Below are 140279 nucleotides of genomic sequence, written 5' to 3'. Positions count from 1 at the left end.
AAAACACACGGACTGCCAGCAGAGTCGTACATACATGTATGTACATATGTATGTACAACAGATACAGACACAGCTGCTAATATGTATACATGCATGTCTGATGCCGAGATGCAAAAACTTTGCAAAAAGGGAAAAGTTTTTTGGACCATTATGAAACAAACGCAACGCCGTTGAGGGCTACAAAACTGCAAGTCTAATTCAAGCTTCTTGTATTTCTTACACAGTCGTACTTAGAAACGAGTATATGTACATATGTACATATGTACATACATATGCTAGTTGTTGTGGCAAAAGCAAAGTCTGCAAAGACTTTTCTTTGCCTGTTCCCAAACTGAGTTTAAAGTTAAGCTCTTTCCATAATATTAAAAGTAAATAGAAACTGAAAATAGGGATACAATTTCTCTGTAAAATTAAATTGTGAGTAAAAGTTTTAAAACTCATCAAAGCATTTTATTGCAGTATAAATAGCCGTCGGTGGTCATTGGATGGATCATATAATACGAGCATTTAAACTCCATTTAAAAAGTTTAACCACAAGTTTGAAATGGAGATTCGGAAATTACGCTCACAGGCATTTAGATTTTATGTTCTCTAACTTGTTAAAATTTCAATTTAATTGACAATTAAACAAACGTTTTGGTGGCTCCTGTACCTACCTTCTAGTCCAATTAATAGATTGAAATTTATGTTAAATCGAGAAGGGATGTTATCATATATACATACATAATTATTCGGGCTTCTGTGACTTTAAAAGCAAGCTGATATATTTAATAGTCAACGCTCCACTTTCCTCGGCTACAGATTGCTCCATGTCTGCCATCTTCAACACTCTGACTTAGTTGTGGCAAGCAGCACTCCGACTCATACTCATAATGGTGGCTGTTCAGAAGACTCTTTCTATTCCCTTTGTTGGTAGCAGCAAAAAGACTCTCCTGTGACTTAATGTAATTAAAAAGTTTGTATAAACAACAGCATAAGCATGAGGGAACTTTTGATGAAGAGTGCAAAGGGCTGCCACTATGCTGATGATGATTATCCCACAACTCATCAAAGTTGCTGAGCTTTCAAAGAACTCATGAGTGAGTGCAGACACAGACAAGAATGTGGTGGAATGTGAATAGTTGAGAAAGTATTTGAAATAGTGAATAATTTCAACTGATGATTTAAATTCCTAAATTCCTTTACCCCCAATTAATAAAAGCACTCAAAATATTCTCCATAAATCCTATTAAAATGGCCAAAATACCTTCGGAAATTAAGTGATATCTGATCATCGTTTATTCATTTTTATGGCCATCAATTTGCTTACCATTTTAATCCCATAAACTTTAAGCAACAAATGGCACTCGAATCTATTAATAATGTTGCTACCAGATGACCTCTGCCTGAATCATGGATTAAAATTGTATTTCTCCACACATTTTGTATGGCCATTTGATAGCCTCGTACAGTGCGTTTCGGCAGCATTTAGACAGTGTTAAGTGTGATGATTTATTTGTGGATAATGTGTACAGAACTTACTTATTTTGGGAGCGATGCTGGGGTTCAAGAATAAAAATAAATTTAGCAAAAAAACTGCCACTTATTAATTGATTCTTGAAGTTTTCGTACTCTTTCTCAGCCATGTTCCTGCATGTTTTCTGCTCTATTTAAAGTCCCATAATTTGTATAGTTTCATCAGAAATTCATCCATATTTAAAGTCTCGTAACGCACAGTAGCAAAACATTTTTGCAAATTCTGCGCTATTCGATTTATCTCAATTTCAGCTCTCAGTTTCTCCATTTATTATAAAAATGCCACAATGGATTTATGTTGCACGATTTGTTTCTTTTCCATGCCACTGTTGAGGCTGCCATTATGACTATTTGCTCCCTTTTTTTTTCCCACTTCTGGGCCCACTCATTCGCCACTTTTCAGCATTTGGCATTTGCATTTTTATGGCAACACTTCCAGGGGCCGCAATTATTTCCTCATCTCGAAAGCGAACCCTTCGAACAGGAGCATTTTATTGCTCCTGCAACGTCGTGTGTGGCAGGACAGGCGTGTGGCAGTTTTATCTCTGTCAGCAGTCATTTGGCAAATATATTGCAGTCACAACATCGCATATAACACATCAATATCCGGCACACACACCCACACACACACACACATGTCCCCCACTCTTGCTCAGCCTTCAGCATTCCCATCTCCGACAATTTACACATCAAAATGGGCAGCAATGAGCGACGCGAAGGCAGGGGCCAGAGCAAATTGAAAATGACAAAACAAAACAGGACAAGAATTTTGGCTGGGATTGACATAGGGAAACGAATCAAATATATCCTGGAGACGACTTAAATGGGAGTTTCATTTACTAAAAATCCTTTGAAAATATCTACAAAGTTCCCAGTTCTTCCAATGGAATCTTTAACAGTGCTGCAGCATTTTTGGATGTCTCTGCAGAAACCCTGCAGCTATTCCTACGAACTCGTAATACTTCAGAGCACTCCTGGAATATTCCTTGGAGAATCGATTGCTGCCAGCTCTAGGCAGTCCAAGGGGAGTTCCAACTGAGAACAGCAAAAATTTGTTGCAGCGGATATCCGCCTTTTCAGCATGTGCCGGAAGTTGTTGTTCTGTTCCACTCCTCTCTCTCTCTCTCTCTGCCTCTCCACTTACTGCTACACCATTTTGCCTGCAGGTAAAATCCTCTCTCCGCTTTTACTGATAAAAGTTTTTGGGTTTTCTCATTTTTGGTTCTTGTTATTGCCGCTGAAATGTTGTGTCGGCCTCGGCAAGATCTCAATTTCGATATTGATGTCAAATTGTCGCGGCGTTTAATTAAAAAAATCCACAGTCTGCGCAAAGAGAAACGAAACCAACCAAAAAAAATAAAAAAAAGAACACTTAAATTGTGGCTGTGCCCACAGCCTTTGGGCTTGTGTCGTTGCAGTGGATTTTCTCGCATTTCCCTTTTTCATTTCAGTTCACGTATGGCAGCGTTTTTTTTTTTGGAGTGGCTCGATTTAAGGGCCAACACGTCGAAGGGTTTTCGTTCCCTGCCTTGAGGATTTCCAAAAAGTTTCCATTTATGTTGCATTCTTTTGGGCAGCAGCATGCTGCAAATACTTTTCAGCTTAAAGTTGCAGAATTGCTTGCTCGAGAACGGTATAAATAGAGCTCCAAGACTGGGATTACATTCAGCTCGAAATAAAATGTTGGGAAGTTGAATCAAGCTCGTTAGAAAGTTGGAAAGTTATGCTCCGACTAGATGTTTTGCAGTAGCGGATAGGGATGGATTTCTGGGGAAACATTCCACATAATCTTATGGCTATTAAAGTGCCATTTCAAGCACAATTGTTGCTCTATTCAAAACGATTTAAACTTAAGAGCGAGTGATTGAAAAGGGTATCAAAAATACTCGGCACCCCAAGGCTGTGTGCAATCTTTTATTTTGTAATAATATTTGGAACGAATTGGCATTTTTGCATACAAATATTTTTGCTTGTAGGAAGGGAAAAGGAAGAGCTGCAGGAGCTATTTTCATATGTTTACAAGTGAATGCATTTATTTCCATATAAATTGGAATTCCAACTCAGTGAATTATTTTTCTGCTTCTCATTTTTCTGCATATTTTGTTGTCCAATATGAATTAGGAGTTTAACTGATTTCCACTGCTAATAAAGCTGTCTAGAAATTCCAGAATTAATATAAGCTTTCAAGAAATTTGTCTGCACCTTAAGAGAGAACCAATTTGTCAAATTATGGAAATACTGAAAATATACAGGCACATATCTTAGACTTGTCTGCAGCTGTTGCTTTTTTGCAGTTGATTTATCTTCATTCATGTTTCCAAGCAAATAATTTATTTAGTTGAAACATAACTTTTGCATGCCAGCAGATTGATTTATTTCCAACAAAGTTTTACTCTCTTTCTCTCTGTCTCAAAATAATCGCATTAAATTATTACAAATTAATCCACAGCCACCAAAATATTGAATATCAATAATTTGATTTCAGCTGAACATCGATTTTTGTGGCTGCCAAAAAAGGACCAAAAATTAACAGGAAATGCAGCAGACATAAAATAATAGAATGAAATTAATGGTTCCTTCAATTTAAATGTAGGTTTTAACCAGCTTTAGTTACAAAAAGATTTCATGTGCAGTTTCCTTCAATGCTAAAACCTCAAATCAACTGCATGACCCATGACCTTTTTGCCATCAACTTTCCAGTGACCCATAACGTTGGAGCTAGTTGCTGAAATCGCTCTCGCATGAACATAAAATGATTATAAATTAATCCACAGGCAAATTGTGCATTTCATCAATGCCACATGGCCATGTGGCAGGCAGTCAATGCACGACGTGGACAGGGGAGCTACCGAAAATACCAATATAAATGATTGATTTCAATTTAAAATGTATTTTGCTCGCATGCACCAACGATGCATGATGATGATGATTATGAGGTTGTCCATTTCCATATTCCACCTTCTCTTATTGTTGTTTCCTCTTTGGGTAATCTGTCCTGCTGCTGTATATTCTGTGTGCCGTGTGCCGTGTGCCCTTTCTGTCGTTGTAAACGCAAAATGCAGTTTGAAAGCTACTGAAAGATGCAAAAGTGCGGTTGTTGATGTTATTATAAATTTATACAAAATAAATGCAAAATCAGACACATAGAGCCAACAGTTCTGTTGAGTGGATCGATGCGAGATGGAAAGGCATACAACGGCACTCGATTATGGTTTATTAAGTAGACTTGGCACGGGTTTTGGTTGAAGTCTACTACGGATGCTCTCTGCAGTCAGCTCTGGCAATGTGTTTTTTGTCAAAGAATCGCAATGGTTTATGGATTTGAATGGATAGAGCCACTAGGAGAGTTCCCAATGGTAGGAGTCTTCTAATTTGTTGTCCCTTTGCTCTGTGTTTGTTTCATGGTTTGCAATCGTTTTCTTTCAGAAAACTAGTCTGAAAGCAGACCCATACAAATAGCTCCCACAAAACTTTCCCCTCTGACGACTTGGAGATTCTTTTGAAAATTCGTAAATCTTTGAGTTTTATTCCTTACAACGAGAGCAGCTTCCTGTTCATTGGTTCTCCGCTCTTAGCCTTAATAACTGCATTTGCAACGAACATTTCCGCACAAAATAAAATTGAGTTGTGTTTGCACGGTCAGAGGCCATTATGCTGGCTGGCCCTGCCATTCGTGGCAATTTTCGCCCACCAAAAACTGCAATTACCAGTTAAACCCAGTAAGTAGCCCGAACAGAAGGGAAGTTGTTGCAGCTTCCTGCCCAGCTCGAGTTGCTGAATTCTCTCCGCCGGCAGGCACTTAATACTTGCTGCACAAAGTTGCAGGAAGCAGGCAAAGTTTTTGTATTTATTTTTTGATAATATTTGGCTGACTGCACGTTGTGTATTTCAATTTGCGCTTGTTTAATTATATTTTTCAAGCTACCCCAGATAAGTTTATGGCAGTTCCCAAATAGCTTGTCGAGGGGCAAAGCGAAAAAGAATGGCCCGCAGGCAAAATTGGTAAAATTCCCAAGTCAGCGAAGGTAGCGTTGAAGTGATTTTCATGAATACTTTAAGGAAGAGCGAAAGTGGGAGTTTAATTGCAGTTGCAGCAGAAACTTTTAATTTGTTTTTGGATAGTGTTTCTTAAGCTTTGGCGCTTGAGGTTTATAGAAAGCCCGTTAGGTTCGATGCTGTACATGTACCGTTTGTTTTGCAAGCGAAAGCGAACGCAGGTAGCTGCAAGAACGACACAAGAATTGATACATGACTGTCACCGCATGGCTACCTGCATGGCCGACGGGAGAGCGAGAGAGAGCGATGTAAAGAGCGCGTTCGCCCAGCTCGGGGCTGCTGCTGTAGCTGCGCACGAAGCTTAGCTAGAGCGCGAGAATAGTGCAGCAACGAAGAAGGCGGGATAGATAGACGAAAGAACGGCCGGTGCCGCGCGTAAGCTTGTGCCCGAACCTTTTGCATACATATGTATATGTATACACATATGTACATATGTGTGAACATGTGTGCAGTGAGTGGCTTCTATTTTTGTAGCAAATATTGCTCAAGTCTTTTTATAATTTTGTACATGATAACCACAGCTCTTTCACACACGTGTGTGTGTGTGTGTGTGATGTCTCTTTCGAGCAATTGATTTTATGCTATATTGCTGGCTCGTAGAACGTTTTGCCAAAACAACAACATGAAGCTGCAGCACTTGGGGGATGTCACTCTGAAAGTTTTTTTGGGTCTGTAAATAAAACATAAGCATGTTGGCATACAAACAGCAGATACATGTATGGCAAGGAAATCGTGCCAAGCTGGGTCAACAGTGAGTGCCAGCACTGTCAACAGTTCTCTCTCTTTCCCTCTATGCGCCCCCGGCAGTCGTTGGCTTTTGTCATGGCCCAATAATGAAAACAGTATGGCATCCCTTTACCAATACTCCAATACTTATGCCCAGATACGAGCACAAAAGTTGTGTCTTTCCTTTCCTATCCTTTTTTTTTTTGTGTGTCGTCTCTTAACCTTTGCACTTGTTTTAAGTAAAAGTTGGCTTTTGAGAGCATGTGGCAGATGTCATTAAAATCATATGCTGCGCTGGTCAAAAACTGGCGAATTGCTGAGAATCAGATAACGTTGACGTGCAACGAACCAGAACGGGGATAGGAACGAACACTCACGCGCACATTTGGCCGGAAGGACAGAGAAATGTGTTGCAGAGTGGACTTGGGGTAGAGTTGAGGGAAGTCGATGGGGGGATACCGTGGAGGGTATAAAGTGGAAACAAAAGAGCTGTGTACATATGCCAAGTGATGTAACCTGAGATTTACCAAGAAAAAGATAACTTTAAAAGATGGAAAACTGCCAGAAATGTCTATGGTTACTGTGCGGATACCTTAAAAAATTCACCAAAATAAATTATAAATTTCTACGTATCACAGCATCAGCATATAACAATTTCCCATTGATTTTCGAAGCATTTATCACTCCTCTACTTTATGTTTGCTACCGTGTTTAAGCGAGCGTTTATCATAATAGATGGATGGGCTTTTTTGCGAAAGTTTCCAATATCTGGCCCGGCCCTCCGAGCAAATGTTTCCACACTGAGCGAGAGAGCAAGTGGAGGCCAACATTATGCTGCCCCATTTTGTGGCAAAAGACTGAAAGTGAGTGCTCGCCTCCGCAGCAGTGGTAGTCGTCCTCTGGTCGTTCCCTTGGTGCTGCTGCTGCTGCTGCTGCTGCTGCTGCTGCTATGCCTCTTCTGCAGTGTGTGGTGTGTGCATTCAATTTCATGACGTCATTAGCGTTAATGGCAGTCCCTGTGCATTATGCACAAGTTTAAATATTCATTTTAAAAATAATTTTTTCTAATGAAAATTTACACAAGCTGTAAATGAGGTAACGAGCGACGGCGAAGAACGAAACGAAACGAAACGAAACGAAAGAGCCAAGCCAACCCTCAACCAAAACTGAACTTAACTGAAGCGACGCCTTGCATTGAAAATAATGAGCCATAAAGTGTTCTTCGCTATTAAAGTTGGGGTTTAATGCGGGATGAAGTACGAAGAAGTATGCAGGAATGCGAGCAGTGTGGAGCACCTGTGGTGGCGGTGTGCGGTTTCCTCTTTACCTTTCATCGAATAGTTGAAAGGATTTTGCCTGTTGTCATGGTGGGTTTTACCCTCCACTTTCCAAGCCAAGATAAGAGGGGATCACCTTACACGTGGCTTGTTGAATATTCACAAATTTTCATGTTTGTTCCCTTAACTATGGGATTTCGGTTTGCCCTACATTAATGAAGTGTGTACAAGTATATGGCTGTGGCTGTGGCTGTTGCTGTGACAGCAACTGATTTCTTGATTAGTGTAAAACTAGCAACGACAGCAATGAAATTGGTAGACAAAGAAACCGTTTTCAACAGTAGTTAACATAAAATCCACTGTTCTGTAATGTCTAAAATGTAACATAGCTCACCACTGTTAAGCCAGCAGCTCTTTAACAGAGCTGTACGCAAGCGAGAAGCGTGCGCTGTTAACACAGAAATTCTCTGTCGCAACTGTTAAACAGTTTAACAATTTTGGGTGAAGGAAGGATCTAGGAAAAGGATGTGTTACTTGGATTATTTTATCCTTGCATGATCTCTTCTCTGACACATCTCATTGCTGTCGATCAACTTTCGTGTCACTTTTCGTTGGCTTTTAAAATCCTTTTTAGTCTCAACACGTTTCGCCACACAAGTTGTGGCAGCTGCACATGCCTGTTCCAGGTGCCTTCCACGTAAATCCCTTCACAGCAAAAGCAACGTTGCATGAGTTGGCTTAGTCAGCGCTTACACGCAAAACTCCCACACATCAGGCGGTCATGTAAATTCTTCCACCATATATATAAATAAATGTGCATATGTACATGTGTATTGTCGGACTATCTCCAACGAGGCATGAAAAATGCCACCAAAGGAAGCAGACCTTGCAACCCATTCGGTTCTACGACTTTAGTTTTTAACGTATTCTGCACAATTTTATTTCGGTCTCGGCTAGGGTCTCCAAAAGGTTACATTGAAACAGTCGAGGAGCTGACTTTGTAAATTAGCGAATTTTCAAAAGCTCAGCCCGCAGAGCGGCACCAAATAGGTAGTCAAAATCAACCAGCAAAATGCTTCCATACAAGTTGATCCTTGACAGATCTGCTTCGATCATTCTGGCAACATTGATGAACCTGTTACAGCTGCGCACCTGAAAATGCCATTATTCTATTTCCTTTATCGTGGTTAAGTATTAGTTTTGGATAGAGGGAAAGAGCGTGAGTAAATGGTCGAAATAAATGTGAAGCATTAGCTTGGGTTGCCTTGATTTGAATAAACGAAAAACCAAACTCAAATCTAAGCTCTTTTATGTATTATACTTTCAAATATCTTGCAGCTACCTTTGCCTGCCACGATTCTTTCCATAACGATTGTTAGAAACTTTAGCCGGATTTCCGGAGACCGCATGCATGCCTGGACCTAGGCCCTGCAAAAAGTTTCGAGTGCACATGAACGATTGAACTAGTTCCTGCAATCGCACTCGAAAGCGCCGCATGGGTTCCGGCTTGGCCTTGTTTTTGCGGTTAAGTCCACATGCCACATGCTTCATGCCCCAAAAACTATGCCATGCGGCTAGTGTCGTTGTTGCTGTTGCTGTTGCTGTTGCAAAAATATCAGTGTTCTTTTTTGTTGCTGTTAGTTTTTGTTGGCTGTCTGCATTTTATGACTCTGCCTGCTGCAGTGCGGCGAGAAACGAGCTGCTGTCAGCCGAGTGCGAACAGGAGAGAGAGAGAGAGAGAGCGACAGACGGGGTGTGGGAAAGAGAGTAATTGTTACATGCATTCAAGTCGACTTGCTGTGGTTTGCGCCCCGCACCAGACGACAGATAGGCAGTTTAATGCCTCGACAATGCCGCATTATTAGTGATCCTTTACCGAAACCATCTTCCGCCTCCGCCTGCACATGGCCGCCATAGGCCGGATAGGACAGACCATATGTGAAACCGAGTTGTGCATAATAAATTAACCGCATGGTCGGTTCGAGAGTTTTGCTCATTAAAGCACATTTGTATTTAGTTGTGCATAAAACATTAAGCGAAAATGTGACCAACGTGGCCGAGTACGCACAGAACAGACCATGAGCCCAATGGCCATGCGGTGGGGTGTCCGTTGTGGGTGTCCGCATGTCCCTGTTTGCGTAATTACCCTTGTCCTTGCCCTAAACGAATTCATGCCAATTCATATTTATAGTATAAATTCTGTCAGTGCGTGAAGATTGCAATGGAGTGCGGAATGTCCCACAGCGCTCCACTCTATCGCTTTCTCCCCCTCTCTGGTTGGATTGACTGTAATTATGTGATTAAAAAGCGATCAACTCATTTGCTCACTATTGATTGCAATGAAGTGAATGTCATTTCATTTAGCTCCCAAGGGCACAGGTTAGGCCACGTGTTTGGGGACCTGTTTATGTCGCACTTGTGCAGAATGTTTGAATTTGGACGTAGGGCTTATAATTACAATGCGGGTGAAGGCTTAACTAGTTATTCAATCGTTTAATAAAGTTTGGTACTCACCAGAGGGAAGTTACGTGGGGCTTCTGCTGCTTACAGGACAGCTTTTCTGTTCACTTGAAATATACAAAAAAACAATTGGTTTATTTAATTATTGTTAGATCAAATTTGGTAATAAATCAATTTAAATTGCTTGACAAAATGTAGTTGTGGTTGTTGTCTTTATATTTTAATTGAATTGTTAAGTTTTCTTTGCTAATTTCAGTTATTTCAGACTTGTATTTTCACTATTAATTAAACTTATTTCGTGTTTTCCATTCTATTATTATCTTATTAATGCCACAAACTCTAAAAACAGCAAAAAATGAATGATTTATATGGCCCCAATGCCCTTCTCCACTCTGCATCATAAAAAGCTCATATCTCGTTGTCAGAAATGTGGCATTTACCATAACAATAAGTTGTCTCCTGTTTGTGCATTCCATTCACACAGACAGCCACACAAAGGACATCATAGGAAAAGGAAAACCCCAAAATATTATGATAAACTTTATTACGCAAAAAAAATAACTGTAGGACAATGGCCCAGAATTATGCTTATGAAAATGAAATTTATTTGCCAACTACCCAAAGGGGAAGTAAAAAAACCCCATGCCGCATGTCCCTTCAGCCGCCTGACCATCGGCCACCGCGTTGGCATGCAGAGGGAGCAAAACGATTTAAAATTTCATTACACCCAACACATATTCAGCTCCCTCTCGCACCAACGCGTTGCAACGCTCTCTCGTCTGTTCCGTTTCCTGCTCTCTCTCCCGCATTAGGCCACTTGAGCGACGCCCATTCATAGATGGTTATCTGTGTGCGTGCGTGAGTGGAGTAATGTTCCAGCTGTTTCATCGCCTTTGTGGAGTACTCATGCTGCTGTACTGGTATGACACTTTCCAAATACAAAACAAAGTTTACAAGAACCCAGCAACCCATGTATATGAAGACCTAAGAACAGAAAATCTGACACGTATTTGGAACATATTTAAAATCCCTTTTACGCTCTCATCTTTGTGGTATTTGATATAAATATTTCACTTTGTAAGTGTCATTCTGTTACTTATTTGTCTTACTTTCCCATGGCCATGCTCCGCGGAGTTGTTGGTGTATTTTCTTTTCATCGTGTCTTCGTTTGCACCCTTTCATCTTCTTGCTTGTTCTCTTTCTTTTTCTTGTGGCTGTTTTTTTTTTGTTTTGTTTTTATCATTATTGCTCATCAGACGCTGTTTCTAATGAAGTCGTTCAAATTGAAAACTTCCAACGCGTCTGAGCATGTGTTTCCTTGCTCCTTCTGCTCATACATTTATGTTGCTTCCCTTCTCGTATCTTGCTTTCCACATCCTGCTGCTCATGCATCTCTTCTTTCCTTCTACATCTTACTCCAAGCCGTCTTGGCCCCATGTTTGTGGCGTTGTGGCTTACGTCCTTGCTTTATGGCCTTTTTATTTTGGTACAGTTTTTATTTTTTTCCCAACCATTTGGTCCACCGATTTTTTACGCCTCTTTCGCCATTAAATGTTTATTTTTGTGCGGTTTTTCGCTGGTGTTTTTCCGGTTTGGGTTGTTGCTGTTGTTGCGATGTGTGTGTTGTGTATTTCCGCACTTGTGTAATCAGCTTTACGCTCTCTATGCCAGCAGCCGCTTGATATGCTGCAAAACATGTACAAATATTTGCGAAGCAAACTAAATTTGTTTGTCTGGGTTTTGGCCTCTCATTTGGAAGGTAATTTGGTTTGCCCAAGTACATAATTAGAATTTGTCTCTTTTATGCTTAAGCTCTGAAAATTAAACATTTCTTGGACATAAATGTCATCCCCAAATGTGCTTAAATGATTTGTAAAGGCACACAATAAAAGATCTAAATTATAAGTTCCAAAATTTGTTATCCTGCCTGTGTTGCTTGGACTTCCCTGCCGTTCGAGATGGTCTGCCGCTTCAATCCTTTTTATGTGGGTCCAACGCCTCCAACCTGTTGCACCTCGGAGACGATCAACTCCTGCGACTGTCCGCCCTGTTCGCCCGACACTGGATACCAAGAGCCGCGCTGTCAGAGCGACTCTTGCTGTCCAGGTACAATGGATTTGGCAGTTAAATGTGAAACGGCACCAAAACCTGAGGCAAAGGCTGCTGCTGCAAGTGTCAAAGGATTTTCCAAGTGCACACCGACAGCAAAGACGACGATGTGCAATCCTGCATGCAGCGAAGCTGTCAAGAAATATAACATTTGAGAGACAGATATGGGAGTGTCCAAGCAATGATCAGGATATGGGGACAGGAACTTGAATAAATAAATGAACTTTGCTTGAAATTGGGTAAAAACGTTACTATTACAGAGAGGGTCGGGAAAGGGCGCGACAAAGTGAAAGCCTAAAATCAGAGTACCAAAAATATGAGCTAAATTGATTGACTTCCAAATCATCCTCAAGAAAAGGTCAATGCTCACCCTCGTTTTCCTTGGAAAAATTGAATTAAGTCTGCTGCAAAATATGCGGCATAAAAAAAACCATACAGAACTGGTGGACTGCTTCTTAAAACTCAATTACTTGCCACACACATCCAGGCGACTACCAGCACAAAAACACATCCATGGCTATGTCTTAAAGTATATTAAATCAAAATCAGCCACCACAAATATTTTCTCAAATTAAATTTGGTCCATAAGAAAAGCAAAAACACAAGCCAAAGGCCAATAAAAACTCAATAAAAGAGCAATGAAAACATAGAAAACCTTTGCAGTGTCGTCCTAAACAATTTGTCGACTGTCGACAAGTAAACGGTTTCTCTTTTACTCAATTTTCCTTCTGCACTTTGCCGCGTCTCCTTCGACGACTTCTTGAGGCGCACTAATTTCATTTTGCCGCCGAGAAAAGTTGCTGCTGGTTGAAGGGACTGGTAATTGATTTCATCAAACCATTTGCCAAGCGAAGGGGAATGCTAATTGTTAGACAATGGGAAAAATCTGAGTTAGAATCATTTCCCTATGCCATGCCCTCTCCCTCTCTCTCTCTCTCTCTCTCTCTTCATGGCTGCTTGGAAATCAAGGCTCATTCTGACAGGCAAAATCAGCTTTGACAAGTTGTCCAACAAGTTCTGGCACATGTCCGTTGCTCTTCTTATTTAACATTGGCATTAGGGATTAATTTCTCTATGACAAACATGGCTGTTCATCCACTTGTACTATGACTGTCATCTGTGGGGTGGACACACTTGTCTTTCCTCTGGGCATATCCTTCCCTGTCTCCGATTCTTGTGTTTTTCCATGTTTTTCAATGTTTCTTTTAGTTCATACACATTTTTCTAGCAATTCTTTTGACTTCCTGATAACTTGGTTTTGTTTTTTTTTTAGTCGTAGGTGAAACATAAGAATGCAAGTCAAAAGTTAGCTGTTAATCCATTGAGCTTTTTCGAGGTTCAATATTGTAAATGGGCAGCTTCAGCAGCAAGAACGATCAGACAATTCATAACGGTGACGCTAAGCTCAAGGCTGCCTGCATTGACGCCGAAGCGAGAGAGAGAGAGAGAGAGAGGGCGTTGTTCGGAGAGCTTTGCAGTAGCTTCGGTTCTAGTGCGGGAGAAAAGTTCAGCAATGAAGAAGGCGGGATAGATAGACGAAAGAGCGTAAACATAAGCTACAACTAAATATGTACATGTGTATGTATGTATGTATGTTTCTGTTCAGAGAGTAGGCAAAGAGCGAAAAATAGCGACTAGGCACCTAAAGATGTCAACTAAAGCTGAGTATCGATGCATAGCCACAACCCTTCCTTCACCATACCATCATTGGCAAATCCTTCTTGGGTTACTTTAAATTTCCATGTCAAAGCTATCTGTATTTCGCCACCTCTATGAAAGTCCTTCGCTTTTTCCACCTCAAAACCCAACCCGAAAGGCAATTAAATTTGTGTTGCTGAAGCGTGCTGCTGATTGCAGCCATACATCCAATTGGGAGTTTTTAATCAAAAAACAGGATCCGAACGTTGTATACCCTTGATGACCCTTTGGGCTGTGTGTCTAAAATTTTAATTGGAATCGGAAAACGGCATTGACTTCCAGCGCTTTTCATAATAGCGGCACACCCTGGTTAGGGCAGCGAAGTGTATGACTGAAATCAGAGATAAAGAAATTCAAATGAGAAAAAAACAATATTGATTCTGTCGAGCCACCTACTTGGAAATATAATGGTGCCCAGCAAAAAGAATGGGAATAAATTGCTCAGGTTTTTACCAAATGTGAACATCCGTTTGCTATCCTGCAGGTTAAAAACTTATCTAAAATGGTTTGGTAAGGGAAACAAGGGAACTAACAGACCTTCCAATCTCCAAGCATTATCAAAATGCCAGACAACACATGTAGCGGCGCACAAATACAGATCGAAATTGTAAACAAACAAACAACTGTGTCGTAATACCGTGAACGTATGCCATCTAAAAAAACATCCGATTAGTTTTTGCTAGTTGGAATTTACAGTTGGAAATTTGTACTTACGCTCGTGTCCGATGATGGCGAGATAGCCCAGAAAGCTCCATATAAGGCCGAGGATTATGTTCCATATTGCAAACCACCAGGTGCATATTTTATCAAAACTTTTTGATTGGCACATGGTGAAACAATTTTTGAGCTTAATATGCACTTAATCTATGGGCAGACGTGTATGTTGGGGCTTGCTATGATCTAAAAATGTGCCACTACAGCAGCGCTGTTAACAGCATAGCGTAACAGCCTGTCTACAGTTCTGTTAGAGCACGATCCACAACGTCTCGCGCTCGCTCTCACGATCCATAACGGCTCGCATGCGGCCTTAGCTTGTAAGCTATGACAAGTGACGCTGCAACCCCCGCTACGAAGTGGGAATAACTTCGCTACGACAAAAAGAGGCGAAATTCTTTTAAAAGGCTCACTGCTCGATTTCCATAAACACTTTTCAAACTAAAACACTTATAAAGTGCACTCTGCTTAACCGTTTTTCATTATAATTATGCCTGAGTGTTAGTTTTTGCAAACTCTTGTAAGTTTTACAGCCGGCGCTCTCTCTCTCTCTTTTGGCAACTCTCTTCGCTTGAAGAGTATTAAATTTGCATCATACTGTCGACACCTAGCGACGATTTTTCATTTCTCTTTTCTTTTTGCTTCGATTTTTTTCACTGTTCCCTTTCGTTGCTTTCGCTGCTTTCTGCTCATGTGTCACTGACATTGTTATCCTTTCGTCCGGTGGCTTTGCCAAGGGAATACGTATTTTTCGTTTGTTTGCAATCGAAAAGCCAAAGGAAGAGTACTGCCATCATTCCAAGTACTCCACTTGAACTCCACTTGCCAAATCCCTTGAGAGTTCCAGCTACTGCTGCATCTTTCGTCTTTTCGTCTTTTCGTCTTGGCCATTCTGTATGCATCGGTATGCAAATGGAGCTGGCGCTGGAGCTTCATTTATCATTGACGTTGACTTTTATGCACGCCATCCATAACTTTGGATGTGGCTGAACCGGACATTGATTTCGTATGTCCGGCGCATGTCCTGTCGACATGCAGTGGTCCGTCCAGTGAGGGTTTTGAATTTTGATGCTGATTGCCCCGGATTGATGGCGCCACTTGAGTCTGGCTGTCTGCTCTCTCCGTTCACGCCTCTTTGCTTTCAATTAATTAGTTTCGTAATTGGGCTCAGGTGTCGCTGCTGCTGCTGCTGCTGCTGGAGCTCTCCCTCTGGGTTGATCCTTGCCACTTGTATTTGCTCGCAATTGCGGCTCCAGCGGTTTATTTGCATACAAGCAAATTGCAGATTCAGCTGAAAAGGCTAGGGGGATTTACCGAAGTGTTTACTCTCCCGCCCAGCAGCAGCAGCTAATTAGTTGTGCAAATTTTCAATTGCTTGATTGGCCAATCGAAAAGGTCCAATTAAGGATATCCCAGAAATGAAGTTGCTCACTTTTCAGCTATGTCTTTTATTTGCTTAAGACTGATTTAAGTCTCTTCGGTTGATGTGTTTGTTGAAATGTTGTCCCATTTGCTGTACTAATTTTTATGGCTGCCATTATTTATGCACAAGGACAGGCCGGCGTGCGTGTCTCCAGCTAAAGTATGAGTGAGTAAGGCCAAAATATTTAATGCACGACCATTCCCCACACCCTAAGCAGCTGTCGAGTAGCCACTTGGAACAACATTCGCAAATTATGTAGACAACATTCGCCGCTGGAATGGAATTTAGTTGGGCGGAAGCTGAGGGCTGAGGCAGCAAGGACCAACATTTTGGCAGCCATTGTCGTCTTGTTTGTTATTCCTGGTCGTGCGTGTTTTAATGCCAACACGTTTCACTCTACGTGTGCGTGGTGTGTGTGTCTTCATGCTTTCCAATTAAGTCGAGGAGATAAAACAAAAGCTGGTGGCAGCAAAGGTGGAAAAGCCAGCCGAAAACTTTTCTACGTTATGACTCAAGACAATGGCGCTAACTTAGCTCTCACTCTCTCTCTCTCTCTGTGAGCTCTGTTTTTGTGCGCTGCCATGCAGAAGTATTTGTTTGCTGTCAAAACAACTTTTGGCTTCTGCCCGCTTCGGGGGCGACATCATATGGGGGCAGCGAGATAATCGATTGAATTGACGCCGGAGTCTTAGACAATACATTTGCAACAGATACTAAATCATTGAAGCAAATTGAGGAAATAAGTGTGGAAGTTTCAACTGCAGAAAACGCAGCAATAACAATTTCTTAGCATTAGCTTGCTCTCCACATATTTATGCCCCTTAATCCACTCAAATACCCCCGCACACCCATGGAATATTTCGCTCAATTTGCTGCTCCTCACTTAACCCAATTATGGCCAAAAATAATATTTATTTCGCAGCCTACGCGCGCTCATTTAGGGCCCATTAAATATTAATGAATGCCGTTGATTGGAGGCATGTTGTCTTCCATGGAAACATGAGTTGTTCCTTGCAGAAAAGCAGGAATTCAACTTTGCTGCTCCTTCAATTATGAAATGTTATCTAGCCAAGCCGATTCAGATATCGATTGCACACGCATTCAATCAAATAATTTGGCGACACAGTCAACACAAAGCGACGAAGGATAAATCGCAGGACACACAGCTGTGTCAACTTTCTTTTTTTGTTGTCGCCACATTTTGCACAAACTTTTGTGCAAAGTGTAAATTTAAGCTGATTTATAGGTTGTCTTTTGTACCCTGTAGGCAGGGGCAGCCCGTGCTGGAGATGCATTTCTCTGAGTATTTATAAATATATTTTTAAATATTTTGTTTAGGATTATATTTAGACAACCCAAAACTCCCTCAAACTAGTTGTTTTCTCAAGCTTTCCTTTAAGCCCATTAACAAAGTAATCAGCCATCATCCGAGGGTATTTATCCCTTACAGAACCGTGGAAAGAATGCCCCTCCAATGTCTCGAAATCAGAGTGAAGTAATCCGCTTATGCGTGCCAAATTTGTGGCTGCTGGTGCGAACATTGAATAAGCAGCAGCCCAGCAGCCAGCAACAATAATAAGGAAGTAATTTGCATACGCAAAATATGAATGAAAAAGAAAGATTAGGCATTGATTTTGTGGACTACAATGGAGGGGCATAAAGCAATGAAAGCTTATTGTAATTGAATGGCAATTTTTGGGCATAGAATTTGTCCCAATATCCACTTAGATAGCTCTTCATATCTCACCCCTTCCAAGCTATATTTGCGGGTCTAACGTGTTGTTAATTATGTTTCCGGCGACAGTCTGGCAGCGACAGGCCCATTACTTAGGTCACGAGGCCCATGTGCATGAGCTAAACACTGTGCCGAAGCTCCAAAGGGCAAAAGCAAAAAGAAGCTCCCAATCTAAGCCATGCCCCACAAGCCACTCCAAGCCGAGGCTGTTGCTTGTGAAGCTGCGAACCAGTGTTGCAAAATGTCCACTGATTAGCACAGCGAGAGAGAGAGAGAGAGAGAGAGAGAGAGAGAGCTCGGGACATGTGGCAGGAGATGCCTCTCGACTGACAGCGGACAGGAGAGCAACTAACCGGTTAGCAGCCAGGAACTACGGCTCACGAGCACAAATAAGAAATGAAAGAAGAAGGCAATAAATGGGAAGACAGACCGAGCTGAAAGTTGTAGGAGAACTAATAAATTAAAACTAATTCAACAGATTCAATTAAGAGCAACTTACTCAAGTTTAAACATGTAAAAAAGGCATTAAAAATGGCAACAAAGGAGCAGCTGATGTTCGTAATTACAGCTCGCAAAGTGGGTTACTAAAGTCATTAACAGAACTGTCAGTCAGTCTTTGGCTGCCTCCTGCCCCACACAGCAGTGGGGTCAGGGTATAAATACTGTAAGGGAAAAGTAGATGCCCCCGTGATAAAACTGCGGAAGCGGGAAAAATGCCGATGGCATCTGCTGGAAGCTGGCAAAATGTTTGTCCAGGTCATGTCAGAGTCCACGGACCACGCCAGAAGTGAGGCAAACAGTTGGGTTGGCGCTTCATGTATGCCCGACACACGGTGTCTTAAATAAGAAAACAGGCAGCAGGCAGGGAAAAACTGTTATTCACCTGCACACACACACACACACACACACACCTAACACTCGTACTCGGATGTGTGTGTGTGTGTGTGGGTCTGATAGGGGGGAAGACGCATAAACGATTTTCCCTGACTTGGGGGAGTTAACCTTGTCATCTGCCACACACACACACACACACACACACATCTGCCCCAACGGGGGTGTCGAGTTCAGGCTTCCGCTCTGAGGCAGCTCTTGCGAGGAAATCGGTTTGTCTTCCGGCTGCGTCTTCGGCTGCATTTCTATGATTTCCTTCGCCAGGCGTGTGTCCTGGCTAACGAGCTGTTGCCTGAATCCAGCTCCATCTGCGTGGAATGGTTCCAGCGTGTTCCAGCCGCAGTACTTTCAACTTTACATTTTGACAGAGAGCTTCCCTTCCCTTGTTTCCCATTGCCTGTCTTTCCTTGGTGCATCTCTTGGGTTGCAAAAAAACATTTGGGAATTATATTCCGTGATATTTAGGAATATTTTCCATCCCCCATGCCGCAAGGACAAAGGACTTTGTTCTTCTAGTAGCGAAATCCATCTGAAATTTCTCCCTGCTGCTCTCTGGAATAACCTCCCCAATCTTGGCTGGGGCTTATCGCTGAAGGAATAGCTGAGGAGCAGGACACTTTATTTGATGTTATTCTTTATGCTGCGCATGCATGGAGACCCCCTCCAAGGGCGCCCCAAAATAACCCAAAATGAGGAAAACATTTTGAAGCAGCCTTCAGCCGTGTTTTACTTGAACATTTTCGTGACATTTTTAAGTGCGAGTAAGACAGAATTAGCGCAATGAACTCTCGTACTTTGCTTTCCTTTCGTTTGTTTGCCTTGTCATGCATTTTAGAGTTGAAAGTTAAGTCGTTTAACCTGCACACATAGGAGTCAAAGTACTTGGCAGGATTTGATGGCAGCTGCTGTGCCGCAGCACCCCATGGGGCCGCCACTTGGAGTAAAATAAAATAAAATGAAAAAAAATAATTGTACTTTTTATTTGGAAATTTGTTCGTTTATTATTTTGTTTGTTTGTTGCATTGCTGGCTGATTTCAATTAAAAATGTTTTTAATCATCAATGGTTCTATTTTCCTCAAACAAATGTACAATATTTGGTTTGGTTTTTTTTTCATTCACGCTTTTTTCACTGCCACACAAAGAACTTTGATAACTGGCCATTATTTATGCATTTGAAATAATAAACAAAAAAGATACAGGCTCAAATGAAATTCTTGTTCGATTTTGCATGCTTTCAATTTATTTGGCGTTTGATAAACAATTAAATTATAATTTTTTCCTTTCTCATTATATACAATACACATACAGATATTTTCACATGGGTTTTCAATGATTTTCAAATGATTTTTCCACTTAGATGTATAACTAGAACTAATGATAACATTTTATGTTTTGTTTTCTTTGTTTTTGTTAAGTACAAAGTTGAGAAGACTCTGAGCATGTGTGTGTGTGTGTGTGTGTGTGTGTGTGTGAGGCTATTACTTTGTTTATATTTTGTGTCCAATTTCGTAGAGATATCCTTAATTGACGCGAATGAATGTGTGGAATGCAACAAATTATAGCTCTGTCAAGCAGCTGCCGAAAGTTGTACACTTAATGTGCTGTGTTTATAGTATTATTTCATTTTCATATATTTTGTATACATTATACAAAAAATTAATCAGTCTAAGTACATTTTTTGTATGCATTTCATATATATTTTTTGTTTTCTTCTTAAACCCCCCAGAGGAAATGGTTTGTTGAACGATTTGTGTGTGGAAGCCACTCTCTAACTAAAGTTGAACTTATTGTTTACATGTATAATAATAGGTTTTTTCTTTAATGATAATTATGATAATGCAATCGGGCATGTGTGTAACATAAAAACATTCGACGAATACATACGGCACACATACAATCCACATGCAATCCACACATCGAGTTAGTTAGGCGCTTCCTCTATCACCGTGTTCTGCCTGCTCCCACTCTCTCTCTCTCTCTCTCTCTCTCTGAGGCTGCCTCTCTAACTTCCCATCTCTCTCTCCGCCTCTTTCTGCAGCCGCGTCAGCAAGCTGTCTCTGTCCCGCGTGCTTGCAAACGACCAGCGCTGCGTGGCGAGCGCCGAATTGCAGTGCTGCGCACTCACACCCTGTGCCGTCTGATCGCGCGAGTCCAGGCACACATTGATCTTGTGGTGTCGCACCAGGCCGCCCTCCCGCATGATCCAGCGCTGATTCTCCGACTCATCGCACGCCTTGAGCACCACCTGGGAGCCGCGTGCAAACTGCACGAGTGTCAGGCAGAGATCATCATGCTTGATTTCGCCGCGCTTCGAGTATGCCCATTCCTGATTGCCGCCGGTGTTGTGGCAGGGGAAGAGGCCTGGGTGGAAAAACAAGGGAATGGGTACAAAATATGTTAAAATGCGTAAAGCTGCAAGTTTTAGGCAATAAACTGCTTGCCAGTCATGGCCAAGGGTAAGCTTGAACATTTCCTTGTCGATGGGCAAAAGCTAAACTTCAGGTTTGCTCGCAAGTGAACGCAATCCTGAGAACTCTCTCTCTCTGTCTGTTGCTCTCTCGCTGGCGCTCAGCAGCGCACTGCTTGACAGGGCTTTGGGGAACTTCATTTCATCATTTTTTTTTTGAATTCTTCCAACTGTTGACAATTTTCTATATTTCTCCCCACATTACCCCCCACGCCCCGACGCTTGGTTTGATCTACTCACCCACAGTGCCATCGATTAGATGGCCCATTGTATCCAAGCATTCGGTGCTATCCTGTCGGAATTGGCCAACCTCCTGTGGGTCGGGTGCCTGCAGGTCGGGATACACATTCTCCAGATACCATTTGAATGGCTTGCAATGCAATTTCTCCTTCAATGCCAGACGGTCGTCAATGCTGCAACCCAGACACGGAGAGGGAAGAGAAGAAGCAAACAAAATTTCAAGTAAATAAAAGTTGGCTGTTAGTTTATGTTGGCCCTTTGGCCCACCCTCCCCTGTACTCACTTGCCGAATGGAATGTTTTTGGCCAAAGGCACAGCATTGTAGTAATGCTGCTTGTAGTCATCCATCCAGACCTCTGCGGCACGTCGCGTATTCCGGGCAAACACATTGCCACTGCCACCCGGAAAGGTGTACGGATGCCGTTTACGGAAGACGTGACCCACGCGACTGCATGGTATAATTTCCAAACTGCCGCCACACTGCCAGACACGGAATGAGATTTCCAAATTCTCACCACCCCACACATCCATTTTCATGTCATATTTCCCCAGCTTATTGAAGTACGCCTTATCGATGACAAACAAGCCGCCGGCAATCATCGGGGTGCGTATGGCCGTGGTGGGATCATTGTGCCTCACCGAACGCTCCGCTGGACTGAGATACTCCCACTTGAAGATCAAATTCCAATCGAAACCGCCACGCAAATCCGCCGATGCACCGATATACTGAAAGTTATCCATGCTAATGACATCGATGACGGGACACACCACACGTGAGGGATCCTCGCGCACACGCTCCAGCAGCGGCTCGAGCCACTTCTCATTGCACTCCACGTGGCTGTCCAGGAAGGTGAGCACACTGCTAACAGCAGCATCGGCACCTTTGACCCTCGATCGGACCAATCCTTCACGCTGATCATTGCGTATGATGCGCACCTTGTCGATTTTGGCCAGCTCCAGGCCATCTTCAGCTGAGGAAAGGACAGAGATGAGTCTGCAGACGGAAGCTTAAGGATTTGCCATCTGCCATCTACTTACGATGATTACTAAAGTCATCGACGAGTATAATCTCTCTAATGAGATGCTCGGGACTGCGATTGAGCACACTGACAATGGTGCGCAGCAGCGTGGAACGCGCCTCATTGTGGAAGGTTATAATGACACTCGTCTCGGGCAGATCCTCGCGATATTTCTTGGTGCGACACCTGCAAAGAGTGGCAAAAGTTTACCCTCAATAAAGCTCCTCTAAGTTCTCTTTCTTACATGGGATTCCTCGTGTCGGGTATCTCGCGATTGCTGGGCAGTGCATCGCTGGCCTCCTGATTGAAACGATTCCTTATGTAGGGGTCTTCGCCATTGCGTAGGGCACCCGCCTTGATGTAGCCCGCTTCATCGAAATATTCCACCTCGGTGGTGCCACTGCCACGACCACTGGGCGCCATGGGCAAGCGTCCGCCGCTGTGTGACTGGAGAGGAGTTGCAAATAAATGTTCATCTGAGTTGTCTTCGAGTGTAAAACTCACCTGCGACGTCTCCTCGAGCGCCACAATTCCATTCAGTTTAAGGCCATGAACCGCATTGCGCTCAAAGTCCTTAACCGAACCGATTAGAATGACATTGCCGCCGGGATCATCGGCCCCGCTGCCACCCAGTCCGACCCCGCCGCCAGCTGGTGCCCACAGCCGGACTGTGGATGCTCCGCCAGCTGCCCCAGCTGCCCCAGCTGCCACCGATGAGGAGTCATCCTGGTACTGCTGCTGCTGCATGGCCGTTGCCACCTCACGTAGCCGCAGTGCACGATTTTCCACCTAAAAGGACACGAAGGCAAAAGGGAAGGGAGACAAGTGTTTTAATTTATTTCTTTAATCTGCGCCCGTTCGGCGGCAATAACTCAACACTCAGCTGAGAGCAATTGTGAAGAGGAAAGGGATACAATGGGTTGGGGGTTTGGGTTTGGGGTTCGTGCAGGTTTATGGCAAAGTTTTGTTAAAGTTTCACCCCGCAGGCACAATATACAATAACCCAGGAGCAGAATGAACGGAGGAACACACACAGAAACCATTTCGTATTGCTTTTCGTGTTGGCTTTAAGATTATTAATATATAAATTGCAAATGTTACACAGGAAGCAAACAGCAGCAGCGACCAGCGACCACGACCCAGTTTTGAACGTTGTCCCAGTCCGAGATACTTGCAAGAAACATGGAAAACCTTTTAGGTCAGAGAAACAAACTTTGGTGAGTCCTTAAATGGGGCAAACAAGCGATGCTTGAGCCCGAGGCAAGTGTAAGGCCGCCTATGCCGTGTCTTTAGTGTCGATAAATCTGCCTATTCAGTGTCTACAAATACTCATAAAGTAGCAGCAAGTAAAGCTTAAGTGAATGCTCTTTTTAATACCGCTAAAACATTGTAACTTAAGTCCCAAAGCAAAGCCTTGAATGTCTCTCCTAGATAGAAAATATGACAATGAGTCTGTCTGGGTTTAGCTGCTATCGAAAAAAAGACAAAGACACAGACACAAAAAGGGGACATCAATGCCCCGCAGCCAGGCAGACAGACATCAATATGCGAGTAACCTTGAGCCAGAACAAGCCATTGAATCTATCCAAGCCCCAACCACAGAACAGAGCAAAAGGACACAGAGAATGGGTGAAAGAGAAGTAGACACAGAACATTCGAAATAAATTATCAATGCAAACACAACCGAAGCACAAAATATATTTTAAATGGCAAGTGAAATCTTGCATATCAAATGAATCTCTCTTTCAGAGGGAAAGGGGCCAAGGAGCGGGGTAAGTGTTAAAAATGCGTTTCAAAGTGTCGCTAAAAGGCAGCACGTTTCGCGCTCAAACTCCACGTACAGCAGAGTACAAGAGAAAACCCCAAAAACGAAATGGAAAGGGCATGCCAAGACATAAAGAATGTTTCACTTAAAATTAAAATCACGCATCCACTCAGCACGCAGCAGCATTCAGCAGAAAGTCAGCCAAAGTCAGCTCATAAATCAGAGTTAGAAAGAGCCACGGAAGCCCTCATGGCCGGACCCATTGCCACACTCATGACAAATAGATTCAATGCAAAAGAGCAATTAATAATCAAACTGGGGATATAACAATCTATGGGCTCTGGCATTGGGTCAGTGTTTAGCAACGTGAAATGAAATGAAATGAAATGAAATGATTCATTTGTCAATTTTGATGGGCCTGAAGGAATGCTCCCTGCCTGAGGGGCAACAGCTGCTGGGTTTTATTTTTATTGATTGCGTTGCATTTGGGTTTTGACATCGCTGAAGGAAATGCTTAAACAGAGATCTGCACTTTAAAGATAATTATTCTAAAGGCAGGATAAGCTCCATAAGCTTTCGTCCCATTTCGCTACCACTTTCGATGGCTCCACTCCACGCTCTGGCATAGAAAATAAACTTGAAATTACCGAAAACGTGACTTAAATTTGATGAAACTTTTGCATTGATTTCCTGTTTTATATCCGCAATTTCTGCATCCATTTCGATTGTCTGCAGCTGCACATTTAAGTCACAAACTCGATTAGTCTGCGACAATGAGCTACCCTCATGGAAGGAAGCTTTGTTCGGAAATGAATAAATCCTTCGATTGAGTGATCCATTTCACATGCACATTTCCTTTCGATTTGCACTCAATTGCATGAAAATCTGAACACAATTGGAAATTGAAACCAGCCTCAAACACGGCCCAGCCCAGGCTGTGAGCCGCCCGACCGAAAATCCGATTACGTATACGCAGCGTAAACCCAATGGGCAACAAGGAACGGGCCCGTGAAGTATGCTGCATTGTGTGGTCGCAAATCCAGTGGAAAATCCCTTTCGGCTTCATTTTGATAACCGGCTAATGAGGGATCTTAATTAGTTTCATTGTTTGAAGTGGAGAGAGCGGCTTAGCGCATGGAATCAATATTTTGGCTATCAATATTGGCTGGCCAATAAGTCCTGCTCCTAATTAGATGGGCCGCTCGCAAATCATACATAAATTGGGCAACTTGTAGGGATTTTTGAGCTCCTTTGGGTTGGCATCAACTCCCATTGCAGTCTATTTATGGACTAAACTCTGGAGAGTGCGCCATTTGGCTGACGTCAATTGAAAGATGATTCGGATTCATTTTTCCTTTTTTTTGCCCACACAAAATGTCAATGGCAAGACCTCAAATCAGCCACTCGGCTCATCAAATTCTCATTGGCTCTCGTTACAGATTGATTGAGATTAAAAAAAAACTATAAGATAAACCAGCAACTGGCACAAGCTTGAGGCAAGTTGATGCCGAACCAGAGCCACAGGTTGCCTTAAATGTCGTGTGTGTTTTTTTTACATTTTTGTCCATCTTCGGAGCTTGGGGTTCAATGTTTGAGTTCAATGTTTTTGGCCAAAAATAGATGCAGATAAAGTGCGAGTCAAGTAAATGCTTTTGAAACGAGTTCAGAGCCATTTGATGGCATTGATTGTTGTTTTTTGGTGTCGCCTAGAGCGAGAATATGGAAATAATACCAGACAGATTCCCAAAGGAAAGCAATTAAAGGGATTTATGAGTGGCAGAAAATTGCAATAATTTTCTTAAGCAAAATTCTGATTAAATCTTTGAGCAGAAGTTTCACGCCTTGCCACTAAACCTAATGGAGCCATCGATGATGTTGGCTATCAGGCTGCCATTTTGGTTTGCATACATTAGACAGAGTTTTGGCTGTTAAAAGTTGAGTAGAAAATATCTTGCTGAGGCGCAACTAGAACTCATTTGAATATTGTTGCTCAAATGGCAAACTTTTGTGCAGAGTCTTGACTTAGAAGTTTGGACCTCACTCTGATGGAGGTAGAAATATTGTTGAAATGATTTCGCTGCACTGCCCAGATCCACTTTTAATGGTTATGCATGCAGAGATGAAGCTCTGCAGCCATGATTGATATTACTTTAATGTTACTTTTTTATCTGATATCAAGCCAATTATTTGTCTAATTTTTTCCATGAAAGTTTTCGGCTTAAAATTTGTTCTTTCTTTTTTCTCTTCATTCTTCTAAGAGTTTTTTTCTCTCTGTTCTACAAGCCAAACAGCTGTCTTTTTGGTAGCTCCTCTTCATTTAGGTTTTTGTCTTAAATTGGAAAATTCCTTTTTCTAATTAGCGACAATTTCCTCGTATTTTTTTTCGTTTCGCTTTGGCTCCTTTTTTTTGTTGCTGCCACAATTTTAATTTGCTTTATTTACTGTGTCTCTCTTTAGATGTATCCCCCTAATTCAGTCAACCTTAACCATTATTTGGTTTTATCTTTGTTGTTTGTTTGGTTAGATGAGAGTGGCACTGGAAACGGCAGAGATTTTCTTTAATCTTGGCGCTTCGTGGCTTCGTGGCTTCGTTTCTCGTGCCCTGAGTGTGTGCAGTCTTCCAGCTGAATGATTTTCACATCGAAAGAGCTGGGGAAAGAGCTCCTAACTGCATAATTTAGTAATTGGAACGTATCAAATGTAAGTAGTTTTCACCCAAGAAGAAACGGAAAAAAACAACTAGCAAAACAGACAGTTGTCTGTCCAAAGACATTATCGTGTATTGCAATCTGTTTTTGGGTTTCTTTCTGTTTCTGCATTCCAAATGGGCCACACCCAAAGGAAGGAAACTTTCAAAAGCACTAAGTCTGGGTCTCTCTCTCTCTCTCTCTCTCTCTCTCTCTATCAAAAGAACAACAAAATTCAATTAAAAGTCTATGCACGCCATCAACAAAAAAGATATTGACAAACACTCGTCTCGTCTGCAGGCAGGCAACCCCAAGCAAAAAATCAAAAACAGAAATTCAAAGGCGAATGGCCATTGAACTCGAATTTTCAGATAAAATTCAATGTAGAATATGTATGCAAATATGTATTTATGTATGTAAATGTGTGTTTATGTATTTAAATATGTATGTAAATATGTATTTATGTATGTACATATGTATTTATGCATGTAAATATGTATGTAAATATGTATTTATGTATGTACATATGTATTTATGCATGTATTAATATGTATTTATGTATGTAAATGTGTATTTAAGTATGTAAATATGTATGTAAATATGTATTTTTGTATGTACATATGTATTTATGCATGTAAATATGTATTTATATATGTAAATATGTATTTATGTATGTACATATGTATTTATGCATGTAAATATGTATGTAAATATGTATTTATGTATGTACATATGTATTTATGCATGTAAATATGTATGTAAATATGTATTTATGTATGTACATATGTATTTATGCATGTAAATATGTATTTATGTATGTAAATATGTATTTAAGTATGTAAATATGTATGTAAATATGTATTTTTGAATGTAAATATGTATTTATGTATGTAAATATGTATTTACGTGTGTATATATGTATTTATGTATGTAAATATGTATTTATGTATGTAAATATGTATTTATGTATGTAGCTGCATATGCGCCGCTTGACATGTGGCCCAAAGTCTTGTCATTCAGTCTGTGTCTGAGGCAAAGTTTATTTAAACAAAAAAAAGGATAAAGAACTAAACAGAGAAAAAGAGAGAGAGAGAGAGAGCGCAGAGCGATGTGTGAAAATAGTTCTATATTTTTTGGCATATCAATTAATTGGTTTTAGAATATTTTCTCTTGATTTATGCATAAATACGAAGAAAACTAAAAGAAAACTTTGCAAATCGAATTAAGAGAATAAAACATGAGAAACATAAAATATGCTCGTATTTTATGCAAATATTTGCCATTGACTTTGCCACAGAAAATGGCAAACAAAAAGCCAGACTTAGCCTAAAACCCTTTCGTAAATGTTTGTAGCCCCAAGAGTTAATCAGAATGGCAAAGTTTCGATGATTTCTGCACTTTAATCAGTAATCAAATTTGCAGCTTAGCTTTCTTTGAGCACCAATTTCCGTCAGTTCATTATTTTTTATTTACCCTCAAATGTGTTTGATAGTTTTCACTTTCAAAGACTTCCGGCCTCAGGCAATTTCCCTTTTTTTTAATTACTCAATTTTGCTTTGAGTCATAAAGACTGACTTTAGAGCTAATTTCCCCAAGCATAAAACGGAGAGAAGATTCAACAAAGAAAGAAGAGATTTTGGTGGCTGGCTTTAATGGGCAACTTTTGGGCCACTGTCAACTTGCGGGCCTTCGACATTTGACAACAATTTAAATGGGAAAATGTGCCCCCAGCTGCAGGCAAAGAAACGTCCATCAAAATTCCTCAATGGCCCCAAAAAAAGTGTTCGAATCTCTAGAGCAAACAGACAATAATTATTCGTTGTCATTTTGGGTAAAGACAACACCGGGGTTTGACCCAACAAGTTAAGGGGAAAAACTCAGATGTGTTCGCTCAACCTTCTCCAAACACCACCCTCGCACCCAGTACAGCCCAGCCCAGGCCACTTTTGCTGCCGTTGAGAGATAGATTGTGTGGTGGTGGCAACTGCAACATGTTATGCAACTCAGTGCTGTGGCACAGATGGAGTTGGAAATTGTGTGCCATGCCAACCAAATTGCGACCGCATCAGCATCAGCAGAAGCAGCAACAGAAATTGCAAATTGTTTTTGGTATCAAAAATTTGTGTGGCATCTTCAACGTTGTGTCTTCTTGTACAAGCAAACGATGGGTAACAAACACTCGGGCTTCCTCATGGGATGCTGCTGCAGCTGCTGTTGCAGTGGCACTGCCACTGGCAGTTGCATTTGCCACAAACAAGTTTCGCTTTGTCTTGCAAAACTCAATTAAATAAATATATTTGCGCCTTTTTTTTGTATATTTATTTTTGTGTGTGTTGCTTGTGGTTTGAACTTCCTTTCTATTGCTGCTAAGGTCAGACAATAAATTTGTCATCGAGATGGGGAGAAGAAGTGGTTTTTGGGTATGTCATGGGTAGGCCAATTAACGTGTTTTGGCTTGGGGATGACTGTGGGGAAGAGACTCTGTTTCGCTCCTTTCAGCAAACAACAAACCAATAATCAATAATCTCCTCACAATCGGGCATTTCATATACACAGAATGGTCCACAAGTTTTCAAAAAATATTTAAATAATATCAAAAATTGTCTTAAATGAATTATAAATTATTTTGTTTTATTTTTTTCAACTCTCTTAACACCCAACATAATTACTCAAAAACTTTCAGCGTCCAACGTCTGTCCGCAGCTTTAGTTTTTTGCTAATGATAATTTAAACTCTGTCCACCAAATAATTAGTTGTTTCTGCTATTTATTTGTGTGGCCTTAGAGCTCCACATTATTAGCAAAAACTAAGTCGGAGTTGCAGTTAGTGGGCAGCAGATGAGGCTGCAATAAATTGAAAGCTGCAGCCAGGCGGCAGCTGTTGCATGTTTGAGGTTTTCTGCACAAGTGTCTGAGTCTGTGTGTCTGTGTGTTTTGTGTTGGCAAATTGCTACTGTGAGTGACTTTGCCCAAGTGCCTATGACATGCCATCTCGGGGGCACTTCTACAAGACAAGACAAGGCTGGTGGCTGGTGGCTGCGGCTCTTCATAAAATATATTGAAAGTGCTTTGCATAAATTCTCTCTCTGCTCTCTCTGCTCTCTCTGCTCTCTGCTCTCCATTTTGACAATGGTTTATTGCATATTACTGCGGCTGTGCTTTTGGTGTTTTCTGTGGCACACCACACCATATTGAGTTTAACCTTTGACTTTCCGGCTCTCGCCCAGCACAGAAAAGAGAAAGAGTGAAAAATCAATTAAGGCCAGGCTGGAAATTATTATGGAAAATACGCTTTGGCGCACTTCATAATCAACTGGTTGGTGGCCCGAGCCAATTCGGGTCATTCCATTAAGACAAAAACTCGCATCGCAGATACAGATACATTAACAGACACTAACAGATACACATACAGAGAGCCATAACGAATTGTGAACTCTATGATTGCTTTCTTTGCTTTGGCTCGGCTGTTGCCTGTCTGCCGGTCTTTGGTTTGTCTTTGGTTTGTCTTTGTTTTGTCTTTGTTGTTTTTGTGCTGTGTTATGTGTGACTCATGTGCATAAAGAATTTTCTATGATTAAGCACAAATAGAAGTCCAGCGAGCAGCTGCCTGCTGACCGCCCGCCCTACAGGCACACACAAAAAACCAAAAGAGAGACCAAGCAGACAGCCACTGTGGGGCAAAGGCAGCGAAAAAGGTGCCAAAAAAAGTTGCCTCCCGAAACATTACGAAAAATGTGGAATTATTTATTATGTACATTTTCTTCTGCCTTCTGCCTAACATCAAGTAAATATACTAAATAAATTGGACCTTGATGTGAGCAATTATTAATAAGCTCCTTGACAACGCAAACTGGTTTCTGGTTTCATAGACAATTAATCAATCCATAAAATAACAAATTATTGTGGTACAAATTGGTAAATTGAAGCTATTCAGTTAGCCGTTCAGACAGAGTTGCAGCAATAAAAGTTAATTATTTCCCACATTTTGCCACACCGTTCGGCCACTGTGCCCAGCACTGGCACATGTCATCAGTCAGGCTACAGTGAGCTCACTCACATGGCTCATGGTCTGTCGTTACTCGCATTCATAGGAATAGAGACAGACACATGTGAGACAGTCCAACAATCAGTTGATGGATGCACTGTTTGCTTAAGGGCAAAGGGGGAAATGGTGGAGAGCCACATTAATGCGCAGAATTCGAATGAAAAAGTGCATTTTTAATATCACATTTAAATCAGATATTGTTCTGTTGTTTTACAAGAGTGACCCCAAAGCCATGATCACTCCATTCCCTCATCATCAGCAGTGGTGCTTGTGGTCTGTGTTTATTTGCATTGGAAATTGGTTTGGCATCCATGCCATTTGGCACTGTTTTAATTAGTTTATTAGCATTGCCAAATGGGGCCAAACATTTGACCGCATTTCAATTGTGCGCTAATCAAGCTAATAAAATAGATTATGTACGAAATGGATTATATTTGTATTAGTGTATGCATTGCGGGGGGTTCTATTTTTCGGTTGTTTATTACAGTCAAATATTCATGGCTAAGTGCGAGGCATTCCAGCGAATAAGCTCTGCATTTTGGTTATGAATATTTAACAAGATTTTAATTGTAAGTAAACACTTTTTGGTGGGTATTTTAATTATGTAGCTCAAGTTTTATATTAGTTATTTATGCTACTGCGAAAGGCCAAGCAAAACACTTGAAGTGGCGTTAAGCCGGAGGATTTTTGTGGTGTTTATTGGATTTATTTACGTAACCAAGAAGGCGTTGCCAAAGGCACACCAAAGCGACGGGCATTGAAATTCCCCCACAGCTTGAACTTCAGTTCAACTCTATTAAAAATACAAATAAAAGCAGCTTAAAGTGGAAAATGCTATGGCCATTTCAGAGCAGTATTTAAGTTGCTAAAAATGCGCTACAAAAGGTCAGCTCACTCACTTTAGCTGAACTCGAACCCAACCAAGCCCATCTCGCAGCAAATGCAATTATTGCACATTTTCAATGTCTATTTCGGTTGCCTCCTGTGCCCCGAAACAAAAGCAAACCCACACGGCAAAACCCAATCAAAAGCACAGGAGAAGCAAAACTCTTAGACAACACAAAAGCGGAGGTGAATGCCACTACTTAAGTGGCTAAAAATGTCCGAGCGCCAAGAGGCATTTTTGGTATTCAGCGGGCCACAAGGAGCTCAAATAATAAAAAAAAAGAAAGAAAACAAAACAAAAAAACGAGCAAGCGAACGTAATACGAATTGGAGACAGTTTATCATGCATTGGAATTGTCTGTCTTTGGGGTTGGACTTTCTCGAGTTGTTCAATTGTTTTGTCGCTGCTTGGCCCGTACTTTCACTTGCCAGCGCTTTAAAATGTTTTCTTGTATTTAAATGATAATCTTTAAGTTGACATTTAAATGTTTTTTGATCATGAGTCACGCGGCAGAGGGCTTGGAACTTGGATTGGAAGCCCAAACCCCAGCTGCAAAAGGGTTCGTGATCGTGGCATTTGTGCCCAAAATTATAGTGCAAAAATATTGCAATAAATATCTAAATATCTAAATCATTCAATTGCTAATACAAAAAATATATTTTCTGATAAAGTTATGTCTAACTATGGGCCAAATGTTGACCCAAATTAAACTAACATCCATCTCAGGCCCGTTCGCAGAGCTCCCTCTTATTTTTTTGTGCCCAGATGCCCATCATTAAATAATAATTATTTAATACCCCACTCCATGGAGCCACAAATTTTGCTGTTTGTCTGTGTGTTGGTCTCACTTTTGTTGTTGTTTGTTTTGTTTCTGCTTTGGCTGCTTGTTTGTGTAATCGCCTGAAAGTAGCACTTAGCTGAAGTGTCGGTACGTCTCTGTGTTTTTTTTTTTTGGTTTTGGTTTTGGTTTTGGTTTTCCTGGACGGGTAGTGGGCGCCCACTGCTTTTGTAATCGAGCTTGTTGGTGTTGTATGTACGTACACATGTCTTTGGGTCATAATGAACTTGAACTTTATGACGCAAAAAACAACGTCAAGTTGACGTCGCAAAGTGATGAGTGTTGGGCAAACACAACCCTCGACGTCTGCCGAGGCATCTTCTGTCTTGTGTCTGGTGCCTATTTTTGTATAATTATTGCCGGAGTTGCTTTGGGTGCTGTTTGACGACCCTCTTGGGTTAGGTCACAAAATATTAAACAACTATTTGTGTCAGTTGGTCAAGTGGACAAAGGTAAAGGTTAAACATTATGGTGTGTGTAACAGGTTTCTGAATGAGAGTGGTGTAGAGCCTATAGCACTAGAGGGCAGAGGTCTAGGCTCTAAGTTTGAGCGGTTTATGGTCGTTTTTTTAAGACTATTTGGGAGAGCAATTTACTGGTAATATTCGAAGTTGGATCACTGCAACATTTGGCCTGCTTTCAAATTAAAACAAGAGTCGAAAAGTTGCGTTAAAATCATTGGCTAACTTACAGTAAAATAATCTTTATCAAGCTAGTCTTAAGGTTTCCCTGGGCTGTTCCTGGGAGCCTTGGCTTGCCATTTATCAATACATTTTTCACTTGAAATGGCTACCGAAATATATTGGCTCTTATTGATGGCTTCAAGTTCATCTTGCTGTCCAGCTGTCAGTGGCAGTTTTCCTCTCGTATTTCGCTCTATTCGCTCTGACCGCTGCTCCATTTGTTTTGTTGTATGTGTCAGCCACAAACAAAAATCATTTCCCTGCCCGCATTTATCATTGTTATGCCATTTCGCTGCTGCTGCTGGCAATAGGAAGCTGCGGTCCAAACAAGTTGTAAAATAACAATAAAAATCAGCGAAATGAAATTGAAAGTGGCCCAGAGGCAACTACCAAAAGTATCGACACACACAAACACATCGAAACGATCAATACACAAAACGAGCAGCGCAAAAAGAAGCAGCAGCCAGATAGTGGTTGGAGGGAGAAACTATAAAAAGTAAAATTATTAAGCGAAACCAAACGACCTTGTCTCAATGCGTTGGGTTACGGTTACGTTGCGTAATGGCAGACGACGGCGCAAAAGAAGAGCAAAAACCGCAACAACAACAACAGCAAGCAGCGGCAGCGGCAGAGGAATCAGCAAGAGAAGCCGCAGAATCGGCAAGAGCAGCAGCAGCAGCAGCAGCGGCGGCCACCGCAGCCCAGCCTCAAAAGCAGCACCAACTGTCCATAAGAAGTAAGACAGGGATGGCAACAGTAAGGTCGAAGCTTTTGATACACTTGCTTATCCATAGGAATAAATGGAATGGAACTAACGGAAGTAAATGCAACTGTAACTTTTAAGAGAGTTTTTAATGCAAAGAATTCTCTTTTGAATGTGAACTCCTATGGCCATTCATGGGCAAACAATTCACATAAAATATATAAAATATATATTTTTTTGGGTTGAAGAACTTTCTACCCTAGACTTTACCTTAGCGCCTAATAGATTTCTGCAACTCCCTCTTACACGCACGATAAACATCTCTTAGAAGTCACTCCACCCTCTCTGAGAGTATTTCAAGAGCGACGACGAGCAAGCTCAGCTTCTACAGCAGATGGTCAGTCACGCCAGACACAGAAGGGTGTGAGTAGCGGAGGTAGATAACCGGTTGGCAGACCATTCAAAAAGCAATAGCCAGAGCCGGTTGAGCGAGAAGTTTGTCATTTAGTCTTGGCCGCCGTCTTGCCCGGTGCCGCTTGCCTCTTCTGGCCGACAAATTAGTCGAAAAACAAGAAACAAAACTAAACACCCAACAAAAAGTCAACTTGGAGATAAGCATCTTTAATTATTCAACGCCAGTCAAAGAGGCTCAACCAAAATGCCAAAGAACCAACTGAACTTTGTAATTCCATTGGGATCGGTCCCCCTTCTTCTTTGGGTCTGTGACTCTGATGACTCTGACAAGTTTCCATTGGCAGCAAAACATCAACAAATCAAGACAAGTTGTTTGATAAAATGCTAATTTGAGACACCTCTCAAGAGTAAAGATTTGCAGACGATTGGGGGATTGTCTTGGCTGTGTTTTTGAGTTGAAAAAATATTTATCTATTGAGCAACAACTGTGAAAATTCGATGAGATTTATTTCAGTTTTACTGCAATAACCAGATGGCAGCTGTAGAACTTGTACTCAGCTTTATTCAACTCATTGAAAGCATATTTTTCCAGTTGTTCTTGGAACCCATTCCGCCGTGACTATTGTTTCCCCGAAGAGACCTTCAGTCCCTTCATTCATTTAAAATTTATTTCATGCACTTCCAGCGACCTTTGGGGAATATGTGAATAAGTTTATCCTCAGATGGGGAAACCAGTTTGAACGCCTCCATTCCGTTCAGCGTCGTCATCATCCGATTGAACTTAATTGAAATTAATTTCCAACGACCAAAAAAATGTTCATTTCGAACATTTTCAAGAGCAAATTACTTTTTGTTGTTGTCGAATCTTTGACATTCTTTTCCAGTGGGACTTTTTCTGCCCGTTGTTTGGTGTTGCGATTGGGTTTGTCAACCAGAGCGTAACTTGCTCCGTCACGCGAACGTTTTATATAGTAGATTTAATATTTTGTTTGATATTGTTATAGTCCGCTCCGTGGAATGCAGCGGCCATAAATCGAACCCATGATGCGTTAAGGTCGCTGAAAGCAGTTTTCGTTTGAACTTGAAATGTATGTAGAGGACCTATTTATATCACATTTGGACTCTTTTTTGGCAAGGCCACACAAGTCAAATGCGAAGTTGTTATAATAGATATTCACGGCCCAGCATATCCGTAGCGTGGGAGCCTGGAAAATTGGAGAGGCAAACTTGGGGTAAAAAGTTTTCTGTCAGAATTTGCATTTATGATGGCAGCAGCATTTGCATATGGCCAAAATGATGCTGAAAATGTCTTCGAGTGTCAAGCATATGAAAAAATATTACCAAGAAGCTAAAAATACACATATATATGATTCGTTTATGCATAAGACACACTTTGGGCAGGAGTATGTGGGGGAAATGTATGTGCGGCAGTGCTCCTCGGTTGGACTTGGCTTGCACTTCACTTCATGCAGTACAATTTTATTCTATAATTCTATATTCTCTGGCACGCTTTAACACCATTGAGCTGCACCTTTCTTAACTGTTAGAAAGAAAGGAGAAAGTTCAATTTTGGAAGCTCCAGCGAGCAGCAGCGGGACATCTCAGTGCCTAACCAAAGTAACCAAAATAAATTAAATTAAATGTGTGATTGACTTTGCGTTGTTTTTGGTATGTTTTTCCCTTCAAAAATGGTTCGGCACTTGATGATTACGTCTCGAATCGTGTTGCATGAGAGCGCACAAAACTTCGATACGCTTTTGTGAATGAAATGTCATTGCATGGCAAAATTAAAGAGTTAAGTCATCGATACGTTTGCCATTACAATAAGCGATGGTGGGTAGTGGGACGCATAATTTGGGTGAGTGGAAGTTCAGTGAGACAAAATATGATTAACGCTCAAGCGGAGACAAAGGGAGACAACTGCAGATGGAGAAATAAAATGAAATCAATGGGAAAAAGAGCTGGCAGTTGCATAAGAGCTGTAACTAAATGTCAGTTGATATTTGGAGGAGTCAAACTGTGGCTACAGAGTGGGACTTACTGCTGTTCCTTATCCTTTCAATTTCTACATGGATTTTAGATCTTCGGTGGATGTTCCTTATGCGATTATTATTATCCAATAAACTTTATAATTTTAAACATTTTTAAAGTGGTTTCAGATTAGATACCTCTACAAGCTGCCTTTTGCTTTGAGCAATTATCAACGCCAATACCTGACCTATCAATGGGTTATTTCAATGCTCATTCTCTTTGCGATTATAAAATAAAATTCCCCCACAATTGGCCAATCCATGGCCCATCTCTGCACCATCGCTATCTCTGGCATATACTAATTTTAAAACCCCTCATAAATCTCTGACTGACGCTTAATGCGATTTGAAAAGTTAATCAACTTCAATTTCGCCTGTCCAAAAATAAATAATAGTAATTAAATGTGCTACGAGGCAGGGGGGACTGGCCTATTCAAAATCACTAAAACCAATGAGCGAGTGCAGCTTCACTTCCTGCATTTTATTCACAGCGAAAAAAGGAACACAAATCAAGTTTGCAAACATGAAAAATGATTTCGGAGCGGTGGCGAACAAAAAAAGAAGATGATTGCCAGTGGGAAAAATGTACAAAGAGAGAGGGAGCACCAGGCCGAGCCTGTCTCTACAAGCCTCAAAGCATATGTACATATGTAGGCATGTAAAATCCTGTATATAAATCTCCATAATCGGATTCATTGCGCAGATTTCCATTTTTCCGTAATTATTATTTTCCTCAATTTTAAAATCATTGCAAAGATCAAAAGTGTAATTAACAGAGTATTATTGAATTGCTTTTTCACACTTATTATGTACCAGAGCCAGAGCCAGAGCCAGTGGGAGTTCGTGACACTTGATGAATTTTCACCTTAACACCGCCCCCCAAACCAATCAACAAGGTTTTGTACCGTGTTTTGTACCGTGTACTTACAGACAAGTAGGGTAACGTGAAATTCCTGAAACTCCTCAAGAAAATCAATTAAAAACACCTTTCAAAGTGGGACAAAAATATTGCAAAAATCCACAATTAAATGTAATTCCCTTAAAGGGTAACACCAAGTCGAGGCACTGACTATGCCCCACATATACTACTTGGCAGCTGGTTGTCAGTTGCCTGCCAGTCGCCAAAGGCTCTTAATTCTGTTTAAAATTTTGACGGATTCATTTAACATTTTTTTCGCAAGGACTTCAAGCTGCTGGCTGTTTTTTGGGCAGATTACGGAACTTCATGGCGCATCCGGAGCATCTCTCAAAGTGGTCAATAAATTGAAAGGATTTTCGAGCTTAACACAATTAAAACATTTATAAAAGTGCCGCTGCTGTCGGGACTTGTTTTATTTATTTGGTCGAGTATGTAATTTCCCTGTTCCGCTCGCTGCGACAACAAAGTACAAAAAAATAAACTGGAAAATTGCAGAAATAAATTGACATTTTCCCTTCGCGTGTGCTGTGCGAGTGAGTGGTGGGTGGGTGGGTGAGTGAGATTTTTACCGCCGCATATCGTGTCGAACGTATATTTATTTTTGCAGCACAAAACTCAAATGGAATTTGTTGTCGCTGTGTGTCGGATAAATCAGTAAACAGCAGAAACCAAATATCAACTGAAGTGAAGACCCCCCAACCATGATAGAGCTGCAGAAGTGAGTTGTAAGAATAATTTGGAAAAGAAAATAATGCATGAAAGAATAACATTTGAAGGGAAACAATGAAATGTGTGGCCAAATGAAATTGTTAATAGAAAATTTGTCTGATGAGAGTCTGTCTAAGGTAGACAAATGTTCCTAAATATCTTTTATCACATCTTTTACAACACAAAATAAATGAGCAAAAGATAAGAGCAACACCTGAACTGTGTCACAGTTTCCCCTTATAAATAGCCTCCCCAAACGCACACCATAAGAGACTTTTGGATGACAACCGAAAGCAAAAAACTGAAGAAAAAAAAAAGAAAAAACAGTGCCAAGCGCTGTGATGGCACCTCCCAATACGTGAGGCTAATTATGTGCAAAGGGAAAGAGAGAAGACAATGGAAATATCAAGTTGGTAGCGGGACACACACAGTTGGTGGCAATCAAATAATTACTATGCAAGGCACGGGGCCAGCGTTACGGGTATGAAAAATGATCCAAATGATGATCCAAAGCGGAAGAGGAAAAGAAGCAGCAGCAGAGGAAGTAGCAGCACCACCAGCTAAAGGGTTGCTCCAACTTTCAGCGGAGTGTCTGCCCAAGCAGCCCTCTCAAGCTGCCTTATGACAAATAGAGAGCGAAAGTGGAGCACACTATGGACTCCATGGAATTGCATCTTCTTCGAGTTATTGCCCCCGGGGTGTACTTTTGCTGAATCTTCATGGACTCTTCATTTGTTTCTGTACTTTTTAGCACTTACCTTCTCCGTGCTGGACTGGAAGTAGTAGACCATCACAAACATCCAAATGATGCTGACGAAGACAATCAATTTAATATTGCGACGCATTGTGGACTGTTCCTGGGACAATAAATATATTTGTCTGTTGTCTGTTGTCTGTGGGTCGGAGGACGTATCACGTTCACTTCGGTATTTATTTCCTTTTGGTGTTGTTTTGGCAATTAATTATGCGGTTTTCGCTAGTGGGCGGTGAGACGGGGAAAGCAGAATATTAAGAGTCATTGAAATGCGTATAAACAAAATGATTAATTGGCGGGATCGGTTGCAATTTGGTTGTGGCCTTCGGCTTTTACTTTTCCACCCTCATTTTCGCTTAAATGTGTTTGCTGTTTAATGGTTTAACACGTTTTAATTGTATGTAATTGTTTTTAATTAGAGCTCCGCATGAATGCAAAATGATTATCTGCTTTCGGGTTTTAATGCGCCTTTTTTCACCGGGGATTTCCTACCGAAAATAAATATATTTAAATATGCAGGCAGATGATTATTGCTGGCTAATATGTTTTTCATTAGAGGCAAGATAAATCCTACAATAAGTTCTGCTCTGAAATTATTTACTGGGGCATCCAATCCAATAAAAGAAATAACAAACTCAACCTTGATTGAGCCACTCCCAAACAAGTGGGAATAAGTCAATCAATCAAACATCTTGCTCGTAACATAATTAAAAGTGTAGCAAGCCACTCGAAATATTTCCAAGTCATTCAGAACTGTTTCCTATTGACACATTTCACTTTGTTTATTTGCAAAATATATCTTATCCATGCACCATGGCCGACAGCAAGTTTGCACTCTGATAAGACACCAAAAACTGTTCAAGTTTGTCAGTTATAACATCATGAGACGTTAATTCAATTCTCACAAAATCAAAGCCAAATTGGGTTTGTTGTCCGGGGAAAAGGGAAAAGGGAAAGTCAGGCACAGCTGTTGAATGTGATTTCTGCGGGAGAGACCAATCCAAGACCAATTGGAAACATAACGCATACGCTCCGAATACCACCCGATAAGATAAGATTGTTGGCTTTCTCTTGGGTTGCACCAACAGGTGGAATTTTGATCAAAAATTCAATTAATTTTTTCTACTTCGAGCATTTTGTCTATTGTTTAGAATTTAATTTAGTTTCTGTTGCACATAGATAAGTTCTTTCACTTTTATTTTCGTGTTTCATTGTGGGTTGCACATGGTAAACCGCAATTACCAGCAGCCTTGGTGGCCTTGGGGCGGGGGGACTGTCTTCGATTGACCGGTAAATGAACGTTTTTCTTTTGCCATTCCATTCAATTGAATTCCATTATCTTTGGAGTTTATCGTTTTGCCGTTGCGCCAATCGTTTCGCTCCCATTATTGCGTTTACCGTTTTGTCGATTATTTGTGCCTGTTGCTAGCCTATGCTGCTGCCCGTCGCAGCCGCGCTTTTGCCACCAAAAAATGAATGCTTATCTTTTGGGGCGCACGAGACACACGAGTCGAGTAACCAAACGCGAGACGCGAGACGCGGTACGCGGAACACACACGCTGTCAAGTTTCAACGAGAAATGGCCAAAAAGCGCTGCGGACGGTATATTTTATGCTGCTGGCGCTTCTACTTCTGCTGGCGAGTATAAGAGTGTGCGCCGTATAAGAGTTTGGTGTGCGCTCTCTTGCTGTGCGCCGATGTTACAGTTTGTTGCTGTTGGTTGGGCTTAGGCTAAGAATGTATAAGTTGCGTTTAGGTGTATAAGTTGCGTATGGCGTGAGTAGCGTTGGTAGCATTTTTGATGCCAAATTAGATAATTCAACATATTTGCATGGAGTAAATGTTGCTCAAATATGTGCAAAATATTACCTACTGGAAGTTGTACTTTCAGGTACAAATATTCCCCTTGTGCACCAAAAACTAAATTCTTTTTGCACACTTTTCCAACATTTGAATGCATGTTTTAATTAAATATTTCCGTTTGAACTTGTTTGCTTGCTGGATAGTTCTCTCTCTTTGTATTACCCTTCACGTGTGGGTTAATGTTTACTTTTTGATTCATTTACTCTTTAGCTGAAAATTAATTATAGCCGGCGTGGCCATTTGCTTATTTATAACTTTTTGTATGGCAGCACATAAATAAATCACTTTTAATGCATTTTCTCTGCTGTGGGAAATGTTTAATTGCATCCAACGAAATATTCATTTAAATTTGTTAGAACAAATTTCAATTATGCAGATTTGGCGAGAAAAAAAAACGTGCAACTTTTGACGCGGTGCCACCCGTGAGAGTCCCTCACACGTACAAAAATCTGTGCTTTATTTATAAATATACCGTGTGTGGGGCAATCCTAAAAGCGAAGAGCAAAAAAAGGATGAAGTATGCAGTCCACTGAAATTGGGCAGCAAAGTCATGAATATGCACCACACACACACAGAGAGGCAAAGAGTGGGGCGTGGAGTGGAGTGGAAGATAAGAGATGAACGCTGAGGTGAAGCGGATGGACAATAAGATGACCTGTAGGCAAAGGAGAGGCCCAAGAGAGAAAGATTTATTCTGCCCTCAGTTGGATTAATTTTTACATTTTTCAATACAGCATACCCCCCCCCCCCCCATGTTCTAAGTACACTCGTAAAAAGACAGCAGAATAAAACGAATATTCCATTGCTCCTCGTCTGGGTATTCCATTAGGCGTAATTAGAGCATTTAGCATTGGGAGGGGTGAAAAGTTAAGAAAAGCCAACGGCACAATCAGCCATGAGCCGCCAGACTAACAGTCAGCTGCAATTGTAGCACAAATGTATGATGCACTGATGCATTTACATAAATATGTATGCAAGTATGTAAATATGTACATACATTCCTCGTGGCCTTGCATGATTGCTCCTGTAGCACTCGTTGGGGCTGCTGCAGACAGCATATTTAAAATAAGACCAAAAGAGCCAGCAGGAGCAGCACTAAGCTTGATGAAGTATTCCGCTTACGATTTACCATCAAAGCCGAGAACTAGTTCTCTCAGACTACATCACTGGTTGTCCCATGCGCGCCTTCAATTGACTTGTGGCTCAAGTACGATAATTAAAAGTTGCTTAAATGTTGCATGAGTTGCAGCTTCCTCAAGCAGCCGCCTCCACTTTACCCTCCACTCTAGGTGCCACCAGCCATACAGCTCCACTTATTCTGCTTGGGTTTTATGGTTGCCATGGCAACATCCATTTGATTGCACACCATTTGCCACACACACGCACACACCCAAGCTCATTCACATGCACATGCAGGACGTGTAGCTCAGCTCAGAAAAGAGAGAACCTTTAACTGTCATCTCGTTTCCTTTATTCCATCTGTTTTTGAGGGTAGCTATCCCTTGCACGGAAATCAAGGTGTAAATGTATTTTGTCAAAGTTTCCTGTTCTCCACTGCACTCCACTAGAGATGGGATGCGGAATTTGAGTGTCAACCTGGAAACGAGTCGAGCAATATTGCCAATTTTGTGCTTGCCAATTTGAGTGGCAACATGGAACCGAATAAACAATTTTTGGTCATATCCGGTAAGCACTTTTTGACAGCAAAAACACCAGCCAGGTGCAGCTTAGTTTGTTTTTATAACGTTTCAATTTGGCTATTATTTATTAAGGGTATTTTAAGACTTGTCTTGCCATAAATGTTGTCTCCGTTTCTCTCGAAAATTTCACTGCACTCACCACCAAACTACCAATGCAGCGCCATGTGCCGCCAAGAAAACCAAAATTTATTACCATCTCTAATTGTCACGTCACGCTGCACCTTGCGGAAATGGTGCAAATATTGTGTGCAGGCATGCTTCTGCCACAAATTAAAGCATAATTGCATTAGTCACTTCATTTGTGGCTGCCGCAGTGGAGGCAGGAAGACGTTCAAAGCCGCCAAGTAGAAAATGGGGCTGCAAGGAGAAAAGACAGCTGGCTGGCAGTGGGTATCCTTGTGGGAGCGGAGGCTCTGTGTGCCGTTAATGTCTTGATGGCAGCCGTTCCGTACGTGGGTGTGTGTGTGTGTGTTTTAGGCTTTTGCGGAAATTGATTGCATTTTGAGAATCACTTGGAGACTTGCTTGCCAAGATAAAAGCATATTATGATGTTAGAGCAAGTTTTAAGGCTTAAAGGATTAGTTTTGTGGTAGGAGAATGTGAAGAGAACTGCAAGTCTGGATGAGTGATTCTTGATTGTGGATAAGTGGAGCGAAGACCTCGGATTCACATTTTGGTTTATCATTTTTTATTTACTTGGTGCTCAAAAATGGTTTCTTTTCAATTCAAACTTTTAATACAATATCTTTTCTGAGACTCTTTCTGTAGCGAAAACGCTCGGCCAGTTCTCTTTTAAGTCTTGAATCTTCAAAAAAATAATAGAACGAAACTCGAGCTATCCATAGCTAAAATAAAACACCCAACCAACGCACTACGAACATTTTTCCTTGGCTGCACTCTTCAGCTGCTTTGCTCTCTGCCTCGCACTCTCTCTCTCTCTCTCTCTATTTTGGCATTGTAGTGAAATAAATGCCGGCCTTGGCGCTCGCTCTGTGACTCGCTCTCTCCCTCTCGCCCCTGCGTTGCCAAGGGTGGCATTTGGTTTGGGACATTTCTACCCCACCCCCGCAAAAGCAAAACTCTCTTTTTGATGGCGCTTCATAACAAACTGTCCATCAGCTGCTGCTGCTTTTGCTTTTGCTTTTGATTTTACTTGGTTTGCCTTTTCCGCTTTTGCCTTTGGCTGCACTCTCTCATTTCTGTGTATTTGCCTTTGGCACGCGCCCGGGGGGGCCCCCCCTCCATGCCTACACCTTTTGCATTTGTTTGTCTGCCTTCGATTTTTAACAAACAAACCGCACGCACGATTGCAGCACGGTTGACATTGATTATTTTGTTGCTTACTCTTCCAAATGAATGCACATAAAATATTACACACGTTTTTTGTAACGTTTTTGCTTATGATTTATGATTTTTACGCGTTTTATTGCTTGTAATTCCATTTATGACTCGTTTTACGCGTTTCCTTTTGTTGTTGTTTTGTTATTAAATGCACTTTGGGTGTTGTACAAAAATATAGATGTATTTATGATTTATTTTCGAGTGGACACAACAACAAATGCCGCGCCTTTCGTTCGTTTCATTTGACAGACTGAAACGTTTTCGTTTTCGTTTTCGTGTTCTCTGCTCTCTGTTTTGTGTCTGCTTCGCTGCTCGTTTTAGCGGGTTGTTTTCCTCTCTCTTCCTTTTCTACCCATTCTATTCTTTCTGGTTCCTTCTTTTCTGCCTAGTATGAAGTAACAGTCGCGCATTTCCGTATTTTGTTACCCTTTGGCTTCCTCGCTCTCTCTCGCTCTCAGTAAGTGTGCTTTAAGGGTGGCTTAATCTCTCTCTCTCTCTCTCTCTCGCTCTCTGTTCTGCTGCGCATGCTCGGCTTTTCGCTTTGGGCTTTTCAAACAGCAAATACCGTTAGAAGTAGGTTTCTAGTTGCTGCTGGGCCTCTGACAAGTGGAATGACCTGGTATGAGGTTGTCCAAAGGCGCAACCAGCCAGCCAGACATGACTCAGTTTTTCGAGCCTTCCCTTGCGTGTTTCCATAAACTTTGACGAGCAACAGTACTTTGTTTACGGATGTGTACTGAGTGGAGCGGGGGGTTCAAGCACACATCCCCATCCAAATCCCTATGTGTACAGAGGTATTTGGGTTGCAAGGGGAACAAGTGTAAGTTTAGTTAATAACTTGCAGTGTCAAAATGGCAAATATTTTGAGTGTTAGGAATTTACTTATGTAGAAACATTCAGTAAAGTTTAATGACATCAAATGGATGTTCCAATTGTTGCTGATTTAAATAATAAATTTGAGGGAAAATGCAATTATTTAATGCTGGACATCAACTGCCAAAAGTGTTTTCTTACACCTTAAAGCTGGCTTGTCTTTTCCTTAAAGAAAAACACTGAAGGCAGGCACTGAAATCCTGAAGAAATTAGCTGCAAAAATCGAATATTTATTCTACTCTGAAAATCAAGCTGCTGTGTTGTGCTCTCAATGTCTCCACATAACCTAAGGCTGCCAAAGCAGGAGAAAACTTTATTTCTGCTAGTCATGCCAGAGCAAATTCAAGCACACGCGTGGCATGACTCTCAATAGGGCGAACGGCAAACCGAAATACATAAATTCATATTAGCATAGATACACGCTCGAGTATACCCCAAATATCCAATCCAGAAGCACACAAACATTCATAGAGACTCGTGGCACAAATGAGAATTTGTACATCAAACATATCTATATTGTACATTGAAATTAATCGCTTAACCCTTTTGCATATGTCACGTACCCCGTTGCCCCCGTTACAGCAGAGAGAAACAGAAAGGGGAAGAACAAAAATTGAAAATAGCACGAAATTGACGTTAAGCTCAAGGACGAAATTGCTGCCAAGCTGCCACCCCCAGCACACTGCTCAACCATTTGTATGGATTATACATGGCTGAATCATTAATATTTTTGTTTTTCTTGGCACTTTTGACTTTCTGATGCCACACCGAGAATTAACATAAAGTTTTGGGAAGGGGTTTTATACCCCTGGCCCATCTCTACCCTATCCTTTTGCGTGTTTTTCTCCAACCCTTACATGTAAATGTTGTCTGGGAGCATTTGATAAGATGTTGACACTCCGTGTGTCCCACTCCCACTCCCTCTGCCGCTCGATGAGTTTGTATTTACTTTGAGCTGAGAAACCCAGTGAAAAGTGTGTTTGCATTTTTGATATGTCAACGGGGTATGAATATTCTCACAAAGAGCATCTTAATTGGTGTCGCAAGTTGGTTCAGTTGTCTGTGTTTTGTGGCAGGAAGTTCTTTGGTTGCTCAAGCGTAGGTTCTACATGTGAAATGTGATCAATTGTGAGTGGAGAGACATTAATCAGAAAAGTATGCTATAAAATGGAGAAAATAAATGAAAATAAAAGTAAGTGATTTTATGTGATTTAAAATGACTTTTTCCCGTCACCCGTGCAGCTCATATTCTTGTGTGTGCATTGCCAACACACAAATCGCTCTCTTAATGCTTTTCCGCAATGCTGTGCTGTCCCGTCCGCTCACTTTCCACATTCCCCAAATCCAGCAATTTGGACTCATCCGCAGTCAGTACCCGTCCCCTGCCCATACCATTCGCATAGTTGAACTCGATTGCGGCCAGTCGCTTCCTCCTCGTCGTCGCTGAAAATTGCAATATTATGCTAGACTGCGAACGGGGCGACGTAATCGCGCTGAGAAACACACCGAGAAGACGGCTAAACTAGGAAAACGGGTTAATAATGCCATAATAAAAAAGCACTAAAAAAACACACACAAACAAAACAAAAAGTGAAGTGCAGCAAAGACGACACTTTCGTGACTGGTGGCCTGTGCCGGCATAGGCAATGTTTGTTCGCTGTTCGCTGTTCGCTGTCCGATGTTTGTTTGTTTGTTTGTCTGTTGGCTGAGAGAGCGCCAAGCGGAAAGTGAAAGGCAGTTTGGGCCCAAGACAGGCAGCTGGCTTAGCCATGTGGCAAACAGCACACAATGCCCCGCGCTCTGTTGCTGCTGTTGTGGGGCATGACGTGGAATTAGTGTCTTATCACAAGGTGGCATGTGCAGCCAGCGACAGCAAAATGTGACAATAATTTCCATGTTCCAGGGGTTCATTGACACAGCCTCGGCATCATCATGTGGCATGCTCTCTGCTTGCTGAAACATATGCTAATAAATTGCTCATAAAAGAGCTTTTCACAATGCCAACGCATTACGCTGGAGCGCAAAACAAATTAACAAGAGTGTGACAGTGCTGAAAAGTCGACTTGGTTGATACCCTGTGAGAGAATATTTATGGAGAAAGTGTAGGAAAATAATTGACATGGAAAAAGAAACGTTGCTAAAAAGAAAACTTGCCACAGAAAAATGAAAAATATTCCGAAGAATCCGCAAACAAAACTTGAAAATAATATGCTGGCTCATTGCTCTGAATAATATTGCAAACATTCTACAAATTCAGCTCTGTGAAGCGACTTTAAAGTGAGTTTATTTTCCCTTCCTTCTTCGCATGTCAGAGCTGCTCCCTCTTCTGCATGGTACACACAATCCGCATTGAGTTATATTTCATGTCGACTTCGCCACTCAAGTTATCCATCAAGCTCACCTTTAGACGCATTCACCCCTCACACTTACTCGTGTTTCCCCTTCTCTGAAACTGTGGGCAAACCAACAACAACAAAAAAAAGACAGCGTAAAAATAATAAACAGAAATACTTTTCAACTGATTTCCAATCAATGCTGTACATTGCACTGTAATGGCTTAATTGGTATTTATGATTGAGGCAGGTCCTGCTGCTCCTTCCTGTACGTGCTGTAGTGACATAATTGTAATTTCATGTATTATTGACCAATGCACTTGAGGTGGGCTCGAGCGATTTAATTTTAAAATTGCTTGCCTGCTCCTGGGACTACATAATTATTTGCCAGGGCCACATTAAGGAACGTGGAATAATAATAATCGATTGAGGGTAGCAAATACTATGAGCTGGTGCTGCTGACCCACTTAAGGCACTTAAGGACTTAATGTCCAAGAAGTTTACACGAATTCTGATTCTGGCTGGCCTCAGTCTTGGTGCTCTCCGCTCCCCCCAAACTATAATTTATCAAATTGCGCTCACTTTTGGCGTTTGTTATACATTTCTGAGCAGACTGCCAGGCAAATGCAATTTGTCGTCATTATGCTTCAAGTTTGAGCATCTTTTGTGCAGTTTATTGGCCAGAAATGAGCACAAGACGAGGCGCCATGACTCGCTAGTTGGGCTCGTTAGCGGGCAAGGCTTTTGTTATATAAAATATATATACACAGCAACAACAACTCGGAGGATGTATAGAAAAAAGTGCAGGAATATTGCACATTCCATAATGGCCTTAGAGGTGGCGCAGCGATTTGATTTATGACAAGTCACGTAGCTGATGCTGGCACTGGGACTGGGACTGGGACTGCTCCTGCCTCTGGGTTCAACTTTCTGTTGATGAGATTACAGTTTTCAGGGCAGGGTTATCCTCTATTCAACCCTCACACTGCCCTCGCTTAATCTGCTTATATTGGCTGTCTAAAATCCTGTCTCGAACTAAGCCTTCAAGCAAACTTCCTGCTGCCCTACTCCTGCACCCCTTAATCATTAACATAATCGATGGCACTTTGTTTTCTCAGCTTTTGTTGTTCTGGTTGGGGGTGGTGGTACACATGCCCGAGGGTAAATGAATTAATTAACCATGTCACGAGCGTGAAATTTCAACAAAAGGCCAGCACCAAAGTAAGTTGGAACAATTGCAATGCGAAAATTTAATTAAGTTGCAGCCAGCAGAGCGCAAGACGAGAAGCGTCGAAAGGATTCTGTGGCCCCGGCGGGAGCTGCCCCCAGGGCTCTGGCAGTCCTTAAATATACATATAGATAGAGTTAATATTGCAATTAAGTTTTCGAGTGCACAAAGTTTCACTGCTTGCTGTTTAAATGTAAAACAGTTGTTAATTAGATTTATGGCGGCTGTCTGGCCGAAACGGGCGAGCTTCCTGGGCTGCTTTAAGTCAATTTCACGAGTAATTACGAGGGATTCTTGGATTTTAATTGGGGGCAACTTGGCGCAGAGGGAAGATATGTTTACGAAGATATTTTTGGATTGATGTTAAGCCAGCAAGAAGAATACCCCCCTACAGTTTTCATGCTGCCTGTTGCTGTGCCTGTTGCCACATCATCAGCAATCCCCACCGCCACCGCTTGGACCGTCCCTGACATGACAAAATGTTCATAAAAAGAATTTTACATAATTCAAACAAGCTGAAATTTTGGGCACGAGAAGTGACAGTTTCTGTGCATCCCTTAAACATATTTTTGATGCAAATATTCTGTTATTCTGTCATATATTTCTGCCGAAAAGCCCTCTGCTTCTAGACTAACATCTAGCAAGAAATTTCGAATTTAAAGCGTAATATTTGCGGTTCGAATAGCTCCCATTCGGTTGACAAACTCTACTGACAGCCAGCTAGTCGCAACGGACTTTTGCAACTCGACAACTACCCGTACTTTTAGGGCAAAATCACAGCAGAGGCAAGTCATTTGCATATGGAAAGTATTTCCAGGAAAATGTCATATTTGAAATTGGAATTTTTGGCTAGAAGTGAAATGAATTTTGCTGCAGAGCCAGAAACAGCAATTTGTCACGAATTTAATTAGCTTTAATTTCCAATGAACTTTAACCAATGCTTTCGGTTTCGATTTCGATTTCACAGACACAAAGGCTGATGGCAAATCCAATAATGTAATCGAATGCTGTGGAATTTTCACTGGCAGCCCCACAACTGTGGCCTAGTGCGTGGGATTTTTCTTTGCTATTTTATGGATTTTTCCGAATGCTTTCTGACACTTGAAGGCAAACGAAACGCAAACACGTAGCAGGCAAAAACGATCCTTTGCCATACATTATGGCCACGGCAAGGACATCAATTCCAGCTGTGTGTGTGTGTGTGTGTGGAGCAAACAAAATGTTGGCGGGTTCCAGGACGAGCAACTGTGCCCCCATTTGGTGGCTTCTCACGTGCATAATTTGCGGTCAACTCATATAAAGAGGAGCAAACTGGCAGCAGAGAGTGAGTAAAAGAGGCCACTAAAAGAGCCGGAAGACTGAGTGGAGCCCAACGGCCAGTGCGTAGAACAACTCTCAGGTTGCACAGCAGCTCTGAGTTTATAGAGTGGGTACTTAGAGCTGCTTACACCTTATTAGAATATCTTTAACTTTCTACTCTGTGGTCTAACAATTTTCAGTGATTTTCTTCAATGAAAATATATCCCAAAACCCATCAGAACACACCTCATGATAGTCACAATGTGGCAACCGAATTCTGGTAACGTTTGCCATCGAATTGAACTTCGGAAAACATCTTCAAGTAATTTTCCCCCCTCTGGCAATTAAGTTCATGCCCAAGCCTGCCATAAAGGCCATTCCATGCATGTTTTGTAAACAATTTTACGCTTCCATAAACCTGAAATAAGAACACACACAAACTGCACTGAAATGTAATCAGAGCTCCGTTGATTAGATACATTTATTTGCACACCTTATAGGGGAATGTACATAAGTATGTAATCAAATGTAGAACATTTTCATTTTCATTATTATTGCTATTATTTTGGTTATTGTTTGGGGCCATTCCACGTACGCCTGTCACACACAAGTCGCCCCGTTGTCTGGCCATAAATAAGGCAATAAATCAGTGAAATACAATACATCACCTGTGACCTGTGAAGCCCAAAAGGAGCCAGCCACAAGCCCCATCCCAAGCCACTTGCATGCCCAGCCAAACCCTCTTCCATCCTCAGACCCTAGTCCCCACCTTTCCTTGGCAGCAAAAATGTTTGTCATAAATAATGCGAAGCTTTAGCCCGCTCTAAGAATATGACATATTTTGCCAAGGGTCAAAGTTTAATATAAATTAAGTCGTGCGGCATTTAGGTTTTGCATTTCACTACTTTATTTGCCTTCGCATTGTGCTCCTTTTGTGACAGGCAAATCAATTAATTAAGCTTCACTTTTGGCCTGTCACAGAAAGCTGATTAAAGGTATTTGCTCCTCATTTTTCGCCAGTCAAAAGGAAAGCCATAAAGTTGATGGGAAATGGCGGTGAATGGCAGAAAATATTAGTTGCATGTCAAAGGGAAAAATAGAAATAAATTTGATTAAATATTGCATAGAAAGAGCTACAAAGAGCCTGCAAAAGTGGCTACAAAATAAAAGTTGCACCTTAATTGTTTTAAAATGAAAAAGCCACCTAAAACCTCGACAAACTGAGCTGCCTGTTGGCTTCTGCACCATGCAAATTGGCTTGATGGCGGGGACATGCACGTCACACGCCACAAACTGGCGAGGAAAATGGGGCACAGAGCGCTGCCTCAGAGTGTGTGCTTGGAAAGCGCAATGCGATTAGAATCAACAATTTGTAGAGGCAACCGGAAGCTTCTTCCTTCTGGTATGCCGTCTGTCAAGGCGGGTGTCAGCCCAAAAGGGCTGGCCTTGGCCCTTCTAAAAAATGCAACCCACAGGACACACAGCAGTTATGCAAGACAGCTGAAGAAGGATCCACGTCAGCTAATCCTGCAGCTGAATGCGTAGTTTTTTGCTTGCGGACATTTGAGGTCATTGCAAATTCAGCTTTGAGATTAGCTTTCCTTGAAGCTATTTTCTATGTATTATGCTCTCCCAGCAGTTGCTTTCATTACCCCTAAAAATACCTGAACATCATGGCTCTTAAGTGCAGCATTCTCTGTGCAGCCAATAAACTTTATTATACTATAATTTAAACACATTGCCAGTGCAAAAACCTGCGTAGAATCAGCGGCACCAAACAATCATTTATAAATAGCCTCGTGTGAGCACTTTTCTGCCCCTTCTAGCCAACTCTTTGGGCTGGGGTCCTTGAAGGCTTTCAACTACTTAAAAACGAAGAGGAATTTTTATATATTTATTTTTAGTGCGCCTTTCTAGAGCGAAATAAGGATAAATAGCTACTTGAGCCATCGTTAGAATGCTACCCTCTCTGCCATCCCTTTAGCCCCTCCTAGCAGCCCCTCTGAAGCTTTCTCTTTTCGGCGAGAGTAAGTGTAGCAGGCAAGGTTATGTGTGGGGAGGAGGCTGCAGGGTGGACCTAGATCCGAGCTGATATTCCTCTGCTTAAATTTCTGTTTAGAATGCACCTAGAAAACAATAAATCCTGAGCACACACACACACTCTCATATGCTCATACGTGATAACTGTAAAAGAATGCACTAAAAATAGCCCAAAGATGAACAAGTTTTGAGCACACTGGCGGAGAGCTGGAGTGTTTTTGGAAGCGCCCTAGCGTTGAGCGAGAACTCGGCAAACGGTAAACGGCAAACGGCAAACTTGGCGTAACAAAATGCAAACAGGGGTTTTTTACCCCTAATTTTTGTTTGCACTAAAATGGCAGCAAGTGTGGATTGTGGTTAGTGTCTGGGGAGGTGGCTGGTCTGGTCTGTGGATATTTGTGTTGCCCCCCGGAATTCCAAGAGGCGCTTGCGGTCTGCTACACATATTTTACCTTTGCCGCGGTTTTTTCTATGGTTTGTTTTACCTCCCGCTGTTCTTTGTTGTTTTAGTTTCCACGTTCTTTTTGGTGTTTTATTTTATGTGTAATTTACATTCAAATTCAGTTGCATTTCTACGCTGGCAAACAAGTGAAGCGGAAAGGAATTGCTTCTGCAGTGAAGTACGGCGCACAGGTGATAAGAAAATGTGGCATTAATTATGAACATAAATATTGAAGTGGGTTCTTTTGTGTGCAAGTTTTTGCAAGTTTTTTAGCAACTGATTTCAGTCGTTTTGGAAACTTTTCTTAGCCTTGAAAAATCGTAGTAAAAAACCTATAAATCTGCAGTTATCTTATCCCAATTTAGACTTTCATTTTAATTGCCTCACTTGAAAATAAAGTTGCCATTCTGGAATTTCAGTGCCAAAACACAAACCCATGTAAGATAAATGTACGTAAAACACTTTAATTTTGCCTGCAATTAATAGTGGCAGTGCTCGGTGTGGGGTGGGGTGCGGGAAATTCTTGCAATTTACTTTACTGCGGCGAGGGCTGGGCTATGCATTTACTGTGTCTCCACACAGTCCACTTTCCGTCTGTACGGCTGCAGTATCCAATTGCTTTCTATTGCTTGCTGCGCTCCCCTTTTTATGGCTGGACGATGGCCCACTCCAGTGACCCAATTTCTCACGTTTGCCTTTCATGTTTGCTGCTCCCTATGAATGCGTGGGGGTGGGGGGGAGGGGCAACACCACTAACCAGCCTTGTAGACCAGCTACTACATACATCAGGCCGCCATACTGCTGCAGCCAGACCTACTCAATCCCAAGCTACTGCACCCCACCCTACTCCACCCATGGCATGTGGCTGTGGCCTGTGTTACATTTAACGACTTTCGAGTTCAAATTGTACAAAATTTACGATTGCCAGCTATCTTCACACTCACTCCAAAAAATTGCTTCTCCGTGTGTTGGGGCTTGGGGGTGGGTTTGCGTTTGGGTCTGCTGCTGCTTCGCTCTCCATCTCTTTCCATCTTCTCTTTGCCGGCTCTGGCGTGTTGTTCTCTTTGCCTGGCCTGACCAGCGGCTGTTGTTCTACACGGTACTCAGGGGTATATTGTAATGGTAAACGATCAACTAAAATATGTTTTAGTTTATGCGTTAATCAGGCTCCAAGAAGTTTTAAAACTATGCCAAAAGTTGTTTGGAACTTTTCACTTATTTAGTTTTAAAGATAAGAGGTATTCCCCTAGTCGTTATTTTATCTGTCACCATTTTTCCTATTCTTTCACTTCTACTGTTTTGGTTCCGCTGTCGCTGGCGTTGGTACCGTTAATTGAGGCGCAAAATGAACGGAAAATGGCGAGCGGGAGAGTGGGAGCACCGAGCACTGAGCCTGAACCCTCGTTGTCTGTGCAGGCATTTAATTCAATTGGCAACAGCAACAGCCAGCGAGAGGCACAGGCAGAGCTCGGCAATTAATGTGAGCTCTTTGATACATCGCTGCAGCAAGCGCAATAATAATAATAGTAGATAATACTGATAATGGTAATAATGATTTAAAATGCATGCCATGGTTTCCAATGCACAATTCGATTCAATATCAATGTTTGAGCTGCTTTTATGCCATTGCGCAGAGCAAATGGTGTGGAAATGTTTGGGGCACAGAGAAGAATTCAAACTGCAGCAATGGGAATTATTAGTATAGGAAGCAAACAAGCCCCCATCAAGAGGAAAACTAAAACTGCTAATGAAATTGAGATATTTAAACGCTATTCCATTGGTGTATAAACTAGATAAAAGCCTAAAAATGGCAACCCATTGCATGAAACAGTCGCTAAAGTGACTAAAAACATTTTTCAAACCCTAAATCAACTCACTTTTGTTAATAAGAAACACAGCTCTCCCCTAACCAATCTCAAACTATTACACTCTTCCCCTCACTCTTTAACTAAAATAATAATCAAACACAAACAAACAAAAAACTTTCAATGTCAGACTGTACACTTGAATGCATTTCGGTTTGTGGTCAAACATTTGCTTTGCTTACTTTTCTTATTATTTGCTTTTTGTTTGTAATTGTGCTGGAAGTTGCTGCCGCTGCTGCTGCAACCGACTTTGCCGGACAATAGAGACCCGATGTAAAGCCGCAGCTTAAGCAAGCTCCGGCTCCGGACTGCCAACAAAAGATGGCCATAAAGTTACCTTCTTCATTCATTCACGGGTCGACCTCAGCCCTCTCAAGTTCATTGTGGCCCCGGTCATTGGCTAAATGAGGTCCCAGCTGAGCTCAGACTTGGTTTGGCTTTTTTTTTTTTAGTTACTGCTGCTGCTGCTCCTTGTGCAGTCAGTTTTTCTTCAACTTTATCTTTATCTTTCGCTGTTTGTTGGCATAGTTAGAAGGCGTTTGGGGCCTGTTCGTTTCGCTTTGCACAATCTGGTGTCGGTTGGTCGTCAAGGTCGTCGTCGTCAAAGATGCAGCAGCGGCACCCAAAATGGCAAGCAAAAATACGGCCAACTATTTTTTCCTCGCTTGTTTCGCGTCACCAGCGCTGGCCAAGTGTGGCAAGAGTCTCTCGCTGAAATAAATACCACGACAAGCTGTGCCACAATTGCATAAGGCGGACGCGTGCAAACACGATTTGGGGAATGGCGAATGTTGCGACCCGTCTGCCCCGTCCAACCAAAAAACATCTCATGTCATCTCTTCCCCACTGCAGACAATTTTCAAGAGCTAAGCTTCAATGCTCTGCGGTTTATGCGGTGCACTATGGACACGAGATCAGAAAAATTAAGTTTTATTTCATTGAAATGTTTGAATTTATGGCAAGAAGATGTCGGAAAGCAGAGTGCAGTCAGTTGGGAAATGCATGTTAAATATGGTACAAATAATCTAAATCTATTGCCTGCCGCATATTGAAATATTTATTGGCTGAGAGCTGTACCTTTAAAATTTCAAATTTACACCAAAATGGCTGCCGCATAAACTTGAACATGTTCTCATTCATATTCATAACTCTGCTCATTCGTGCGAGCATTAATCATAGCACACATTAATATTCATACCTTTCAAATCTCTTTCTACGTAAAGATTACATACAAAAGGTAAACCATGAAAGGCTTTAGCAGTAATCATTATTAGTATTTTTTCTAGCAGCAGTTTGCAACATGTTTTGTTGGCTCTTTGTTATCGGCCCTTCCCCTTTTTGATTTGAGTTTTCAATTAATTTTTGCACTATCTGTGCGGCTGATAAGGTTGAGGGTTTCCATTAACTTTGACACTGAAGAGTCAATGTTCAAACGAAAATTAAACTAGAAATAGGTTTTAGTTGTTAAAAAAAAAGGGCAAGGTAACATAATTTCAGCATTAATATCTTCATTTATTGTGATTAAACTCAGAAGTTTCTTCAGTATAGCCTGCTTTTGTTCCTCACGAATATCAAATAAGTTTAAACTTTAGTCTAGTTTCACTTGTAGAACAGAAGTATTTTTGATTGCAATATATTATTTTGCATTGTTCTACAATCTTTTTCCAAAATTGTTGGCCTTCTGTTGAGTCCTTTCAAACAAAACGAAACAAAACTTCTTTCTCTTTTCCTTCATTTCATTTTTTGTTTGCCCAAATCCAATAAGCACTTTAATCAAAGTCATACAAAAGCGACGTCCTTTGGCTTTATTTCACCTTTTTGCCAGCGGAACACACACACAAAAACCCACCAAAGAAACGCAGAAAAATAGTAATACGAAAAAATAGAATTGTCAGTTTGTGTCCAGCTGCGATGCGGTCGGTATACGACGAGAGAATGCTCCCTCCCCTTGGGGGCTTACACAGCCACGGAATTTAATTTGAGTGCATTGCCAAAGCCGTCTATTTTTTATAGCCTGTCGTGCCTGTGGCTGCCGGAATAGAAGGATAAACAAACGGATTATGACTAGGGACTACGCCAAAAAAAAACATTGAACTCAAAAAAAAAAAAAAACAAAAAAAAGCCAGGGTCTGTGGATGTTGATGAAGGTGGCACGGTGATAGGCACGTGGATTAGGGCTAACAGAATTAGAGACTAAAATGTATAACTTAAGGCCCAGTGGTAGCTACAAATGTCTCTATTGCATTAAGATTTAGACATAGATTTTAGGATTTAATGACAATTTTAATGACAATTTTAAGAGCCGTAGGAAGTAAGGAAATTTACGATTTATTGTATAATAATTTACAATCATTTTCTGGTCTACTAGTCACTTGTTCAATAGCATTTATTCGCAATATATATATTTATTGTAATAAATAATATTGTGTAAGAATTTTCTTGCCTCCAAATCCAGTGCATGCCTTTTAAAGACCTTCACCGCATGCCGCACGTCTTCTTGGCTGCTAAAGCTATCAAACAATTTCCATCTTTAATGATTATCTTACCCCACGAGGTGTCCCCTTTATAAGCTAACTCCTCCACTCAAGACAAAGCCTGCCTGACTCACGCACATCGCTGTGCCATCTCCAATGTCCCGTGTCAATGACAGTTTAGTGGGCTTTGAGCACGAATCAAATAATTAAATTGCAGTTTACGCCATCGCGAAACGGCAATTAAAATTCACTCAGGTAGCAGCAGGCAGGCAGGCAGGGAGAGGCAGTTCAAAAGCCAAAAATTGCATGATTTATGGGCAGTAAAGACGATAACTAGGACCATCTGTCATTATGGCTTTAATGAGTTACAAATGAAAGTGTTTGCTTTGCGGCCAACTTCTCCTCCAGTTCAGTTGCTCATTAAATAGTTTTTAAAATGGGCATTTCTTTGATCATTTCTGGGGGTTTCTTTATCTCTTTTTCCCCCTTTACCTTTGCGCTTTATTTATCAGCAGACAGCTCTGTTGGCTGAATGATTTCCTGAATTGAATAAAGCCAAATGGGCTCTGTCTTTTTGCCTTTTGTTTCCTTACAGACAATAATATTAATAACAATAATGGATTGTGGGCAGAGGGCAGAGGGCGAGCCACTAACCGTTGCATAATTTACACATCCAATTGAATATTTAAGCCTTTTTCGCAAGCCCATTAATACATGACTAAACATGGCTGTTAGCTCATTAGCTGCTGCATGTAAAAATATTTTAAATAATTTTTAATTTGATTGTAAAATGAAACACCGAACAAATGAATAATTCCACAGCAATATTAGCACAAACAAAAAATTGTTTGGCTCATTGTTATAATTTTGCGCAAAGTATTTATTGAATGTCCCTCTTTGACATGAATTTATTGTTCAGCTTTTACCTCTCCTTGCCATCAATTTATTATATTTTTAGCGCTCTATACTCATTCAATAAATTCGAATTTCTCGCTCTCTTTTTACTATGAATAACTATTATATAACCAAAGGTTCAGCTGCAAGTTCCTTTAACTAGAAACCCAAATTAAATTATCATATCGCTGGCACAGATCTGGGCTAATTGTGACTCTAATTTTATTATTATTGGAATTCATTTTCTTTAAATTTTCTTTAAGAACCTCTTTCTTTCATATTAAAATCAATAAACTCTAGTAAGAAGCACTTGCCAGACAAAAAGTGTTTTCAGCTTCGTTTCAAATGCAACAAAACTGGTTGGCCGGATGGGGCTGGCACCCCAGCTGTAGCTTTAGTTGAACCATTTTAATATTCGAAATACACTTCCAAATGCTCGCTCTGTGTGCACTTCTTAGCCTTATTCAGTATTCATTAAATATTTCCCTGGAACTGGGTTGCAAGTGGAAGATTTTGATACTCTTTCAGGGGTGGCAAGACTTTGATTGGAAGAAAGATCTAAGCAAGAGGATGATCATGATGAGTCTTTCGATCTTTGTTTTTTGTATAATTACTCTTATTTTTTATGGAAATTATATATCTAAAACAGTGTACCCAATGTCATTGGATCTTTCCATTAAGTGTAATAAAAGCTTCGACCTCTCAAAACCGGGTTTTCCTTAGTATTTTACCCAGACCTTTCTTTCTCTCCAAATCGTTTTGTGTGTGTGCCCTTGTGTCTTGCATGTTCGTGTTTTTTTTTTTTGGTCATTTAGCTTGCCCATTTTATTGTCTTTGCCAGAGGTCGGTGGCTACAATCAACTTTTCTCTGTAGATTCTGCTCCCACTCCCGTTTGCTGCCATGTGCCGTGTCCGCACCTGGGCGGAATGGAAACAGAATGCATATTGAATTTGAATTTGATTAGGAATGTCGGTGGGTTGACACACATTTGGCCATTGTTAATTTATGCACATGCTGAGCAGCAGCAGTCAGCAGTGTCCGTAGCAGTCAGCAATTGATTGGCCGACAGGTGGGACAGGCCATGGTGTGGATTGCGGGGGCCCAGCTTTAAATGGAGTAATTGCAGCAGCGTTGAAATGTGGCTTGGGTCTGGCCCACTCCCCCACTCACTTTCCCTCTCCCGCTTCGGACTTCGGACACACAAACAAGAAATGGCTGAATGGCTCATGGTAGGGAGGTAGTGGCCAATGGTTAGAGTGAGTGGCGTTCAAAATGCGGGTGTTGACTTGTCTGTTTGCGTGCACGGGGAGAAAAGAGCGGGCTTAAAGTGGAGATAAGGTGTAATCGAAGTTCAGACAACATTTGGGTTGGTTTTTTTTGTATGCCAAATGAAAGATTTTTAGATTACATTTGCTCAAGTTATGAAATCTCTTCACTTGGAATGTAATAAATTCATAAAAAAGATGACTTCAACAATCAATCAAAAACATCCAAAGAAGACTATTTTTGCAACCGATCTAGCAAGTTTATTTACAATCTTCACCTGCAGAAGTACCCCCCACTTTCTTCCAGTGCACCAGTTAGAGAACGTGTTTGGCATGAGCCAAAAGCCGAGCGCGACTGAAGCCTCACAAGTGCCACCACAGTCAGTACACTGCCCAGTCAGGCCTAGCACGGTCTATCTGCCACTCTGCCACACTCCGTCCCCCATGTAACGCTCGAGTTAAGTCGGTGGGTAAATTATAATGCGAAACTCTTTTTGCCCAGCCGGGCATATCAACAGTTGGCTACTCTGGCGCTCTGTTCCTCAGGCTCTCGATTGCGGCACAACTTTTGGCAGCGAAGTCAGATGACTTTCCCACTGTGATGTCTGCTATTGTCTTTCTGCTGTTGGATTTATAACTCCCCTATTATGTTACCATTGACAACTCCACGAGGATGGGTTTCCCCTCTGGCTAATCACTTTATTGCCAAATTGCTTTCGTTCATATGAAATGACTCAATTAAAATCAATTTTCACAGCGCTGCTGGACAGAGCAACATTTATTTTTAGATTACTTTAAATGGGGGCCAACACACAATTGATTTTCATTTCTCTGCTATTCTATTATTTTAATCAGCTGTTTCATGTGCGCAGTGGTTCATGGCCCAATTTGGCCTTCGTTTAACCATTATTGAACTCTTTGGTTTGCTGCCACTCTTAATTGTACTGCAGAAAACCTGCAAGTCAGTTACTCAGCACTGTTTATCCTTTTAATGCTGTAAGCACAGCCCCGCCGCTGCCTGTTAGCCTTAATGCAAAATGTGCACTGTCTTCAGTACTCTTATACACAGAAGCCAAGTGCCATGCTGTGGCTGTGCCTGCCTCTTATGCACATGCACGTCTAGTTGCACTTGTATAAGAGTTCGATGAGGTGGCTGTTCGATGCAAAGCAATTTTTTTATTTTATATGGTATGTGGCATTTTTTTAACAATATAACGAATTCGTGTACATGGAAAATTCGTTGCATTAAATAATTCGATTAATTAAAATTATTTATTTTTTAATTTTTTTTTTATTATTTTTTTATTGTTTTTATTTGCATATTTTGGTGATTATTAATAAGCACGCTTTTTTTTTTAACTCTTCATTTTTTTTATTTTTAAATTTTTTTTATTATTTTTTTTTTTTTTTTGGTTACACATTTTCCATGCCCATTACCCCTTTTACTTTCCATTTGTTTCCTATCAAAATCTTCAATGAATACAATTATTATGTACCGCTAAAGTTTTATTAAACTTTAAGCCTACATTCCACACTGCTCCTAGGCTGAAATGGTACTTCTTCCACTCAACACTTCCTGCAATTGCACTCCACACACAAACACCTGTGTACAGTGTACACAACTGGACCAGCAAACAATTAGTGAACGTTTGCAAATTGCTCAACACTGGCAGGGCACAAAAAGAGAAAGAAAACCCAATCCTGAGGTGCCAAGAAGTTGTGCACAAAAAATCAACCAAGCAACAACGAAATGCTGCTCAAAATGCAATGCATGAGCAGCTCTTACCGTCAATGAGCAGATGAGATGAGGAGTGGGCCAAGAAGGCTTCGAGATGGTAGATTATTAAAAGGAGGAAACAAATACAAAAAAATGCAAAAGGAAGGGAAGGTATGCTGGAGCAGCGCAACGTAATGTTGATACTCTTTTGTGTTAGTGGTAAGATGAGGAAATTATGAACAATGGGAACTACTATAATGCTTTCTATAATATTTCTAGAATATTGAGAGACAAAAATAGACAAGTATCAGCCGCTCTGGCCACTATAATACATAAATTTAAGTAGATATTCAAAAATATTTCATAAAAGCTGCAGTTATTATATGTAGCTCCTGCAAGGGCATACAAATTGCACAAAGTTGGAAGCTTCATTTCTCGTTATAGAGCACACACCCACACACCAATACGTTGCAATAATTAAAAGTTGCCTTAAATGTGGAGGCTGAGGATTAATACTGGGGGGACCAGCACCAGTCGTGTGTTGAAGTTGCGATGCGAAACGACCGCACCTAATTGGTTTTGCATGAGTTAGTTGCTGCTCTGTGTGTATGTTATACGAGGTATTTAGCTGGCACAGAGAGAGACCTGCTGCCCACAATAAACTCGAACAATACTCGTGTATGTAGCGTGGTGAGTTGCCAGCACAAAAGTGTGGCAAAAGCTAAAGAGAACAAAAATGAAACAAAACATTGTGCCAAAACATGAAAAGCCATGCCACTCGAATGGTGTCAATTTGTTGGAAACTATTTGCGAATAAACAGTAGTTTGAGGGGGGTGGAAAACGCAGCGGGGAAGGGGGTACCTAATTATGCCAAGCTTTAATTTTGACAAGTTTAAGTGAAACCATTAGGAGCTATTGATTGATTAAAACTGTTTGGAAAATATTTAAAAATGAGCAAATGTCATTTTATGAGCTTAGTTTAATTATTAGAGATTTTTAATTAATGCATTTCAGAGCAAATTAATGATGAATGTGATGCACTTAGCGGGTACTCCAACCCAAGGTGGATATACTAACAAGGTGACTTTCTCCGCTTCGGTGGTGATCAATTCACCACGCTCAGAGGCACACAATTAACTTGCTTCAACCTTTCAGCCCATGGGTTATGTTATCCTTCTTAATATCACATTTATTCCGCTTAAATGTAGGAAAATACATATAATACAAAAACTAAATTCCAATACAATTTTAATGTGTTCGCATGTTTTTGCAGATTCTGTTCATCTGACTTAATCAAAGCCCGACACATGGGCGTCGGGGCTGACGTGACTCCTGTCAGCCTGTCGCTGACATGCCACGATGTTGTTTCAGATGCAATTGTTGCCGGGTGATGCTGGATGGAGTTTGGAATGCACGGAATGCACTTTTAAGCCATTTCATTTATGCAGCAATTTATTATGTATTTTGAAATATTATAAACAAAGTTATAAGGCAGCTAGAAAGAGAGAAATGAGACGATTTTCGCTTGCAATTTATCTTGCAAATGGGTGCCAAAGTGCGAGAAGTTGCCTTCCTGGCCAGCTAGTTGCTGAAATTTATGGGTTCGCATAACTATACTCTACCAAGGGGTAGCACAGCTAAGACAACTAAGTCCAGAAGTTGGCCAGGTGCAGCAAACATAATGTCAGACCTATGGGCATACTCCGCTGGGTTTTCATTTTATTTTACAAATTTGTAGAATAAATTTCCCAGCGGGTATTCCAAACACTCTTTGCTTCTTTTTTTTGTTTGTTTCATTTCACGCCTTCGCTGGCACATCCTGGGCATCCTTTGGACACCACCTACACAGACTCCCACTGCCAGCAACATTTTAATATTTCCCCCCCCCCCCGGACCAGCGATGCTGGGGGCTGAGTCTGCCGCCCATTTATCACAATTTATTGTGCTTGTCAATTGCCAGCAGGCAACAAAAAAAATAAACATTGTTGCCATGCCATATGCATATCGTTGGGGAAATACGCAAATTTATTCTAGTGGAAATATTGCATTTTGATATCTCACATACTAGATGTCTGCAAATCATCAGTCTGTCCTTTGGCCTTGGATTTGACTGCGAGTCTGTGAAACGGAAGTTCCAATTGGATGGGAAGACAGCTGGATACTCGTAGGTCAACAGAAGTGAACGATCTGGAAGCAAATAGCAGAACAAAACGTTCCATCAAGCGATGGAAGTTTGAAGAAATATTTCAAGCAGGGTTTTGCAATTGCAATTCTCTTCTCCATGAAACTTTGAAGCTGTCATTCAACGTTTAGTTTGGGTTATAAATATATTGATGGGCAAATTCAGTCATAATTGCTCTTAAGTGGAAGTGGCTTAGCTTCGTTAGAGAGCTCTTCGATGGATAGAGTGAAGGCTGTGTGTTCTCAGGTAAATATTTTTAGCTTAGGTGTCCTTCAGTTGTGTCTTTGACTGCATTTAACATTCAACTTTGCCCTGACCCCAGACTGCGCATAGACGCAGCAGAGTAGGCTGTCTGGGAGGGGTTTTTCACTTGACACATGGATGGTTGTTGGACTACGGCTAATGCTGCCACTGCCACTGCCACTGCTGGTGTCTGTCATCCATCCAACAGCGACAACTGAAGAGACTTTAGATTTATGATAAGTCACGATTTCCGCTGCAGTCGATGGGAAATTGTATTAAGGCGACAGCAGCAAAAAATCCACTTTTATGCAATCATTTGGATTGCATTTGGCAAACAGTTGACGCTCATCAGGCCAACCAATTAAGTTGTTTAATTGAATTTCAAGTGAACGGAGAAGCAACGGAGAAAGCAACAGACCGCAAATGTAATTTTTCCAAGCAACCAACGAGGAGATCTCGATGTGGGTGTAGGGCTGACTTTTCGATTAAGAGTTTACGAGCAATCTGACAGCTGCAAAAAAAGCACACAAAAAAGTGTTAATTTTTGGATAAAGAGAACAGACTCGAGAGTTTATAATCCACCAAAGAAATGTTCTTCTGCGACTCAAATTTATTTAAATTCTAGATCTTGAGTATATTTGTTAATGCTACAAATTTCAGCTGAAAATCAGAGCTTTTGATCAACTTATTAACTACTTTCCCAGTAGCTTTAAAATGTACATTTTTCTATAAATATTTCATATTTTGATGCACCTTTTGATGTACCTTTAGCCTTGTACTAGACTTTCTCCGTTCCAACTTCTGTTTCATGCTATTTAATGTTGTGTGCCTCTTCCTGGCAATTTCAACAAAATGTATGCCAGTGCCCTTCCTTCCAGCTTCCAGCATTTGTGCTTGCTGCACTCTATGTATCGCTGCCTCCGCTTCACATAATTTCAATGAACCGCATTTACGTTTGGTTCGGTTTATCTCTCCTTCCTCTGCATTGGCATGACAATGCCACACACAGCCACGCAGCCACACAGTCAGACACATGCACTGGCAGAACGTTGTGAGACGCGACGCACGTTTTATGCACTTTTATGAATGAAAAAAAAATAAGTATTTGGCATTAAAAATTGTACCAGAAATAACTGTTAGCATAAGAACTAAAAACAACATTTTGACCCACTTTGTTTGACATTTTTAAAACATTTTCCCTCTCTGTAGACAGCCACAAAGAACGAGCGAGGAGTGCGAGCCCGAGGACCACGTGAAGAGAGCTTCGCGGAGAATGACAGCCCTCGATGCTCGCAATTTGTGGCTTTTGCCATGCTTAATGCCAATCTCAGCAGCCTGCAACCATGCTCCACCTTTCCACTATCTTTTTTGGCCGCATTACAATTCACTGGCATAATGCAAAAATCGCAGCAAGTCAGGCGCAACTCGTTGATACGCGTGTTGGGGGCGCCTCTTCACTCCACTTCGGGACAGACTCGCTCTGTCTGTGCCTTTGGACTGTCTGATTGGAATGGGCTTACCATTGCAATGTGGGGACTTGAGCGAGACAATGCTTACGCGCTGCTTAACTTCCCTGCAGTAATGAATTTCGGAAGCTGCTGAAGTGGTAGCTCCTGCCTGAATCGGTGCAAATGGTGCAGAAATATTCAGTGGATAGATTCAATGCATTGAGCAATGGCTAAAGCTATTTATTGTATTATTTCGGGTGTTGTTCCACCCCCCAAGCCTACTCGTTACGTTCCTTCTTCACATTTGAGTGATTAAATTGATTAAAATGAGCAGCCCCTGGGCAAGTGGAAACTCATAAACTAATGAACCTTATCAGCCATGTGCACACCCCCTCGTGAGTGCGCATTAAGCAGCCAAAACAAAAGTAATCTTACAGCGAACAGCCCAGCGAGTGGAAGGAACAACAAAGTAGACCTAAAATGTTGAAGGAACTGCTGATGGTTCTGGCTGTAACCACCGTGCTGGCAGTGGCCGTAGCCGAAGAGGACTTTGATCCTTTTATAGACATTCCCTTCAAGAGGCTAAAAACTTCGGTGGGTTGGCAATATCCAAACAAAATCGAAATCGAAATCGAAATCGAAATGTATATCTTTCGCTTTTGCAGGCCGAACGCATCGAGTCGGATGGCTATCCGGCGGAATCGCACTATGTGGAGACCTCCGATGGTTATGTGCTGAATCTGTTCCGGATTCCACACTCGCCAAAGCTAAACAATGGCCAGCTGCAGAGGCCGGCGGTGCTCATCATGCACGGGCTGTTCAGCTGCTCCGATTGCTTCCTGCTCAATGGGCCGAACGATGCGCTGCCCTACAACTATGCGGACGCCGGCTACGATGTCTGGCTGGGCAATGCCCGTGGCAATATCTATTCGAGGAACAACACCCGCCTAAATGTGAAGCATCCCTACTTTTGGAAATTCAGCTGGCACGAGATTGGCTCCATCGATCTACCGGCCATGATTGATTACATCCTGGAGCAGACTCAGGAGCAGGCGCTCCACTATGTCGGACACTCGCAGGGCTGCACCTCGTTCGTTGTGATGGGTTCCTTTAAGCCGGAGTACAATGCGAAAATCAAGACGGCCCATCTGCTGGCTCCATCCGTGTTTATGGGCAACACCACCGAGGGACTGATAGTGGCCACAGCTCCGGTGCTTGGGGAACCCGGCCTGGGCACGGCTCTGCTGGAGAATCAGGTGCTGCTGCCGTACAATCAGTTTATACAGCGTTTGCTGGACACAACCTGCAGCAATCAGCCCCTGATGTTGAGCTACTGCAAGACATTGGCTATGCTGTGGGGTGGTCCAGAAATTGGCAACCTCAATAAGGTAAGCAGCAGCCACATTTGCCGTAAGTATCTATGGTTAAAACTACGATTTTTGGCTTCATCTTTGCAGACTCTGCTCCCCCAAATCGCTGAGACGCATCCCGCGGGCGTTTCCTCCAACCAAGCCATACACTTCATCCAATCCTATGTGTCCAACGATTTCCGCTTGTACGACTGGGGCAAACGCAAGAATTTGGCGTACTATGGCGCGGAGCAGCCACCAGCCTACGATCTCAGTCAGATAACCGCCGAGCTCTACCTCTACTATGGCCTATCCGATGGCTCGGCAAATAAGGCTGATGTTTCGCGACTGCCCGAACTGCTGCCCAATCTGGCGCTGCTGCACGAGGTGCCCGATCCCACTTGGGGACACTTGGACTTTGTTTTTGCCCAACAGGTGAAGAGTGTCATTAATGATTTGGTCGTCGACTACAGCATGGACTACGATGTGGAGCAGGCAACAAGGAAATAAATGGAGCAAAAAGTGGCAAGAATCTTGTTTTATTTGCAGTTCCTTGTGGCTGTTGGCATGATATTTCCCTTAAGTTCTTTCTGGCTGTTGCAGGAATCCTTCATTTGAGGTTCTTCTAGCTCCCAAAGTGTTTTCTCGTTTCCTCCTCAGTTTTTCTTCCAAATAAATCTGCTGCTGCTGCATGACAGTTTTTGGCCAGAATGTTAAATGTGCCAGGGCCAATTAGCAGCTAACAAGTGTCTGCTGCCTGGTTTATCTCCGCTCGTCTGGTCACGCCTCTCTGATGTACAACATTTTGTTCTGTTTGCTGCCTAAAGTACGTGGTTAGCGGAGACGCTCAGCTCCTTGTCCCCTCCGCTCTTCACTTGCAAAATGACAGTAATTAGCACTTGGCGCTGGGCGCTGTCTCGCGGCTTCCTTGGAGCAGTTTTGTTTGCTTGTTTGGGGGACAGTTGCAAATATGCTTATAATGATGATTTATAGTGTTTGGTGGGGTGGAGTTGGCTCGGAGATAAGCGAGCGCCAAAGTGCAGCAAAGATAGGATTTAGTTCTGGATTTGGCTGTCCAGCTAACTGGTTGGAATCGACGACGCACAAGAAGACTTCAGCTACACTCGGGCCAAGTTGTTTTCCCTCTTTAAATGGCAACTAAATGGCAGTCAGAGCCCAAGATCTAAGATGAATCTCTCTTTCTCTCTGTCTAAGTTCCATGTAAATTGTCTCTCCCTCTTTGCTCAAGATCCAAGCTGGAACTCCAAGCTCCAAGATCTAGCATAAATTTCTCTTCCTCTCTGTACGAATCGCTCTGCCTCTCTGCCTCTTTGTGAAGTGTTCAAACAACTTTAAATTAATTTCACAGGCAACGTAAACATAAATACAAATAATTATTACGCCGACCCTAATGATTAATTGACTCTAAGTAATTCCTTGTCCTGGCCCCACAAGTTCTTATCTCAGGCTCGCTGCACACTTTGAATAATTTTATGCGCCAGCTTTGGGCCGCAGAGCCAGACCAGACCAGACCAGACCAGAGACAGGCTGTAACTGTTCGTTAATGGCCAACCGCTGATGTGGAAGAGGATAATGCCAAATGGGGCAGCGGGGCAGCGGGGCTTCGAGTGCGTCAGCAGACAGAGAGACGAAAAAAAAATGGAAACAGCGAAATAAAATTAATAAAGTGTAAAAGGATTTGGTCGGACATCAGACAGCGGGGGGGGGGGCACATAACCGTACCCCTCTTGCCCATCACTTATAATCCTTTATTTTCGTTTTCAATTTGTTCGGAAAAAGACAAACAGAAAGTGTTAAAAGTATTTCTCAAGCGCAAAATGCACAGCACTGACAAACTTTTTGCCTCATCCCCACCCATCTCACCCCTTCTTTCCTTTCCGTCTCTCTCTCTCTCTCTTATTCTGTTTGTCTGTCTCCTTCTGCCGCTGATGCGCTGCTCTTTCTGTAAGTGGCTGCGACACTTTTGTATGCATAATTTAGACAAAAGTCGCCGAAAAAAAGGGAAACCCAACTAGGACTAAGAGAAAGGGCCTGCCCGGAAAGCGACTTCAAGCAAAAGTTGCAATGGCAAAAATTGAACAATTTTGCACACACAAATATGCAGCACGATTCAAAAGTTCAACTGCTAAAGAAAGTAGAGGAAAAGCAGCAGCAGCACAAAATCTTGCACTTAGCTCGGCTCAGCCAAGATGTCGACAAAGTGTCGGGGCGATGCGCTCAATTCTGTTGGCCAAATGTTTACTCTCAAAAAGTTATGTCGAAGGGAGGAAGAAAGAAGCAGTGGCGGTGAAAGGGGATCTACTGTGCTGCACCTACAAGACGATTAAGATTTTCGGTATTAGATTTCGCATTCAACAGAAGGCAAAATCAGAAGCTGAAGCCGATCCAGACACTTATGTTGTCTAAGGTTCTGAACTCGGCTAACAGTAGCAGACACATGTTGCAGATTTGGGAATTTCTAGTTGCACTTATTGCCGCGGTTTGTTGCTGTTTATCAAGAAATAAACGCCAGATGACGCCACTCGAGTAGCTTTTAGTTCCGAAAAGAGTCGAGAAACGAAAATTTGAAATTCCGAGAAATCAAAAACTAAACCAATATTAGAATTAATGATGAATAAAATGATAAAACAAACAAAATAAATAATTAATAAATTAATAATAAATTTCCATTATCGTCTAGTCATTCATGGATAAGTGCATAGTTCTGCCATTGAAAATAAATCATTATTAATATCAATACGCTAAAAAATATATTAAGATCAAAGATGAAACAAGAGCCCAAACAGTCATCCACATATACTCTTTTTCCCTAAATAATACCCAAATCATTTGAAAATGACTCTCCCAAAAATGTAAGCACCCAACACTTGAGATGACTTTTGCTTCTAATTTATTTCTGGCCCAAGTTCCACAACAACACATCTTGAATGGATCGTTGAACAAGTCTCGTTGGACGAAACACAGAAAACTAATTGGACACGATCGGAATCAGTTTATTGACACGACAAGCACTGCGGCTGGCCAAAGCGTAATTGAATGGACATATCAATTTTCCATCACAATCACAACAACAGAGCAGAAAAGCGAAAAGCTTATTAAGTGCCCCACCAAAAAGAACTTCGCGCCTTGGAACTATCAGCACATCGGAGTGGGAAGAGTGGGGAGAACAAGTTGAGAGAGAGAGAGAGAGCATCGAATGAACGTCGAACATTGAACGAGGGTAGGAACACGCCCGCAGCTAATCAGGCTCTAATGGCGATAAATATTTCATTCTATATTATTTTGTTTTTATTCGTTGCGCGGGGCGGCACGCCTCTGCAGCTTAAGACAAAGCGACGACTCAACGGGAACGAACAGGCCAGCAGGGGGAGAGGCGGAGAGGCGGAGAGGGAGAGCGGGAGAGCGAGCGACCAGAACAAGACAGACCCGAAGAGACACGCGGACAGACGCGCAGGAACAATCCAGACAAAATCTTCGACGCGATCGATGAAGACAAGGCTGATAAAGGAAACAAGCCAGCGGCAATTGGAGATGAGCGCGTGAGTCTGGAGAGTGCAAAAAGGTCAAAGAATTAATCAAAAATATATTTTGAAGTAAAAGTATACACAAATAGATTGCAAGTCTTAGAATTTGTTGAGTTCTTAATTTTTCTTGTTAAATTTCACTCACGCTTCCATCCCACACAGACCGGCTCTCTCGCTCTGCTGCTTTTTGCCATCTTTATGTTATGAATCGAACAGATTTATGCAACTTTAGCGCACAACATGGGCGGGTGCACCTTCGTTTCGTCTCTTCCACTGCGCTCTCAGCAGACAGACGTCTGGGTTTGGGTCTCTTGTCCCTTGCATTGAGGATGCCCAACCGCGACATTCAGCTGCGCCATTATGAGTAATGGAATTGGAGCCTGGAATTGTTTACTTGGGCTTTATGCGATTTATATACATATATCTCTACATATGCAGCTACATTTCTTCACATTATCTTGTTCTTGCTGCGTTTTTGTGGTGGGCAAACGGAAAACGATGTTATAATTGGCTCTGGGCAAATGGGCATATGGAAATGATTTAGATGTGGGGCCATGAAGCCATGATCGAATTTGATATTGAACTTGGTCCAAATCTAGGGAAAAGGCACTCGAAATCAGATATTTAAAAAATGTAAAAATAATTTTAAGCTGCTGAAAATATTGGTAAGTATTTAGACTCTTTTCTGGGAATCTAAAGATAGGAATCTTTGCAGTCTTTCGAGATTTGTGTGATATTTTATTATAAAACTCAATCAATTTTAATTTCTTTCCTAAGACATAAATTTCAAATAATTCCCCCAAAAGTGTTCACCCATGTCCATTCCCCTTTTCCGTTCCAAAATGTAAAGGTTCATTCAACTTCCTCCAATCAATTATTGGAAACAAAAGAACCAAAAACCAAAAACATTTATCTTTGCAATCATTCGATGGGCACCAGGCTGAAATACCTTCTTACCCTTCCCACTTGCAATCTCTTGAACAAATCTAAAACGAAATCTAATTTTTAATTGGCCCACAAGCAGCGGGACAAGCGACATTTCATGCTTATCAGCTGCCCAGGCAGTAATTAATCTACCTCCTAGCCAGAGATGCGCTCCGCTCTCTTTGCAGCCGCTCTCTTTACAGCCGCTCTCTTAAGCGCGCTCTCGCTCTTTCTCTTTCTTTGCGGCTGCGGCTGCAGCAGCTTTCGAACGAGAATCTTTGGCTTGCTCTGCTCACACACAGAATTCCCCCCGTGTATCGTATGTGCAGACTGAAACTTTCTTTCGAATGCTTTTTCTTAAAAGCAACTCGTACCTGTTGGCCGCTGCTCAGTCCGAACTCGGCACGCGACGCGTTAAGAACGTAAGAAAGAAAAGTCATAAGCCGGCTATGAGAAAAGACTCTTTTGTTCTTCATGGAAAAACTCTGCTGGTTAAGCGCACCCTTGAGGGTCAGTGAAGTGCTACAATAAACCCAAAACCAACAAAACAAAGTCACAAAGTCACAATAAAAATAAACATCAATTGTTGGACACATTTTTGTTATTGTGTCCCATGGAAAATTCTCGACTCGACTCTGAAAGTGGATAAAAAGCGAACCTCACCTTGGACAGGTATGTGAACTTTGCTGCGGTTTCCGTTGCGGTTCTGTCTGGCCTACCTCCCTCCCTCCCTCCCTCGCTCTGCCGAGCCCGCTTTGGGGGCATGCTAAAATTTAATAAGTGTTTTCCTCAAACCGTTCTTCTTGTCGCCTCTTTTTCACGCTCGTACTTTTCCGTGTGCATAGCTGTTCTTGTTGTTCGATTCGTTGATGCATTTCCCAAGCGGTGAAGGAGGGGCAGGAGCCTCTTTGGCAAAAATTCTCTTTGCTCTCTCTCTCTCTCTCTCTCTCTCTGCGTTTTTCAAAGTTTTTGCCCAACGTGTCGTGTCGGTGTCGTGTTAACGGTATTGTTTACATTGTTAATAGAACCCAGCGAGACTTGGTGGCCAGATAAATAAATAATAGAGACACACACAGAGAGAGAGAGAATTACAGTGGGAGCTAAAAGTCGCCATGCTTGAGTGCAGCTACAAGGCAGAACTGCCAAAGACCAGCAACAGAATAAAGTGCAAACAAAAGACTCAGGCAACGAACTTCTTGTCGGAGTTTTCTGGCGTAGGAAAAGGCAATGGATTTCCTCCCTACTCCTCCTCCTCCTTCCTGGCTTAATGGCTGTGGAAATGAGCAAACGAAGAGAAAAAAAAACTTTACATTTGTTTGCGTTCTTGGAATTGGCGGCCAGGCCAGTGAAATGAATTTTATTGATCAATTATTTTCTGCAAACAAAAGAAAAGGGATTGCTGGAATAGTTGTGGTCAACGCAAAGGAATGCCAAGCGCAGTGGGAAGCATTTTTCATACCTAAAAGTGCATAAATTGGGTGCATAAAGCAAGCCTCAGGGGGTTTAATGCTATTTAGATTACATTTCTAGCAGCACTTTTAATGCTTTAAATCGCTTTTAATTTATGAATTTGCATTGACACTTCTTTAGCTACATTTTCGCCCTTAAATCACACCTTAAAATGTGTCCAAAAAGTATTTCTAACCTTAACCTACACCAAACTAAACCCAAAACTGTACAGACCCCATTTAAGTGTCTTTCCCAGTTCCATGCAAATTGAAGCCAAATGAAAACATTCTCCGCAGAGCAATTAAATCGATGGACGCAGGGAAAACCAACAGCAAAATTGCTTATTTATTAGTCAAGCGAGTAGAAAACATCTTGGCAACGGCCATGCTAATGATGTAAACTAAACATTTAACTGTTAAAAGTGCCAGCAGCAGCAGCAGCAGCAACAAAAAAAACTCCCAGCACAGAGCAGAGACACGCAGAGGCAGAGGCAGAGCTCTGGCTGTGGCTCTGGCTGTGGCTGTGGCTGGGGGCAGATGAGCCAACGACAATACTTAGGTGACTTCCTAAGACTAATCAAAGCCGTTACAATGGTCACACTGGCAGCATAAAAAACGCACACACACACACACAGGGAGAGAGACAGGTTAAGAGACTGCCGTAGAGGGCACTGGGAGATTGGAGAGGCTTCAAGGGAGTGGGAATGTAGGTTGCACTGCCGCAATGGCTAAAACTGTTTGTTCCCGGGTAATTTTGTTCTTCTCATACCCTAGCAGTGGGTAATATTAATTTTCGAATATATTTTAGTGATTTTGGAGTCGAGAAAAAAAAGGTTTCTTAATATAACGATTCGTTGAACTTCATTTAAATTGAAGATCAGCCAAAGTTTGTTTCAAATTTACTGAACAATTCTTAGATGTGCCAGGGGAACATTCAATTTGGAAGAGTATTTGCAGCTTCGGCTGCCCACAGCTGGCATTTATTTCTATGTTTTTTGTCTGCTTTTTTTTGTTGTTCGAGAAATTACCGTTTCATGTTGACAAAACGCAAGAAGAGAAGAGCAGCAGCAGCAGCAGCAGCAGCAGCAGCGAGGGGAGTCCAAAGATGTAGAGGAACAAACATCAGCTTCGGGTTCAGCTTCAGCTTCGTCTTCAGCTTTGACTTTAGCTTCTGTGTGATTACAGACCTGCTTCCTAATGATCATCATTAGATAGCCAAGGGTTTTTTTGTTGTATCTTTCCCCCAACTAACTGCCTTTCAGCAGTCGCTCGGTCGGGCTCTGCTTGCAAGTTCTTTGAGCTTGACGTGACGACATGCAATTGCAAACGGCAAACCAAAGGAGAGCCAGACAGAAGCAGAATACGGCGAGGCACCAATAATATTTGATAATGAAAAGCGGAAGCTATAAAACTTGAATGTAAGACGACATTTTATGTTAGACGTTCATTAAAGCGAGGAGAGGCTGGCCCAAAGAGAATTTGCTAATTGCCTGCAATTGAAACAAAAAAAAAAAACAGAGAAGATGGAGGGGGAAGAGAGATACATAAGTCAATGAAGGGGGGGGGGGAAGTTGCTTGAGAACAACGAAGTGTAAATGCTCTACAAGGCGAGGAGTTAATGGCGCCAATTCTGATTCCACGATTGTAATAAACTCTGCACTAGATAAAAACTAAATTGTTGGGCCCAACATCTTCTTTGAAACTTACAAAAACAGCGATTTGATTTCGATCCTTCGATGCCGGCACACCCCACCCCATCTTCTCCAAGCCTTTGGCAAATCTTGAATTATACACACAAAAAAAAGGCACTACCGCTATCGAATATCAAATGAATGGTTAATCGCTGCCCCTTGGCACTCCAAAATTTGATTATCCGTGGGCAGGCGGCACTGAGCTTGGCTCAAGGTCGAAAAAAGTATCTTGTATCTGAGGACGAAGCGGAGAACGCTCCTTTCAAGTAGAGCGCGCTCGCTGCCAGGCCACATTAGCAACATCTGATATGCCCAAAACAAAACAAAACAAAAAAGAGAGCTGCAAGTCTGCCAGCATGCCAAGCACTTAAGGCTGTGGCTGGGGCAAGCAAAAGATAGCCCGCACGTAATCTGATATTGAGAACGGTGAGGCAACAGCAGCAAAAAACTGAACCAACTGCAGCTACAGCGCCTAGCCAAAGGCCTGTCCATATGTGGAGAGTTTTCTTTCTTTTATCCGAATGGCATCCGCGGCAGCCTCAGGCTCCAGCAAAGACAGTGGACAAGAGTTCCATCTGAGTGCACAGGCAACCAGAGAATGAATGGCAAATGGTGTGAGTTGACATTAGGTTACATATATGGGGGAGGAGACATTGCTCCAAAAGGAGGTACTTGAGAAACCTTCAAAAATAGTTCTAAATACACAAATAAGTTTGAGTTAAGCTACAGAAAAACTCAAAGAGGCGTAAACTTTCCTTAGAAAGAGACATCCATTCTCTTTCCTCCACAATAAACTCCCCACAATGCACTCTTTCATTGGCTACCGAAGGGCCAGCGGCTATCCAAAATGCATTTCCCATCGAGAAGTGGAATTTTAGAACCCATTCATTTGCTTCTAATTAAGCCCCCAAGCAGTCAACTCTAAGTGCCATTAGAACACAAAGCGATGATAAAAATGTTTATGGCTTGTCGTGGATTCCAACTTTCAAACTGCCCCCGTGTCCCAAGACCCGACTGCAGTCTGCGGACAGTCCTCAGGTTATTTATCAGAACTGTCAGCGGACCATAAATTCCGACGACTTTTGTCACCACCTTTTATGGCCTAAAGAGGCAACAACCAATAAAACATACAAATTTGGCTATGCGTTACATAACGGTGCTTCTCCTGCCCAACTTGTTTACCAGACGACACCTTGACAAATGTGCCCGGAAAGAGGCAAAAATATTCGACACAAAAAACACAAAACGCAACAATTTGCATCGAAACTGAAATGGAAATGTACGGAGAACAGACTTGCAGCAGAGTCAGCTGCACTTTTATGGTGCATTGTCTTGCAGCAATAGAAAGCAAACAAAAAAGTGTATAAGGAAGAGGGGAATCTCCACAATTGTAACAAAAAAAGTCAGAACAAGTTTGCCGCAAAACTTTGGACGGTCGTTGGCTTCAACTCAAACTTAGAGATGTGCAGAAACGACAGAGGATCATCAGCGTGCGAGGAATATCTGTGGAATTTTTGTGGAATTTGTAGAGTTATTTATGTGTGAAGAATGCTTGGTAGCGCTTAGGGATAATAATTCATCAATTAATTGAGTAAATTAGGTTCCTTTAGGACAAAGAGCTCTGCTCAAATCAGTTACCCTCTCCTCTCGTGATCCACACACGACCATCTCTAGCGCCAGCTTGTGCTCCAAGTACGTCGAAATGCGCCTCTATATTAATCGCCGGCTGTCATGTTGACAATTTTATTGTGCTGCCCCAAACTCACGAAACAATCATTCACAGACCAGGCCAAGACCGGGCGACATCGAGTTGCCAAAAAGTGTACTTAAAGGTATTAAGAACTTTCAGTTCATCGATTCGTTTGGGGCCATTGTCGGGGTTTGTTGGGTTTTTCTTTTGTGAAAGGTGCTATTGCTGGACGACACAGAAACCTTTCCCAGTTTTGAAGTTTTCTGCTGGCCACAATCGTGCTGCCCGTTCTAGTTTCATTAGAGAGCAGGAGATGTCGGGAGGCGACTTTCACCTGATCCGCGTTTCGTTTTTGGGCATGTGAGGTTCGGGCCACACTCGGCAGATACAACTCTAATTAAGAAACGAACTAAGTGTTACTTCATCCCAAGTTTACGGCTAGAAATTCAATTAACTTTTATGGAAACGAAGCCACAACTGGGGGAGCAGCAAGAAGGAGAAGGAAGCATTGTTTCAGTTGCTAGCTATGGGTGATGGCAATTTGAGGAGCGACTCCTAAGCCACTGCTCTAGTCAGCCTGCCAGCACATATCTCCGCCTCCAGTCAACTCCCATCTTCCTGCCTTGTCTGGAGCTGCTTCCGAGAATCACAAATTAACATAAATGACATCCACACCTCTCACTCGTGTAAATGTAAAGCACAATCTCTTCCTCCTGGAGCATTTAGTCTTCGTTCCGCACAAGCAGCGGAGCAACACCTCTGTCATTCTCATTCTCATAGTCATTCCTGGCCTGCCCTGCACTGCCCTGGCCTGTGCCTCCTTTTCATTTAACAACTTCCGCTTGTGCAGGCAAAACTCAAGGAACAAGAACGAACGCGATCTGTGCAATCGCTGATGATGAGGTGCATAAGCGACGCCCATTTATTGAGCCCTCGCGGGCTCTAATAACTTCTGCCTTCTCCGCTGCTCACAGATCGAATCGTTAAGTGAGCGAGAGAGAGAGAGGGATGCAGCGCAGGCAGCAGAGAGCGGGCAGACGCAGCGCAGCCATCGGAGAGAGAGGGACACACAGCCAGCAGAGAGCGGGAACACACAGTCTTCGCGGAGAGAGAGAGAGAGAGAGAGGAGGCAGCGAGAGCAAGAGAAGTACCGCAACAAGCAGAGGTCGCATCAATTGAGTTGGACATGAAAATTGTTCAAGCTTCTTCGTGCTCGTTCCCTCGTCCCCCCTCTTCTTCGGCCTATTCTTCGTTGTACTTTTTGTTTCTTTGCTCTTTTACTTGCTGTGTGGTTCGCAGCATATTTAATGAGCCACACATGATGATGCCTCTGACAGGCTGTAGGCCAGTCTTTATACGCTTCTTCTTGTCTCAGTTTTTTGTTGCCTTGTAATGTAGTTTGGCATGTGCTTTATTTAGAAATAATTTCTTTTACCACGGCTATGCGAAGTATTGCCAAATTTATTCAAAGACGCAGACGTGTTGGAATTTCTTCAATTATAAAATGACACAAATTTCACTCTATGATGCAGCCGCAGGTGTACATATGAATGTTTGTACATCAAGAGGAATAAAATGGGTACTTTTAGCACTGATAACCAGAAAAAACTCCAGTTATAAATACAATTAATAGTCCAAACAAATTCTAGCTGGACTCCCTGTGGTGTTTTCTTTGCACTAGAAACTCAATCAAAACTTATCCCTAAAGCCATGCATAAATATTATCGTGCATCTATGTCTATTGTTAGATAAAAACTCGACTTTTGTAGTCTTGTTTAGTCATTGGCACGGCACGTTCAATACTCACAGACTTCGATTTGTATTCGTGTTCTTGGACAATTTGCAAAAGTGAAAATCTGCCTCTCTCTGGTCTCCATTGTTATGGGATTTGTTTTCAGCCTGAGCAAGAGCATTTACATAATCTCAAGTGCTGGTTGTGCGCCGATGTGCTCGGTGAAAGTTGTTACAAATGATTAGCTTAGAATGCGCCCAAAAATATGCCCAGTAGCCCCCAACCAAACCCAAACAGCGAGAAAAACTCCAAAAAAAAAAAAAAACCAAAGCCAGGTTTTGCCTTTCACAAATCAACGTCCGAATATGGAGGAGGCGGCGTTGCTCTCCATCGCCTCGCCAAATGCTGGATAAATAAATCTGTCAGTGGGGCGTTGCTACTGTGTCAAATAGTCTGGACGGAGCCAAACAAAGTATCTATCAGATACAAATGCCCAATGCCCAATGCCCAATTTTATTGTTGCCGAATCGATGTCACGGCACGGAGTTCGACTTCCAGCAACAGCAACAGCCACAAAATAAAAACAATTTATTGCCATCGAAAACTCTTTTCTTATTGTCAAACATTTGCGGCGATTTGGGACAGTCAAACTAGTTAATTGGGTTGATTGCTTTCAATGGTAGCAAAAGATATCTTCACTTCAAGTGGAGGAATCTTGTCGGGGAGAAATTGTAGTTTCTGTGTTTCTGCTGGAGTTTAATTGATTAGATTTAAATCTATTAGAATATAATCGATTATGCTTTTTATTATTACATTTAATGACCTGTAGTTTCCCCTCTCTGCGCTTTGCCATTTGATTCCTTTCGTTTCCTTTCTTTATTCTGCTTAGATTTTATCGACTCCTTTCATGTTTCTCCTGTGGTTTTGACCCCCTTCTAGTAGACCCACTCACAATCTCAGTTACTTCCTTTTAATATTCATTTTTTATTGGTTCTTTCACGGTATGACTTTTGTTTAATATTTTCCGCATATTATTTTAGTGTTTTTTTGTTGTAATTTGTCCGTAACTTTAATTGCTTTTCTTTCGATAAAAATCGCATCTTTAATCCAGAATTTATTGACTCACTTCCCTCCTGTCACTATCTGTTACTTCCTTTATATTTTATTGTTTTTTTATGGTCCTTCTCGACATGACATTTATTTACTATTTCCGCATATTTTTTAGGTTTTTATTAGTATTTTTTTGTATTGTTTTAATTCCTTTTTTATTGATTATTTATTTTCTTTCCCAATTTATCCAAATCAAAATCTTTTCACAGCATTCCACGCATTTCTTAAGGCAAAAAGAAGAAATAAATCTTCTCCGCCACACTCCTTTTGTTCAAAATGTTCTTTCTTTTCCTTTTACTTTGGCATTGTCAAATGTCTCTGGGCTGACTTTCATTTTGGCTTAAATTTAATGAAACCGAAACCTCAAAAAACTCTTAATTTCTTTCACTATCTTTGGCACGCAAACTGGGTTAATGAAATCGAGAAAACTGAATGAGCATTTTCATTGTGATTAACTAATCGGTGGCATCCACACCATAATCTCAATCTCAACACTTTCGCTGCGACCCTCGGGGGCTACCGAAATAGCTCCATAAATGACTTGATTAATTTCGTACCGTGTATGATGGTCATGCCAAAAAAAGAACAAATAAATAAAGTTGTCTGGGCGTAATTGCTTGGCCCCATTATGGAGGTTCTTTGGACACCTGAGTGGCATTTGTGTGCTCCCACAGCCGCGCTTTCTTCTGGTTTTCTTCTGTGGTTTGGGGCCTTTGTCTTTGCTTTTGTAATTACAGTAATTTATATATGAGGCTTACACACACACACACACTTCTAGATTCTTCTGCCCGATTGCGGCTGCGTTGCGCGCTTGTTTTTTCCATGAAAATTATGGAATTATGTTGCGCCCACAGCCCCGGCCCAGATGCAAATCGCCGCTGAAAAATCTGTAATTAAGTTGTTTGGGAAGAAAATCTCTCACTGCAATTTCAGGCCCTAGGCCAAGTCACTCTCTCCTCTACCGCAAAGTGAGAGAGAGAGAGAGAGAGATTTCACTCCATCTTCACTCCATTTTCATCTCAGTCTCATCGCACTCCTGTAATTTTCAGCGTTCTAATCTGCCTGCTTTTCATGGCCAAGTACACGACGTTTGGCATGCAAATGAGCCACAGCTCAATTTCGATTAAAATCAAACACTAAAAGCAGCAGAAGAACCCCAAACACCAAATAAAACTCAACTGCAACTGATTTACTGTGTGAAACTGAAATTCGTTTCTTTTTTTCTACGTCTGTTTTGGGTTTTTTGTGAAAGTTTCTGCGCTGCGACTGCTTGACATTCAGATAATGCCTTGATTAAAACTTGTCATGAGAACGAACAGAACAGAGCGGAGTCCAAATTGTGCAAGGCCAAGTCGGTTCACAGCGGCTATGCAAAGACACCGAGCTCCAATTAAGCGAAGAAGCCGCTGCCAAGTCATGCCTGAGCACTTCCACCACTAGAGGGTGTTCCAAGATATCAATTATTGCTATTCATAAAAGTTGCACAAGAGTTGAGCCACAAGAGGTGCCATTTGAATGAGAATTTTGTCCAACTAATTATAATTATTAAAATATTTTATTTGCATTTATTTATTGTATGTTTTGCTTGCTAAATCGATGTTCAACTTCACTCTTCAGCTCCAAGTTCTATGTTGTCCCTAGAGTATCCCCTCGTCGGCTCTCTTCCACACACAAATACTCTTACATTGTTGCCTCTTCCCCTGGCCATGTTGCATTTGCATGTTAGTAAGTTTTCGCCTGCTAATCACGTTCTTAATGAAAGTGCATGCAGTCCACGAGAGCTCAGCAAGAGAGTTGGTTCTTAGCTGGCTGTTGGCTGGTTCTTGGCTTTCCTTGACTTGCCTCGAGTTGCCTTTTAGTTGCTGAACAACATTGACTGGTGGCCAGAAGTCTGCTACGTTCTGCGACTTGATCTTTCGCTGGCAATGACCGCCATTTGGCTTTGGTTTTATTTGATTTTCATGTTTGTTGTTTGCCTGTTTGGTTGCTTGTTTGTTTCTTTGTTTTTACATGCAACTATCGTCTGGCCAGGACCAGTTCTCTCTCTCTCTCTTGTGAGTTCCAGCCTCTGATTTTGATTTATATTATTTATGACGTCGGCTCTGCTGTCTCTTTCCCTCTCGCAGTTCTACTTTGCCGCGTATTTATTGATAAGTTTTGGCATCATTTCCGTTCGCAGGCACAGCACACTTCTTTCTGGCACACTTCTATTTCTGTACGCCAAGTATTAGTTGCAAAACTCGGGCGCTTCTACATATGTAAATGAACTCATAAACTTGTGTGAAAATACTCGTCCGGGAGTCGCTCTCTTTCTCTGTGTGTCTCTGTTTTATTTCAAGCTATTTCTGGCGGCAGTTTTCCTTGGAGTGGTTCCCATCGAGAGTTTAAGACTTTTGCTGCGGGAGGCTGATTGGGATATGTTTTATCCATCTTATTTCTAGCTAATTGATGGCTGCACCTTCTCCCACACTCTCATTTTCCACCGCTAATCGGTTCATTCAAATAACGTTAATTACCCCCCAGCCAACCTGTTGCCTGGTTTTTTTTGGTTACTTTTCTTTTATTATACAACATTTGCCGCGCTAATGGCAGTCACTTAACCAACACCCCACCATTTGTTCACTCTTTGCAGCTGCTCAAACGGCTGCTTTCATATGGTTCATTAAAAGTGTGGCAGAACTTTGGCATCAACCCAAGCCACGACAACGACCTGTAGCATTGTGCGGGTAATTTGCTAGGCTTGGCTTCATTTGGTCTACGGAGTGAGCAGCAGCAGCAGCAGCAGAGGAGCAGCGTTGTCATTCGAAAGTTGCCGCTGCGTGACACACATTTTACGCATTAGACTTGCAGTTGGACGCTGCCAGAGCCAGACAAGTTGGAGCTGCCCTGCCAGCAACAAAAACGAAAAACAGACAAAAGGAGAAGGAGCTGGAGACGGGCTTAGACTTAGGCTATAGCCCCCAGACCCACAATCGGTTCTGTTGCATTATTCATGCTCTTCTTGCACCGCTGCGACGCTGAAGCAACGGGAACGAGAACCAGCACCACCATCAACATCATTCGACCCATGGAAACAAAGATGACGCTGCGCTTAGTCAGCATATTGTCGGCGGCGGCATTAGTTTTCCTCTGGCCCGCACAGCTGGATGCATTTATCACACCGAATACAGGTGAGTCGATCGTAGAATAATGTCTGTGAAATGTATGGCAATGGAGTAAAGATAAGTCCACCAGCCAGCAGCCTTGGAGTGCCAAAGTGGAGTGGAACGCATGGCTGAGCGACTCTAAAGTGCGTTGCCATTAATAAACAAATTAGAAGATGAGAAAAACAAGAAATTGTTTTGATGGGAAAAAGCATGTGATTACTGTTTGCAGCCTCAAGGCAGCTTCTGCTATTTGCAAACTGAATTGAAAAGGAACTTAGAAAGGGAACCACTTTGCTTCAGTTGATGTACTGAGAGTGAGGCACAAAAGGACTCCATTAGGTCTCCATAATCAGCGTGTAATAGAGTCAGAAATAGGCCCAGGAAATTGTGAAACCAAAGGCCATGAGGATGCCCTTTCTAGCCACTAATCAATCTTCGATCTCTTTTGCTTTTCCTGCTTCAAACATACATTACATTTCCTTCAGGCTGCCACCACAATGGCACTTGGTTCGCTGACAAATCGGTGGTGCCCAGCATGGAGAAATGCCTCAGTTGTCAGTGCAATCGCAAGACACTCGTCTGCCGCCTCAAGGTCTGCCCGGAGATGCCCATGCCACCGCCCAGAGGCTGTGTGGTAGTCCAAAAGAAAAGCAGCTGCTGTCCATATTTGAGCTGTGCGCGCCTCGATGCGTTCTACAAGATACCCACCAAGCGTCGCATCATCGCCTACTTGGATCACTATGAGCGGGAGTCCATAGATCGAGTGGTCAATGATAATATGCTGCAGCGACGATCAGATGATTCGGATACGGATTTGTTTGGTGAGTGAACAAAGAGCGAAGCTCAGGGGGAAAAATATCGAAAATTAAATGCTGTATCCCTGCAGTTTGTGTCAAGAATGGAACTGTGTACAAGTCGGGCTCGGCCATGTCCTCGTCGAATTTGTGCAGCTATTGCTATTGCATAGGTAAGAGTACTGCGGTTTTAATTTATTTTTAAAACTAATTTGAAATATCTCAACAGGCGGCACCGAGAAGTGCGTCAAGCCCAAGTGCATGCTGCCTGTCGATGGCTGCAAACCGATTTTTGTGGACTCCACCTGCTGTCCCGTGCGCTACGATTGCAGCAGCAAAATGTCCGGCAAATCCTCGCAGGAGGTGCGCTATCGCAAGACCTCCAATAAGCATTTCCAGCGCATGTCCCAGCGCCTGCAGCGCAATCGTGGCTGCACCGTCGGCTCCCAGTTCTATGCGGAGGGGCAAAAGATGCGCTCGGATGTGGACAGGCCGTGTGACATTTGCTTCTGCATACGCGGCACGCGTCGCTGTGCACCCAAAAAGTGTTCCCCAGCGCTGAAGAATTGCATTCCGGTGGTGCCCAAGGGGCAGTGTTGCCCCTCCAGCTATGACTGTGGCAGCCAGCGGGATTATCGCAGGTCCCACAATTCGCGGCAGTTTAATCTCTACAACATGCTCTTTGGCAAGGAGGAGCAGCAGGTGGAGGCGGTGGCCAATGCAGCGATAATACCACAAAACTTCATGGCGGAACGCTATCCACACGATCGTCATCCGACCAGAGCGTCGGCTGGGGATCCTGTGCAGGCAAGCAGCGAGAAGAGCATTTTGGACACGCTGCGTGAGGGCCTGGAGTTCATTGATGGCAACAACAACCAAATGTTGGCCAATAATCTCGATTTGGTGGGTCTGCGAACCACAGCCGCACCAGCCACCACGCGCGAGGAGTCCACAGAGGAGCTTAGCAGCTCGACGACGGCGCTGAGCTTTCTCGATCTGCTCTTGGGTCCCAGCACAGAGAGCGGGCAGCAGACGCCTTCAGAGACAACCACCACCAAGAACACACTCTCCTGGATGGACATACTCCTAGGTCCCGATGAGGAGGAGCTGCCACCGCTCACCGAATCCTACGTAGAGTCCAGCACAGTCTCGAGCCAGCCGGAGGAGCAGAGCTCAACCTTAAACAGCATCAAACGCATTGCAGACGACTTCGATGAGCAGCTGGACAGTTCAGGCATTGCCGTGGGTGAACTGCCAGCCGAGGCACAGCACATGGGACTGACCAACGCCGGCATTTGGCCGAGTGCAAGCCAAGAGATTGAGCCACCGCCCAAAGAGGAGCCCAGTCTGCTGAATGTCTTTATGGATGGACTGTCGGGCATGCTGGAAGAATCCAACAATGAGACCAGCACAACAACAACCACTAGAAAACCAACAACAACAAGCACAGTGCGACCTGCGCCCATGTTCCGTCCACTACCTAGCCACAAGCTGACCCACAATCGCATCAATTCGAAGCTGGCAAATCTAACAGTGACACCGCCCATGCTGGTGGTGACCAGCAAGTATGGACATCATGTGACACACCGACTTAGCACAACAACCACAAGACAGCCAACAACAACAACCACCAAGAGAGCCACAACCACAGCAAAGCCAACGCCGGCGCCGACAACAGCGAAATCAAAGCCCAAAACCACGCGAAGAACAGTGACAACAACCAAGGCAACAACTACAACAACTACAACAACAACAACAACAACAACCGAGAGACCCACAACAACAACAACAACAGAAAGACCCACAACAACAACAACGATTCCAACAACAACAATGAGAACCAACAACAAAGCGAAATCAAAGCCCAAAATCAAAGCGCCGCCGCCATACATCACGAGCACCTCGAAGCCTTTGGAGATCAAAACGAATCCCACAATTTTGGAAGCGGAACCACTGGACTCCAATGCGGAACCCACACTGCCGCCCAGTCTGCCCAATCTGAAGATTATTCCCTTTCTGCCAACGGATGCCGTGGAAACGGTGCCACAGGAGAGCGGCGGCTACCCAAACGGCGGCTTCTATCAGAATCCTCTTCCGAATCCTTCGCAAATAGCCTCGGATAAAATGGATGTTGTCAGCTATGAAACTGCCGACGATGCGGTACAGGTGGCGCTGTATGCCCAACCAAACCCCGATCAGGCTGCCTACAAGTACAAATTCAATGTGGAAGTGCCCGCGGTGGAGCCAGCCCCCGAGCCAGTCGTCCATGTGGGTGGACAGTACCAAGGCAGTGCGGCATATGTCAAGTTTGACTTTGATCAGCAGGTGGTGCCACCGGCACACAGCGGCTTCTCGCCACCCACCGAGACGGAGGGTGGCTTTATGCCCAAGGAACCGCTGGTCATCGATGGCGAAGTGCTGCAGGAACATGTCACGTCCAGTGTGCTGAATGCTCTGGCCGATAGTTATCATGTGACGCAGCATATAATCGATATAACAACGGGAGCAGGGGAGCAGGGTAACGATACTTCAGCGATAGGTGAGTTCAATTGGGGGTAGAAATTATTTTGTATCTTTATATTTATCATTTTTATTTTTAATTTACTTATTATTTTTTTCATTAGTTTTATTTTATTTTTTAGTTTTTAGTTTTATTTGTTAATTTCTTAAATTTATTTTTTATTTATTTTTTATTATATTTATTTATTTATATTTTTTATCGATTTATTCATTTATATTTATTATGCATTGATTTGTTCATTTATATTTATTTATAATCTTTTTTTTCCATTTATTTTATTGATTTATTCAGTCATTTATTTATTTTTTATCATTAATTTGTTTTTATTTATTTGATAATTCATTTATGTATCTATGGACTTTTCTTTTACAGAAATAACCACACCAGATCCCTTCAAGGATGTCATTCACACTGAACCGCCGCCCAATCTGCACGCACTAATCGAGGATAAAGCGAACAAGCAACCAATTGAAGAACACATTGAAACCGTCACTTACAGCATCAGCAACGCAACAGTCAGTGCCTCCACACCCTCCTCGGGCTCCTCCACAGCGGAAAAGCAACTACCGCTCATGGATAAATTCGAAATCAATAAATTAGATAAGCTCTTGGATGAGCTGCTGGGCATGGAGCTGCCTAAGGCAGCAGCAGCGGCAGTTGTCAGCAGCACTGTGCCGCCCTTCAAGCAGATGCCAGACAAGAGTACACAGACAACAACAACAACAAAAACAACAACATCCCCTGCATCCCCAACAACAACAACGACGATAAGCAGTACAACGACAAACCCCACCAGTAGCACCAGTGCCAGCACCACAGCACGACCAACGACAACGACACGTGGCACAAACAAAAAGGGCAACAGTAAAACGAAAACCAAACAATCTACGGGCAATAGACGCAATCCGGGGCCAAGTAGAACAAAAATCCAAACAACCACGCGTCGAACTTTGGTCAACAAGAGTACGATGCCAGCAACAGTAACGCGGGTAACCACACGAGTGCCCCAAACAACAACAACGACAACAACGAGAGCTGCAGTTGAATCTACAACTATAACAGCAGCAGCAACGAGCACTATGCATCCATTTTTAAATTCACCATTCGACAAATTACCGTTCATGGACACCAGCTATGAGGTGAGACCGCACAGATTGCAGCCGCAGCAGCAGCAGGTCGAGCCAACGGAGCAACAATTCCACCATTACCAGCATGCACCGAGTACGACACCCACACCGACAACATCCACAACGGAAGAGACTCCACGCTCAGCAGAGAGGGAGAGAGAGCGTGAGCGGGAGAGGGACAGAGGAAGCAGCGATGAGAGCCCCATGGATCCCATGGGCATGCTGAAACTGGCAGGATGCAACATTTATGGCCGCATGTATCGCGTCGGTCGGATTATCGTCGAATTATCCAGCCAATGCCTGGAATGCAAGTGCACTGAAGTGGGGGTCAAGTGTGGCCCATTAGACTGTTAATTTACAACTTAATTTAGTGTTTAGATTTTAGCACTTGGAAGCTTAACATTTTAAAAGTGAATCATCCCCCGCGAGAGTGTATGGCAGTTAGGTTTCAGTTCATAAAGTCCGTCCGTAAGTTGTATTGGTAATTCATAGCTGTAACTAATTAAGGGGTAGAATAAGCTTAACTACTAAATTGTATTATACAAATAAATATATGAAATATGAATTGATTTATCATACAAATAAATAATATATAAATCTATAATATATAATAATATATTTAATATTTAATAATTTCAATACTCGTGAGCTGGCTGTACAATTTTGGTTTTCCTTTTTCAATTGCGAAATCAGTTAGCCGCTCGATGGTTTTATTTATGCGTGTGTGAATAAATAAGAGTGTAGGTGTTTCTGAGCGATTGCGATAGTGTGTGTGGGTATTTATGAAGGTGAGGTGTCACAGAAAGTACGCTCTCTTACTCTGTGTGCATAGCTAGCCCACCCTCACCCCTCCCATGCTCAACTTGCATTAGAGAGAGCGCGGAAGATCTGTCTTTGGATTGCCTCCCCCTACAAATGTGACACCTTGTTAAGAGAGCGCCCACGCTTGCGGTATTTTCTCTCTTTTCATTTTACGCCTCCTTTACCCAACCAAAAATACTTGAACCACCACATTTTGCAGGCTCAAAAATTTCACACATCAAAAATTACGATCAAAGAAAAACAGAAATACAAAATTATCACACTTACCAATAGATTTGTCCCGTTACATTTTTCTTACCGGCTGCTTTTATTTTTATTGTGCTCTGCACATAATGTCCGTTCTGACGATTCAAAGAGAGGGGACACCGCACGACGACTTCGACGACGAAACCCGCACCGAAAACGCGCAGAAACCGCGAGCGAAACGCGCGAAATTTCCAATAAGAGCACTCACTTTGGGCATATTAATTGAGGGTGGGGCATTAGCGGACGGAAGTTCGTGTGAGCACACCAGATGAGAGAGAGTCAGATCAGCAGATTTGGAATGCCGCACCCTATAATTCACTTCACTTGGAACGCTCGTTCCTTTTCCACTCTCTGCTTTACTGCGCTATTTTATGCTGGAGTGGGAAAGGGACAAACTTAGCGCATATTTTGCCAAATTTTCACACACACACACACATAAAACTGGAATTGTGGCAGTGACTTTACACATGAAAAAAAAATTAATTTACGCAGAATATATAATGCCGATTTACATACATGTCAAATGATTTTCACACATTGCCGGGCCACCATTTGGTGCCATTTTGCCGCTTTCTTCGCCAACATATTTTCTTGCACACACATTTCATGAGCACTTCACTTTTTCGCCGAGCTGCCATTTTTCGCCATGTCGCCATATTCGCCGAGCTGCCATTTTCGCCTTTTGCCATATCTCCTCTGCCGGCTCCCTGGGTCCAATATATTTTCTTGCACTAAACACACACATTTTTGTACATTTATATTTAATCACTACACTGCACTACCACTTCACTTCACTACACTGCACTACACATCACTTTTTCGCCATATCGCCAAATTCGCCGAGCTGTCATTTTCGCCTTTTGCCATATCGCCTCTGCCGGCTCCCTGGGTCCAATATAATTTCTTGCACTAAACACACACATTTTTGTACATTTACACTTTATCACTACACTGCACTACACATCACTTTTTCGCCAAGCTGCCATTTTGCCGTCGCTGCCCTGGAACCTGCAACTTTTTCTTGCACAAAACACTACACTTCACTTTACAATTGCGCGAGATTTCATTCATTTGATTTTTCACTATTTTCCCCGATTTTAGCGGATTGAAGCGAGGAGACGAAGACTGCGACCCGCTTTGACCCGTTGCAAAATTTTAATTGATGAGCGCTGCTGAGATGCGTGGGCGGCTTAAGCTCTGCTGCTGTTCTTGACGTTGCTCTCTCACACTCTCCTCTCTCATCTGCTACGTTTGCAAAGGTGGTGGTGGAATTTTTGGGTTCTTTTTGTCGTTTACAGTTTTACATTGCTTTTGCTAATTGCTTGCACATTGGGAATTGACTCTCATTGAAATCTCTTCTCATTGTCTTCTTCCTCTCTTGCAGTAGTAGGAAATGAATAGAGTGTAGGTATGTCACCTGTTGGTGGAAATGAGATGGAGAGAGGGTTGCAGCGCGATGTGGGTGCAGCGCTGCCGGCTTTGTTCTAGAACATTCTATGCTCGCCCTCTCCTCACCCCCCCTCATCTATCGGTGGGAGTGAGATGGAGGGGCTGGGTGAGAGAACTAAAGCGCGTGGTGTGGGAGCAGCCAAAAATGCATAGACGGCTGCGCTGTCGGTTTTGTTCTCCCCTCATGATTTAATGCAAAAAAGATCATCTTATATTTTGGCTGTTGTTTGGTCACTTGTGCGTGGGAGTGAGATGGTGGGGTTGGTGGAGGTTTAAAGCGCTTTGTGTGGGTGCAGCCAGAAAATCATAGATGGCTGCGCTCTCGACTTTGTGCTCTAACACTCCACGCTCTCCTTCTTCTCCTCTTCCTACACCTTGTCATAAGTGCAAAGAAGCAGAACGAATATTTCGGCTCTCCCGTGTGCATGCATATGTATGGATGTAAAATATGCATATGTACATGTATGTACATGTGTATTTTCAGTATGGGATCGCCAAAAGCAAACGTGTGTGCGATGGAGAGAGTGTTGCGTTGCTTAGATAAGAGAAGGGTCAAAGTCCAAGTACAAAGCAGCCATATATACAGTAAATCTTCAACGAAAGTATTTATTTCCCTGAACTAAATTCCCTCTCAACAGGGATGACTAAATGACTTCAATTGATTTACAAATTATTATCTTGCTTGCAAAAATGCAACAAGTTCTGACCACCAAAAACTTACTCCAGTTATCAAACATTCAGGCAAACACAATTAGCCGTAGGCACTTTGATGAGTAATTAATTAATTGCATTTAAAAGCCATTCAGTTGGCAATTTGTAAGCCAATTAGTTGTGTGTTGGCCCAACAGGGAGGTGTAAACTCGATGTTTATTTATAAAACCAAATTATGCGCGACCAAAACAAAAGAAAAAACTTAAAAAAAGAAGTGTGTGTGGGGGCCGAGACAGCCCAAACAGGGAGTACAGTAATTATTTATGCAATTTCAATTCCGGTCGGCTTGCCCAGAATAATAATTACAGACAGACAGTTGACACAGGGACTACAACTAATTGAGACTACAAATAAATCGATTTTTGATTGGACTTTTGCTGCACACGTCGATACACGATGAAGCCGCACAGCAGCCCGGCCACGCCTCCGCCCAGATGCGCCTCCAAGCTGATGCGCGGATTGCGATTGTGATGCTGGCGAAAGTGAAACGCCGTGAAGCCCACGTCGCTGAGGAACAATATCAGCAGCGCGGCAATGCGGGCAAAACGATGCGACAACTGGTGGAAGTTCTATGTAAAACAACAAAATGCAAAAACTGATTAAAGAAACAATAAATAAATGTAGTTTTCCAGTTGACTGACCAGCACCAGGTGTGGCACATGACTGAAGAGCATGGCATAGACGCCAGCGGATGCGCCCAAGAGTAGCAGATGAGGCTGCAGCCAGGCATTGGCCAAGGCACCAGCCAGGCCGCCTGCAAAATAGACCACGGCCAGGCGACAGTGACCCTGCTCCAGTTCGAGGCAGACACCAATGAAGCACTGCAAAAAGTATTTTTCTTATTCAACTGTTGAAAGTGGAGCTGCGAAATGCTCACCTGCAGACAAATGTTGAGCGTCAAGTGCCAGGCATCGGCGTGGAGCAGCATGTAGCTGATGAGGCGCCAATACTCATGACTCCATTCCGGCTTGTAGATCAGTCTTCTGTGCATGCACTCGTTGGCAATCAGATGCAGAGATAGCTGCAAGAAAAAAAAAGAGATTAAATGACAAAGGGGAAAGAACTTAAAGATTTGCACAAGCTCTGTATCTAATGCATAATCAGAGCAAGCAAAAGGAACCCAAAAGATCTATTCAAACTGCAATCTCTACAACCAATGCCCCATTTAGCAGCCCCAACTTTGTCGATCAGTGTCATGGCAACAACTGCCGACAAGCGCCGTCACTTTCGCTCCAGCAGCCAAGTGTTAAGATGCCGCACAATGTGCGCCGCATGACTTGACAGCACAAACAGCGGTGCAACACGCCAAATATGACAAATGCGAGTTGCAACATTCAATCGATGACTGAAATGGCAATATACTGTAGCAAAAATCGGGGCACAACAAAGTGTTCGTATTGTGCAACCAGCCACATGGAGTTGTGGGTTGGCTTGGCTTGGGCTGTCGCCCAACAATCTCTGCATTGCAGCGCGTACTCAGCGATGTCATCTGGAGTGTGACTACAATAAGGGTATCGATTAATGAGAGTGTCTGTTTGCCAAATGGGTCACACTTGTGGGACTTTGGGTGGTGCAACAGTTTGCAAGTGAGTAATTTGATGCAAAGCTGCAAGACCAAACAGAGCAAACAGAGTGGGAAATGAAGGGAATATTTATAAATAGTTTAAAGAAGCAACAACAGGAAACAAACTGACCAGAGTTGGAGTTCTTTTAGCTAATTTAATTCCTGAATAACGAAAAACAAAAGCAGCAAGCCAGACTGCAGCTGGCACAATAGTTCTGCAAAGTTTACTCTTTCATTTTTTGATTTAAATAAACCTTCAATCAAGCAAAACTTATGAACTTCTTTGTGGCACACATTAAGAATCAAATTTATTTTATTTACCCAAATGCTTCCACCCAACAAACCGCAAACAAAACCAAACCAAACCAAGAAATTTTTCCACAGAAGTGAAAATTCCAACGAATTTATGGCCGCACACACACAAAACAAAAGCAAACAATTTGTTTTGTTTAAATTAAATCGCATAAACGCCGAGTATATATGGAGATTATAAGCACAGATTTTTTTTGTGGAATTATTTAGCACAGAAATGCTGCTTGGGGCTTATCAGCTGTAAACATTTTGCGGGCAAAACAAAAATAAACAATTTAATTATTTTTGGAATTTAAAAATTGTCAACATATCAGTGCGCAAAAAATTGATTTGATGAATTACACAATCCAATCAAATAGAAACAAAGATACAATGGGGGGTGCGAGATAAAGTAGAGCAGCAGCTGCAACAGATCAAAATCGAAATCGAAATCGAACCTGCATAAAGCACATCAGCAATATGAACCAGGGCACACGCCATAGACGCTGTCGCTTCAGCCGGGATGCATCGCAGCGCTTTGTCCGGTCATCAATGAAAATCTTTTGCAGCGCTGCACGCGGTGGGGTGGGACTCGTTGTGTCCGCCGATGTATCTGTCAGCAACAGTAGCCCGACATCCTTGTTATCCTTGCTATTGTTTTCAACGTTATTGTCGCCCCGAGGCGGCATTTGACAACCGCTGCGCCGAACGCTTAATGTGCGACTAGAGGCAGATACGCACACCTCAAAGCTACTACAAAGGTGCTGGGTTTATTCTTCCATTCGAACATCAATGCGATACGATCGGCCACGATTGGCAGTCGGCAGTCTGACGGCCTGCCTTCACTCATGGGCAAGCAGAAAGCGAGGCATACTTTTGGCAAGTGGGGAACAATTTTGTGCTCTTAATGTTTGGTTTGTGTCTTGGGTGAGTGGTCCCTCGCTTTAAAACAATAAAACTGTTGGTTTCCTCCTGCCTGACTGTTTATTTACGCCCTCCACCGCCTGGACAATAGCCACAAAAGACTCTCTCCCAATACTAATGTCAGCTCCTTCCGTTTTCCGTAAACAGAACAAACAGACAAAAGCGCTTTAAAATTTCAACCAATTCGTGGCTGTGCCACATCCTTGGCATTTGACATTTGCCTTGGCTGGGCTAAAGCGTGGCATGAAGTGAGCGATGGTGCAGCAGCAGCCACAGTAGTGGCAGCACGAACGGAAGCTGCAGCACAGCACGCCCGACCGCCCGAACGCCCGCCCGCCCTCTTAATGTTTACACAAAGTTGTCGACATTTAGGTGGGGTGGCACAGTCAGTCACAGTGTGGTGAAAAGCTCTACTGTGCCCAAGCGATTACTCTCTTTGCGTCTCTCTCTCTCTCTCTTCGCCTCTCATGGACACGTGGTGGGCCATGCTGACTGTCAACACCGAATGCTGGTTATGAATGGCTTTTAATGAAATATTTATGTAACAAGCAATAAGAACAATCACTTTCTGTCTGCTCCAAGCGAAAGCAACAGAGAGACAGGGACGCCAACAAAAGAGCGATAGAAATAATTGTTTTGGCTAGTTAAGTTTTTGACGCAACGTTGGGCAAAGATAACAGCAGCAAACACACACACACACACACACACAACTCATGTGTGTGTTTGTTTATCATAAACTTTGCTCAATGGTTGAGTTGCCAAAAGTCATTAACAGACCGCAACAGCAGAGCAGAGGATGCCAAAAAAGGGAAACCCTTTGGAAAGTTCGGCCAAGGCTCAAAGCTGTGGACTGGGGCTACTCTGTGGCTTGTCTGTGCGTGGCCGTTGGGCGTGCTCGTTGTTAGGGGGAATGGGACTATCTACCGTTCGATCTCTTGAAAGCTTTGCAGTGCATTGGCACTGCGTGGGAAAGCGCTTTTAAGGTGACTTTAAGAAGCTTTTGAGCTGAAGATTTCCCAAAAGAACACTCGCGAAGGAGGAGTATATTTTTATGAATGAAATTTCATTCATTTATGCAACTCTGTACGCAATAATTAATATCAAATGATCACATTAGCCATTGGGTTTCTATTTTTGTTTGATTCATCATCAAAACTTCAACCGAAGCATATATAATGCTACAACATTTCTTATAAAACCCCAACAAAATCACTCCCAAACCCAAGCACCCCCTCAGCACGTCAGCAAGTGCCCCAGGGCACTGGCACAACAGCGCCAAGATGTTCCACTTTAACAGTCCAACAACAACAACAAAAAAGAAACGTTTAGGCAAATCTTTGCGCCAAAATCTTGAGCAAACAAGCTCATTACAAGCCAGAGGAAGAAAATAAATAAAAAATAAGAGCAAAGCAAAGTGTGCGCTGCCACATGATTGAGTGACTTACAGCCAGAGACGAGCGGCCGCAGAGGCGTGTCCTGGCCCAGAGCCCAAAAAAAAAGAAGGAAGCGGCTCTGAGGACCATTACGGTTACACTTTATGACCGCAATTTTATTGATACCGCCAAAGGGAGCCAAATACAAAATAAAAATACAAACGAGGGACTCGAGGATAAAGCGCATTGGGCAGCAATTTAAGAGAATTTCCTGCATCGGCGTGGGCGTGTTTATGGCGGACACCCAAGGCAATAACAATCAGCACCGACTTGAGCACTACAATAAACTAATCGAAATTTACATGCCACATTTTAAAAGAATTTCCCCAGGCAAAAAGCCCACCCAAATGATAGGGGGAACATTGCTAGTCGAAGGACAAGTCTCCATCGGCAAAGGCAAATATGAAAAGGCTTCGTTTCATTGGGTTTGAGTTACACACGCTGTGTGTGTTAGAGATGGTTTCGTGGCACTCCCATCAGCTCTGGCATGTGCACAGGCATAAGTAAAGGATTCAGAAGATGTTTGCCACTCTCTAACACACAGTCTGAGCCCTCTCTTGCCAGTCCTTCTGCACAGCTCATATGCAAACAAGTCAGATGCTGCTTTGTGCGTGCAAACTTAATTATTAACTAAAGGAACCAAAAGGCAGCCAGCAACAACTTGAACGTCTTGTGGTGCCTGCTACACGTTTTCCAGGGTATATTTAATATGGGGCAGAGAGTTTTGGATGAAATTTATATAAATAAATATTTCGATATCGAAATCTACTTCTCAGGCCCTACATTTTGCTCTAATTATGTAAATATTTCATTTAATAAATATTTATCATTTGTTCTCATTTCTGTCAGTTCCTGCACTATTCCCAGGTAGCCAGCAGTCCAAATATCCTTTATCCTTACATCTTATAGTTGTAACTGTTGTTTCACATCCTTGCCCCAGCCCCTAGCCCCGTTGCTGCTCAACTCAGGGGAAATTTGCATTTTATCATCTCGTGGGTTGGGGGTTTACTCTTCCCCTCGCTCCAACTGGAGTGTCCCCAGTCGGCTCTTTGAGCGGCTGGCGAGGGCTTTGCTTTTAATTGGTTTTCCTAGGCGAGAAACGCGTGTCTTAGCTGCGATGTTCTGAGTCCTGTTTGGCACTTGTTTTACTCGTTAATTTAGTGTTGGGCGGGCACTAACTTATAATTGTTTAATCAGCAAGTAAAATGCGGTGAAAATGTGTGGAAATTATTGTGTGGGTTGTACATGGTACATATTTATATGTATACATATTTATGTACATATTGCAGGGCTCTGGGAAATGTTTCAAGCAGCTAAATATCTCTGTGCAAATACTCAATGGTTCAATTAATAGAAAAATAATAGAAAAATCATACCTGAGCTTCAAGTTCCGGCCATTGAATGACAGGCGAGTTTCTGGCTTTAAAACTTCACTAAAATGCAAATAGCAGTACCAATTATATTATTTACAAATAGTTATAAGAATAAAGAAGCTTAACAAATATTTGTAGTGATATATTATAAATCAATAAATGACACAAACAAGTCAAAGTTACACTGCCAGAATTGGAGACTCTTTAATTCCATAAACTATTTTAACAAGCAAAAAATCACAATAAAGATTTAAGGCTCACAAAGTTTTCCATTTATTTACCAAGCAAACTCAGTAGTTTTCCGCCACAACTACGAGTATTTCTCGCAGTGTAGCTACACATTTAATAAGCTAAAAGCATTTTAGGCGCCACTCGAAAGATATTTATCTTAAACATGTGCACATTATCCACTCCGTTTTCATTGACCAAACAATTGAGGTACGTAAATATGAAACCCTTGTGGGACAGCCCCGACAACTTCAGTGCAAATAGTGAAGTGAAAGGGAACGGACCAGAGCAGGGACAACTGCAGCTACAAAAATGATACAAATTATGAATTGGTTCTCCATGGTAAGCCACAGAAATGACTCCCTCAATTTGTTGTTTAAAGCTCTAAGCCATTTTCCTTTACAGGCAATCGGTCTTATTCCACTCAACCGGCAGGAATCGCAATCCAATGTGGTCCTCGACTATGCCATGATGTCGCTGGTGCCTGTGTTCTATTTGGGCTGCTACTTTCTCATCAATCTGCGACACGTCTTTGGTTTGTGCTTCCTGGACTCTTGCAACAGCGTCTGCCGCCTGAGCAACACTTTGTTCATGCATTTGGGCGCCTTTCTCTATCTGACTGTTACACTCATGAGTCTCTATCGTCGCAAGGAGTTCTTTCTGCAGTTCGATGAGCGCCTGAATGCCATTGATGCCGTCATCCAAAAGTGTCGACGCGTTGCGGAAATGGACAGGGTAAAGGTCACGGCGGTGAAGCACAGTGTGGCATACCACTTTACGTGGCTCTTCCTGTTCTGTGTGTTTGCATTTGCGCTGTACTACGATATCAGGGCACTATATCTGTGAGTATATTCGAAAATTTGTCCTTCATGTTGAGGAAAGTTCTGGCAAATTTCATTCAAACTATTACTACTTTAGGAAGGGATTCAGCAGCTTAAATGTTGAAAGTTTAAACGTATAATTCCCATGTAGAAATCTTCTTAAATTCGTTACCATTCGTTCGAACCAAAGACACACAATTTTGCGACCCATTTCAATCCACTTTTAGTTTACTTTTAAATGTTCATTTTACTCACTCTGCCATGATGTAAACCCCATCCAAACTACGAGTTTTACAGACGTTAAATTACCCGTAAGCCTCAAGTAATTACTTTAAGTCTTTTCACGGCTCACTTACCACAACGGAACTCTGACCTTTATGTACTTTCCACCCAAATCTTTCAGGACCTTTGGTAACTACGCCTTCATACCGTTTATGGTGTCGAGTTTCCCTTATTTGGCCGGCAGTATCATCCAGGGGGAGTTCATCTATCATGTGTCCGTCATTTCGCAACGCTTTGAGCAGATTAACACGTTGTTTGAGAAAATTAACCAAGAGGCAAGGCACCGACATGCTCCACTCACCGTTTTTGATATTGAGAGCGAGGGCAAGAAGCAGGAGCGAAAGAATTTAACGCCAGCCACGGCCATGGACGCGAGAACCGCCACTTTTGGCAATGAACAAAAGTTGTCGGGCGAAATGAAACGTCAAACGCCACAAAAGAATGAAGAGGATGAAATGGACACCAGCAATGATGAGGACGAGGACGATTTTGATTATGACAATGCGACGATAGCAGAGAATACAGGGTGAGTGGAGGAACTAGTAAAAACTAAGGGGTAGAGGGCACAGATTTTGGTGCTAAATTAAGTAAGTTTGATGTGTACTTTGGATCCTAATTTGTATTCTCAAAAATAGTATATTTTCCTCATGCCATTACTCAACACTCTTTTCCAAATTTACCAACACTACTAACCCTTTTGAGAGCTTCTCTTTAACACATTCAACAACCCTTTCACCACAGCAACACTTCGGAGGCCAATCTGCCGGACCTGTTCAAGCTGCACGACAAAATCCTCTCGCTCAGTGTCATAACCAATAGGGAGTTCGGTCCCCAGTGTGTACCCTATATGGCTGCCTGCTTTGTGGTTAGCATTTTTGGCATCTTCCTGGAGACCAAAGTCAATTTTATTGTCAGTGGCAAGAGCCGGCTGCTGGACTATGTCACTTACTTGTATGTCATCTGGAGCTTCACGACCATGGTGGTGGCCTACATTGTGCTGCGACTGTGCTGCAATGCCAATAATCACTCCAAGCAATCGGCCATGATTGTGCACGAGATAATGCAGAAGAAGCCAGCCTTTATGCTCAGCAATGATTTGTTCTACAACAAAATGAAGTCCTTCACGCTGCAATTTCTGCACTGGGAGGGCTACTTTCAGTTTAATGGCATTGGTCTGTTTGCCCTCGACTACACGTTCATCTTTTCGGTCAGTCAGGCACACTTTCGCTTACTCTATTTAATGAACTCTCCTCTTGCAGACCGTGAGTGCCGCCACATCCTATTTAATTGTCCTGCTGCAGTTCGATATGACGGCCATTTTGCGCAACGAGGGACTCATGTCATAAATGGCGGCGGGCCGAGGGGTAGAACCCACGTAAATTCAATTATCGAGCAGCAATTTGAATGCCATTACATTTTTCTAGCACACTTTTGTAGCGAGTACGTTTTATTCTTTTTGTTACAAGTAACTATGAAGCAATTGCTGTGGCAAGTCGAAGAGGGAAATGCTCTATAAAAGTGTACGTATGGAATTTACACCTTTAGATGTTGGTATAAAATACTTACAGCACTTTCAAGTGTACCTAAACAATGCTAAAACCTAAAATAAATATTTAATGATACCATTGGTCGGGAGTTTTTTATGCTGCGAGCTGGTATGATATTTCTTTCTAATAATTTAAGTAGTGACGCGGCTTTAGATGCGTCTCACAGCGTTTCTCCTCATTTTAGCCCAGCACAGCTGTCCACAGGCATTGAGTTGGAAATGGGAAAATCGAAGGGACACCAACGACAGACAGACACACATAGAGACCAACGTGGCAAGCTTCTGTTGAGCCCCGTTGCGATAATCGCATCATCCAACACTTTGGGTTCATCATGAAGGGATGTCGACAGAGGACGACTGACGGCGGACGGCGGAGGGCGGACGGCGGACGGCGGACGGCGGAGGTTACTAACACAATTTCTACCAAATGTCAAATTGAAAAACACAATTTGCCAGTCATCAGTCAGTCGGTGGAGCCATTCGACAGTTTGCGGCCATCAAACGGAAGCCAGAAACGAGAAGAAAAGGCCAGAGGCTGTGAAAGCAGAGCCCAGGAGGCAAAGTGTAAAAAGAACATGAAGCAATTTCCGCTTTCAATCACGTTTAGTGCAACGGAAATGTGTGCAGAAATATGTAACGCCTTTTGCTCTTTCCCTTTTGCAATGGACAGGAGAGTGAGGTTTTTGGTTTAAAATTGCATTTCGGTTTTTGGGTTCAATCAATTGACTTGACACAGTCGGAAAATGAATCGGAAACCAAGGGGCATGGCACGGAGATTTAATTAATTCTCACATTTTACGTACAGCACATGGAAAGAGTGTCAAATTTAATTGATTTTCTACTGGGTTACAATTTTCCTCGCTCTTTGCTCTCTTTTTGCCCATATGTTTTACTCTTTTTGTGCTAGACAAAGTGAGTGTTTTATATTACGCTTTGCCATTGATGCATGCTTTGAATGACAAGTACACACTCTCTGAAACCATAAATCAATATGAGACTCGATTGGTTGTCGTTTGTGCAGGACCGAGACACTAAGAGAAAAGTTGTAGTTATTTTATGTATATTTCATTTACGCGTAAGTACTTGGTAGTCAGTTTGTTAAATTAAGATTTAGGATTTTGTTAGGCATCTGAAGGCATCACAAATACGTTTAAAGCAAAGAAGAACGTTGTGAGACGCGTCTACAGCGGTGTCACTACTTTTATATAAGTCAGTTTTCAGGCTGTTGCTTTTGCTATTATTTAGTTTCTACAATGCCTAATTTTTCCTAATGTTAAATTACGAATTTTAATGCATTCATTTCTGTACTTAAAGAACAAATATTTTTCTCAGTGAACACCGAAAAGAGATGGCCAAAAAGAAAGTAAATGGAGGCATTGCCAGAAAGGGAATCAGGCTAAGGGAGTAAGGTGAAGGGAGTAGCAGTGTGTCCTTTCTGGTCAATGTCTGTGAGGGAAAAAAACAGAAGCAACAGGCCACACATATTACCTGCAAATTACGTCAACTGTTGCTGTGGCCCCAGCCAGAGAGGCAGGGGGTGAGAGGGTCTGCTACACATAGAGAGCGACTCCCTCTCGCTCCGGCTTGAGACAGCGCGTATTGAATAAATAAGGACGACACCCGGTCCAGGGGCATGTGCCACGTGACCCCTGTGAAATGTCAGGGCACTTTTAAGAGTTCATTCAGAGTGTAGCAACAATTTTATACTGAAACGGTTAATGTCGGGGGCACGTGAGGGTTAAGAAAGTGAGCTGAAGTAGCGGTGGCAAAGGGGGAGCTAACACAACAGGTTGTTGTTGCTGTTTGAGTAATTGAGGCTAAAAATGCAATGCCCAGTCGAGAGGGACCATGATATGACCCTCGCCCTCTGCTCACACAACATGTGCCGTGTGCGAGTGTTTGTGTGGCGCTTATTTATAAGACATTTGGGGGGTAGCCTCATTTATACGAGGTTACTTCACCCTAGTAACCGCCGAAGTGTGGATAAGAAGTCTGACTGCGACTTTGGGGCTGCTTGGGTTTTGTTCCTTAATGAACTTAGATACCGGGGGAGAACTTGGGGTTGAATATTAACCCCAAATGTTCATTTAAAGCTCGCAAAAGTTTATTTACATACAAATACAATTAATATGTAATATTTCTGCGATTAAAAGCAATTCAAAATTAAATTTATGGATATTGCATTGACAAATTGAACAGCAAATTTAATCAGCCACAAATATGCAGGAACATCATTGAGAATGCAGATTATTAGTGTATGCAAATTTGCAAGCACAACATGAAAACAGCGCCAGTTGAGTGATTGCCAGGCGAAAGCTTTCCTTCGTCATACCACACCATACCCTACCGACACTACAGGTGTCTGTCAGAGGAGCGACACCCAAAAGACAGAGAGAGAGAGACAAGTGTGGTGAGTATGGAAAACATCCTTGAAAACGCACTCGCTCTCTCTCTCTCACTCTTACCCCTGGGCCAAGCGATAGCAAATTGTGCGAGGACTCTGCCAAGTGAAATCAAATCAAACTGATAACAGCCAGAAGTCCAGTCAGGCAGTGCGTGCATGCAAGAGCGAGAGAGAGAGAGAGAGAGAGAGAGAGCACACGAAGCACTCAAGAGAGAGTGCCGCGCGGGCGGCAAAACGAAGTTCGACTTTCGCTCTCTCGCAAAAGCACGAAACGGACTTTGGCGTTGGGCGCTGCTGCAGCCGTGGGATAACGGTAACAGTTCGTGGCGGAGTTGCTAAAGCGTTGGTTGTGCGACACCAAACATAACGGTACATATACAACGGGGAAGCACTTTGTCTCTGCCTTTAATTCTCTCTCTGTGTGTGTGTGTGTGTGTGTGTGTGGATGGAAGCCTCACTGTACTGCGTTTTGTTTCCATTGAAAAGCGAAAAGCAAATTTCAATTAAAATAAAGAAAAAACCCAACATCCAATTAGCCTTGAAAAGATTTCACATAAAAACGGCCACAGACAAAAACTCCAAGTCCAGAAGAAAGACTCAAAGACGTGGCTCGGACGCTGTTGAATAATCGCTTGGCGCCGCGTGGGCGTCTGCCCAAAAAGTATAACAAATAACATTAAAACAAAAACATAAATCCCACCTAGACAGCAGCGGTGCGGTGTGTCTGCGGCCATAGAGAGCTTTATTTACAGGTTGCTGTTGTCCCCACCCCCTGCGTCGATGCCTAAGTGGTTCCAATACCCCACAGTGGGGTATTTCGCGTTTGTTGCTGGCTTTGCTACCTATGTTCCTGCCCAAAATACTTGCTGCTATTTATCTCAACAATTGTTCACTAAAATGCTCTCAGCCATTGCTTTGTTTTATCTTCTCTGCATTCATTTTTCATTTCCTACCATTTTAGTGCACTTTCATCTCTTCAGCTCTTTTATTGCTTTACTTTAGTTGAACTTTTCTCATTACAGACTTTTCATTTCCGCCATCCTTTATGTCTTACATTTTATGTTGCTGTCAATGGCCTTGTTTTAAATTGTTCGCTCAGGAGTAAAGAGTGAGTTAAATATATATACAACCATTTCTTGAGCACATTTTGGCATTTTCTATATTTTTATCGCTGTTTTCTTTCATTCCAATGACCCATCTTTGACCACTTTTCAACCTCTTTTTGCTCTTGAGTGTTCAGTGATCACAACAAATCATTGCAATGCTCCTTGCCAGAATATTTCTTTATATTTCTCCTCTCTTGCGCTCCTTTTAGAACATTCCTGCATTCTGTTCCTGTTCTTATTACTTTTCTCTTGGCTTTAAATTCTCGTTCTGTGTTTATTTTGTTCCTTTTTGTACTTTTCGCTTACTCAATCATTTTTCCTTTTGTCTTCTAGTATTTTTTGCTGTCCGTATTTGAGCTTCTCCTTTTTAAGGGCATTAAAGATTCCATCAAAGGCAACTTTCCATAGCTTCCACCTCTGCTGATTTTCTTCTTCTCTCACTTGGTCTTGAAAATCAAAGTCCCCCGTGTGCCCTGTCAATGCCTTGGCCCATCTGTGTGGATTTCCTTGCCACATATACATACATATATTTGTATGTATGTTAGAGAACTCTTCGTGCGTGTTTGCTGTGTGGTGGGAGGGAGGCGTTAAAAGTTTGTCTTCCGGTTTGAGTTGCGTATTTGGGCGTCATTTTATTTACTACAAATTGGTTTGCATTTCTGTTCCATTTGTGCTGCTCCTTCTGCTCCATTCGCCTGCGTTTAATGTGCCGTTGGCAATTTGTTAAGAAATACAATTTCTTGCCCCACTCGCCCCACGCCCCACGCCCCACGGTAGGAAATATTATAATTAACTTTGCCGCCGGCAAGCAAACCGAACGGAAATTGTATTCCATTAATGAGGCGGCAACAGGTCCGGCTCCATTAAGTTCTTAAAAAGCGACAGTTCACGGCTAATAAATATTCATAAATATTTGAGCTCAGCTGTTGGCAATTTTCTCTGTGGCCCTTTGCCACAATTTGCTGTACTTCAAAGTTTGCCAGCACAGAAAAGTTGCAGTTCCATTCATTATTAACGTTAATACACGCTGAGCTCCTCGGAGATAGCACCACTGATGCCTAGTTATGGGTGTGGTGCCAGTGCAGTGCCCAAAACTAGGTCACACACAGTGCTGCCCTTAGTTCTTTGAGTTTGTTTGGGAAATTAGCGTTTAATGGCATTGCATTAAGCGAGATTCTTGTGGAGTAATCTGACATTAATTGGGGATTGAGAAATCTTTTGTGCTCTTTTTTAATCTAATGATTATAAACAAGAAAGCCAATTTCCCACGCACAAATACACAGCACAAAATATATGAAATTTAATCGAAATATTTGTAAACAAATTGAACCGAAATAGAAGCGGAGCGGATCCTAAGCAAATCAAGTGACGAGAGACAATAAAATAAAAGTTCAATAAAAAGTGAGTGCGGCAGACGATGATGAAGTGAAAATAGCTGAAACAGACACGCAAAAACCCCACAAAAAAAAAAAGGAAAAATAAAAAAGAACAGAGAGCCACACTTGAGGAAACGCAAAGAAAATTCCGCGTCATGATTTGAGTTTCGGGCAAAGGAGGTAAGTCAATGAAAAAGGGCAGCATTTTTTGTTACTTGCTTTACGAAATTTGAAAAAATCATCAAGAGAACATTTATCAAATAGGAAGGAACAAATTATGTTGAGAAAAATTAAGCAAGTGGATTTTACAATGTTAAATGAGCTAAAAATATCAAATTACAGTCTGCAAATTTGGCAACTTCCGCTTACATTTCTTAAAGCCTCCACAACTTTGTGGCATATTTGCAAAACCCAAAAAAAAAAAAAAAAAACACATCAAAACCAATTTTCATAATCCATTTAGCGGGCGCCCAGCGGGCGTCCGAATAGATATTCCATTTCATCAAGCGTATTAACCAAAAATGAGGCACAGCCCCAAACCCTCAAGAGATTTATTTTTAGGTCTACATATACCTATGTAGAAATGTATGTATATGGCATGTATACAGGGGCTATGCATATGTACACCACATTATTATACATAAATGAGTGCGTTAAATTATTTACTTGGTGAATTTTTAGGGCTACATTTCTATCAAGGGAGTGCCCCTTTTTAACCGCTTGGCGTGGCCTTTAAAGTGCGGAACATTTAATCAAATTAAACAGCTTTAAGGAGCGGCAGGGCTCTGCCCACAGGGGACTTGGCTGGAGCCCAGTAAAGTATGCTACAAATCCAGCCCATAAATATTGATGTATTTATACATCAACCGAGCTGTAGCTCTGCTCTCTGTGTGTTCGTTCACCTTCCTGTTACACTTGAGACCCAACAGGGGAACAGAAAAAAATGCAGACCCCTAAATATTCAGTGCTGTGACCCTGCAGAAGGCATTGAACCAGCCAGCAGAATAATCTCCATGGCGACAATTAAATATGCGACAAATTAGTAAACTGCACTTCTAATTGGTAGTCTGTTGTAATGCAATTTTTGGCTGCATCAAAAGTTGATTTCATTTCATTTCATTTCATTTAATTTGTGGCACGAACAGACAGCCTGCAAAAATGGGCATAACTTAATTTTTTATTTACCATTTTAAATGAATTTAATTCATTAATTGTGCCTGTCAGCAGATCCATGCCAAATAAGTGTTGATAGTGGGTGCGGCAGAGATGAGACATTGTATATATTGTTCACTCTTTTGGAGGAGAGTTTAAATACGATTTTGGCATGTGTTCAGAGGGCCTGGAAAATTGGTTATCATCAATAATTTTCCTATATTAAATATAATACCTACAAATTCCCACACACAGTCCTTGCTGCAGTCAATCAAAATCGCTTTTCATTTGCTATAATTAAACAAAGTCCCGTATGCATGGATTAACCCATGTTGCTTTTTCCCACATCAATCAGAGCACTCGATGGCTGACAATAGGGGTGGGTTTACGTCACAGTGGCAGCAGCAGCAGCAGCAGCAGCAGCAGCAAGTGGGAAAGAGAGAGAGACAGAGTAAGAGTGCGTGTAGATAAACACAGTGGCGCTGAAATAATAGACATTACATAAGCCTACTTTAGATCGTTATGCGTAGGCATACATACTTATGTGAGGCAGTGTGTTTGCTTCCAGTCTGCTTATGTTCTTAGGCCTTATTAGCTGCTTATTCATTCCCCTTCCCAGTCCTTAGAGTGTTTGTCTTTTTCTGGCAGCAACGAACCCACCGCCCCTCCACATCAAAAGGACAAATGCGCAACGAGCAACTGACAGCCAGACAACAATGACAATAAATATTAATGACCGCCGCTAACTAATAGATATTTAAATAAATGTAACGCCTTGATGGCATCATTAAATCGTTATTAAATTGAAGCACTCAAACAACTCCATTTTCATGCATTTCATTGGTTTTTCTTTATTATGTGTCGAGTGCTTTCTTGGACCTAATGATTGCCCGTCGAGTGCTCAATAAAAAATGCAGAAAATTGAGTTTATGTTTTAGTAATTAAGGGAAATAATCGTGAGTGAGATAATTGATGAATAAAAGTGACATATTCTGGATTATTCCTCACTGAAAGATAGTTCCCCAGGTCCAACTACGTATTACAGAGCTTCTTTCATTGGACTGCAAATTAGTCAACTTTATTTGCAGCAACTGTGCTTTGAGCACTTTTTATTTGCATTCCTAAAAACCCGTCTTTAGTGCAATTACAACAAAAAAAGTAAAGTTTCATTTGAATTTTATTCACGCTTTTGCGATGCAAAAAGTTGAGAAAACCCGATGAAGTTGGGTCGGCAATTAGAGCCAGGAAAAACCGCTGAAAATGATAGAAAAAATAAAACAACACCTAAAGCCAGAGCAAAACTAAGCCGCAGCTAATGAATAATCCGCGTTGGCTGTGCATTTCAACTTTTCTCATTACTCAAATCTCTACCCATACATCTGCATAAACATATCTCTATGAAACAGAGAACTAAATAACCGACAAACTGAACCCAAAATGGTTCTGTGTGATAAAGGCACTGGCAGTGGGCGTGCATTTTTTTTTTTTTTTTAAACCATTCGAGCGGATTCATTTGCATCTCGTACCACTGGGTCTACGGGTCCCCGGTGCCCCCATGGGCGTGGCTCCGTGGCTGCCTTTGTGCGAAAGTCAAACGCCAAACAGCAACAAATTTTTAGCTTTCATTTTAATTTTTGCCTTTGCTTGTCTTTTTTTGCTGCTTGCCAATGCAAAAGGGGAATGCTTTAAAACGTTTCAAGAACGTACCAATAGCTGCTGTTGCTGCACTTAATGGTCGGAAAAGGAGAAAAAAGGGAAAAGAGAGAGGTTAGGGAGGAGTCAAGCAGAAGGTTAAATGGGGGGTTAAGTGGGATAAAAGAGACGCAGAGATAGAGGCAGAAATTAATGGAAATTAAATATGAAAAGGTGGAGAAAAATGCACAAGGGAGTAATAAACTAAAATTGATCATTAGTAGATGGACAAATAGCTGGAGAAATTAATGGAAATTTATGAAAATGAGCAACAAAATCAAGCTGCTAGATGGGTTCAAATAAAGTTACTTAGCTCTAAGCACGACACTCATTTGTTAAGTCTATCCACTTAAATATTTTTTAAGCAACCACCAAAAAAGTGTCCCCTCACTTGAGTTGTGGCCGCAGCTCAGCGCTGTGAAGTGTCATCAAGTTCAGTCATCAAATTCAGTCATAAAGTCACAGTCACATCGGGCAAATGCCAGCCCAGTGACCTTGCAAACTCCCGAAGTACTATAATTATTGCTAAAGCATCAAAAGCACAATTACCCACTGCTGTTGTTGCTGTGTGTTTCCGAGCACTTGTCTGACATTTAATTACACTAATTTATATGCAAACTGCAATTGGCAGGACCGGCGACAGCTTCGTGCTGCCATCTCGTTTCATTTTCATCTTGTGGACTGCATCATGGTCATGTGTGTGGCATATGGATTTGAATGGTGCTTTAAGTCTGTTGGAATTAAAAGGGAGACTTCATTTATAAAGCAAACTTAGCGTTAATAATAAACGTTATTAATATTAAAACAAAACCAAGCCTTTCCAAAGCATTTTCTATATTTTTTCCCCTGTCCTACTCCATTCAACTTCTATCACCCCTTCTCTCACAATCTTCCCAAAACTGTTCCACAGTTGGAAAAAAATGTAATATTTATGTCGTTGGGTGCAGAATGCAATGTCAAGACATGCCTTGCCATGCACAGGTGCGCCTTCCAGCTAAAGACATCAAACGCAGCTGCTCGTTGATTCCTCCTCGGGGTTTTTGCTATTTCAGCTGCTCCTGCTCCTGCTCCTGCTCCTGCTCCTGCTCGTACTTAGCTTTATTTTATTTTCTGGGTTGCTGCTTATACGCTTCTGTGGCGCAGCATTCTTTCCGCCATCTTAAAATGATGTTCTTTGTTTTAGTGCATTTTTCCCCATGAAATGCGCTTAAAAAGGCCAAAAATGGGGAGACGATAAAAAAAACTACAAGCCAAAAAGCGCCGGATAACATTTGTCCACAGTTTATGGGTATATAATTTATAGTTGCTATTGTTTTTTGGCTGGTGGCGGTTTTTGGTCGTTCTTGTTCGCATTTTTTGTGCATTATTTTTTGCAAGTTTTCAGTGTTAAGTTTAGGACACCTTGCGTCCAAAGTCTAATCAAATTCGGACACATTTCAGTTCCTTTTTTCCTGCTGTTTCACTTCCCACTACTACGCATAATCGTTGCAACTTTTGCTGGTGTTCCTGTCCCTCTCTCTGCCACCTGGCGGCGTAACTTAACTTATTAAAGGCCACAGCACAACAACAAAAACACTTGCACCTGTCAAAAGTGCCCCAACTGCTCCATGGCACGGGACATGGATACGAAAGTAAACTTTTTTTTTGTTCTGTATGGATATAGGCTAAATTACTTCCTGGTTTGTGGCAAAAAGCAAACAAACTTTGAGCTTTCCCTGTCCCTCCCTCAGTCACTCCCTTAGCCATTTCCTTCTCCTTCCCTTCTGCGCTGTGGCTTTATTTTTAGCTTCTTCGTCGCCTTTCATCGCATCTAAACTATCTTTATGCCTTTTGGGGAGGGACCTTTTCATAAACACGTTTTTATCTGCTTTACACATTTGTGCGTTTCTCTCTCAAAGTAGGGTCAAGCGTCCTTTAAGCTGCGCTTGGGGTTTGTGCCCATTAAAAGCTGCTTTTATAACACTTCTCAGACCCTCAAACGCCGTTCTGGCTGAACAATTGAGAATTTGAGCAAACATTCTGCTGATTTTGTCAGTTTTTCTTTGTCATTGATTTCCGATCATAATAATTTCATGTGCTTTATGTGGTAGAAAGAGGGCAATCCATCGCAATGCATTTATCTACCCACCCCAAACCCCTGAGTAGATTCCTGATTTGATTTTTATGATTTTTTTCTGCTTCTCCTCGTCTTCTCCCTTTTCACTCGTTTTGTTCTTGTTCACCACACACACCCGCTCTGCGTGGGTTCCGCTTATTCTTATTGTTTGTTTTTGCGTTTTATGACTTTATAATGTGGGTATTACGTTTCCATGCAGACAGATACGTACAGAGATATGTATGCACATACATACGTACGGACATACATATGTGTTCCTCCGTTTGTGCTTTGGCAATGTTTATTGAGAAACGGCATCGTTAAGAAAGAATAAAGAAAGCAGCGAAAGAAGAAGAAAGTGGGAACTGGTGGCAAACGAGTAATAATTGATAATCTATACATATGTACATATAAGCTAATGGCTATAATATTAAGTACTCATATGCTCAGTTTAAATATATATTTTATAGACACCTGCGTACGCTCTGCTTAATTCTGCATAGTACTACACAAAGTGTGAATACAGTCCACAAAATATAGTTAACTCAAGGGAGTATTTCACATTTTAATATGTAGGTACATTTAACACAACAAACACAATTTACCGTTTATTTCGCCAACGAAAGCGCACGCAGGTAGATTTAGGAACGAAAAGACAATTGACGATCGACTACCGGCAGCGCTGACGGGCTGCATTTCCGAAGCGAGAGAGAGAGAGAGAGAGAGCGTTGGAGCAGCTTCGGGGCTGCTGCTGACGCTGCGCACGAAGCTTAGCTAGAGCGCGAGAATAGACGAAAGAACGGCCGCTACCGCACCTAAGCATATGCTTGATCCATGTGTGTGTTCATATGTACATATGTATAAGTGCATATTTACTGTGAGTAGTGGAACAGTTCAGGTGCGCACTGGCAGCACTGCATGCGTACCGTGATGCAAAACAAGCCAAGAAATAAGTACCTGAAACTTGGGCAACGATGTACGTATCATGCATACTTCCCTTTCGACCTAAACACTGATACTGATAATCGAAAACCCAATTTCCCCCAAAACTAATCTGAGTGTGAGAGAGTTTGGTTGTGGAGGCGAAAGCTGATACATGTCGAATCGAATGTTCAATCGTGTCCAGAACATTATGCAAAACACATGAGATGCAAACAGCTTAGGGAAACAACAAGCAAGAACCGACAACCGACAGCCGACTGACAACTTCACTTATTCCAGTCGAGTTGTGACGTTTTGACCGCAGGCTGTGAGAGAGGCACTGAGCCAGCCAGGATTTCTGTTAGCAGTCAAAGGAAAAAGCCAAAAAGAAAAACCTAGAGAAAGGCGTTGAAACGTTTAGTTTCGTGCAGCGTCGACACTTGGACGTCTAGGAAAATGAGGATGAAAAAAAACCGCAACCAAATCAAAGGCAGAAGGAACCTCATTAAATTAATGCAAGCCTCAGGAGTTTTTGCCTTCTGCCAGCCCCAACCTCACCCCAAGGCCAAACCCTGCTAAGCTAATTCATGGGAAAAGCGTCTTTAGCGAGGCAAGAAAAATTGTCCCACAGATTTGAAATGTTTGATAGGCGTGCCCCAAACTGATTGGCAGGACCTCGCCTTTGCCGGCGGCTTAGTTTGTTGTATAGTGGGTTGCCTTTTCGGCTAGATTATCCAACATGCAAAGTGGAAACAAGTGGATTTACATTTCAGATGTCTGTCAATTAAGAGAAAGTGCGGATATCAAAGAGGGTATAGATATCGAAGTGAAAGAGGAGTGGTGGCTAAAGCAATTTGTTGGGAAGCTAATAAACGTTTGAAGCTGCAGACCTTTAGACTGCTAAATACAATCAGGGTCTGTGTTAACTTGGGGGAAGCGTACAAGCAAACACCTGACTCTACACCCAAATGTCTACATTTTTCTGACATTTTAGACATTTTCTAAAACACAAATTCCTTTTGCATAAAATCAAATTGGGTCGCAGCCCATGCCCGAAAAATGTATATGGGAATTACAACAAATGCGGCAGCATAGAAAACCAAAAGTTTATAAAACTTTCAACGTAAATAATTACACTAGTCAGCAGGCCAAAGAATCGAAGATACAAATCAAAGAAAGTATTTATTATAAAATGTTGGAAAATGGAAAATGTTTTGAGTCTTTAATTTGTTCAAGTTTAAATGTTTGAAATTTTTCAATTTGCATCCAAGCTAAAAAGAGAAAATGCCCAGAGCCGACAATGTAAATGTATTAAAATTAAGGTCCAAATAGGTTTCAGTTTTTAAGAAGTTTTTTCAGTAAAAAGAAACTGCCAGAAATAACTTTTCAGAAATTAAAACAGTCAGTTCCTATATCCAAAAAAGTCTGTCGCGCTACGTGTTCCTCAGTTCCAAATATTTCCACTCGTTTTCTGCCTTTCCAAACTATTAATTTATGCAATCAACAACCCAAATCAAGTCTGCATATCAAGAACAGCTTCATCAAACCAAAAATAACCAACAGCAAGTGCTCACAGCTCAGGTCTTTGCTGAAACGAGTAATCGTTTTCCCATCAACCACAAACTCAGCGACTCGCAATTTTGCTGATGAGTGCCGCTCCTCGCCGTATGCATGTGCAGAATGTGCACACACTGGCACTGGTACTCTTCTCATAACCAACGTCCGGCACAGACTTTCGTTTTTGCTGTTGCTGCTCCTGTCCTTCTACTTCTCGTGTTTATTTTAGCTTGCAAAAAAATTAGAATCAACAACAGCATTTCCGCTTACATGTCTCTTCTTTTTTTTTTTTTTTTTTTTTTTTGGTTTGAGTTGACTTATATTTATGTGGGGCTGCTCTGAACCCTTATACAGCTTTTGGCTGCAGGTCCACTCCTACTCCGAAACCCGCTCCCACTGCCATTCCACCACTCAATCCTTTACATATTGTCCATATTTCCTCAACATGGCTGCGTGGCTGGCTGGGTATATTTTTGTAGCGTATGGCACGCTGCTTAGTCATGCTCATGATACGCGAAAAACGCCAACATTTTCCTGCGGTTGAGTTCGAATTTTCCAACTGCAAACAATAAATACTCGCATGACGCCCTGTGGGTGTTCATCATAATGATGCATCACTCCACCAGCATCATCATCATCATCATCATCATCACCTGTCTTCGTCGCCAGTCAAGTTCAAATGGCTGACACATTTTTTTGGTACACATTTACCCTGTACCAACAAATGGCTAATGTGGAATATAGCCATGAGAAATGTACAAAATATAATGCAAATTATACGAGTATGTGTATGTGGATGAGTTGCTTGAGCAAACAAGTTAAATGAAGCTGGAAGTGCAGGCTATTAAGGAGATTCAATTGAGCTAAATGCCTGCGCTGTGTTTAGGGTTTTTTTGATATTTTTTGTACGCCAAAAGAGATATTTCTACCTTTGGTTATATAAAACTCAAATGTCTTAGATCTCTTTAACAAATCTTATTAGTTTTTTCGAGTAATTTTTCTTTATCTAATTTAATCTTTGTTTAGTTTAAGTTACTCTTTAATTTCTTGCACTGTTTCCTTGTCAATTATCTCGCACATTCCCTTTACATCTTCCCTAGAACTTCCCAGCCATGAAGCATTTAGGTAAAGTGCGAAAAGAAATAGAGTGGATGCCAATCGATACATGACTTTAGGGCCATACATTTATACACATATATTTTTGTAGCCCCGTCCATTATTACACTTTCTTACAAATGGCAGACATTTGTTGTTGCTGTTGCTGAAAGCACTGCAAATAAAATCGGTCACGTCACGTGGCAGTACAAGGAGATGCAGCAGCCAAAGGAGTTCTACCTCTTGCTGGATGAAACCATTTTTTATGACAAGCAAACACAGTCCCCTCACCCTCACCCTCACCCTCACCCTCGACCTCGAGTATGTGTAGACCGAAGTGGTCTGGTCTGAAACTTGCTCCGCCTTCTAATGCAAAATATGTGTCGCACATTTGTCCCGAGTTTGGCCCTTTTTTCTTACGCTTTTTATTTGATATTTACATTTTGTTTGCTTTCAGCATTCAGCGGAAAAGTGGATGTGGAAAAGGGGTTTCCACTTTCTTCGACGCCTTCTCTTTTTTTCTTGTATTTATTTATGTCTTTTGTATTTATTTACGAGTTGCTTTTTATGTGTAAGCCACCAGGTGTGCGCACAGATACACAGATACTATCTGTCGCTGCCTTTCACTTTTTGCTGTCATTTCTTTAGCTCCAGAGTCCTGTTTTCCCCTTAGTTCTGTTTGCATTTTGTCTCGAGCATACATAAATATTTCAACAAGCTATTTATGTGTTGACTTCATCATTTTTGCATGTGCTGAAAGCTAAAGTGAAGGCTAATTGAGCAGCTGCTCAATAAAATAGATACAAGATGCAGGGGTGTAGCTCATTGGGGGTTGTTAATGTGTCAAACAACTGCAGAATATTAAGGGTTCAAGTTTGGGCAGCGATTTTGCTAGTTTATGGCATTTTTAGTTGCTTTTGCGGAAAGAATTCTCACAGGAATTTGGCCAAAAGGTCAGAGATTATTATTATGAATTTATTACTCAATTTCACAACAAAAGTTAACTAAGATTCAGTTGAAATATGCTTCCTTTTTTCAGTGTGAAATTTCCCCCCTCTTGTAGGGGTGGCAACATTCATAGCAAAACAATTAGTAAACTTCGCAAAAACATACTGTAAATGATGAAAAGTACTCTTGAAACTCATCAAAGTTGTCTGTAAACTAATCCCAGTCGCTCTCACTCTCCATTTATCTCTTTCTGCTGCAGTTGCAAATGCAAAAACAACAATGAAATGCTGGCTCAATGCAGGGAGGCGCAAGAAGAGGCAGCGGGAGGAGCAGCAGGACACTCGATGCAGCAGAGGAGAAGCACGAAGACGAGCTGGACTCTTGCTAGATGGAATCTGTCAGAGACATCAACAAGTGGCCAGCCACAGTTTGGTGGCAACACGAGTCGGGCCGGTGCTGCCGGTGTGGCTGCTGTGGCTGTTGCTTGTGGCATTTGCACAGCATGGCGAGGCAACAGCAGCAGCAGCAGCTGCAACACCAACAACAGCCAACGCTGCAGGCCCAGAGGCCACGGCAACAACACTAAACAGCAACGCGACGACGATGACGACGACAGCCACATCATCAGCAGCCACAGGAGGAGCTGTAACAGCAGCCTCGGCATCGACAGTTGGAAAATCGACAAACAGCTGGGGCATGGCCGGCATCCAAGAGGATCCATTTAAGAATATTATCAGGATTGGCGATGGCAACACAGTCACAAGGGTAAGACAGCTTGAAGGCATTTAGAAACTAAAACTAGAGCCACTCTTTTGGTGCAGCAAAAAAACAAATGGAAATTATTGGCAAAATGTGAAAGAACGGAATTTATTTGTTTTTGCGTGGCGCAGTTTAATCCTTTTTTAAGCTGTCCTTAAGTTAAAGTGCCATTGAAGTAATGGCCACAAGTGGGGCACGAAAGGAGGCAGGTGGCAGGCACCCACTCGGATCGAGTGTTCCGCACTTAATTGAATTGCAATTGCAGTGGCAGACGCGAATGCACTTCACTACGGCACCAATGCCGTAGCCAAAATACTGTACTGAGTGGCTATTTAGTTTTGCACTTAATGAATGCTCAATGAACGAGGAGTGGGCGCTGCTGTCAAGTACAGTGCGGTACGGGCACATAAAGCAAGTTCAATGTGATGGAAGTGAAGTGCATAAAACAGCAGCAACTTTTGGCAGTCAAAGAAGCAAACATTCCATTGAAACTTTCCAGGGAATTCTCTATCAATTTTACTACAAAAAGAGCCTCAGTTACACCTTTCTCATAGTTATGTTCCACACTGTACTCCTATTCGAATTTCAAAACAATTTTGGGTGTACTTTGGTTGCGGTTTAATGTGCACACAATGAGCGCCGGCTAATTAGGTTAAATGGTCCCTCCAAAGTTCGGGAATTTATGGTTTATTGTAGACACAAGAAACTGCACAGAGAGAATATATAACTCCATTGAAAGTGGCTTAAACATGCTTTTTACTTGACCAAGAACTAGGCTCAGGCATTCACCAATTCACAGACAAAACAATCACTGAAAAATGTCTTCCCGTTGAAACTCGAATTTTGTGCTTTTGTTTTCCTGCTCGGCAATTTAACGCCGAAACAATGAAAACTTTTTGGTTCAAAAGCGTACAACAGAACAACCAAAATTTAAGCAAAAAAGCGTAGAAATTTGGAGACAAAAAATCGATGAACAAACCAACAATTCTGTGGGAAAACGCTTAGAAGAGACCAACAAATTTTGCACTCAAATTTTCCACATAAAAGGGTCTGAAAAATCAAAAAAATTTCGATATAATGGCTGGGCACCATGAATTCTTTTTGCTTTAGCCTAAAATGTATTTTTAATGGGGGGAAAAACAAAACAAAAACCACAACAAAAGTGTTTGAATAGCACATAAAACAAATGATTTGGGTTGCCCGCTGAATACATAGAATTTGGAGGGTGAACCCACCTCAACGGGCAGGTCAGATAATAATAATGATGAGCGATTTCTGTGCTAACCATTAACAGGAGGCCATTGAAGAGTCGCTGGTGACGATACACGACATTGCCACCGAAAACTTGGGCACATTATGCATCTCGACGCTCTATCGACCGCTTCAAGTGCCCATCAATTCGGAGCGCTATGAGAGCTCCAGACAAAAGGCCGATTTGGCCGCATCGATACTACAGGAAGTTGGCATCATACGACACGGCGGTGAGTTCTATTCCCTCTCCATATATATATTGATCCCTCCATCGATTATTGGTTTTGTTGCTGTTTCTTGTGTGGGCGATTGGGAGGTGCTTGTGCGGTGCTTGGTGGGTTTTCGGTCTGCAGGAGAATGTCATTTCCTGCTCGACGTACCAATGTCAATATGCGTGTCTCACATGAGGGGCACAGACACGACTCTGAGCGTGGGATACAGCTCGAAGCAGCGCTGGCAATTTTCAATTTCAAGTTATTAAATGCGGTGGCAAAGGCTACAGCCATTCCATGGCAGTTCCTTGTAGTTGCCCTTCGAAATTAAAATGTATTCTGCGCGGTTTTTTGTGTGCAGAATTTGGCTTCAATGCCGGGGCCTAACAATTTGTAATAAAACCGAATGAGCTTCTGTTATGGCGATGGACTCCAGCCTCTTTCCGGCCTTCAGTTCTGTATTCAGAAAATTTGCATAATTTTTGTAAAGTAGAATATGCCAGGTAAATATTTGTGTTAATGGGAAACAGCCTTTTAGTTGCTAGAAAATGGAGCTTTGTCATCAATTACCACCAGAAGAGGCAGCGCTTTTAGGTCTGGGAAAATGGAGTATATTTTTGAATAGCTCTCCTAGTTGGAATAGTTCCATTATTATATTCCATACAACCCACAAATAAATGACTCAATTAACAAATTAATAAATATATGTAGCCGATATCTTTCAATACAATTACAACACATTCCGACCCCAAATCGCACCAGTCCAAAGCACAACTCTGATTATCCCTTAAGTGGAAATCTGATATCCATTTCACAATTCCTTTCTCTCTCTCCCCCTCACACTTGAACCTTGTAAATTTGTTGTGTATATTTGTTGTGCTTACTGTCATGCATGTCCTTGCTCTCCCTTTATGTGTGTGTGCTGGGCTGGGCTGTTTTCCGTGGGTAAATCACAGTGGAGAACAAGGACCCAATGTGGCAAATGACACGACGCACAATGCGAACTTTAAATTAAATCTACAGCATTAACATGGGGCTAACAACGACAAAAGGCACAGTGCATACATATATGTACATAAATGTATACAAATATACATATTTACATATGTATATGTAGGAACTGTGTGGGTTCCTGGCTCCTCGCTTGATGCGCCACAAGTGCGTCGTTCGCTGTCAACCCCAATGCTGTCGCGCGGCTGTCAGGGCGAGAGAGACTTTCATTTCATTCCCAACAGCCTTGACAATGCTCATCAGTAGGGGCATACACTGACAAAAAAAATAAGCACAAATATCTGCTATTTTTAATTGGGAAAATGTAATGCCAATTAAATGTTTTATGCACATGATGTAGGTCCAAGTGGCGGCACTTTACATTGAAAACTAATATTAGTCAATTGTTTTTGGAGTGTATTGGACTATCGGATGGTCTTGAATAGTCAAGGACAAGCACAGAGCACCAAAAACGCACAATGAACCCATCGCCATTTTGGGATAATCAGGGGAGGCAAAGGCAGGAGCCACAGGCAGCAGCACATCTGATGGGGAGGCAAAAGGCATCACATCTGACTGTGAGTGCTGAAGCGCACAAGTTGCCATTATGGTCATTATTTCATGACCCCCCCCCCAACGCTCCCTATCCGCTACCTATTCACCCTATCCTCCCTCTGTTGCTGCTCTGTCTTTGCTCTCTTTCCATCACTGGCTGTCGCTCTCTCTCTCGCTCTTTCTCTCTGTGCAGTGTGCTGGCAGCAAGGTGCGACGTGTCAGCGAAAACTCGCATAAAGCGAAAGCAAATTTGCTGCTGCCTTTTGTTGTTGCTCTTCTCTTATTCTTCCATCATCCTGTTGAGCTCTGCAGCAGCAACAGGAGGCGGCAGCGCAGCTCTCCCATTTGTATACAATTTTTGGCACTTGTCGCACAGCCGTCGCTCTTTTTCGTCTCTCTGCCTGTCTCCCCGTCTTCGCTCTCTGCCTGTCGCCCCGTCTTTCGCCACTGCCTGTCTCCCTCTGCCCTGCCCTCTTGATATTCTGATATGCCACGCATAAATTATACCCATAAAGTGACTCACAAATCGAATAAATTTAAGCCAATTTAAAAACTGGCAGCCAAACTAAAGCAACAGCAACCCAAGCAACGGAAGCAACAGCAGTCGCAGTCACGTCAAACTCACTTCCAAAGGGGTCTGGGGGAGGCTCCCCAGTGCCTGACTGACTGCGTTTAACTGAAAAATATGACAAGTAAAGGGACGGAGCAGAGCAGGAGTAAGGGGCTTAAGTTTGCGAAACCTTTGGCTGCTTTTCCTTTTCAAGTTTTTCCATTTAAGCCAAATGAAAATGAAATGCACCGGAAATGGGTTTCCTAAAACCATTAAGGCTTATGTTCTTAGAGAATTTTGCTGTATTCATTGATTTATTAAAAACTGCTAAGAAATCAAACACTTTCTAAGTAACATTTTCTTGAACGTCTTTTACATGTCCTTCCATTATTTCTTTGAACAAAGAAACAAAAGAATAAAAAAGAAATAAAACCAAAAAAAAAACTACAAAATTCAATTGAAAACTGACACAGGACATGCTCTGATTTTCCATCTTCATTTCCTGCACTACCCAAGAATTAATTTCAAATTGAATGACACAATAGCCGCACTTAATTGTCAGACAAGCCCCCTGCCCTGCCCTGCCCTGACCAGACCACAGTTAATTCTGCTGATGAGCCACAAGCTCCATTTCAGACTCAACCGAATCTGAGCAAAATTTAATTATTCCTGCAGGGCAAAAAAAAGAACCAAACAGCTGACAGAAACAAAATACCTACGGAATCCCACAAAAACTGAGGGACGAGAGACAGGCAAGAACCTGTCTGACTGTAGTTTGAATAATGGCCAATTTTTCACACACTCCCCGCCCAGGCATATGCGAGCTTTTGTTTCCACCCACACAAATTGCTACAATTGCTGGAAAAGTTGAAAATGTTTATACTTACACACCTTTTTGGCAGCAACAACATTCGACCTAGCCAGCAATAAATTCTAGAACTAGCAAAAAAAAAGCAAACAACTGAAAGCATAAGATTGATGGTGGACTACAAGTGAGTACGAATCCAAATGGCGTAGCAGATGATGAATGAGCAACTGACACAAACATAAGCACATATCATTCCATGAAGTATGCTCCGTAGATATTGCCGTGTGTTACCTTTCTCCCCGGTTGACAGCCATTGCTTAATGCTGTTTACCATCAACGATTTGTTGCTGTAACAGCTGCTGCGTGCCATCAGGGCAAAGTCATAGATGGGGTTCTCTCTACTCATATATATGTATATATTTATATATTTATGTTGTTGCTTGTGGCCCTTGTGTCTTTCTTCAATTGTTCGGCCTTTCGTTTGTGTTGAAATTTTGTTTTTTTTGCCATCAGAAACTTCCTAGCTATTGTTCACCCCATTGCGCTTGTTTAAAATCTCGGCAAAGCGCTTGGTGATGAGCACCGAAGTGTCGATGAAGCGGTCCACGCAGTTGCTCAGGCACATCTCTGTGGCATGGTCCAATTTGGTGCTGGGCCTGCCGATGCACTTCTCCCAGCAGATCTCGTTGAACTCGTGCAACTGTGCATTCACCTGAGCCTTCTGTTTCTCAAGGTCCAGGAAATCCTGCAGCTCTTGGTCGACGGCAGACACGTTCTCATAGTCGGACATCTTTGGTGTGAATTTATTCTACGCTTTGAGTGAAATTCTGTTTCACCGAAAAACTTAAATTTTTGTTTGAAGTTTTTGAATTTTTTATAGTTCCAGTATAGTTCCGTCTGTGCTGGTCAAGCGTTACTAGGAATGGAAATCATCTGCCGAATTGTCGTGAAAAGTGAGCAGTTCGAATCAGTTTGCCAGACTAAAGAGTCAAGGGCTGGTATGTTTTTCAGGAATTTAAAAAGTTGTTTTGTTAAATAGTCGGTAAGAAAAGTCTGTGTACATGTCTTTTAGTAATTCAAAATCAGCCCAAAACTAGAACCCCTTCTTTTTTTTAAATTAAAAACCAAAAAATTATGATTTCACGCTGAAAGTATCCGTATAATATTATTCGAATATGTATTATTATTCAAAAAATATCTTCAAACACTTACCCACTGTCGGCCTTTATCGAAATACGTACTACATATGTATGTATGCATGTGTGTATGAGATGCTTCAGCTGGAGTCGTCATGACGCGTCAACCTGCGTTCATATGTACATACAGCATATACACACATACATATGTATGTACTAAGTACACGCATACATTGTGAGTACGCATTCTCTTCTCTTCTCTCACCAATCCACCTCTCAAGAGAAGATCTCTCTGCAAAACTTTACGAACTAAAAAAAATGTGCACGTGCACGGTTTATATGGCCCTTTTGCTTGCTGAAGGGAACGGAACTTTCACAGATGTAACGGTACCGCGCACAGCAGCAACAACAAGAATAGAAATCAAAAGTAGCAAGTTCTGCGCGCCGTTCTGTACACACTAAAACATGAAAAAAAGGAAAGTGCCACGGAAGTTGCGGTAATCGAATTTAAATAAGTTTACTTTGTAAACAATTCTCGTTTCGGTCTCGCGTGCTTTCGTTCTTTCTTTCTCACTTTTCGCTGGTTTGAAAGTCAAACAGAAAGCAAAAGGAAGAGGAGGCGTCTGCAATGTACAAGAAAGGCAAGGTAAGGCCTGTCCGGTCTTACTACAAATAAGCCTATTCTTTGTATTTCTGGCCTCTTATCTGCCTAACCTTCTTATTAACATACCCTGCATGGAGGCGGACAAGTGTGGGAAAAAATATTAGCTTTTGACAGCCACCGCCCACACACGACAAACGACACTCACACACACAGAGAGTGAGAGTGGGATAGTGAGAGGGAGAGGGAGATAGGGACACAGCCATGGTGCTGTACAAGTGCTGGAGGGAATGGGCGTCTGTTGGCCTGCCGCGCATATTAATCATTGTTCTAGGGTTGACACTTTTGCCAAGGCTGAACGCAGCATCATAGGAAACAGCAGCAGCAGCACCAGCGAGCCTGCTGCTGCTTTTAATGACTGTTCCAAGGCTGCAATAACAGTAACAGATGTGCAGAGTTAAACGGCTAAAGTTGCATTTCACCACAAAGCAATCAGATAACAATGCCACGAAGCAAAAGCCCGCCATAATTCATTACCAAATTACCATTAGTGGTGCTCATCCGCTAATATCAGATGCAGAATAAAATAAGGGGTACTTGCGAAAGGGATTTGGAATAATTTAAGTATCGTCTTGACGGTATTTATTGCCTGAATGAAATACACCTGCAATAAACAATTCATTAATATTACTTTTTATTTATATATGTATTTATTTATGAACAATGTACAATATGAATGTGTGCCAATTGTATTTGTACCTAAATATCGTTTCCCAATAAGTTGGCAGCACTCGCGCAAACGATGCTGCAATGTAAAATGACAAACTCAATTTTAAATTATGAATGGAATAACTTATTTGATCATATTTTAAAATGTATATTAATATGCATACATATGTACATTCAACTGTAATTTAAATGTATGTACAAAGGCGGTAGAATCGATTACTTAACACCAAGTTGGCAGCGCTCTATGCGATGGTGCAATAAGCGCGCATTTCCTGTAAATTGTGAATTGATCAAATTAATTTTAAATGCAAAGTGGAATTTGCTGTACGGGGTCAGAATACCACGGCAATTGTTGCAGTGCAATCAACAATTGAGATGCATTTACCATTAAATGGCGCTCGTGATCGATGCCTACTTGGTATCGCTTGACATCGAAGCTCTTGCGCCCCATAAATAATTAAAGTTGAGTAATTTGTGAGCGGCGTAATTTCACGCTGTGCAGTGACATGGCCAATTCATTTTGGGGGAAATGTAAGTGCAAATTGTAATCACTCTGCGTTCGTGTGCCGGTCTGTGAGTTTCCCATTTCATTTCCGCCGGGATGTTTCTCGTGCTGCCTCGCACAGCAATTATTGAAATAACTTTTCAGTTGCAACAACCCCAACCATGTGACTGACCCAGATCCTCATTTCCTCTCAGGACTCTCGGATGCCTTAGCCAAGGGCCTGCTCACTGATGACTTTATAACCGGAGCGCGCATTTTGGCTTTGAACCTGACCAACGGTGCGGTGCAGTCGTATGTGTGGTGGGTGAAGAGCAATCAGGACAAAGTCCTCGGCGAAACACAGCGCTACGATGAAGAGGGACTGCAAATAGGCAAAAAGCCGGCCAATAATTATCCGTGGTATGTACCCAACCCACAAATGCCATTACCATTAACATTTATGATTCTAACCATGTGTTTGTTTTTTGTGAGGTTAGGTTCGACGATGAGAGCAGCACACCGACGCTCCGCTCACCGAAATTTGCACCTAGCCCACCGAGCAACTACTATAAAGGCTGGTGGACCTATCCGTACTTCTCGTGCGCCCTCAGCAAGTGGCTGGTGTCGTATAGCATCGCCATACCGCCCAGCGGACGGCATGGACTGCGCGGCTTCATCAGCATTGACATTGATGTAACGTCGCTGCGTGTCAATCAATGCGAGGCGCAGCAGTATCTTTTTGGCACTCGCAAGCAGCAGCCACTGAGCCACACGCGGCGCTATCCCCGTTTGGCGGCCAGCAAGTCGGCAGCGGCGGCCCTAAACGATGAGGCGACAATCAATGATTTGCAGGCGTTTCACAGCTCACACAAGTGTCATCGCACCTCCATGGTGGTAAGTTGGAGTCATTTAATTAGTACAATTTCCTGTACGTTTGATCCCTTTTGCAGTGCGACTATCGACAGCCGAATGCGGAGACACCGACAATAAGCAGCGGCAAGATATTGACCGCACTCACGAGCAGCAGCTGGTCCCGTGGCTCGTATCAGTGCTTGTGCAAGCCCGGCTATTATTCATTGAGACATCCGGATGGCTTCAATGGCACCATCATGGAGATTGCATGGCAGGAGCATCAGGACAATATAAGCAATTACTATACGGATGTCTTCAAGTGTTTGCCATGTGCCCCCGGCTGTGACATGTGCACCGGTCCGGAGCCATGTCTGGCCAACTATCATTGGCCTTTCAGGTGTGTGTTTGCGTGTGTTTGCACACCACACTCTGGCATGCTTCAATGTGTTCAAGTGTCCCCTCTGTTCCATGTCAATATGTGCCTCACCTCTCCTTTCTGTTCCTTAGAATATCACTGTTGACCATATCCATTGGCTGTGCCTGCGGCACCTTTGTCCTCGCCGGCTATCTCTTCCGGCACCGTCGCGTCAAAGTCTTTAAGGTAGCCAGCCCCATCTTTTTGATGATCACCCTCATTGGCTGCGCCATCATGTATCTGGAGGTGAGTTTTTTCTGTTTTAGGCCAACACTTTTAACCCATTAAGGCACACACAAAGACCATTTGGTAACAATGTTTAGCTAATGTAACAAAAGGACTCTGACTCCGTTTTGGGCTCATTCATAATTAACCCACATGTGGGGCGGGGGGTTTACTTTTGCTACTTCTGGGCAGTTAGGGAATCCTGGATGGCAACCGCAACATTAGGCGTCTGCTTATGTGTTTTTAAATGCGGCTTTTAGGCACTGGCTGGCGGCAAGGGTATATGAGATTTCTTGGTGCAGTTGGTGACAGGAAGAAAAAGGATTTGAATCAGACATTCAACATATTTAAACACAGATTGCTGCTCCATAAACCAATGCTTTGGATGTGCATAAAGCCTGTTAAAATATAAATTCAGCCGCAGAAATCTGCAAAAATTCCTTACAAATTTCCAGAAAACCCTCCCGGAAAGAGCACCTCACATTCGACCTGTTTAAACCTCAACTTAATGCCCCCTTGTTGGCAATTTTGTTGTAAACATTAGCAAAACCACAGTGCAATCCCAGTTCAGCCCCCTCCTTGCCCCAGTGCACGCATAAAAGCCCTCTGCTAGAACTCCACAGAACTCTCACAATGGCCAACATTAACAAAGGACAATAAGTACCTGTGCCAAGCAAATGGGTTAAGAGCAGCCTGCAAATAAAGTGCCACAAGCGAGCGATTGTTAAACTGAACTAAATTGTTGCTGATTTTCTAATCAAATTGTTGAGAGCAAATATTATTAAAGAAAGCGAAAGATGAAGCGGAACAAAAAGAAAGCGCCAACGCAGGGACTCCGCTACGACGATGAGAACGAGGAAGAAGACGAAGATGCTTTGCAGGCGGCACTCAAAGATATTGTCAGTATTCCAGATGTGGATTCGCAGGATTCGTTAACGGAGGGCATGACAAATTCAAGGAAGCAGCATATAACTTGGTCAGCGGAGCACAAGAAGGCAGCCCCGAAAGTCACTCAACGTGGACTCCAAAATAAGAGAAAGCCGAAGCAGGAGGGCCCCGAAATATCAATCGAAAATGGAGATAGTAAAGAGGAGCTTCGTGAACCAGCAAAGACGTGGTCCGCGGAGTTCGAAGAGTCGCTGAACAACTGGTATGCGGACCTCAACGAATCGCAGAAACCCAGAAGGAGTGGTTCGGCGTCAATGAAGAGGCCGCAGCAGAGCGCTGAGGCGAAGGTACGTGAAACAAGCGTCGAATCGAGTGATGATAGTGGAAAGACTACCGATCCAGATCAAGCTTCGCTGGAGCCAAATCAGTCTGGAATGGAGCCAGCGACAGGCTCGTCGATGGAGCCAGAGGCCACCTGGTCGATGAAGCTCAAAAATGAGGCAGAGAAAAGGCAGAAAGAAAAACAAACAAGGAACAAGAAGGAGCAGCAAACCGAAGATCACAGAAGCTCATCAAAGTCCGTAGCCTTCGTTGAACCTGGCTCCCTAATGCAGTTGGAAACTGAAAGCAAGTACGCAAGTGAGGAGCAGTTATCGGCGGAATTGGAAGGCAAATTGGATCGTATTGAGGCAGCCTCCAATCCGAAGTCGTATAAAAAGCCAAAACCAACGGCCAGCACGCAAACCACAGACTCCATGGAGGCCAAACCTTCGGCTGTGCCAACGATGGAGGCCAAAGAGTTGGAGGAGAAATCGTTGGACTGCCCACCGACAGAGACCAAACCGTTGGTTGTGCCATCGACAGCGTCTGGAGTGGTTCTACTCAACGTCCTGGCGGTACCTTTTCAGAGTCCCCTGCCAAAAGGATCGATTATTGCTGCATCGAAGGTGGTGGATAGATCGTTAAAGAGTGCAGCACCTCCCGTCGAAGAAGAGACAGCTGCTCCAGCTCCAGATGCTCCAGAACCATCAAGTCCAGCGACACCTCAAAAGCCTGAACCCCCGCCTGCTCCTACAGTGGATCCCAACGATGTCAAGTTCAAGGACAAACCCGCCAACGATACAGAGGAGAATGATGAGGAGCGTGAGCAGAAAGAGTCTCGTGCGGCGAGCAAGAGCTCGCTGGCGCGTGCAGAGTCCATGCGGACGTTGATCATCACGGGACACACGCACATCAAGACGCAGTGGCGTGACCATTGCCATCTGGAGGTGCAACACGAAGGCATCGATAAGGCAGCACGCCGTAAACTGCTCATAGCCTGTGCGCTGTGTCTCCTGTTTATGCTCATCGAAGTGGTCGGTGGCATACTGTCCAAAAGCCTGGCCATAGCCACAGATGCAGCGCATTTGCTGACGGATCTGGCTGGGTTTCTCATCTCTCTGTTTGCGCTGTACATCAGCGCGAGGCCCAAGACGCAGCGCATGAACTTTGGCTGGTATCGGGCGGAGGTAATTGGCGCCATGATCTCTGTGTACTTTATATGGGTGATAACAGGTGATAGATCGATTTTTATAGCTAAGAAACTCACCGTTAAGTTCCCCCTTTATATGCAGGCATTCTCGTCTGGCTGGCCATACAGCGTCTGTGGCTGGGTGAGCATGTGGTGGATGCCAAAATCATGTTAATCACATCCGCTGTGGCCATTCTCTTCAATGTCATTATGGCCGTGCAGCTGCATCATGGACATGGGCACTCACCGCACTATGAACCCGGGGAAATGAATCGCCAGGCGCGCGTGCTGGATCACGCTGAGTGTCAGGTGTTGGACACCGCCCAACCGACAACGGAGAACATCAATGTGCGTGCTGCCATGATCCATGTCATTGGCGATATGATCCAGAGTGTGGGCGTCTTTGTGGCCGCTTTGATCATCTTCTTTCAGCCCGCTTGGGCATTTATGGATGCCATCTGCACGTTCCTGTTCTCCATCATTGTGCTGCTGGTCACTTTCCGCATACTGCGGGATGTGCTGATGGTGCTGATGGAGGCCACACCCGACTACATGGACTACGATGAGGTGCAGCGTCAGTTTCTCTCCATCGAAGGAGTCGAGCATGTGCACAATCTACGCATTTGGGCGCTGAGCATCAATAAGGTCGCGCTCTCCGCACATTTGGCCATCAAAAAGGATGCGGATGCTCAGCGCATACTGGAGGAAGCAACGACCATGATCCACAAGCGTTATCGTTTCTTTGAGACAACCATACAGATTGAGGAGTACACGCCGGGGATGGAGCAGTGTGAGCAGTGCATAAAGCCAGGCATGGCTGTAGTTGTGCCGCGTGGGGATAGTCTGGCCATGGAGGAGGGTGCAAGTATCAGGAGAGAGCAAAAGCCAGCGGAGGATGCAGCAAAGTCTTGAGCAAACTTGGGTTTAGTAGCTGTAGAAACACTCGAATTATTCCTACAATAAAAATGTAATTTTTTTTGCCAAGATCTTGCATTAATTAACAAATCTTTGTCAATCTCTTCTCTCCTCACAGATGGTGGCTATATTCCCCTATCTGGACACGAGTTGGTGCATTGTCACCAAATGGTCGCGTCACATGGGCTTTTGCATTACCTACACATCGCTGTTGATGAAAACTTGGCGGTAAGACAAAGCCTTTAACTATTGCCAAATAATATTTACTATTTAATACACCCCACCCCACAGCGTTTCTCTAACTTATCGCGTCAAGTCAGCGCACAAAATCAAATTGAATGATCAACAATTATTGCAATGGATGGTGCCCATTTTGTTGGTCATGTTGATATATTTGGGTACTTGGACCATTTCGGCAACGCCCTATGCGGAGGTGGTAAGTGGCAGAGCATGAAACATCTACCCAAAAGATACTTCCATTTAAAATTCGATCCAATTCCTCTGTAGATCTACGACAAACATCATCTAAAATTCAAACAGTGCTCGTACAACTGGTGGGATCACAGTCTGGCCATTGGTGAGGTCTTCTTCCTGGCCTGGGGCATACGCGTCTGCTATAATGTGCGCAATGCGGAGAGTCTCTATAATGAGGCGAGACTCATCTCGTATGCCATCTACAACATTGCGCTGGTCAACATAGCCATGGTGGTCTTTCAGTAAGCACAAATCTTTACCTGTTTGTGTCCCAGTTCTGATCCCTTTCTGTTTGTGCAACAAACAATTGAATTATAACAGTTGACACATGCCGCTGCTGCTGCTTCGGGTAATCCATGCCCATTAGGGGTAAAGCTGGTCCCTCCCTGCACGCGCTCCAAGCCCTCCATTGGTTAGCCCTTTTAATTAAATTCCTTTGCTTTGTGCGCGCTCGTGTTCGCGCTGTAATCCTTTTTTGTTGGCCTGCCAGCACAGCCTCACTGTCTGTCTCTCCGACTGTCTGTCTGTCAGTCCCTCTGCTCTTTGTTTGCATAGACACTCCCGACCCGACCATTCCTTTCGGTTTCAAGTTGTCTGCGGGTTTGCTGGGTTTTCAAATTGGCATCCCTTTTTGAAGAACTCTCTCGCTTTTATTTTATATCTATATAATTAATGCAATTTGTTGGCAACGTAGGTGGGAAGTCCTTAAAACTTTGGGGCAGGTTAGGTTACGTTTGCCTAAAGTGTTGATTGGGTGCTGAAAAGGTGCAGGAAATCGTAAGAAAAAAACTTCAAGTGTGAATGTGAGCATCACAATTAAATTGAGGGCTGCCTAAGATGTGTTTATTGTTGCTAGGTTTTAATTTGTTAATTGAAATTCAAGCAACTGTTGGTCAGGGTCCGTTACTCTACTGTGCGGTTGCATGTTTGGGCTTACTTTTGTACGCCTAAAACATTGATAAATTCACCAATTTCTCCTCTCAAACAGCGTCATGCTCTTCCCCCAAGCTGGACCCGACTACAAGTACATGCTGGGCTTTGTGCGCACCCAACTATCGACCACCACAACCATTGCTTTGGTCTTTGGTCCTAAAATCTTGCGCGTGTTCAAGGGACAAGGCGACAAGTGGGATCAGAAGGCCAAAGTGAGAAGCATTACAGCTTCCTTCTCGCTGAATGGCGTTGGCCTGGTGGCAGAAGAGTCACCCGATTTGTATCAGGAGAATGAAGAGCTCAAGGTGAGGCAGAAGCCCCTGAAGAGGATTTTTAAACCACAAAATTTGTTGATTTTTCACAGGAACAAATCCAAAAGTTGGCGCATCAAATTGAGTTCATGAAGACTGTGCACATGCAGATGAACAACAGGCATTTGAAACCGAAACCGGGTGGTTACTTTACCATCACATCGACCTCGTTTCAGGCACCCTACAGCAAGAACACAGTGTCCACCGCACAAACCCAAACGGGCAAAGATGAAGCCAGCGGGTGAGTCACTAAAGCCACTCCTTCAAGTAAATCTTTAAATTTTGTTCTTTTTAGCGCCACGCCAACGAAATGCAAATCGCCCAAGGGCAAAGTCTGACGAGGTCAACGAAGTGTTAAAGATTGCTCAATAGAAGTTGTTGGCCAGCATGGCCAGACAACAGTCGTAGAGGATGATGCAATTGCTTTTAGTTTCTACCAAACAGAGATGCCAAAGATGACAATGGACACGACGACGACGACGACGACGACGACGGGGGACGATGGGCAGCCAGGGCCGGAGGAGGCGGAACTGCTTAGGCAATTTCGGCGCCTCTTTGCGCCCATTTTGGATGACAGTCTGCAGCTGTACTACAAGCTGAATGAACCGGATGGGTTGGACACCGAGCACATACGCATCCATCAGACAGTGGCGCAGCTGAATGAGCTGACGAGCAGCGAGGAGGAGACAATTGTGACACAGGTGAATAGTCCCAGTCCGAGTCCGAGTCCCTCGCCGCCAGTGGATGTGGAGCTGCTGCTGCCCCTATCCAGCTGCAGTTCGACATCGAGCAGCTCGCTGTATGCCATACACACACCATCGCCCGCGCATCCCAGCGGCTTGTTGCTTCAGCCTCAGTATCTGGACTCGCCCACATTGCTGCAGTCCTGCAGTGAGTCGCGCACGATCACGGAGCAGGTGCAGCTGCACAATCCACCGCAGCAGCTCAACGAGGACGAGAACAACACATCGTGCTCATTGTCATCGAATCTGACGGATAGCAAAACTCTGGATGGTCGTACGCCCATTGTGGTTTGAGATCTCGCTCTCTCCCGCTCTCTCTCTCTCTTGATCGGCTTTAAATGTGATTTTGTTTACACTTTCTTAGAGCAAACAACAGCCAACAAATAGCGAATGAAAACAGCTTCAACTGTTTCAATTAGTCTTAAATAATGTTTGTGTGTGTATGTGTCTGTCTGTCAAACGATGTTTCAAAGTGTTAAAACGCGGTTTATGCGGTGCAGCCACTGGAGAAGAAGTCTTGAAGGGAAATTTGCGCTTTAAAATGATTTAAAAAATGCTCATTAGAACATAAATTTGACTTAATTGGTATTAATATTTGTAATTTAGCTGTTAGTTTGGCTCTTTAAGTTTAGTTTAAATTTCATAATTCCAATTTTGATTGTGTTTTTCAAGTGAATACTCTAATGCAGATTTTGGGGATCTGGACTGTGTCCATTTTAGTTTAAATATAATATTTATTTATTTGATTTTTGCACAGCTTTCCCCTAAAACTTGTAATCATACGCAACATATTTTAACTCTTTGAGAGCTACGAATACGAACGACTAACAAACACTTATCTCTAACACGGTCACCGCATAAACCCAAGCTACAAGTGTGTTTTTGAATCATTTAAGTTTTGGCTTCTTAAACATACACCGTACACCCACACATTATCCGAACCCATACCCATCCCATCATCCATAGATTGTTCATAGATTTTTCGGAAACATTTCGCATTGAGCAAATATTTTTCACTTCGTTCTCGGATCGCCAGGAAGTTGATGTATTATCGTGTGGATAGTAGACGGTAGACTCATAGAGTTCGCCTCATTTCACTCATGCACCCTAGCAAATAAAACAAACACATAATATATTTAATTCGAATTTTAATTGTTATCACTGGCGCACACATTTTCATAGAACAAAAGTATGTTTTGCTTTGTAGGTACAATTTATGTTTATTTGTTTATAATCATACGATCTATAACAATACATAGCACCTAAGCATAGCGAAAGAGTCGATTTTAGTGTACAAGAACAAGAAACATAAACATTATAAACTATATACATAAATATACTAAATATAAATAACAATTTTAGCGTACAATTTTAAACTGATTAACTGTTGGCAGAAAACGCAATTGCTCTTCATAAAAAAACAGTTCATAAAAACAAAAGAAAACCAAGAAAAATAAATTGAAACATAAACTTAAGTTAATGTTAAATTACAAATATTGTAAAGCAACATTTGGCAAGATCAAAAATAAATTATAAAATAAATGTTAAAAAAAAGGAAAGAGAAAATGTATTGATTTTATAATAATTATAATTTTAAGCGCTGAAATCTGTTCTGGGCTATGGGGGGATACGAAGTGTTCTCTCTTTAAGCTGGAAGAACAGCTCCTAACTTGCTAATAAAACGGTTTCTGTTTCATAATTTCCTCGCCTAACTACAAATGTTTTTCCCCCTTACGAAACTCCACCTTTGACTCTACTTTCAAATTCCCACACAAATATTACACTCAAATATTGAATTTAATTTTCTAGCTTCGTTTTTTTCGCGCATCAAAATTCAATTCCATGAATTGCTGCTCGGCACCATGTTCGGATCCGGACCGAGAGCAGGAGCCGCAGCTGATGTGCGATGGTCGGTGTGTCGGGAAGGAAAGCTTCGTGGAGCTCAACGAACTGCTGGACGAGGAATTCGCTTGCATGCGAAGCGTGGCGCAGGGCATTTGCCAGTCGCTGGCACGACCCAAGGACAGGGAATGTTGCCGCACCATGCTGCAGGATTTGTCCAAATTAAATCAATCCCAATCGCCAGAGGTCAAGGAGAATGTGCACAAGTTTTTGGTATTCTACCTGAAAGCGTTGCGCTGGACGCAGAAGAATCAGCCGCTGGAATGGTACCAGAAGTGGGTGAGTAGCAACCCAGGCACAGACCACGGCAACAGAATTATTGGGTGATCCTCTCTGTAGTACGGATGTTCCCAGGACATGGGCGAGGAGCAGCGTGTCTGGGTGGAGGAGGGCCGCTCCTATGCGGCCATGAAGGAGTTTGAGGATGGCTCCACCATTGTGTACGTGGCCACAGCCAAGTATCCCTGCTCCATCTGGACGGAGTCCGGTCTCAAGTCATTGGCACAGCAAGATGATCGTTTATAGATTTGATATATTTCGATTTTAGGCACGAAATTCGCGGTGTAAAACATTCGAGCTTAGGGCTAAGGATATGGACAGAATGTGGACGGAATTTTGATAGTTTGTGTGGCTTAACAACTAATATAAAAGAGCAGTGTTAAAGGCACTAAATGGTGACTGTCTTTTGTGTCAAATGTTGGGGGATTAATTCCCAAACTCCTGCGGCAGCGGCCGGTGCACATCCTCCTCTTAGCTGCGCATAAATCCTGCAGCGGCGCCCATTAGCAGGAAGCCCAGCAAGAGCTGCAACGAAGAGTGAACTTGCAGCAAGCTGGAGCCATTGCAGCTGTCGTTGGAGCAATAGCATTCCTCCCAGTAAACGCCATTCTCGTAGACGCCCCAATTGCAGACGCCCGTCACGCCCGTATCCGAGACAGAGGCACAGCGACGTATGACCTGACGCCAGCGGCCGTCCCCTAGGGAAAAGCAAGCAAAGAACAAACATTAATGAATGCATAAAGTTAGAGTAAGAGTATGGGTTGCTAACAAATGAATCCTCTGGGTCCCTGCTGCACCACTTTCATGCAAAAGGAGCCGGGCATGTGGCTCTCATCGCTGTTGCACTCGATGGCAATGTGTTCCGTGCGATTGAATTTTTTGTAAGCGCCGCAGCTGTCGTGACCCTTGCGATCTTGATCCGAGGAGCACTGATAACAGCGTATTGCCCAGCTGCCTGTAAAATAAAAAAAAAACATGAATTAATTATAAATTAACAAACAAAACACCTGCCCCAAGCCACACCCTAAGCGGAGTTTATGTGACTTGGCTTTGGATTTTTGCATAACCACCTACCGCACACGGCCAGCGAAAGTAATATAAATGCACAGCGTGTTATTCTGGACATGGTTGAGCTTATAATGGTTTTGTGCGCTTCAGTTAACTTGGCTAAAATGAGGTTTAAACTTAGAACCAAAATAAATTCAAAACAAATTGGGTTTGAGTGAGTGTGCCCGCGGATTCAGCGATGAAATATACCGGCTTACCCCCAGAAATATACCGAGAATAACCGAACTTAACCCACGTAAGTCCGCTCTATTCAAACAGTTGATTCATTGTTGGCAAAGATAAAGCCTTCCCTAAGAGAAAATCATATTCGCGTTCATTGCTATTTGCTAGAAACAGTTTAAAACAGTCAACAAAACATGAAAATTAATTTAAACAAGCGCCATAAAATGCCACAATTCGTTTTGGTAGACTGCCAGACTGTTGAAAAAACTAAACATTGCCAAGACAGCCATCGATAGCAGCACGAGAACTATCGATACCAGCCAGCATTTTTTGGGCGGTGTTCGCATTTTGTTTTCCTTAATTTAATTGTTTACCGAGGCTTCCAAAAGCGTTGAAACAACCAGATATATAGACCCAAACAACATGAAACCCGTCGAGAAATGCATTCTGGGTGCTGTAATGCTTTGCTGCCTGCTGCAGACGGGTAAGTGCCATACGAGGGCGTAGCGAGTCACCTGCGTCTGCGTAAATGTTAAGTGCCATAAAATATTCTAATCAACTGATGTGCCCCACAGCTCAGGCCATCAAGTGTTGGGACTGCCGCAGCGACAGCGATCCCAAGTGCGGTGATCCCTTCGACAACAGCACACTGGCCATCACGGACTGCCAGCAGGCGCCAGAGCTGGAGCACCTGAAGGGTGTGCGGCCCACAATGTGTCGCAAGATTCGACAGAAGGTGCACGGCGAATGGCGTTACTTCCGCAGCTGTGCCTACATGGGAGAACCAGGCATCGAGGGCGACGAACGCTTCTGCCTGATGCGTACGGGCAGCTACAACATCTTCATGGAGTACTGCACCTGTAACAGCAAGGATGGCTGCAACGGCGCGGGGGTACCGCACCTCGGACTGTTCAGCGTTCTGGGCGGCACCCTGTTCGCCGTGCTTGTGGCGCAGCTACTGAGGCAATAGCCTCAGCCAACAGCAATAGCCTGAGCCATAGCCAAAACTAATGTGTAATTTTAAAGTGCCTTTTTCTCGAATCGAAAACAAACTTAAAAACTTGGAACTTGCTTCCGTCCATCTTTATTATCGCACATAACATTCCGTATAACTTAAGCTCAATTTTGGAATCTCTCCTGACTTTTCTGTCTCTTGTCTCTTTTATTTTTGTATGCAATCTTTTACAAAGAAATATTTTTAGTTTAAGAAATGTGTGGGCTGCACTTGCATAGTTTTGTATTGCAATGCCGCCACGCGACAAGTAGACCGTTTTTGTAATCCGAAATAAAAAGATTAAAATTTACACACAGATTGGGGAATTGCTCTGGGATTTGGGTAATGCTTTCCCTCCTCTATCACGGACCAATTACTTATTCACCACGCTCCCTCGGCTCACAGAGAGACAAGTGTTAGAAAGGGATAGAGTTTTCCCTGAGGTGAAGACCCTACTGCGGCTTAGCCACTCAGCTTAGAAGATTAAAAATCGCTTTTAGCTGAAGTCTAAAAATTAAATTGCATCTTAAACTGAGAGCCCTGCACTTGGATCCTCGAACCTGTACCAGCAGCCCTGATTCTCGCCATATATCCGTTGCCATCACGACTTCCATGCTCAGCCTTCTTGTCGTCTACACACTGATGGAATTTTGTAGTCTTGAGTGTGCCAAATATACGCCGCCCTACAAGCAGGAAGCAACTATAGGGTGGTCTCGTCATCGGCAACGTTCCTTGTCTTATTTCCTTAAATTTGCTTGTCGACGCCGAAGGTTGAGCGCACACTCTATTGTCGTTTCACTCACTCACACTTACAGCGAGAGCCCTTTCACTCGCACTCATTGACAGCACTGTTACGCTCCCTTATTTTGGTACACTCGTTTTGGCTGACTCTACCATTAACGACTCAGCATATACATAGATGAGTCAATTCCGCTCAGTGTGCGGGCAGCGTACCCCAGTCAGCTTCTATAGGTGCACACATGTATGTATGTGTCTAGTACTACGCTATCACAGCAGTCTGGATGCAACAAAATGGTGGCTGTAACTATTAGTCTCTGATATCCAGGCACGCAAGCAACTCCCGCATCAAGACGAACGGACAGGCAGACATGGCTTGACACGGTTGGAAAGGTTTCCTTTGCTACACCCACTTTCGAGCACAAATACAGTACTTTTACCCTATTTACTCTTCGAGTACCGGGTATACAAATTCGACAAAGCTCAGCGTCTCATAACGTTCCTCCTGTTTGCAGCCGAAATATTAAGGTTATCTTTTTGACCTATGAGTCTCTACTAATCGCGCCCCATCCAAATTCAAAGAATTTTGTATAAAAGTTGTATGATCTGAATTTTTAATACTTGTATAAAATCTGTTGTAAATAGTCAATTCGTCTTATAAGGCATACGTGTTCCGTATTGTACTTTTTGTCTATCGTTAGGTATGGAAATGTGACAAGCTCATATACAACATTTATGCAGCTTTTGTCATCTTTAAAGGGCTAATACATAAATACAAAAATGTGTGAAATTCACTAAAAAAACTTGTAAACTCGAACGGATTGTATAGATTACTACAATATAAACTTAACATTATTTTGGAATTACATCAAATAACATGCATTGTAACATAATTGATTTTGTTTTTCGAAAATGCAACAGTTGTCTGCCTACCGTGGTGTTCACCACGGTGTTCATATACAAGATAAAGGTGCCATTTAGATGTGTGGCGTGGTGTGGTGTGGTGTGGTGCATATATGGAGTATAAAATATATGCCTTTATGGCTTCATTTACTTAAAATTGGCTCTCTTCATGCGTTGTGGTCTTTGTTGTTACGTGTTCGCTTTCGCCGTTTGTTTTTTCGTGTGATATGCTCGTGATAACTGATTTTATTACTACAGAACTGGTGCTCGTCTCAGTCGTGTTGCTGTTTTCAAGAAAATGATTGAAAGCATTTAATATTGTTTATTATTTCTGTGTTTCTTCTTCGAGAGTACTCACTTCTTTGATGCCAAGTCCATTAAATTAGGTATGTTAATGTCAGGAATGTCCTTCATATTCACGGTGGTTGTGGCTTGATTCGTTTGCGTGCTAAGCACAGACAATCGACCTACGTTTGGAAAATTATATTTAGTTTAGTTAATCCTATGAATGCATAGTGAAGTATATATTTTAATTGATTAAAAAATATTACATAGGGCATGCAAAACCACTTAAAATTGTGTCAAGTTTGTAGAAAAAAAGGTAGTGGGGCAGCTTTAAAATGACAAGATTGGATTGGTTTATGTATCGGTTGTACAATTACTGTCGCATATCTAAAATCAAAGGGTAGATAAAATGTTAAGCATTCGGCTTATTTGTAATCAAAACGAAAAAACGAATAAAAGCCACATTGATCTTGACAATAAACAGAACAGAACAAGTGCAAATGTAATGCAAATTATATGAATATTTTTAAAAGAGAACAGACAGAAGCGGTGTTATGTGAAGTGAGCTCAGAAGTGGGAACACTCACCAACAGTTTCCTCCGTTGTAGTCGAACACAATGTGGTGGTTGTTGTATTTAAATGGTCGCGCACAGAGTCGACGGTGATGTCACCCATAGAGCTTGTGATTGTCTCGTTTGCACGGTTCGGTGAGTTGCTGTTGCAAATGCCATTAGTTAGGTGGAGACTACTGCCATCAGCGTTCAGCTCCAGCGGCCTAGCGCGTACCGTAGCCTGTGGTTGTTGTGTGCCTGTGGCAGTATTTGTAGGTTCTCTATTTGCCTCGGCATCCTTATCGCTTTCATCGCCTTCGTTTGCCTGCGAAGTGTTCTCGTTTTCCTCACTCTCTAAAGGTTCAACCTCCACCATGCCTGTGGGCTGCACCACTTTAGAAGTAGAGAGAGCGATGCGCTGCAGTTCCGATGAGGATATCATGTACAGAGCTTCCCCTCCATTGGTAAAGCATAGCGAAGAGATGCCGCTGTGATAATAAATAATATACATGGATGTCAGTTAGAATTTGAAAGAAAATAATGTAAGATTTCCTCTTACTTGATATCTTCACGTCGTACGGCAGCAGCATTCAATTGTCTCTTTAGCTCAGGGACTGATAAAACCATAATGTCGCCCATGTTGGTAAGACAAATCAGCGCCATCTCATGATACAAATCACTGCGGCCAGCAGCTGATGTAGCGCTCACATTTCCGACGCCATCGCCCTCGCCGTGGGAACGAACGGACTTTGTCGGACTGCCGGAATGAAGGCTTTGCAATAGTTCCGGCGATATGCGACAGCTGAATGATCCAAAGTGAATGCGACGAATGCGAGCCCCCTCGTTCGCTGTTAACTTGTATTTATTGATTGGCTTTAATTGCGGCAGCGAGAACACTTTGAATTGTTCCTCAGAGGCAATAAGTAGACGATGAGGCGGCGAACCGTTTTCTCCAGCATTCAATTGATCGACAGGGCTGCCTGTCTGATCAAAGATCGATATTCCAACGACAGGTGCACGATGCTTTAGCTGAATCTCCTTGGCAAGCTGCGCAGAAATACGTCGGGATGCCTGCGGTGTTGCATTTCCACTTGCTGGTGGCACTGTGGTTGCAGCGGTCTGCGCTGGTGGCAAGTGTAGAAGGAAAACAGAAACGGTGCTAGCATTTGTAGCTGACCACAAAGTCGGCGATGTTATGTTAACTGCAAATCAAATGTTCAATTAATATAGATAAGTGCATTACTGTTATATTTATTTAGAGTTCTCACCGTTGGTGACATAAGTTTTAGCAAACAGCAGACATCGCACCATGGAGCCCAAACCGTCGTCGGCGCAACGTGCTTCTATTTGCCTCTCAACAGGCCGAGCTTCCAGCTATAAGGAATTATTTATTAGTTATTTGATCTGTTATTTAAATTCATTCAAGTAAAACTTACCGTTGTGGGCACCTGGTTTGTTGGATTGGTTCGTGTAGATCGACCCTTTCGTAGCTTTCGAAATGATTCTCGCAATGATTTCTTGAATGATTTGCGGCGTGACAGTTGCTCGCCAGCTCCAGTTAGATCATTTGGATTTAATGTGCAGCGATGGAACACCGGCACAAAGTTCTTAAAGTCAAACAGTACTAGTCCATGTGCAGTTCCGCCGGACACAAGTCCCCAATTAGCTTCCAGAGCCATGCAAGTGATGCTGGCGGGTGGCAGAACTTGAAGTACACCCGTGATATTAACACCGTTTTCGGTCAAAGGCTCGGCGTTCTCCTCTAACAAATTGGGGCGCACATTTAGCTGATCGTGTCCCTTCCATATGAAACCATCGCGATCGCTGACCAAGTTCATAGAGTTATACTTTAAAGAACTTTGATCTTCGGCAGCAGTGTCGAAATCTGCTATAATAATTTGTCCAGCAGTACCACCCACAATTAGCTGACCCTTTTTGGTGCAAAATGCAATCTTCTTAACGGCCAAACGCGGATCATCAGAATAAGGATCAAACAAGCCTGCCTTACGAAATGGTGGCTCTCCCTCGTCAAGTTGCTCTGTACTTGTGTCTGCCGGTCCATCTTCTCGGTACTCATGCTCGTTGCCAAAAATGCCGGCCGTTTTAAAATTGTATATAGGCTTAAGCAGGACGCCAGTACAGTCCCAGAATTTCACCGATCCATCCTCGTGGCCAGTTAAAAGTATTTCGTATTCCTTCGCCACTTCATCTTCATCAGATTCAGCTGCATCGTCGGACAGTACGCCACCCGTGATGGGCCAGTCAATATTGCTGTAGTCGATGTCTTGTTCATCGCCCGCTCGCAAAATGCGTTCGTACACTGCCTGGGTGACTTGAGAGGCAAGATAGTTGCATGTCACAGCTGATGCATGCACTGAATGAAGGTAGGGTGCCTTGATGGCCAAAATATTCGGATCGGTGAGGTCATATGCACACAGCTCCTCTTCCAACAACACAATCAGCACTTCAACGCAGTCTGTTCCTGGCTTGTATGTTACAAAAAAGTCTATAACCTTGGATGTAAAGTCCAGACATAATTTGTGTCCATCGCTGACATGCACCGAAACGCAATTATGATCTCCATAGGCAGAACGTGGCATGCCACCGGAAAAGACAATCACTTCGTTGTCGCTAGAAATATGAAATAGAATTAATCTTCTCATTGTTTAAAAATGATAAATTGAACCTACCCTCTGTAGCCCTTGTAAAGGCGATTAATGCTCTTGCAAGGATCGGGTCCATATGGTACATAGTTTACATTTTGTGGCGGTTCTCCATTGTCTATGCTCCACGTTGCATACGAACCGTCCGCATGATACCAGCTAAATTCTGTGCCAGTTGCATTAACAGAAAGCCCCACGCTTTGACCATGTCCTGGTGCAATGTACGCGCGCTCCACGGAGGAAGTGTCCATGTCCCATAGCACGCATAGGCCACGATTGTAGGCAATTATGAGTTTGTTCAGTGCGTTTGGAATCTGACAAATTGACTCAATTGCACCTGGATTGAGCTTGTATGTCGGTGGCACTTGCTCAAGCACAACATCGTGATAGATGACTGGTTCTCGTATTGTAAAAGAACTTAAGTCGAGCTGATATATATTGCCACCCTCCGTTCCAATCCAAAGTACATCTTTATTCAGTGAACAGCACAGCGAGGAGACCTTCTTAAGTTTCCCGTCAAAGGGCAGAGTTTTGATGGGTACTAGTGTAGTGCCCACTGGTTCCCACAGGATTAGCTGATTAGCTGCTGTCAATGAGAGTATGCGTCCTGTGCCGTAAACCCATTCTAGCAGCTGTACATTTAGCTCTGCTGCCGAATTATTGACCAACGTATGCTGGGCATATAATTCCACACCGGGTTGTCCAAATACTTTAATGGCACCTGTTTGTGTGCCAATTGCCATGAGCTTTGCCACAGGATCGTATGCCAGAGCTGACGGTTTGTGGGGAAAGCCATGTTGTGCCGTCTAAAAATAACAAAAACAATAATATATTAGAAAATAAACATACAGTTCAAACTTTGTTATATACCCTTGATATTATAATAATTATTTATAATTATTGCCTGTCTGTTAGATAAGAGTTTCCAGCTCTTCGGAAGTCCTTAAAGTAGCTTAAAAGTCAGCAAAAGGGTTTATCTGGGATATACGGTAGGAAATTTGTACCTCTTAATGTACTAAGAATTTACTCTTGTAATGTATAGGTACATTGATGAATAATTTGGGTATATTACAAAACTAGACATTCTGTAGCTAGTTCTAAAAATGTTGAACCCATTTATGACCCAGTTACAGGTGCAGCATTTCCTTTTCCCTGGAATCTGATGTAGCTTGTTTTGAAATCTTATCAGTGGAAGATACCACGCCTATCTGCTCAAACAATAAATACGCTCGATATTTGGTTTTCCATAGGTATGTCCACACCATGTACATATGGGCAGCAGCACATAAAACAAACAAAGTTAATCTTATCAACTACTTCCTTCGAGGCACCGACTGGTGACTGCATGTTCATATGTATCTGCTATGATTTGTACTATGTGTAGAATTTTATTCTTAGGCTTGGCGAACGGCAATTTTTCTATATACCGCGCAACAATAGATTGATGACTAATATTTCTGTGCGTTGCAAAAGGATATTCGCCTACTCTATCTATATACAATGTATCTATGTATACGAGTATATATTTATTTTCATGCGTGTTTGTCAGCAAACATCGAGACTGAATTGTGAATGATGTCATTGAGACAAGTGTTGGAAAAACTTGATGACATCGACGATGGCATCTATATTTCAACCTTATTCTTTTTTTATATTTATTCAACTAGCTCAACAACAGGTAAAAGTGCTGGGAAAGCGTTAATCCAAAATGATGCAATTCGCTTGACCCACTTATCGAGGTCCGCTTAAGACAAGGCTTGGCGTTTCTAATGATTCAATTAGTTCTACCGTCATACGTACAGTACTCGCAAAGAGCTTTATCGTTCTACATACGATCTACATACATACATACATACATATACATATGGGCTAATGGACGCCGTATAGCAGACAATTTGGAATGATATATGACGATCACACAATGGAATAAGACAATTGACACACCCTAGCTGCGAAATAGCGTCCGAATTATTTCTTGTACATGAAGACCTTAATAAATCAACTCGATTGAAAATGATATGTTCAATAAAAATATTTGTAAGATATCTTAACAGTTGCCTTGGGCTTTAAAGTCTGCCATACTTCAAGGTGTTCAATGAAACTACATTTTGCGATAAGCACTGTTCTGTTGATATAAACTTAGCAATATTACAAACCTGCCTAAAGGTGAGTAAGACTTTTGAGGCTGGTAAGGGAAAAAGTGCCCTGCATGGCATATGTACGTACCTTACGATATGCAAAAAGATCCTTCTGCAGGCGCTGTCGTTCCGCTGTCGGCTGTTGACCCTTTCCTCGTATAAACTTTAACATTGTTGCACGACTTTTATTTGACGTAACACAATAACTATTTTTGCACTATTTATGAATTGAAAAACACTGAAATGAAATGAATAAAAAATTAGATTGATTCTGGCAGAGCTAGCACTAAAATAATCTAATTTTTGGAAGCAGGGCGTTGCTTTCTCATGAATAAGCCAGAAAAAAAAAACTATTAACTGAAGCGAGAACTTGATTTACAAGACTTGTTAAACAAGTTGTGTCGAGATTTTACATAGATGAATGTTTGTGGGCGGTTGAAACGTTGGCAAAGTTTGTATGTACAATGCATGTGTACACACGCATACACACATATGTATGTTCAACGATCAAGGAAGCCAAATAAAAGTAACGTACGAATATGTGGCAATGTGTTAGGAGGTACTAGAAAAGTATTACCCACGCATCTATTAAGCGACGGCTTGAAAAAAAGGTATGGCCACTTGCCCGCAGCTCTATGGTGGAAATGTACATTTGTGTTGGTGGTTACTGGTTATGGAAGTTAATGAACTCGCCATGCTGCGTTGAACAGAAGAAGTCAAGGGTCTGCGGTCGCCAGCGACTGATGAATAATTAACGGATCCGGCACTGATCAATTTCCTGAATATAACCTTGGGTAGCGGAGTGATGACCCAATTTCATATATGTATGCTTTAATTTGCCAGACAACTAAAAATTTGCCATTTTATGACAACAGAAATCACATTCTTTAGGGCCAGTTGCCTTGAACAGTCATTAGTTACTTTATGGGCACTATCTGCCAGGGTAGAACAACACACAACAACACTAAAAACGAAAGAAACCGCCTAGGTATACTCATGTCTGCAAGGGTGTTTGTGTGTGCGTGGCTGACTCACTGCATGCGAATATCCATGCATGTGTGTGTGATGTTTTTATGTACACTAGAAAATACAGTTTGTTTTGCATTGCATTTAGTTATGTTCAACAGTTGTTTATGCTTCTGTTCAGAAATTCAGAACATTTTATCCGCTAAAACGAAGGTTTTTTCAGTTGTTCACTAAAGAGGCATCGGTTTAGGAAGAAATGCTTTATTTTGTTGTCCCCTTGCACACACGTACACTCAACTGCATATGCACTGTATCGTAGCTATGTATAGATGTATGTACCGAAATATTACCGAAGACAAATAGATATGAATTCTTTTTGTTTTCTCTCGAACGTTGGCTTGGCACCTTTACTGTACATGTACACCTTTCTTAATTATTCGGTGGGTGGGTGGTTAAATTCTTTAGCGAACAGCGAACAAACAACAAAAACAAACACGACCGACATGACGCGACCGCGGAAAATCTATAAAGTATACCGTCGGACCCTCAGAAATATACCAAAATATACCTTTTCATAAAAAAATAATCCGTAAATATACCATAGTCTTAAATCATATTCATCGAGTTTGATGTTCTACTTGATATTACTAGCTTGCAAAGACTTTTAAACCTAACAAAATAACTTAATTCGATTGAAGAACTAATTTGGCTTTTTTAAAGAACTCATTTTTATTGGATTGTATACTTTATGACCTTATAGTTTACAAATTTGTATTTGAATTGTTTATTCAAATCACCTGCAGAAGGAAGCAAGTATGTAAATGTATGTAAATAATTAACACAGGCACATGTATGTTAACGGATAAGGGATTAAGGGATAGTTTAAACAGATGTGAAAAAGGTGGGAGCTTCGAAAAGTTCGTCCTCTTTTACCTGCTTGCCATACCTTGCGGTCACATGCCAAAGAGAGGATTAAGCCAGCAGATCCTCCCTTTTTTTCCTAATTTTTGGGTCTCAAATGTGCGCACAGAAATCCCACAGAAATATACCAAAAATTAATATACCGTTAACCTCTTTCGATATTTTTCGATACTCTTATGTGTTTTTTCGATTTTCAATTTATATCTATGCAGTATTTAATTTTCGCCAATAAATCGTAAATCGATCTATAGTGCCATTTTTGTTGGTTGCTAATTTTAAGGAGT

The 140279-nt window shown here is 42.4% G+C and overlaps 14 protein-coding genes across 18 annotated transcripts; 8 read left to right on the top strand and 6 right to left on the bottom strand.

Moving 5' to 3' along the window:
- The first annotated feature begins 11904 nt into the window (after window positions 1–11904).
- LOC117581997 lies at window positions 11905–12378 on the top strand. The gene has a single exon (XM_034269493.1). It carries the CDS (start codon window positions 11993–11995, stop codon window positions 12296–12298), a length of 306 nt encoding a protein of 101 aa, XP_034125384.1. The 5' UTR covers window positions 11905–11992; the 3' UTR covers window positions 12299–12378.
- A 1668-nt stretch (window positions 12379–14046) lies between these two features.
- LOC117582171 lies at window positions 14047–14731 on the bottom strand. The gene is made up of 4 exons (XM_034269772.1): window positions 14556–14731; window positions 14379–14494; window positions 14238–14319; window positions 14047–14172 (listed from the first exon to the last, which is right to left on the bottom strand). Exons 1-4 carry the CDS (start codon window positions 14668–14670, stop codon window positions 14090–14092), a joined length of 396 nt encoding a protein of 131 aa, XP_034125663.1. The 5' UTR covers window positions 14671–14731; the 3' UTR covers window positions 14047–14089.
- A 5279-nt stretch (window positions 14732–20010) lies between these two features.
- Window positions 20011–40335, bottom strand: LOC117582070 (polypeptide N-acetylgalactosaminyltransferase 2). Its single transcript, XM_034269627.1, has 8 exons — window positions 40161–40335; window positions 38767–38984; window positions 22836–23120; window positions 22576–22778; window positions 22351–22517; window positions 21596–22283; window positions 21313–21485; window positions 20011–20966 (listed from the first exon to the last, which is right to left on the bottom strand). The coding sequence occupies exons 2-8, from the start codon at window positions 38851–38853 to the stop codon at window positions 20608–20610; spliced, it is 1962 nt and encodes a 653-aa protein (XP_034125518.1). The 5' UTR covers window positions 38854–38984; window positions 40161–40335; the 3' UTR covers window positions 20011–20607.
- A 24082-nt stretch (window positions 40336–64417) lies between these two features.
- On the top strand, window positions 64418–65840 carry LOC117581869 (lipase 3). Its single transcript, XM_034269332.1, has 3 exons — window positions 64418–64565; window positions 64637–65359; window positions 65429–65840. Exons 1-3 carry the CDS (start codon window positions 64452–64454, stop codon window positions 65828–65830), a joined length of 1239 nt encoding a protein of 412 aa, XP_034125223.1. The 5' UTR covers window positions 64418–64451; the 3' UTR covers window positions 65831–65840.
- Window positions 65841–70191: 4351 nt separating this feature from the next.
- LOC117581818 (mucin-5AC) lies at window positions 70192–85585 on the top strand. The gene is made up of 6 exons (XM_034269262.1): window positions 70192–70461; window positions 80093–80630; window positions 81092–81427; window positions 81493–81573; window positions 81630–83939; window positions 84294–85585. The coding sequence occupies exons 2-6, from the start codon at window positions 80453–80455 to the stop codon at window positions 85400–85402; spliced, it is 4014 nt and encodes a 1337-aa protein (XP_034125153.1). The 5' UTR covers window positions 70192–70461; window positions 80093–80452; the 3' UTR covers window positions 85403–85585.
- Window positions 85586–88445: 2860 nt separating this feature from the next.
- On the bottom strand, window positions 88446–90862 carry LOC117581823 (protein rhomboid). Its single transcript, XM_034269267.1, has 4 exons — window positions 90590–90862; window positions 89154–89297; window positions 88918–89097; window positions 88446–88845 (listed from the first exon to the last, which is right to left on the bottom strand). Exons 1-4 carry the CDS (start codon window positions 90818–90820, stop codon window positions 88621–88623), a joined length of 780 nt encoding a protein of 259 aa, XP_034125158.1. The 5' UTR covers window positions 90821–90862; the 3' UTR covers window positions 88446–88620.
- Window positions 90863–94503: 3641 nt separating this feature from the next.
- Window positions 94504–96714, top strand: LOC117581822 (gustatory and pheromone receptor 33a). Its single transcript, XM_034269265.1, has 4 exons — window positions 94504–94931; window positions 95314–95718; window positions 95934–96399; window positions 96452–96714. The coding sequence occupies exons 1-4, from the start codon at window positions 94558–94560 to the stop codon at window positions 96536–96538; spliced, it is 1332 nt and encodes a 443-aa protein (XP_034125156.1). The 5' UTR covers window positions 94504–94557; the 3' UTR covers window positions 96539–96714.
- A 4872-nt stretch (window positions 96715–101586) lies between these two features.
- On the top strand, window positions 101587–127864 carry LOC117581820 (probable G-protein coupled receptor CG31760). Its single transcript, XM_034269263.1, is given in 13 exon segments — window positions 101587–101804; window positions 111344–111849; window positions 113138–113324; window positions 119375–119579; window positions 119657–120053; window positions 120110–120408; window positions 120519–120672; window positions 124083–124192; window positions 124256–124400; window positions 124472–124680; window positions 125427–125676; window positions 125736–125923; window positions 125978–127864. Coding segments are annotated over 12 exon segments (3372 nt in total). The 5' UTR covers window positions 101587–101804; window positions 111344–111363; the 3' UTR covers window positions 126720–127864.
- Window positions 116707–117122, bottom strand: LOC117581824 (mitochondrial import inner membrane translocase subunit Tim8-like). Its single transcript, XM_034269268.1, has one exon. The coding sequence runs from the start codon at window positions 116997–116999 to the stop codon at window positions 116730–116732; it is 270 nt and encodes an 89-aa protein (XP_034125159.1). The 5' UTR covers window positions 117000–117122; the 3' UTR covers window positions 116707–116729.
- On the top strand, window positions 121111–124044 carry LOC117581821 (MAP7 domain-containing protein 1). Its single transcript, XM_034269264.1, has 2 exons — window positions 121111–123093; window positions 123153–124044. Exons 1-2 carry the CDS (start codon window positions 121449–121451, stop codon window positions 123959–123961), a joined length of 2454 nt encoding a protein of 817 aa, XP_034125155.1. The 5' UTR covers window positions 121111–121448; the 3' UTR covers window positions 123962–124044.
- A 338-nt stretch (window positions 127865–128202) lies between the features above and the next one.
- On the top strand, window positions 128203–128999 carry LOC117582343. Its single transcript, XM_034269995.1, has 2 exons — window positions 128203–128606; window positions 128667–128999. Exons 1-2 carry the CDS (start codon window positions 128268–128270, stop codon window positions 128850–128852), a joined length of 525 nt encoding a protein of 174 aa, XP_034125886.1. The 5' UTR covers window positions 128203–128267; the 3' UTR covers window positions 128853–128999.
- LOC117582344 lies at window positions 128840–129839 on the bottom strand. The gene is made up of 3 exons (XM_034269996.1): window positions 129681–129839; window positions 129376–129561; window positions 128840–129304 (listed from the first exon to the last, which is right to left on the bottom strand). The coding sequence occupies exons 1-3, from the start codon at window positions 129730–129732 to the stop codon at window positions 129078–129080; spliced, it is 465 nt and encodes a 154-aa protein (XP_034125887.1). The 5' UTR covers window positions 129733–129839; the 3' UTR covers window positions 128840–129077.
- A 296-nt stretch (window positions 129840–130135) lies between these two features.
- On the top strand, window positions 130136–130953 carry LOC117581817. Its single transcript, XM_034269261.1, has 2 exons — window positions 130136–130320; window positions 130412–130953. The coding sequence occupies exons 1-2, from the start codon at window positions 130260–130262 to the stop codon at window positions 130804–130806; spliced, it is 456 nt and encodes a 151-aa protein (XP_034125152.1). The 5' UTR covers window positions 130136–130259; the 3' UTR covers window positions 130807–130953.
- Window positions 130954–132165: 1212 nt separating this feature from the next.
- LOC117581874 (protein lethal(2) giant larvae) lies at window positions 132166–139589 on the bottom strand. 5 transcript variants are annotated; one of them, XM_034269338.1, is made up of 9 exons: window positions 139414–139589; window positions 138197–138346; window positions 135998–136776; window positions 134744–135938; window positions 134576–134681; window positions 133867–134509; window positions 133344–133795; window positions 132830–132938; window positions 132623–132755 (listed from the first exon to the last, which is right to left on the bottom strand). In XM_034269338.1, the coding sequence occupies exons 2-9, from the start codon at window positions 138278–138280 to the stop codon at window positions 132623–132625; spliced, it is 3501 nt and encodes a 1166-aa protein (XP_034125229.1). In that variant the 5' UTR covers window positions 138281–138346; window positions 139414–139589. The 5 variants fall into 5 exon arrangements, 4 of the variants coding, with proteins under 4 accessions (XP_034125231.1, XP_034125229.1, XP_034125228.1 ...); XM_034269337.1 differs by having other exon boundaries at window positions 139425–139589; XM_034269339.1 differs by having other exon boundaries at window positions 139480–139588.
- Window positions 139590–140279: the final 690 nt, after the last annotated feature.

The sequence above is a fragment of the Drosophila guanche genome, unplaced genomic scaffold, assembly GCF_900245975.1.
Source record: "Drosophila guanche unplaced genomic scaffold, DGUA_6, whole genome shotgun sequence".
Lineage (NCBI taxonomy): Eukaryota > Metazoa > Arthropoda > Insecta > Diptera > Drosophilidae > Drosophila > Drosophila guanche.
Note: the sequence above shows the minus strand (reverse complement) of the source record. Positions and strands in the feature narration are given on the sequence as shown.

Bases quoted from the DNA above. Each gene is read 5' to 3' on its own strand.
- LOC117582343 (XM_034269995.1), top strand. From the start codon at position 128,268: ATGAATTGCTGCTCGGCACCATGTTCGGATCCGGACCGAGAGCAGGAG. The intron at 128,607-128,666 runs GTGAGTAGCAAC...TCCTCTCTGTAG, and splicing joins TGGAATGGTACCAGAAGTGG to TACGGATGTTCCCAGGACAT.
- LOC117581822 (XM_034269265.1), top strand. From the start codon at position 94,558: ATGATGTCGCTGGTGCCTGTGTTCTATTTGGGCTGCTACTTTCTCATC. The intron at 94,932-95,313 runs GTGAGTATATTC...CAAATCTTTCAG, and splicing joins GATATCAGGGCACTATATCT to GACCTTTGGTAACTACGCCT. The intron at 96,400-96,451 runs GTCAGTCAGGCA...CTCCTCTTGCAG, and splicing joins ACTACACGTTCATCTTTTCG to ACCGTGAGTGCCGCCACATC.
- LOC117582171 (XM_034269772.1), bottom strand. From the start codon at position 14,670: ATGTGCCAATCAAAAAGTTTTGATAAAATATGCACCTGGTGGTTTGCA. The intron at 14,320-14,378 runs GTCTGTTAGTTC...TTTAACCTGCAG, and splicing joins TAATGCTTGGAGATTGGAAG to GATAGCAAACGGATGTTCAC. The intron at 14,173-14,237 runs GTAGGTGGCTCG...CTCTGATTTCAG, and splicing joins GGGCACCATTATATTTCCAA to TCATACACTTCGCTGCCCTA.
- LOC117581817 (XM_034269261.1), top strand. From the start codon at position 130,260: ATGAAACCCGTCGAGAAATGCATTCTGGGTGCTGTAATGCTTTGCTGC. The intron at 130,321-130,411 runs GTAAGTGCCATA...TGTGCCCCACAG, and splicing joins TTGCTGCCTGCTGCAGACGG to CTCAGGCCATCAAGTGTTGG.
- LOC117582070 (XM_034269627.1), bottom strand. From the start codon at position 38,853: ATGCGTCGCAATATTAAATTGATTGTCTTCGTCAGCATCATTTGGATG. The intron at 23,121-38,766 runs GTAAGTGCTAAA...GTGTCCTTTTAG, and splicing joins TCCAGTCCAGCACGGAGAAG to GTGGAAAATCGTGCACTGCG. The intron at 20,967-21,312 runs GTGAGTAGATCA...TTTTCCACCCAG, and splicing joins TCTAATCGATGGCACTGTGG to GCCTCTTCCCCTGCCACAAC.
- LOC117582344 (XM_034269996.1), bottom strand. From the start codon at position 129,732: ATGTCCAGAATAACACGCTGTGCATTTATATTACTTTCGCTGGCCGTG. The intron at 129,562-129,680 runs GTAGGTGGTTAT...TTTATTTTACAG, and splicing joins ACTTTCGCTGGCCGTGTGCG to GCAGCTGGGCAATACGCTGT. The intron at 129,305-129,375 runs GTTAGCAACCCA...GCTTTTCCCTAG, and splicing joins GGGACCCAGAGGATTCATTT to GGGACGGCCGCTGGCGTCAG.
- LOC117581821 (XM_034269264.1), top strand. From the start codon at position 121,449: ATGAAGCGGAACAAAAAGAAAGCGCCAACGCAGGGACTCCGCTACGAC. The intron at 123,094-123,152 runs GTGATAGATCGA...CTTTATATGCAG, and splicing joins CTTTATATGGGTGATAACAG to GCATTCTCGTCTGGCTGGCC.
- LOC117581824 (XM_034269268.1), bottom strand. From the start codon at position 116,999: ATGTCCGACTATGAGAACGTGTCTGCCGTCGACCAAGAGCTGCAGGAT.
- LOC117581818 (XM_034269262.1), top strand. From the start codon at position 80,453: ATGCTCTTCTTGCACCGCTGCGACGCTGAAGCAACGGGAACGAGAACC. The intron at 81,574-81,629 runs GTAAGAGTACTG...ATATCTCAACAG, and splicing joins CAGCTATTGCTATTGCATAG to GCGGCACCGAGAAGTGCGTC. The intron at 83,940-84,293 runs GTGAGTTCAATT...TTTCTTTTACAG, and splicing joins TAACGATACTTCAGCGATAG to AAATAACCACACCAGATCCC.
- LOC117581823 (XM_034269267.1), bottom strand. From the start codon at position 90,820: ATGCCGCCTCGGGGCGACAATAACGTTGAAAACAATAGCAAGGATAAC. The intron at 89,298-90,589 runs GTTCGATTTCGA...TTTTTCTTGCAG, and splicing joins TGCTGATGTGCTTTATGCAG to CTATCTCTGCATCTGATTGC. The intron at 88,846-88,917 runs GTCAGTCAACTG...TGTTTTACATAG, and splicing joins ATGTGCCACACCTGGTGCTG to AACTTCCACCAGTTGTCGCA.
- LOC117581869 (XM_034269332.1), top strand. From the start codon at position 64,452: ATGTTGAAGGAACTGCTGATGGTTCTGGCTGTAACCACCGTGCTGGCA. The intron at 64,566-64,636 runs GTGGGTTGGCAA...TCGCTTTTGCAG, and splicing joins TCAAGAGGCTAAAAACTTCG to GCCGAACGCATCGAGTCGGA. The intron at 65,360-65,428 runs GTAAGCAGCAGC...TCATCTTTGCAG, and splicing joins AAATTGGCAACCTCAATAAG to ACTCTGCTCCCCCAAATCGC.
- LOC117581874 (XM_034269338.1), bottom strand. From the start codon at position 138,280: ATGTTAAAGTTTATACGAGGAAAGGGTCAACAGCCGACAGCGGAACGA. The intron at 135,939-135,997 runs GTAGGTTCAATT...TCATATTTCTAG, and splicing joins CTTTACAAGGGCTACAGAGG to CGACAACGAAGTGATTGTCT. The intron at 134,510-134,575 runs GTGAGAACTCTA...TTTGATTTGCAG, and splicing joins TAAAACTTATGTCACCAACG to TTAACATAACATCGCCGACT.
- LOC117581997 (XM_034269493.1), top strand. From the start codon at position 11,993: ATGGTCTGCCGCTTCAATCCTTTTTATGTGGGTCCAACGCCTCCAACC.